Below are 144,179 nucleotides of genomic sequence, written 5' to 3' on the forward strand. Positions count from 1 at the left end.
AAACAAAACATGGTATGTCCATAAATGGTAATATAAAGGAAGTACTGAAATGTCTTCGGACATAAATGAACCTTGAAAACAACATACTAAGTGAAAGAAGCCAGTCACAAAAGACCACATATTGTATGATTCTTTATATAAAATGTCTAGAAAAGGCAAAAAGAAACAAGAAAAGGGATGGGGGAGAGGAGAAACTGACAGACAGAAAGTAGATTAGTGGTTGCCAGGGGCTGCAGGGAGTCGGGAGGTAGGAATGACTACTACCGCGTACAGTTTCTTCTGACGGTGATGAAAATATTCTAAAATTATATATTGGAATAGTTGCACAACTCTGTGAATATATTAAAAACCAGTGAACTGCACACTTTAAAAGAGTGAATTTTATGGCACATAAATTATATCCTAATGAAACTGTTATTTTTTTTAAAGGCAGTTAAAACCCCATATTCCCTTCTATTCTACATAGCCAAGCCACTTCCCCTCCTGCCCCCAGGTAGATGAATGGAGCTTATTCTCTGGGAACAGTAAAACAGAGGGCCTCTGGTTTGAAGGGCACTAGACGTGGTTGAGAATAGTATCACCCTGAAAGGAAAGTGATTAAATAAATGCATGCCCTGGATACTGAGACTCAAACCACAGGAGGCTGAGAACCAGGCATTTACCCTGCAGCCAGGTAGTGGGAAAAGCTTGGAGACTCTGACCAGGAAAAAAGGAAAAACCTAAAAATACATTAAGAGCTCTGAACAAAATGGAGCAATCAGATTACCCTATGGTAAAGCCCCCGTAGTTGACAAGCCCCAATTTAAACATTTGGTAGATTGGATTAGTGACAATTATATATAAAATCAGCAAAAAAAGAAAAAAAACACCCAAAGAAACAAAAACAAAAAACCTTAATAAGAATTAACCCCCAAAGAAAAATGAAAGGGCCAAAGAAAGACACGTCTCAGCTAAGAACTGCACTGCCCTAACCAATATTATATCAACTATATGGAAGATGGAACAATAAAGAAGGGTATACTGTGGGAACTGAGGGGAGGGGGAAGAAAGCTAAGTCTCCATCTTTGAAGACAGGGAGTCAATGGATAATTCCTCAAACTGGAAATTAAAGTAGGAGCAACACAAGCATATCACAGCATTGAGAGATATAGAAATAAACACCAAAAGAATCAGCTGAAAGTTGAAAGTCTTGCCACTGGGAGGAGGAACTGGAGGGTAGGGAGAAGGAAAAAAAATTCTCATAACAAATCTTGTGGAAACCATGTGCATGTGTGATGTTGATGACAAAAATTAAAACTTTTAAAAATAAACTATACTGCAGAGAAATAGGGCATTGGTTTTGACAAACCTGAGTTTAAATCTTAGCTCTGCCACTTACCTAGCTGTGCTTGAGGACATGTTATGTCACATTTCTAAGCCTTCATTTCTGTAATACAGGGAAATAATACCTACATTTTTTTTCTTTATAAATTTATTTATTTTTGGCTGCGTTGGGTCTTTGTTGCTGCACGGGCTTTCTCCAGTTGCAGCAAGCAGGGGCTACTGTTCATTGCGGTGAGCGGGCTTCTCATTGTGGTGGCTTCTCTTGTTGCAGAGCTCAGGCTCTAGGTGCGCGGGCTTCAGTAGTTGTGGCTCGTGGGCTCTAGAGCGCAGGCTCAGTAGTTGTGGCACACGGGCTTAGCTGCTCCGCGGCATGTAGGATCTTCCCGGACCAGGGCTCGAACCCGTGTCCCCTGCATTGGCAGGCGGATCCTCAACCACTGCGCCACCAGGGAAGTCTCAATACCTACATCTTATAGGGCTATTATGTTGATTAAATTGGATGTGTATAAAGTTCTTATCACAGTGTCTGGCAGATATTAAAATGTTCAAAGTGTTAGTTATCTCCCTATCCTTCACTGATTCTGAAGCCAGGCTGATATAAATAGGGGAACTGGTTTGGAATCTTTGGCAGAAATTAAGGAGATACGTATACCTAGGTTTTGATGAAGTGACTGTCCTTATAGTCCATGATAACCAGGCAGCCAACAGTCATAAGAAGAGCCTACAGAATTGGCTTGGACCAAGCAGTTACAGAGCCCAAGAGTCAGAAAGTAGGAAAGTATAAAGTGAGATATTGCCAGATAAGGAGACCTTCAAACACAAGATCTTACCGATGAAGAGGGCCATGTGATCGTGAATGGCCATGCTGATAAACAGCTGACAGATGAGACAAGGCCCACGAAATTAAGGAAGTTTTATGTTAAGGACATCAATGAGTCCTCAAAGTAGTTATCTGTCCTACTGAAGACAGTTGTAAAAACAAGAGAGAAATAATATAAGCAAGTCCTTAAACCACCTGGAAAATGGAAGTAGATCCTAGGAGGCTGAAGACTTCTAGGAAAAAGATATGGAAAACGTGATATAAATAAACAAAGGAGTATCCATGGTGCACAATTAGGTCAGACCAATCTTTCCACTCCTATCAACTTCTACCACTACACACACATACTTCCATTCGTAGGCAAAAGATGAGAGACCCCGAGGACTTCTTACTCTTCCCTCCCTCCGTCACCACTCACCCTCACCACCCTGGCCAAATAAAAATCCAACTGGGAATAAAATGTCATCAAAGGAAAGCTAAGCTTCAGAGATGTAAAGAAATGTGTTTGAGGGGAAGGATAAAAGGAAATAAACTGAAAGTACGAAAGAATTCTCCTGGTCATTCCCCAAGGTGAACGGAGAAGGCAGGTGAAGTTATTAAAGAATAGATATGGGATGTGAGAGTATGCAGATATTTGGAAAAAAATCAATAGTGATTACTTTGAGATTGGGAATCAACACAAAGTCTGATCTCTTTCCCTTAAGTAGCTTGTCTTTTTGGTTTTAAGCCATCATTCCAGCCTATCAAGTTTGTGTCACAAGCAAATTTGATATGCATGCCTTCTATGATTAAACTACATTGAATAGAAGAGAAAAGGCTGAACTTTATAGCACAAAACAAACCTAATCAGTTTGGTTGGATTTTTTTTCCCATTGACATTTGACTCCTAGAGCTTACAGGGTACATTTTAGGTTCTTTGGCAGGAATTGTTCACTATTACTACCATCCACTCCTAATTCCTCCAACCTAACCACATGAATACCATACCAAAATAAATTTATGCCATAGCTAAAGTATTTTCTTGATTTGGTAGTATACTATCAATAAAAGGAAATGAAATGAGCCTGCCATGATTAACTTTTAAGAAACTCAAGCAGGCTTCTACATAACAGCATTTTCTTTTCAACATATTCACAAACCAACGTCACGTACATAGTTAACGAAGTTGTCATCTATCCTGTTACTTTAAGTATCTACAAATGAATTTAAAAAAAAAAAAAAAGGTAGCAGTATGGGGAAAAAAGCCTTAGGCTCACCTGAGACCTTAGAAGATCCCACTCTTTGAATGAGAAGTCTTCATAAAATTGATTGTGAGGGATGAGCCTGTGCTCACATGAAGAAAATCTCCAAACTATATCAACTCAAGTGGCCTCCACCACTTCAACCCGTACTACAGCAGATGAAAGTGAGCCTGCAACACCCATGGAAAAGAGAGATACAATTTGGCCATACAACATCTAAAGCAATCTAAACACAGCTCTAGTTTTTTTTTAAAGCAGTCTACTAACCCATTGGGTCTGGTACCTCCAGACTAGTGTGGTGTTGGAAATATCTATTACTGACTGTTACAGCAAAAGCCCATTTCTGAAGTTAATAGTCTTCTTAATTAAAAAAAGCTGAAAGAGAACTGGACTGCTCATTGGTCATAGCTAAGCTTACTGGAATTTGTTCTTTTCACTCTACTTTTTCACATAGAGAGAGATGTGAGGAACAATATACCACAGAGATATTTGAGGAGAAACATATTTAACAGCTGACCTATTATCCTAACATTTCAATTCTAACTTTAGGGATTGAACTACATTAGGCAAATATGATATTTTTGATTCCGGAGCGCTCTTGAAGAAGAGACTTAGATTACAATCAGTTTTTCTTTACAGTGACTTTGTTAACAATGTAGTTTCCCATGGGCTAAAAGAGTGCTTTTGGATATCCCCAAAGTTATAGAAGTATGTCCAATTGCACTGCCCTACCCCACCCCACCTTTGCATCTAAGGATGACACACAGTTTTTCCCTAAGTCAAGACAGATAACCTGAAAAATAGGAGTCTATTTATAAAACAGTGAGAAAAATACTTGAAATCAGAGCAATACTCAAAAATCTACAACTTAAAACTCGCATATTATAAGGACCCAAAGGGAGATTAGGCCAAATACATTATATCATTCAAATGGCAGTATTCACATCAAAAGTACAATTAAGTACAGATGTTTAGTACTGGATAATCACATTAGATACTAATGGAAACCTTTCAGATTCATCTCAAATTTAATCCTGTTTCATGTTCAGAAATAAAATGACACTGAAAGTTTGTCTTCAAAATGTAAGAAAGGGGCTTCCCTGGTGGCGCAGTGGTTGGGAGTCCGCCTGCCGATGCAGGGGACACGGGTTCGTGCCCCAGTCCGGGAAGATCCCACATGCCGCGGAGCGGCTGGGCCCGTGAGCCATGGCCGCTGAGCCTGCACGTCCGGAGCCTGTGCTCCGCAACGGGAGGGGCCACAGCAGTGAGAGGCCCGCGTACTGCAAAAAAAAAAAAAAAAAAAAAAATGTAAGAACGGAGGGGGAACCTATGGGCTAAGATGACTGTCATCACTTTTTACTAAAAATGGTGACCAGAACTAGGGCAAATTCCACCTGAGAAAAATCAAGGAACTACTCTCTAACAACTTAAGGACTTGCCTACCTGACCATAAGTCAAAATGTTAAACTGTAAAATACACTACATAATTCCAGTTCTCTAACTTCAGGGAGGCTCAGGAACCACATGGAAGCCTGTGAAGCATTTTAATGCAGATTCCTTAACCTCACTTCCAAAGATTCTGATTCTGTAGCTCTGAAGTAGAGCCTGGACATGTATTTTGACAATACAGACCAAGAATTTGGAAATGAGCACTCTAAACATATTTTAATTAATGGAGGTTCAGCATATAAAATCATTAGCGTGGGTCAAATTATGTCATTATCCTCATATTATACAATTTATAACAATGGTTTTCAACTTTTGGGGAAAATCAGAGAACCTTTTGAGAAACTATATGACCTTTCCACCAAAATATGCATGTATACACACAAGATTTCAAATACAATAAGAGGTTCATGCATCTTCTGAAAGCCCAGTAAAGAAATGCAAGCTGGAATGATGTTACCTATTACATAGTTACACACAAAGTCAAGTGAAATTCTAGGTTCTTCAGTAAACATTTTGGGTTACTTTATACAAAGTATCTTTGATAATGGGCATAATTACATCAATTTCCCGTAAGAATTAGTTGGCATCCATAAAAACCTCTGGAAAGGTCAGGTTCAGCAAGAATCACTGTCATTCTCAAAAAGTTGTTTTCCTTACTCAAAAAAGCTTTAGTCATCACCAAGTTTCTAGCATTATAAAGAGGTGAAGAATCCTCGGCACATGAAACAATCAAAATTGGAATGATCTCCAATGCAAAAAGGTTTCCCATAGACTCCTATCAGAACTGTAAATACGTTTTACAGCTAAATTACTTGAATTTTAACTTTAAATATCATATAATATAGCACACAATATTTTACATGTTATTAGCATGGACAGAGCATCTTATGAAAACTGAAACAAATCTTTAAAAAGTTAAACTAAGACATTTACCTGAACTATCTATTTTAGCAATATCAAACAGCTCAAGTTCACATGGTATTTGCTAACTGGATTTTGAGGACTCTAATCAAGTAAGACTTTACTTAGCACTACATTAGTATCATTTCCATATAAAAAATGGGCTAAAGAGAAATTCAGACTGTTTAGTAAAAATGTTTTTAACAAGTAGCTTTAAAATGATAGAACTTGACAAAAGTTCAACTTACTAAATGTATTAAGATTTTTTAAAACTCTGAAGTAGATATTATATTACATAGTAGAAAAAAACTCCCCAAAAGCCCCTGTCCAGGAAGAACAAGAAGGACATCAAGATGTTCTCAGCAATTTCCTCAACAGCAGGAAATGAAAGGCTGGAGATGCCAAGGCTTTGATCAGTTTACTTTTTTTTTTCTCTGAATAGGCTTACTCATTATTAACTGATGAAAGATAACACACATATGATATTAAAAACTAAAAATCTAATGGTTCTACTATCATGACTGTCAGTTAATGCTCAAGTAAGAAAAAAGTTCTTTTGGTTCCCTAGCTCTCTGGGGGAAAAAAAAAAGCCACCTACTGGACCATTTTAGAACTGTGTAGCTTTTATTTTACATTATTAACATCAATTGTAGGAAGCTGATTTACTAATTCAGATAATTATATCCTCCAAGGCAACACTATGCCCAATTTCATGCTAATGAAAAGTTTCTTTAGTTCTATAAACGGTCATGTTTCTTGCTTATTTCCACAACTCATTCAAATGATTGTTTCTATCACATAAAAATATAAGATGCACTGGGGCCCATCTTGGATTTTTTTCTTCTGATGAAAAACTAGCAGATTATTTCTAGGTGTAATTTAACTGAAAACACTACTTCAACTTCAAATTGATTTTAATGATATGTACAGAATTTAACAAATTACAATTAAAATGGAATCAGTTATGTTAATTACACGTAACTTAATATCATGCAACACTGCATGGTAAAAACAACAGCTTCATTCATATACAAAAAAGTATTATTTTGAGACTTGTGATAGTATATTGAAATTTTTGACATAAGCTTTTGGTAAAGAGTATTTCATAAAAATTTAAAGACCTGATTAATCAGTTAATACATTATTAGGAAAGATAGTAAACATTACTAGTAAAGTGAGACTACAAGCAATTAACTTGAAAATTATACCAGATACAGGGTTGGATGTAGTCTCGTGAAATAAATGTTTGGTTAAGAAAATAGTTTTGAAAAAGATCTCATATTGAAGCTACGTATTAACTTTGTGAAATCAGGTTATATAAATCAATAGTCAAGTTTATTCAGTTAAAGAAAATATGCCTATCCTTTCTTATACTCATAAATAAGCACTTATACAGTCTTTATATACAAGTGAAGAAAAATTCAATGTAAAAATATACTGCCAATCCACTTCTTATGGTTGAAATAGCTCTTTATCTACACATTAAACTGCATTGATGAAAATGTCCAATTCATATCACATTCAACCAGCATAAATATTTAAGCTGTATTGTTGTAAACAAAAGAGAAAAACAAATTCTTTTATTTCATCACTGGGTAACAATCTACTTCTCAACTTAGAATGCTATAGAAAGGCTCAACATTTAATCAAATCCAAACCCACTGAACTTGGAGTAAACAAAGTGAATGTTTTCAAAGTGCATAATTTCCAACTCATCCACTTGTAATATTTATCCAATTCCAGTTCATCAGCGAGAAAATAAAATGTACTTAGCTATAAAAATACTAAGGAATGTTATTGAAAAGGAAAGGCTATTTGGTAGAAGTAACTACAAAAATAATTAGTTTAAATCTTCATAAAGCTTTAATGCAAGAACATCAGTACACTTTCTTTCCATAAACCTTAAAGCATGATCAATACCAAGATTTTAAATTTCCACCTTTCCAGTACTTGAAAAGAAGTTGCAATGAAGTGTCTCTTCAAAAAGCAAGAAGAACGATCATGCAGGTGTTACTCTGCTGACATTTGGGGACATGGATATCTCTGCTGGGTTGTCATCTCTGGCTCCACTGGCAGCAAGTACAGGCAAGGAGTTACTCTGAAATGCAGATGTCGGACAACTAGTCATGCCAACATTTTCATCTTCACCATTGTCTGAATCTGGTGTTGTAACTTCACTGTCCTGCAGCCCCAGGATCTCACAAACTGCTTGTGGCAACTCCTGAATAAGAAAAATCAAATATAAAATCATCATTCACCATAGAGGAAAAGTAATCACAAATTAACACTTCTATTTAATACTACATCTAAGCATTTGCTTTAACAGTGTAATTGTTATGCACCCTCTCAAACCATCCTTCTCCACTCCAAATGAAACTCTTAACCACTCTTTTTAATAAGTGGTTCTCTGACCTTCTATTCTGAATTAGCCACTCTCCACCCCATCCCACCACTCCCACAAGCATATTGTTTTCTAATATTTTGCATTTATTTCATTCTCCTTATTGACACCATCTTTCTCCCTCAATACACAGAAGTTCCTTAAACATAAGAAGTATCTCACTGACAGGTTTTTTGGGTTTTTTAAAAAAATTATTTTGGCTGCATTGGGTCTTCATTGCCGCACACGGGCTTTCTCTAATTGTGTCGAGCAGGGGCTATTCTTCGTTGCAGTGCATGGGTTTCTCATTGCGGTGGCTTCTCTTGTTGCGGAGCATGGGCTCTAGGTGCACAGGCTTCAGTAGTTGTGGCTTGCAGGCTCTAGAGCACAGGCTCACAGTTGTGGCGCATGGGCTTAGTTGCTCCGCGGCATGTGGGATCTTCCGGGACCAGGGCTCGAACCCATGTCCCCTGCATTGGCAGGCGGATTCTTAACCACTGTGCCACCAGGGAAGCGCTCACTGGCAGGTTTTGAACAGAACAGCTATCAAATAACTGTGTGTAAAACTGAACCAAAATAAATATTTGGAACCATGATCAAATGACACGAAGACCAAATAAGAATTCTCATAAAAAATATGAAAACCAAAATACATCAAAAGTCTAATACTTTGGTTTAAATTCAGAACATAACACATCAACTTTGCCTTGTTTTTAGAGATTATTAAGAGTTCGACTGATACAAATGTAATGACATAGACCAAATACTCTTCATTTAATTATTTCTGATTAGCATCTGTCTTTACTTAAAGATACTACATATTTAATATGAGGTCCTATTCTGTGTTCTTTGATTAGGTAATTTATCAATGTTTCTGCAGCCTCTTTATTGTTTTCATTACTTTTGTCATTTTGCCTTATTATTATATGTTTCCTATCTAGCATAATTAACCAATTGTTTTCAATTAAGTGCTGTAAATTTATAATGGTAAACAAATGCTAGCCAATGCTTTGTGTCTGCCTTCAACTTGCTGCCAATTTTACTTCTGAAAGGAAATATTCTTTCTTGACCTCAGTCCACCAAAAACATATGAACAAAAAAAATCTTACAATTACTTAAAACACTGTATACCTTGCATTTTACCATCTGTAGAGAAATTGCTTCTGCCTTGCATAGTACATCTTCCACATCAATTTTCATGGACAATTCATTGATATGCTAAAATAAATCAATAAAATAAAATAACTGAAACTGAAACACTATTATATTCTACTATACAACTTATTACCAGTTATATTACACTGTAGATGAAATCCTTAAAATAAAAACACCCTCATACTACAAGTGAACAGGAAATTTAATATATCTTTCATTAGATCATTTCAAGTTTTAAAGCTAAAGAATAGCTAATAAGCTTACGGAACATTAAATCTAGCAGTTGTCCCAAGTCTACTATCTCAAGTTATAAGCAAAAGAATTATTTTTTTAGAAAATTGAACTACATAAAAGAGCACTTGCTGAATTTCCTTTTCCTCCTAATTAGCTAGGAAAAATAACTGGCAATACGTACTTGCTGAACTGTCATTCTCAGAGAGTCAGTCCTAGTACTGACTGTCATTGATAAAATTTAAATTACTTGAGGGATTCAATAATGTTCCAAGGAAATGTATGTATATCAATACCACCAAAAAGAGGAAAGAGTCAAAATATTAAAATTTAAGTTAAAGTAACAACTACCTTAAGTATTTCATTAAAGCCATAATGCTTTTCCATTATTTGCTGCTTTTCTGATTCCAGAATAGCACAACAGAGAAGAAGATGGAAATTTTTACATGGTAGTTCAGTCCACATTACCTATAAAAAATAGAACACCTATTTAGTAAACTCTATCAATTCTAAAATATTTTCTTCACAGATACAATGCCGAACTCTGAATGACTTCTGTGCAAAGCACGAGTTGCCTTGATGGGGTAGTCCACTCTTTTTCTAGTTAAGAAATGAGGTGTGGGGAAGGAAAGTCTTACTTTTACCTACAAAGTAACTATTATATTAATAGTTAATATAATATTAACTATTATATGAATATGATGAGTTCCAAATGTGGCTCTTTAGGTAACTACAGTAACACTGAACCTAACCAGTATGATAAATGGTATTAACTAAGGAGCCACAGTCATGAGGTTAAAGTGTAAGGGCCAGAGGTATTTTCAGTATTTTTCTGAACCTTCAGTTTTTCACTTTTAAATCATCTTCAGTCTCGGTGGGGCGGGGGCGGGGGAGGGGTACAGGGGAGCTAAATCATGGGAATAAAGATTCAGTTGTACACTGCATGGAATTAAAAACACCCAGAGGTAGCTCTACATTCTAAACATCATATTATATAACTCAGAATATCTCTGACAAAAACTGAATTGACCACCCAAAATTTATACCCAAATGTATAAAACATTTGATCAATAGCTGCACTTCTTCCTAAGTATAGCCAATGCCCTAAAACTTAAGTTCTTAATTCCCCCCGGTTAATGTACCTAATAATATCTTTTTTAGAAAGATCAAAAGAGCCATGTAAACACTATTATTAAAGCATACCTGAAATGTTTTTACTTCTTTTACCAGAAGTAAATTAAGCAGAATAATTTTCAGACTAAATCCAATTCTTAAAAGTTTAATTACAATGCAATTAACCTCAAAAGTTTCATTAAAAGTTCCAATTTATTTGGTAAACACAGACTAAGGAGTTATTACAGCTATGTTGATAATTTTTTAAAAAGAAGTTGAGATAACAATTTAATAAAATTGATTAACTTTAAAATATGATTCTGGGTCAAGAACATGTGCGTTTTCCTTCTAATTTCAAACAAAGAAAGTGATCCTCCATAAAGTGGTGATCCTTCAATCAGTGCATCACCTTCTCTAATGGCAGCACAGTCACCAGAAGTACAGGAATCAATTTCCAGGTGTAAAAGCCTCAGGGTGCCCACTGTATACAAGTCTATTTATTATCCAAACAGATTATTTCCCCCATTCTTTCCTTGGGAATATTTCTGTCATCTTTACTTTTATAAAGATAAGGCATCAAGCAGTCATTATACCAATATTCTATTTCAAAAGCACATCCATCTGTTAACTTAACAATTAATAGATGTATAAGAAGAAAATAATAATTTTCTGTTTTTCATCAAGAGTTGCCCTGGGTGCAAGAGGGAATAAAAGGATATAAACCAAAAACATGATCATGAATATCCTCTAGAGAGGGGGAGAGGGAAATGGGGCTTGGGGTGGTGATTAAAGATATGAGCTATATCTTTAAATACTTTTTGTCTTGGAAAGAAAGAGAAAAAAACCAGAAGTGAATACGGCAAAATATTTACATATGTTAAATGTGGATAGTGGGATATTTGTTATATTATTCTTAGTATTCTGCTGTAACTTAAAGTTCTTTAAAAAAGCAAAACACAAGTCAGTTCCCTCCCAATATTTCAGACTACAAATAAAGTACTATCTCAATTGACTGGCCTGCCAAAACTTCCTTAACTCTATTCAAATCTACACCCAAATGTGGCAGGGCCTCACATAAAGTCAAGCCTTCCAAGGAAAGAACACAGGCACAAGTGGTCCAGAGAACTGGTTCTGGGAAACTCACTGGCACCCAATCGCACAAGGATTTGATTTACAGAAAAAAGCTCCAAAGACCACACATTCATTTCAAGATGGTTAATTTTTTTTTTTTTTTAAGGAGAGACCACAAACCATTAGAATTTTCAGAACGTAACTGCTTTAGAAATTTCAGTCAAGATATTATAATCCATTTACACTCTACAGATACAAAATGTTTCCATAAAAAATATTAATTTTTACAATAATTTAAGAACTTACCTCCCATAATCGAAGAATATCTAGAAAACTAAATTCTCTTTTAAATCTGATTAAAAGCCATCTGAAGCAAAAATAAAGGTATCCAGAGTCCTGGGATTCTACACAGAAAAAAATATATATATGGCTTACTCATGCTAATTATCTCAGAATACAGTGACCTATTTCAAACTCAAGTTTTTCTATTCATCTTAGGCTATTAAAAGTCCTATAAATTTAATTGCCTTCTACTAATTCAAGGAAACAATTTAAATTTGCAGGCTAACTTCTTTAAAAGAAAACCACCAAATAACAACAAATACAGTTGACCCTCCATATCTGCAGGTTCTGCATCCGTGGATTCAACCAATCATGAATGGAAAATTTTTGGAAAAAAAAGATTTCCAGAAAGTTCCAAAAAGCAAAACTTGAATTTGCCTTGCCTAGCAACTATTTACATAGTCTTTACATTGTATTTACAACTATTCACACAGCAGTTATATTGTGTTAGGTACAATAAATAATCTAGAGATGATCTAAAGTCTACAGGAGGATGTGCATAGGTTATATGCAAATACTGCACCATTTTATGTAAGGGACTTGAGTATCCTCAGGTTTTGGTATAGGGGTGGAGGGTGGGTCCTGGAACCAATCCCCCACAAATAATGAGGGACAACTATAATTCACTTTATAAATAAACTGTTTTAAGGCAAAATTATACAAGGACTGTTTGGTCCCACACTTTTATTCCTCAGAGGAACCCAGGCAACATTGGTAGAGTATATACATCTTTAAAAGAGCTCTTTACATTTTTTCTCTGTTCGTATTACCTTACAATTTGCTGGGTATAGTTTTGTTTCATTAAACTTACCTAAGTAACTGCAAAATCCACTGTCCAACAATCGAAGTAAGGTACTTAGCTGAATTAGCTGGCTCTTCATGCCTTGCATTTGTTCTTCAAAATTTTGATGCTTTAAAAAAATAAATGTTATCACATAAGTTATATTTAATAAATATTTTACAGTACATAATCACCGATAACTATGCCATGAATATAATGACAAATGCTGGATTTATACCACACTGGTTATATTTTTAAATCACAACTAATTAAAATGCTAAAGCAACATCAAAAAGGAGGAAAGAGAAACTTGGTCTCAAACTAAGAATTATTTTTTCCCTCTATTCATTTTTTTTTTAGATAAAGAATAATGCAGAGACAGCAGGGGTAGACTGACTGATATATCAATACTTATTTCTTACGTCAAATAAGAGACTTGGTGAATGGAACACACATTGGAAAATAGACTTTTATCAAATCACTTCACTGTTAAATATTTCTTCAATTTAACATGAAATAAAATTAATTTTAGCTTTAACATATCATGTTAAAGAATTAGCTAATTATTTCTTAGATTTGATGACATTAGGGAATCTATGAAGTCAAAACCATTTCATAACAACACTAACACAATCTATGCATTTTGCACTTTAAATTCCCCCATAAGTGTAAAGGCTATATGATGTGTGATATTGCAACAGACTGCATACAGGAGCGGATATGCAAGTCAGCTGTGTTCTATTAAACTAAACTACTAAACTAAACATTAAAGAAAATGAAAAATAATCCCTCTTCTCAGTAAACTGTTTTGGAAAAGTTATTTTTCATTAAAAAAAAATGTATGTATACCAAGATGTAGCATTTTTAGATGAATGAATAAATAAATATTTATAAATTTCCTAGCATTAATTTTTCATATGACAAACATCAATAGATATAACCCACATAAACAAAAGCTCTTGGAAACCTCAATAATATTTAAGAGTGTGAAGGGGTCCTGAGATCATAAAGTTTGAGAACTACTGTGGTTACACATGTTTTAAATAATCTTTGAAGTTTAACAGATTCCCTACCAACACTTCAGTCAAGATTTGGGGATGGGGAGTGCACCAAAATAAAGGCTTCTTAGATGATTCTGATCCCTTTAACCCTAGTGTTCTAACCCCTTTATGGTGAACTACTGCCCTAACCTTTGTGAAAGCCTAAGAACAACATCCCCTCCTTCACACTTCTTTTTTCGTTCCTGAGACAATAATAGTGCTTTATTAGAAGTATCCATCTGATTAGAAACCATTCATTCCTGGTAAAAAAGAATTTTGAAAATTAAGGGCTACTGATTCTCAATAAAATGGCTTCTCTTCAGTGATTTAAATAGTTTAATTAGTGAACGAAATAGTTTAACAGACTAACGCAAGCCTTTGGGATATAGTTTCTTCACATTTCCCACATGGAACTATAAGGGAAAGGCAGAATTAACTCTTTGATTAACAGCATAATTTTTGTTGTGACATGACCAAAAGCTAAAATTGGTTTGGAAGTACCAACATGGCATAGCCACTGCTACCCACTCTGCTATAAAAAGCAGCACTCCCAGAATGACAGAAGCCGACTTCAGAAAAGTAGCTACTCCTGGAGAAAGGGCAATGAGGTCAACAGTGGATATACACAGGGCATCAAGTGTAACTGTAAATAAATATGTGTGTGCATACGTATACATAGGAATGCACATATGCATGCATGTATAAATATATGTATATGTACATGTATACAGGTATGTGTGTGTGTATATATATGGATGGGGGTGAGAAGGAAGGGTGGGACAAAACTATATGGCAAAATGAATGGTGGCTATAAGAAAGTTCGTCAGATCGTTCTGCAAATATTTCTATATTTCGAAAACAAAGTCTATGCCTAGACCTACATTAGATGTGAGTAAATATCAACAAAAGTAAATCTACAGACACTGAATTCAGCCTCACTAAAGTAGTTAAAACTTATGTTAAATAAATCCATAAAACAAAAAGGAGTCAAACAGCAGCACAGATTCAAGGACACCAAAACAATAGCAATGCAGTGAAAAATAATTGTGCGGATTATTTTGATTGTAACTTATTGCCCTTTCATTCAAATATTATGAAGCAAAAGATGTTAGTAGACAATATATTAAGAGATCTTTTTAGAATAAAGACTAGAAAAATCCCCAGACCATTCTCAATGGAAAAGGCAAACAGAGAACATTTACTGTGAAAGAGACAGAACAAAGAACTTGAACCTTCATACACAAAAATGACAACTAGACTGTGAAGTGGTACACTGCAGATGTTCAGAAAGTAGTCTTTACATTTGACACCTAAATACATGCACACGTATGCATGTATGTATGTATTTGGCACCACAAGCCAATATATTTGAACATGCCAATATTAGCTCAGTTTTATGAAAACTATTACTGTAAAACACTAAATAACGTGTGTTTGTGCTAATTCTTGGAATACCTACTGTAAGTAGAGGTCTAAACTAAGCACTGGGGAAATATTCATGTGTTTATTCAAAAAAAATCTGTTGAACAAAAACCTCATGTCAGGCATTAGGAAAATTCTGGAAGCATATCAGAGAACTAGTTAAACAAAGACATGACCCCTTTATCAAGGTGCATACTAGCTCTAGTGAAAAGAGGATAAACAACAAAAACACAAGGAAAGCAGACAACAGTTTCTACACAATTAGTTATCAGTTGTACAGACCTTTATAACAAATGCCTCAGGTTTCTAGAGCACCTGGGAGTAATTGGAACTAAGAAGGCAGGTAAAATCAATCAATCAAAAAGGTAAGGAATACAAACTATGATATTACCATATTACTGCAATTAATAATCTTTCCAAATAATCCAAAAACATTAATTCATGGTATCTTATCAAGTATGGAAAAGAACTAGGAGAAGTGAGGATGAGTTGGAACCATGGATAAGAGACTTGAGGAAACAGATAAAATTGGGACAAATTAGAAGGGGAAACAAAAAACAGGCAAGCAAGAGAGGAAGAATAGAAGTAATCAAAAAATAGAACTAATCAAAAAATTTCACATCTGTATCCCAGACTCTCCACTACAGGGAAACATTTTATATGACTACATATTCAAATCTTTATTCCCTTGCAAGCAAGCCATTTCAATATCCAACCATCAAGGCCCAGCATCAAGTATATTTATTTTACTTTGAAACAGTACAGTGACCTATGTAGTCAGGTCTTTGGATTTCATATGCTTTTATATGCTCTTAGCCCCTTTGCTTTTTTTTCCCCCTTTCGAATAGATTACTTGAGAAGACTGTTCTATTTTCCTGTTAATACTGTACTATTGTCCTAGAACTCTGTCTTCAAGATGTACCAATGATAATAGATAAAATGTTCCTTATAATAATATGTATATATAGACACAGTTCAACTCTAATAATCCCATGCTTAAGAAAAAACTAAGAAGCTGTCAACGTTACAAATAGTTCAAACACATCTGGAGAAAAATCAGCCACTATAATGACAAAATACAAAATGTTCACAAAAGGTAAGGATATTACTTGGCATGACTAAGCTTTATCTCTGAAACAGATGATATGAAAGTTCAACTACTTCACAAGAACTGAAATCATCTATTTCATCAATATTCTATAATGACTCATGGTTCTTCTGCAGATCATAAGCATTTACCAATATTAAATCCTGATTATTCCTGTTCTATAGGCACTTACTATCTACTTTTTGTATTAAAAACAATACCAGCATTTCCAAGCCTCTTGAAAAGGCTATTTAAAAAAGAAACAAACAACATTGAGCAGTTTTTTTAAGTTCTACCATAATTGGCTAAATATAAACATCAATCTTATAAGATTATTATGCAACTAAAATTTTCAGAATTAGTTTGGAATGGAACCTTACCATTTGGTCCATGTAGGAGGCAAAGCACCAAAAGGCATCTACTTCATTTTCCATCACATATAAAAGAGGGGAAAGTAAGTCACTCATTCCTTGCACATATCCTAAGAAGAACAGAAAAAACTAATCATATCTCTAAAAACCTAAGCTTTATGTATCCATCTGTGCATACCACCACCATTTCACTTAAAACTGCATCGTTTTTCTTGGTTTCAGAAACTGGTCGATACTGATGTTTGTAAACAATGAGGAGGAAATCTAGCAATCAGGTGAGAAAGGTGAGTTGTTTTGTACTGAGACGTCAACAGATACATAACTGCTAGTATGTGTCTTAGTGTAGATATCATTATCAAGGGAGGGTAATATTATTAAAAAATAATGTGCAAAAGCATTATGATAAAGAAGAGGGTTGAAGGGAAACCCAGAGGAATATCAAATTTAATAAATATTAAAAAAAAAAAGTCAAAGGGAAGAAAGCTGCAAGGCCAGAGTAGTCAACCACCACCAAACTACGATGAATAAGCCCAGTAAAATAAGAACTAAAAAGGGTCCAACTGCTTTATCAACCAGACACTGGTAATCTACCCAAAAGGAATCACAACAAAATTACCTCTTTTAAGTGGCTGTATTTATGTTCTCTTTTTTTTTTTCCTTTTGCTGTTACTCTAGACCCAACCAATGCTAGCAAATGGGCTTATTTAATCCAATCAATATTTTGTACCTAAAGCTACCATCTTAACCACCTTTCTCTTGTGCTCTTATAATTTCTCATCATGACACTAATTTGCAGCGTTAGATTAAAAGAAAAATTGGAAAGTTAAAGAATCAGGCCCCTCACTTAAAAAACAAACAAAAAATCTTAGTTTTGCTTTTCACCTGACCATGTCAAATGTCTTATTTTTTAGTTCCATCTTATAAAATTCTCAATTTTCTTAATTGTTTTACAATTAGATTTCAGACTTAAGATACAGATTCTTGAATCCACAAAGGGACAAGAGCTCTTAACTAAGCCTTTTCACATACATATCATTCAACTTTGGTAACTTTTGTACATTCATTAAAGTTACATAGAGATTTTTTTCCCCAGTGATAGCTTGGGAAGTCTGTGGAAAACATACAGTCTTTCATTCGCAGGACCAACACTTACATTCTTATCGTTCACCAATATCTGTGTGCAATGAAGCCATTTAAAACAGTATACATTTTTAAAAGGGAGGGGATACTTCTGCTTGCAGTTATACATAATTTTACATCACTCTTCCTATTCTGGAAGACAACTTTAAAAATGACCCCAGGAAGCATGTAAGCCAGTCTCTTGAGAAAACTCAGATTAAAAGTGTAACAGAAAGAGACAGTTCACTTCAGGATCTCCTTACACATAAAAGTTTAGCTCTATCTGCTCTTAGCCTCTACCCTGTTGAAATGGAGCAGGACCCTACGGTCCTTGCACCCCACATCCTCAACCTGCCTTTTGTCTGTGGAAAAACTTTAGCCAAAGAATAAGTTTAATCAGAGAAGTGAGAAAATGCTGAAACAAAGGAAAACAGTCAAAGGAGACCAAATAATAATAGTTCAGTCATTAAGCAGTCAAGGATCTTTAGTTCCTTCTTAAGGGCTGTAGATAATATTCTGAGCCATATCCTGTGAGCTGTCTTAAAGAAACTGAAACCCCCAGCAGGTGGAAGAAGTTAACTACATGATGACCAGGCTGCAGCCATGAGCTGCCACAATTCTGAGAACTGGCCTCAAAGAAATGGAAACAAACCGACCCTAGAACTGAAGATTAACTGTACCTAAAACAATCAAGATGATGCTGATCAGACCACTGATGACCAATTTCAAGATGACTGTCAGAGCTGACTGTGCTGTTTCTGCACGTAGCCCCCTCCCTCCGTCTATAACAGCTCTTGCCCACTGACTGTCAGTGGTGGGAGTCGGCCTCTGGACAGACGTCTGCCCTTACCACCCCCCGACCCCCACACTGACAGTATCCAAAACAAAACAAACTTTCCTTTCCACCAACCTGGCCTCTTTATTGGCTTTTGAGCAACAAGCAGCCGGACCCCACTTTCAGTTACAATACCATCTACTGCTACGCCTAATCCCTCCCAACCTCACTATGTCTACACTACACCCGGCGGAAAAGTATGTCTCTACGCACGTTAGCACACACACAAAAAAACTTAGGTTCCCGTGGCAGGTATCCAATTATTACAGTACCAAACAATGGAGTTACCAAGACATTTAGAGAAAAGTGCTAGAAAAAATGGCATACGACATGATATCTAAATGTAAGCATTTATACAAATTTATTACAGATGCTTTTTTTAAAATAATACATACGACATGATTAATTCTGTGTGTCAACTTGAGTGGGCCACAGGATGCCCAGATGTCTGGTTAATCATTATTTCTGGGAGTATCTGTGACTGTGTTTCTAGAAGAGATTAGCATTTGAATTGGTGAACTGATTAGAGCAGATGGCCCTCAGCAATGTGAGGAGGCATCACCCAATCCACTGAGGACCTGAATAGAATAACAAGATGGAGGAAGACTGAATTTGCTCTCTGCTTGGCTGGTTGAGCTGAGACAGCGCTTTGCCCTCAGTGCTCCTGGATCTCATGCCTTCAGACTCAGGACTAGCATCTACACCACTGGCTCTCCTGCTCTCAGGTCTTTAAGCTACACCACCAGCTTTCTTGAGTCTCCACCTTATAGATGGCAGACTGTGGGACTTTTCAGTCTCCATAATCACATGAGCCAGTATCTTATAAGAAACCTTTTTTTTTCTTTATTCTTTCCCTGACTAATACAACACTTTTAAGAAAGAATAAGTAGGTTAGAAGGAAGACTAGACTGTTATCATCAGAACTTTCCTACATGGCAATGACACAGTGAAAGCAATGACAAATATAAAAGCTAAACCAATTAAAGCATGAAGGAAATTTATGTGAATTCAACAAAGTGGAAAAGAGTACCACTTTCCTGGGTCTGACCACATACAGTCTGTAACAGAAATATTTCAAAGCATGCTGTTCGAAAGGTTTACAAAGCACCTTTCCTGGGGGGGGGGGGGGGGGAAGTGCTTTATTATAAAGTTATAATGAATAAAAATTTCTAAGAAGCTAATTTAATCCTTTAAGTCTTCAGCTTTCATATGGGATCACTACCATAAAGTTTTAGTTAAAGCAAGCAGTCAAATTAATCTTCATATTCTTGTTGCTTTTAATGTATTTTATTTTATACATGATGTTCTTTGGGGTATGTCATGAGTTGTGGGTATGGAATTAATGTACAAATTCCTTTTAATTAAAGAAAGATTAAAGCTGTTTAAATTAGCATTCAGTGATGCTCAAATTCTGCACTAGTGCTGACTGATGTACATCTTAATCAGCACTACTACAATTTCTGAAGTAGTTCCCCAAAATTATTTTCATAGCAAAGTTGTTTCAGTGTGGAGGTGTGAGAAATGAACTCCTTACCATCCTAGCGTACACATTCTTAAAGAGAAAAAAAAATTTCATCTATATACAGGTGAACATTCCAGATTAACTGAAGCTTATTTGGTTATTAGAGGATCAATTTTATTTTTTTAAATCTTAGAAGGTGGAAATCATTTTTTTTTTTAACTAGACACTCTCCTGCCTTCTTACATACAGTATTTTGAGTATAATTTAACCTTTTACTGCTTATTCAGGATCAAATTATGAACATACACTGTAAAAAAAAAAAAAAGATACCTCCCATAGAAACAACTTAGATATAGTGTCTGCACTAACTAAAAATTACTCTTCCTTGAGTTCTTCTGTCTGCTTTTGTTAATTTTTATCTTCTTCCTCACTATTAATGAAACTATATTCAACACAAATACACCTACATCTCATCTATGGGCTAAGAAGCCAAACAACTCAACAGGAAAGAATCAACTATAAGAGTAAATTTACAGCCCGGATTACTTTGCTATGAGTAAAAAGCAAGAAATTTGGTCCAGTGCTTTATGAAAACTACCCTGGCTTCTCCCAAGGCCAGAGTTCTTAATAAAATCCCTCGGTATGTTTCAAATAACTTAAAGTATTTGACTGGAAAGAATGTGGGGTTAATATAGACAAACGGGAACAGCAATTTATCCAAATAGCTGGTCTGGGACTCAGTTCCTGAAAAAACTGAGCATTCAGGAACTCCTTCTGAGAATATGCATTAATTCCTATCTCAAAATTACCAACTTAAGAGTACAGGGCAATGCCTCTTGTTCCCTAGGACAACAGCCCTATTCCCCACAGTGGTTAACAGAAACTAAAATGGCAATGGGTCAGGGTGCTGAATGTGTAGAGGTAAGAATGCCAGGCTGCAATAAAGACCTGGGTCTCTACCCCCAGTCCAATATTTACTACTTGTACAACCCTGAGTCACAGTCTAAATCAATATAACTTTACTTATAAAGTGGAGATTATTTCCCCACTTCTTCAAAAGGCTTCTAATAGAATCAAAATTGAAATCAAAATTAAGTAATAACAGCACTCTGTAACCTGAGAAGCACTCTACTAATATTTTCAACAATCCAATTTGAGGCTCACTATAGGTGTGACAGACAGGACTGGCTACATTTCACATTTTAAAGAGAAATCTGTGATATTCAACTACTGTCACCAGAGGCTGATGCCTCAAGATCCACAACAGAGTTTACATCTTCCCCTAACTTACATGTAAGAATCCAAAAGGAATTCTTTTGGATCAAGTTCTCTTGTCCCTTAAAATATTGGTTCCTTAGGCTTTCCATCCCTTAGCATCGCTTCCCCATGCAATCCCCCCAACTCCCACCACCAACCCCAGTCTTTCCAACCCATTCTTGGTAGAAAACAGACTAACCAAGAAAAGAGAGTAAAGCTCCACATGCCCTAGATAATTATATGCACCATTTGTCTATAATATCAAATCAGCATTTTTCTTCACAAGGGATAAGCCTATCAAAAAAAGGTTCCCAAACTTTCTCAATTCACAGTACCCTTAGTGCCTCAGGAATTGTTTTCCAAGGCACCCCTAGGCTCAAAAATATTACTAACAATTTCCATTTATTAAACAGATCCAAACAACTTAATTAATATTTATATCCTATTTAACTTAGCACCTGTTGGGCACTACACTACTCAAAACCTTGGAATCCAATTGGATGCCACCATCCTCATCTATTTTCACACAGTACTTGCTTATCATGGCAAGGCCAAAAACTCTGCTTTGTAAAGATATAACTTCATCAGAAGGAGTCTGGTGATCTAATGATGAAACCCTGAACTACTCCAGTTAGTAGTTAGAGCAGTGTCCTACAGATGTCACTATATTTCCCTCAAATATTTAAAATATCCCACATTGTCCCCATGAGTTTGCATGAGCAACCCAGTGCTCCTTGGTGCACAATTTGGGAACCAAAGCCTTTTAAGTTTCCAGTCCCCTGTGGAACACCCCTATAAAAACTAGGCCACAGAACTATTTACATGTTCCTAACAGGTTAATAAATTTAAATTCTAAAATAAACATACATAATATCTTTAAATTAGGATGTTAGAGGAGAACTTACCTAAATCAAAATCATACATACAGTAGGTCATCAAAATGTCATGAAGCAAAATCAACCCTGGATTATCTTGGCCTTCATAAAACTTGTTTGTTCGATCTGTTCTGTTAACATCTTTTTCTGAGGAAGAAAATCATCACATATTTGAAAACCTTTAGAATAACAGATTTTTATAAAGCTCACATCTTACAAGTACAGAGTTATTCTTCTTGTTATTAATCTTATTCTCTTGCCAAGCTTTTAAAATGAAAAAATTCATCAAATTCCATTTCAGATATGCAATAAAGTAACATTTTGGAATTTTTTTCCGAAGTCAGTCAACCTCCTCTTGGGTATATTTTTAAATATTTTTCAATTTTTATCTAAACATAGAAATCTTTTAATTGAATAGCAGGAAATACATTCAATTAATTAAAACCAACACCAAGTAATAATTCACATTAGTTAGCAATAAAAATGCCAGTCATGGGCTTCCCTGGTGACCCTGTGGTTAAGAATCTACCTGCCAGTGCAGGAGACATGGGTTTGAGCCCTGGTCCAGGAAGATCCCACATGCCACGGAGCAACTAAGCCCGTGCGCCACAACTATTGAGCCTGCACCCTAGAGCCCGTGAGCCACAACTACTGAAGCCTGAGCGCCTAGAGCCTGTGCTCTCTGCAACAAGAGAAGTCACCACAATGAGAAGCCCGTGCACTGAAACAAAGAGTAGCCCCCGCTCACTGCAACAAAGAGTAGCCCCCGCTCACTGCAACTAGAGAAAGCCCGTACAGCAACGAAGACCCAAAGCAGCCAAAAACAAATAAATAAAATAAATTTATATATATAAAAAATGCCAGTCATGAATACATGTGATAGGCAGTATTACTTGAAAACAGTAATGAAAAAAGTTACTATGCAATCAAGTGTAATCAAACATTTGTTTCATTCATAATTGCTTCATTCATTATGAGAAGTACTGTCAACTTCTTTGTCATGTTCCATAACCATCTTTAGGACAAAATTACTTCTTCATTCTCATATATACATTATTCAGTTTACATATAAAATAAATAAATAAATAGTTTACATATAAAATAAGTAATCTATTTTAATTTTGAAAAAAAAAGAAAATCCACATTTTTCTGGAAATGATTTTAAGACATTAAAAACAGTTTTAGAAACATCACCAGGAGTGTATCTCAAGTTGTACTGACAATTCAATTAATAAACACTGATACCTGCTAGATGCATCTTGTGAAACAACTAAAAAGGCATTCCCCAAACTTCAATCCCTCAGTAAATTACGAAAAAATAATTTAAAGAAATTTAAAGTGATTAATTTACTCTATAATCAATTTTGTTTAAAAGTTATAACTGTCCTCTCCCCCCATTAAATTTAATAATCTGAAAACATTCTCAATAATTGTTGTGAAGAGATGAGGAGGTATTTTTCAACAAAGCAATCTAAACTCATGATATGAGTTTAGATTCTATAAGGGCATTTTAAAAATCAGCAGAACAATATTCTAGCTTTTTGCTGAGCTATCTTAAAATAGCTTAATAAATATAAATATAGCATATATCTATAGAACTGTGAATACATTTTTCAAACAAGGAAAAGCAATACCAAAAAATCATGCTACAAATGTCAAATTTTATTTAAAAACACCAAAATGTTTCATTCTCATATCATAGTTGATAGAGGTACATGATAAGTTATTTTTTATTAACTCAAGCACAATTTACATAGTCATAATGCCAATATAGAATATCTGCCTTAATAGGTGTTTTAAACACAGTAAAAAGTTATTTGTGCCCTCATGAACTATCTGTCTCTCTTTCCTCTTGTATAGTTATTTAGTACTGACATGCCAGGCAGAAAACAAAAAGGTATCAACAATGATATCAAGGGACTTCCCTGGTGGTGCAGTGGTTAAGAATCCGCCTGCCAATGCAGGGGACATGGGTTCGATCCCTGGTCCAGGAAGATCCCACATGCCATGGAGCAACTAAGCCTATTCGCCACAACTACTGAGCCTGCGCTCTAGAACCAGGGAGCCACAACTACTGAAGCCCGTGCGCCTAGAGCCCATACGGTAGTTCTATTTTCAGTTTTTTCAGGGACCTCCATACTCTTTTCCATAGTGGCTGCACCAATTTACAGTCCCACCAACAGTGTACAAGGGTTCCCTTTTCTCCACATCCTCACCAACATTTGTTAGTTGTGGTCTTTTTGATGATAGCCTTTCTGTCAGGTATGAGGTAGTATCACACTGTGGCTTTGATTTGCATTTCTCTAATGGTTAGCAATGCTGAGCATCTTTTCACGTGCCTGTTGCCCATCTGTATGTCTTCTTTGGAAAAATGTCTACTCAGGTCTTCTGCCCATTTTTTAATTGGTTGCCTGGTTTTTTTGAGCTGTTTATATATTTTGGATATTAACCAATTACCAATCCCATCATTTAAAAATATTTTCTCCCATTCAGTAGGTTGTCTTTTCATTTTGTCAATGGTTTCCTTTGTTGTGCAAAAGCTTTCAAGTTTAATTAGGTCCCACTTGTTTATTTTTGCTTTAGTTTCCTTTGCCTTAGGAGACAGATTCAAAAAAATATTGCTACAATTTATGTCAAAGAGTACTCTGCTTATGTTCTCTTCTAGGAATTTTTATGATTTCACACCTTACATTTAGGTATTTAATCCATTTTGAGTTTATTTTTGTATATGCTATGAGGAAATGTTCTAATCTCATTGTTTTATACGTAGCTCTCCAGTTTTCCCAGCACCATTTATTGAAGAGACTGTCTTTTCTCCATTGTATATTCTTGCCTCCTTTGTTGTAGATTAACTGATGGTAAGTGCATGGGTTTGTTTCTGGGCTCTCTATACTATTCCACTGATCTATGTGTCTGTTTCTGTGCCAGTACCATGCTGTTTCAATAACTGTAGCTTTGTAGTATAGTCCGAAGTCAGAGAGCATAATACCTCCAGCTTTATTCTTTTTTCTCAAGATTGCTTTGGCATTTTGGGGTCTTCTGTAGTTTCACATTAATTTTAGGATTATCTGTTCTAGTTTTGTGGGAAAATGTCATACATTTTCAACCTCTTCTCGCTCTCTCCTCCTTCTGGGACCGCCATAATGCAAATGTTGGTATACTTCATGTTGTCCCAGTGGTCCCTTAAATTGTTCTCATTTTTTAAATTTGTTTTTCTTTTTGCTGTTCTGATTGGATGATTTCCATTATCCTATCTTCCAGACCACTTACGTGTTCTTCTATATCAGCCAGTCTGCTATTAATTCCTTCTAGGGTGTTTTTCATTTCAGTCACTGTATTCTTCAGTTCTGATTCTTTTTTTATATTTTCTAGCTCTGTGTTAAAATTCTCACTATGTTCATCTATTACTTTCCTTACTTCAGCTAGCATTCTTATTACTAATACTTTGAATTCTTTATCTGGTAAATTGTTTATTTCTATTTCATGACTGTTTTCAGGGGTTTTCTCTTACTCTTTCGACTGAGACAAATTCCTGTGTTTTCTCATTTTGCTTAACTTTCACCTAGTTTGATAGAGAAATCGCTTAAAGGTGTCATCATGTGGGAGAACCCCTATACAGTTAGCGTGTGCCCAGTGGCTTTGGAGGGAGAGCTGGATTTGACTTGAACACGGGTCACATCTTTCCTGAGAGCATGCTGGTAGCTATCACCTTGGTAGGAGGTGTGGTTGGAGATGAAGGGCCTAGGGCCAGAGCCAGGTGTGACCTGGGACTTCCCCTCTGCTTGGTGGCTGTCACCTCCCTTTTAGGGCCAGGGCCAAGTCCAAGCTCGCTTCCTCCCCTCGGCGTGTGCACCCCCATGTATCTCCTCCACTGGGGACAGTGCTGGAACAGGAAGGGCTGGTGTGGGCATTCCGAGTGTGTAGGGGCATGGGCTACGGTGGTCCAGCAAGGGTCAGACATTCACACTGCTTCTGATGTTCTGCCTGTGTAAGTGCCAGTAATGGCTGCCCCCACCCTGCTCATATGCTGCTTCAGGTCTGAGCTGCTTCTGTGTCTCACAGCCGATCTTCCAAGTGGGGCTGGGGTGTTTGCTTAGCTCAAGCCAGGGTGTGCACTGGGGCGGTCACAGAAAACCAACCAGTCACTCGTACAGTCTTCAATCCACCCCCTCCACCCTGCCTCAGGAGCAAGAAAGCATGTGCACATTCCTCAAGAGCAGAGTCCAGGCTTCCCACAGCCCTCCTGTTAGTCTCACAGCCCTCCAACCAGCCAAGAGGGCTTGTCTTCCCTCTGCTGGACCCCAGGACTGGGCTGTCCAATATGTGGCTCAGACCACTCATTCCCCAAGGAGGCTCTCCATCCATGTAATCTCCCTTTTCCTCTGAGTCTCCTCCCAGGGACACAGGTCCCAACTTCATCACTTCTCTTTCCTTCCCACTCAATATCGTGTGTTATCTTTCTTACTGCACAGGAGTCTTTCTGCCAGTCTCCAGTTAGTTTTCAGTGAGAACTGTTCCACATGTAGATGATTTTTGATGTGTTTGCGGGGGAAGGTGAGCTCTGCATCCTCTGCTCCACCATCTTGATCTCCTCCTCTCTGAGAGAAAGTTTTATAACCTTTATTATCTGGCCCAAGTTCACAACAATGTCAGCTTTCTTGGAGGGCTAGAGAGCCAGATAGAGGCTTTGCAGCTAGAAAGAGTGCCCAAATCACATTCTGAAGGCTGCCCTAGGAGGTTCTAGGTATTTCTGTGGTAAGAATCTTTGCCACAAGCCTCTGATTTTTCATTTGGGCCCTAACTCTGTAGTATATACGTGCATTTCTTAAATCTTATCAACACTTCCATGCAACCCTCTCATGCATTTTCAAAATTAAGAAAAAATTACCAATAAGACTTCTATAATCTCTTAACCTCGAATTTCTCTTCTCTTGTTCCTCGCTGACAGATTTCCACTGTAGTTTCATTCTGAAGTATTCATCACTATAGAAAACAATTTTATACCAAAAAAGGTTATTTGAACACCTAAAAAACAAATTTAATGTATCAAAGCATTTATGGTGCTAGTGAGATGTAAATTTATAAATATGATAGTGAAATGTTTAAAGTTACAATCAAAGGAAAAACAAAATAACTTTATACATGTCATAAACTTTATTTAAACTACTAGAATAATTTAGATATGATTTTAAGGAAACATTTACTTCAGTCCGTAATATCAGAACTAAAATTATTCCAGTCATTAAATACTTTAGCCACTAAAGTTTCCAAATAATTACAAACCTATGAGATTTTTTTTTTTTTTTAATGTGACATGAGAGTACCATTTTCCAACCAGTTTACTACAGAAACTTGTTGATGTGAAAATGTCTTAGAAGGACTGGCAAACATGTTGAAAAGAGAAAGGACTGTCTGAATTTGAATATACACATAATGATTGAAAGTGAGCTTTAAATAAAAGGTTAGACTGACAAACTGGGAATAAGTATACCTGGGAAGTTGGTCTGTGTTTCTTTTCAAGTCTGATAATTACTTAAAAATAGAAACACAATTCCAAAAAAAAAAGGCCAGTTTATGTTATAAGAGCACCAGGAAAATAATTTAAAGGTAATTAACCTAAATAGCAAATACAATTATGAGCCATTTTTATAATTTCATAATAAATTGTAAAAATGAATCAAGATAAATGAGATATATTTTAAAATCTATATCTTAGTATGCTTAAAATGTTTATACAAGGGGACTAGAATTTTTTTTACCATCATTCTATATATTCACTAATGTAACTGCAATGAAGTCCCTTTAATAAGTGTTTCTGGTTTGAAATTATCTATAGTGCTCACAATATTTAAATTAAAAAGATGAAAATAAAAATATGTTCCCTTACCCTAGTCTATTCCACTTTATATGGATGAGTTACTTGGATTTCTTTAATGAGCACACAAAAGACCATTACTTACGTTTTTTGTTTTTGTAATTGAGTTCTTTCCTCTTTGGTACTGTCCCAAGGAAAATAACCAAGAAGAAATTTCCATGCTTGTTTTCTCAACACATGACTAAGTCCCTGAAGAAAACATGCATATTAAACACATTTGTAAAAAATGAATGCAATACTTTAAGTTCACAAAACTTGCACATAAACAGAAAAACTACTATTTAAGAGATAGTTTTATATAGGCATACGTCATTTTATTGCACTTTGCTCTACTACACTTCTCAGGTATTGCATGTTTTATTAAATTGAAGGTTTGTGACAACCCTGTGCCAAACAAGTCTACCAGTGCCATTTTTATAACAGCGTTTGCTCACTTCATGTCTCCATGTCACAGTTTGGTAATTCTCGCAATATTTCAAACTTTTTCTTTACTATTGTATTTGATATGGTGATCTGTGATCAGTGATCTTTGATGTTACTGTTATTATTTTTTTGTTTTGTTTTTTTTTAATTAAAATACATATGCTGTTTTCTTAGACATGACGCTATTGCACACTTAATCGACTTAATACAGTATAGTGCAAACATAATTTTCATATGCACTGGGAAATCAAAAAATGTGAGTGACTCGCTTATTTGCAATATTCACTTTACTGCAGTAGTCTGTAACCGAACCCACAATACCTCCGAGGTATGCCTGTACATAAAAATAACTCAATTCAGTAAAAACTAGCTTGTTTTTGACTTCCAGATTCTGAAGATGTAAGCAGCTGCCAGAAAGCGTAAACAATGAAGAGTAGACTGTATAGCAGACAGTGGAACTGATTAGTCTTTCTAAACCCAATCCTTACTAGATAAGGGAACTACCACTGAGGAACACAAATGCCTCCTTCACATAACCCACAGAACTTCAAGTAAGAAAGAATACCTTTCCATAGGCTTAATGGTATATCCCTCCAACCCAACCCTCAGGGACATCACAAACACCTCACTCTGTCCTACACGGATTTTAAGGCAACACTCATCAAAAAGGAGTTCATCTCTCCCACCTCCCAAAAGAAAATGAAAACTTGAACACCAACAGTTTAAAATACTAAAGTAATTACCCCTCTAAATATCATCTGCTTCATATTATCTACATTTAAAATTCTTCCTTCAGAATCAATATTCTTAGTCCATTCTTCCAATGATACTGGCTCTCTCCTTTGAACAACAGGTCGTTCGCCCAAATCAATCTAAAACAAAAAGATAAGCAATAAAGAGTACACCTTTAACAAGTGAAATGAAATCAAGGTATATAGAAACTAAAACTAAAATACTATTACTCAGACATAAGTTCTAACATTTCTAATATTTTCCCTTAGTTTCCAATGTTTAGTTTATAAACTGCAATAGCATTCCATACATTTTACCCTCCTACTAAATACACAAATAACTGGGTTATAAATTCAGAAACAAAAAAACATTTGTTGTTTTGGGTTTCAATTACATAAGTACAGAACATTCAACACGTAAATTCTAAAACAGACCCTTCACACTAAATGGTATGCTATATTATTAAAAAAGAGTATTATTCCATTAATCATATTTAAAATTAGCTTTTCTTCCAATCTAAAATTTGTAGCTCTCAGAATTGATTCATGATCCATTAGCTCTACTTGGCATTTTCTACAGGTTTTCATTCAATTAACAGATGTTGGTAATTTTAAAATGCCATTTGCAAGATAAGCCCTTTAATTAAGTACTACAATTGAGATATTTTATAATGTTCTAACTATGTGCAGCCTAGAATTGTAGCAAATTCAAGTCTTGTTGAGCATATATAAAGATTTACCATAATTCAAGGCCAAAATCCATCTTACTTAAAAAAGAAAAGATTCACATAAGAATAAAAGCCCACGAGTAGTGTCCTGACTAGCTGCCTGCGCAGAGTGTCTGAGCAAACAAAAATTACGAAGAACAGAACTAGGGGCAACATGCAAGGCTTACTATTTACTCACTGCTATACACTCAATGAAACAAAAACCTGTTCATTATTATCAAAAGGTAATCAAAGAAAGAGATCCAACACTGATGAACAGAGAAGTATAAGTAGTAGTTGATGAAGAAGAAACCAGGAATTTGGTGGCAGGACAAGCATTAGTCGTTAGATATATGAGTGAGCAAAAGTTATAAAGGATTGTGAGAAGAGGCAGGTATGACCAAAATTGAGTTTCTATTTCTATAACATTCAGTACACTTTAAAAAGCATTTCTCCTGCTAAAATACAAGAGCTATATTAATATAAACTCCACTCACTCTTGTGATGACTTCAAATCCTGGTTCTTCTTGCTGATTTATCTTTAAACCTGGAATAGCATCACTAAGAAAATCTGCCATCTCTGAAGGTGGTCGTTGATGTGCAGAAGGATCGCTGCTTCTTAAACTATCAAAAATGTAGTTTGTGACTTTGGAAAATCCTACCATAGTGGCTGTATAAGGGTCCTTTTTAATCTTCTATGCAGTAGAAAGAAAAATATTGGCAAAATTAATTCAGATAAAGAATAAAAATACCTCATGACAGGCAAAAGGGCAAAGGTTTTTAAAGGAGGGGAAATCAGAACTAAAACAGAGCATTCTAAGATTATTTTAAAATTTTATTTTTTTCTGGGAAGAAAAATTTAAATTTTCTAAGCCAATTTTTTCATTTGGTTAAAATAGTACATTAAATAGCAAGCTAATGCTACTGATTGAATTGCAGATAAACACATGATTTGCAGGCTTCATTCAATCTGCACACACCAGAAATATCTGCAGTGCTTACTTTCCACTGATGGACGGCCCACAACAGCTTTCTTCTCTCTAACAGTCCTGCCTTCACAGAAAAAAATATTTCTTGAAGTGGGTAGTACCACACTAGTCTAACACAAAATATTTGATAGCTAAGTTTAAACGCTCACAATATTTAAATATTAGCTGACATTTTAATCTAATTATATAACTGGTGAATCATGCCAACAAGAGTAATTTGTTCTGGACAGTGCTGTCCTAGAAAAGTTTTTCTACTGCTAGAGTTACTTCTAAATCCTAAACTGCCTGCTTATTCATATTTAGCAAAAATAGTTACTTCTTAAAGGTCTATCTTTAAAATGATTATTTTCACAATAAGAAAAACAGTTCCCTCACTTTTTATTTTAATCAGTATTTAGCTCTTTTGTCCTCCCTCCTAAAAAGTTCCCTCTTTATCTTCAGAACCAAAAAGAGATACCATGTGGGACAAAGAAGCACTCAAACATTTGTTGAATGAATAAGTGAATAAATGAATGAGTAAACAAAAATGTCATTAGTTTACATAGCAACCTGAGTGAAAAATAAATTATCTTTATTTCTGCCTGTGTTAAGGGCACATTTTTAGCCAAATGCAAGAATATACTCAAATACTTTAAGAGGAATTAGACTAAACTGACCCCAAATGAACCAACTTAAACATCAAATAAAAATTCAAACCAGATTTTTGCATAAGCTTATCACTGATTAATTCGAAGTGTCTTACCCAGTGACTTTTCACCTAATCAGTGCAAGCTATGATAATAAAAATCTGATGTCCAACTTCAATTATGATAAAGGGGAAAATTGCTGTAAGAGTAATTAAGAACCAAGGAAGCTTCTGAGTCTTACAAACAATATGACACATATTATTCTTTCTATAAAATTACAGAGAATAGTTCCATAAGGTTTACACATGCAGACACTTGCCTTATTCTGTATAATCTCTGAGAAAGTGAGAGGTAGGATGCATATAAAATAATGCGGTCAGACAAACAGATTAATATAAGATAGACTAAGGAAACATACTTGTATTATACCATATGCTGGTTCATCAAGAAGATTTTCAAAAGACTGTGAAAGACTCTTATTCTGACAATTCACAAGAAGTGTTCTTTTGTCTTGCGGAGATCTGTGATAGAAAGAAGGGATTTGAGGAAAACAGTAGCACTCCGCATCAATGACTACCTAAATAATTACTAATGCACAGTTATTTTTCCGTAACAACAACAACAAAAAACCTTAAATGTCCAGTTCTAAAAGTGTTTCCCATTAATTCAATATTAGCAAGTACTTAGTAACTATCTTAAGTGAGTTCCAAAACTACATGAAACATTAAATATTAAATTAACAAATATAAAAGGGATAAAGTATATTTTTATTCTAGGTAAAGCCAAGAGGACTAAATTATAATGAACCCAAACTTTTGTTTAGAATTATAGTAGAAAATTCTTACAAATATATCTTCCATTATAAGAATATATCTTCTCTTATAAAGAAAGTTGAAACACACTTTAGGATTCATCAGTATATATAATATGTACACTACAGGAAAATATCCTATTTTGAAATGGTTTCCAACTTCACTCCACAGCTTGGTAGTACTGCAATATAAGATGTTAAAAATACAAGATACAATGTCTTAATTATTTGTTAAAGATCATTAATTATGCCAACCATTATTATACACACACATGGTTGTAATGTACAGTTCAGGTACAGTATATTTTTAGTTCTTGTTTATTGAGCTCCGGATATGTTTTTCTCCACACTTCCTAATAACTACAGAATAAACAAAATGCTTTCCAAATAGACATCTAATTTGAAGTAATCAAATGAATTATCCAGTCTTTTTTCTGTTCAAAAAGTTTTATAATTTAGTAAGTCAGCTGTAATAAATCCACAACTTTTGTGTTTAAAAACAAAAATTAAATGCATTATTTTGCTGCTATCTACTTCTAGTTTATTATAAATGTTTGAGATAAGAACTTTAATAACAGTTATCTCTTCTCAATTCTAACATACCAGGATGCAACAGCAATGCTGGGGGGATATGAAATCCAAAACAGGATCTTATTCTTACTTAGAAACAGCACTCGATCATCAAAGACAATAGTAGCTGAATAAGCCCCTTAGCTTCTTAAAAGAGCTAAGGTTGAGTCATTTGAAGTAGGAAGAAAATAACTTTTTAAACGTTCAATTTTCATTAATCACCATTTTTCTGAACATCTTCTGGGGGTCATGCTTATTAACATGAAGACCTATAGGTTCTCACAAGGCATTTTTTAATGATAGGTCAACTTGTAAACATAGCACCAGAAAAAGAAAAGTAACTAGTATAGAAACATATTTTTTTCCTAACACAGTGCTGCTGGTACTATGGTTATTATTTTTTGTTTCTAAAAATAGATTAAGTCAAATTTTTTCTTTAAACTACAAATAAAAAAATGATCATAAAAGTCAAAACACTGGCTATGCATGCTGAAGTGGGACACATACGCAACCTTCAGTTATCTGTGCCCAGCCAATTATTATGGCTTCAGATCTAAAACTATGGTCACAAAGCTGGAGATGGGAAGAAGAAATGACTGCTCAACCAACAAAGAACCACAGATACTTTTTTACAAAGGAAGGATTTCTTTTTTTTATACCTAATGCTCTGTGATGAGGCGCTGGGGGAAGTCACATTAGACTCGGTTGACACTGAAGAAATCAACAAAACATTCTTTAAAGTATATCAGTAAGAGAACAGGTAATAATGTTGCTAAGAACTTCAGAGCTCACCAAAAGGAGGGCTGGCATTCCAGAATATTGTTACATTTCCACCTGCCAGGTTACCACACTGATTTAATCTGGGAAGATTAAATATTATATTTATATATTCTGGGGATATTATGGATTCTGGGAAGTTGATCACTCATGACAACATTATTCAAGGCTTTCAAAAACTCATTGCAGCAGTAAGATAGAACTTTTAATGATGCTAACATCAGCAATTCTATTAGATCCTACTAAAGGGCTTAAAGAAAACCATTGTCTAATATCACAACTACAGACGCATTACTACTAAAACTTCAGAAGTACTTTGGAGTGAGCCTCTCCCAAAAGCTTCAGAATTCAGAAATTATAACAGTTGAAGAATTTTTGTGCACTGAGATGTAATAGTAACTATTTTATATTGCCACCGAGAAGACCAATATGGAAAGCTAAAGAAATAAATAAAAATATCATTGCAAAAGATATAAAGCCAAAAAGGTTAATAAAAAAAAAGTACAGAATATTTACAACAAAACTATATAGTTTATTCTCATCCATATAATTTATACATATATATGTGTGTGTATGTGTATGTATATATGTATGTGTGTGTGGATATATGTATCTCACAAAGGGAATAAATGAGGGTCTAGGACCTAATCTCATAAATGACTGGTGCTATAAGATGATACAACCAACTTGGCTTTTTAAGGAAATATTTTACTGCTTGGATATTTATGTATTAGTTTTAAAATGGCCCAATATATAAAATCATTTTAACAGAACCAACCAATAACTTTCATTCATATCCTAGCAACCAACTTGGTTCCAGAAATGTAACAAAAATGTATCTGTGGCTCATTCTTTTACCCAGCTGAATACCATGTTCTAAATGGTGATAAGTCAAAGAATACTAAAGAATATCAATGAATAGGACAATTTGCTTATCCCAGTAGATAAGAAAACCATTTGAGAAATAATAAGCCTCAAGAAGCTGGCCTATTTTGCACTGACTAATCCAGTTAATGAGACTGAAAGAAGGAACTGTGCATAGTTACCCAACCTTTACCTCGATCTTTCAAGGCTGCACATCCCTAGCAAATCTGCAATTTCTGTTTGTCTGTATGGTAAGACCCTTAATTCGTTACAGGGAGTGTTAGGAAGACATCATGGCCACAGGTGCAAGCCACATTCTTCAATTTAGGTTAATCAGAGAAAAAAAGATAATGTGGTCTGAATCTCCCTCTATTGATGTTTTGAACTCAGAAAACACAGGAAGGATGACCCAGGAACAGAGTGGCTGGGATCCCAGCGAAGCTGCTGACACCAAGGTTTTCCTGGTCTACCCTTCTTCTTCCGGTCTCCACAACAATCTGCGACCATAGGAACATAACTCTGGAAGTACCATTTTGCTTAGGATAACTGCTCCAGAGACAGGAAATGATACCTAATAAAGTAAAAAATGGGGGATATTTGGGACTTTTCATTTCTTTGGACTTAATTGTGAATTCCATTTATTTAGATCATAAGTAATGAACATAAAAAACAAGAACCTTTAACATCTCCCTAAGAATCTGATAATGGAAGATGGTTTATACAAATATGGGATTTATTTTTATACTGGTGACTGTTTATCTGGAATATCTATATTCTACCACCTGGACTCAGCATATATGACACAATGCAGTTGGGCATAATTTATGATGGGAAAGAGAATGGGGGGGATGCTTATTTTCTGCCTAGTGTACAAAGGGGCCTTCAATTGGGGATAAAATATTTGATGTACTGTTCTTACACATTTCAGACTATTCAGGGGGCAAAGAATAAACTGGCCCCTCAGTGTCACAGGAGAATACACAATGGAGAAGTGGCTGGTACTAAGGATGAAGCTTTTAAAGCTCACTTTACACAGCTATCTCCTCTCCCAGAAACAGCCACATCCTTGGTTGACCATAAATGTGATTAAGCCTAGTGGGAAGACAGGAAACAGAGTGTAGGAAGTCAGACTCCTCTGCTAGGTTCTTCTCTTTGACCACGTCATTAAAGGCTATAATTAATCACATGCTTACATTCTATCCCATTTTATCCTCTTCTTAATCTCATTCTCTCTCAGAGCTTCAATTACTACTAACACACACACACACACACACACACACACACACAAACCTACATATTATCCTATTATATGCTCTCATCGTGCTATATTCCTGATTCATAGTACTTATTACAGCTGAAAACTTATGATTATTTGTATAAGCGATCTTTTTCTTTTCTGCAATAGTACAAACTCCATGAAGACAGACACCATATCTTTTTGACTAAGTGCTCCTTTCCAGCACTTAGTATGATGTCTAGAACATAGTAGGTCCTCAAAAAAAAAATACTTGTTGAATGAAAAAGTAGAGAGAGGGGAACACCATTCCCAATGGCTTCTTGTTTCCAGGTGGAAATATGCACTCCTATTAAATAAAATCTTCACAGGGACACATCTGACTGCTGAGATCAGGAAAGAGTAAGGTGCATGCATGGCATAACCCCTTCCAGGCTCTCTTTATCTCTTGGATCTGCCTGCCAACAGAGAAGGTGGTTTCTAGTCTGCTCTCATTCATGTCATAAGTGGTCTGCCCTCACTAGGGAGACCTGTGGTTGTCCAAAAATGATAACTGGATGACTGCAACATTAATTTGGGCTGAATTATTATGATGCTACATATCTAAGCCTAACCAATACAGAAAAGGAAACATAGTTTCACTTACAAACGTCATTAAAACATCACCAACACATATTTAAGGTACATATTCTCTTATAAGCACCTAAGTAATTGTTGAGTCTATCCTTGAACCCATCCAGGACAGAAAACTCTCTACCTCATGAGCTAATTCCTTGTAATTTCTACCCCTCGAGCTATTTCCTTCTAGTTTATCTCTGGAGTCATACAAAACAAATCTAGTCTATTTCTTTTAACAATCCTTTTGAAATTATTTGTAAAACTGGTAAGTATCATGCCATTTATTCATTCAGCTAAGATTTACTGAACAAATGGGCCAGGCACTCTGGCTAGGAATTTAGGAGAAAGTGTAAACAAGATAGATGCAATCCCTGCCTTTATGGGCTTATATTCTAGAGGAAAACGTAACAGAAATAAACAGACAATGATTTTATTCTGTTAAGGGCCATGAAGGAAGCAAACAAGAGAATGAGAAAGCAAAAAGGAATGCGGGTGGGAACCTACATTAAATGGGAGACTAAGCATCCAGAAAAGCCCTTCTGAGGAAGTGACATTAAACTGAGACCTCAGGGATAAGAAAGGGAGAAGAATATTCTAGACAAAAGAAATACATATAGGACCCTAAGACAAGAAAGAGTTTAGGGCATTTCAGGAACTGAAAGAAAACCATGTGGCTAGAATATAGAAGAGAATGGCATGAGATGAGGTTGAAGAAATAAACAGAGCTAAGATAGGGCAGGCCCTCACTGACCATAGTAAGAAGCTTGGGTGTTTTTTTTGTTTTGTTTTGTTTTTTTGCGGTAGGCGGGCCTCTCACTGCTGTGACCTCTCCCGTTGCAGACGGAGCACAGGCTCTGGACGGACGGAGCACAGGCTCTGGACGCGCAGGCTCAGCGGCCATGGCCCACGGACCCAGCCACTCCGCGGCATGTGGGATACTCCCGGACCGGGGCACGAACCCGTGTCCCCCGCATTGGCAGGCGGACTCTCAACCACTGCGCCACCAGGGAAGCCCAGCTTGGGTTTTATTTAATGGTTCACCACAACTCCTTCAAGTTAAATCGCCACATCCCCACATTTTTCATGATACCTTTTGATCCCTCTCATTACACTAGCCATCTTTTTCCACGTAGTATAGTTAGTATAACACATCTAAAATCTAAAATGCTAAAATGTTTAAAACTAAGTGTTTAAAACTAAGAGTTCTCCAAAATATGATCTTATCAGTACAGAGTAGAGAGGGACTACCACTTCATTCTAGATACTATGCTTTAATCAACAGTCTCAGAATGAATGAGCTCTTCTGTAACAGTTACATCACAACACTGATTGATACTGAGCTTGCTATGATGCTAAGACCCCCAAGTCTTTAACAGCTGCTATTCAAGAGCCAAGCCTTATGCCCCAGTCATGATAAATGCTCCTCCTGAAAACTACTTAACCCCGTAGGTGGTAGCCTATTCACAGCTTCTCACTTCAAGATCCAAGACCCACATACTACCAACCAGATCTGACTTTATGATTACAGGTACTAATCAGCATGCCTAGTGCCAGCCAGAGGTGGTCAACATGGTAAAGGAAGAGAATTTCATGCCGAAAAACATAGAGTCAATATCTTTCAACTTTTGCATTATTCCTAGCTTTATATAATCTACATTTAGGCATGACATTACTCTATTAAAGTGAGGACATTATTAATGAAGTTAACAATCATCCCTACGATTCCCCAAACTAAAAATCTCAACTTCTCCCTTCTTTTCTCCTCCACATATCCAATCAACCACAAACTCTAACACTAAATATTCCTCCAACACTTCTTTCTTGTCACTCCCCTAGTTCACGCTACTACAAGCTCACTAGATGACTGGAACAACCTCCTAACATGATTTACAAGACCCTTCATGCTCTGGCCTTAACTCAGCTCTTTGGCTTCATCTTTAAATCTTGTACCCTCCCTTCCCCCACTATGCAGACCTGTGATACTGAACTACTCTGTTCTGTGATTACGTCGTGTTTTACATACCTCCCTCTATCTAAAACATCTCTCCGTCTAAATATCTCCTTCCCTTTCATGCTAACGTTCATACAGTTGTCAAGTCTCAACCTAGATGTTACCTCCTCCAGAAAGTCTTCCCTGACCCCTACCCAACCCCCAGTCTGAATGAAGTATACTTCCTCCCTTCCTTGTACTTCCTCCATCTTATTTCTTGAGTTTATTGCTATTTACTGGTCAGCATCCTTCACAAGACCATAAACTCTCAGATATCCGAGAACATGCCTGTTTTGTTCACTACTAAGTATCAAACAACCAGCACAGTGCTCAGAACTAAATAGATACCACAACTGTATTTGCTGAGAGTGAAAGCGAGAAAGAGTATGTGTGTACAAATGCACATGGGTAAATAAATGGAAGACACAAGATTTCTAGAAAGTGAGAAAGCCCTAACTTCCACACTTACAATAATTTTATTTAGATTTGTCTGACTTAAATTTGTAGCATTACAAATGAAACTCTATGTTTAACAGAAACTACATAATAAAAGATAAAACTGGTAAATATATAATCCATAAATTATTGATGTATCATCATTCATTTGAATGTGTATTAAAATACTGAACCATTCTTTTCTTTAAAACACTAATAAGGTGATAAGTTGCAGTTCCAAATTACTAAAATGGCAAAATTTTATTCAGTCACTCATCCAAAGTAGTCAATATTCCAGAAAAAACAAACCTGCTTGAGCCCTAATATGCACATAGGTCACTGATACCCAATGACAAGTAAAAACAGTTCGCCTTGGGACCATCACAACAATCCGGTTTTGATAAGTAGGAAATAATTTGATACTTACTCACACAATACCACATATTTTTCAAGAGAGTCAATCAGTAGTTTGCTATCTCCTTGATGAAAGTGCAGAGCAGGGAGAACGACGTCATCCTTTAGACAGAATACCAAATACGACCAGCCCATACCCTCTTTGTTTTGCTTGATTGATTTCAGGTCTGTCAAACTGAACAGGAATGACCATTTGCTTTTCCCATTTCTATGACTTGGAGCATCTTAAAAACAAGAAAGTGGGGCAAAATATTTTTGTTCACCTTTTTAAAAGGTACTGACAGCACTCTTCATGACTGCCTAACAGATATTTGTTGAACCTAGGGAACAACTACAGCACTGATATTACCATGGCTTCCACCTGTATTAGAAATGGCTACATACATTTTCTTAAAAGAATAGTTTTTAAAATAATTATCTTACTGTATACAAATTGAAAAAAATACTACCCTTATTTAAAATATCAGCTTTGCCCCAAAATGATCATGGCTTTGGAAGCAAGCAGGCCAGACTCAAACTGCAGCACCACCATCTTACTAACTGAATGATTTGGGGCAAATAATTGAATCTCTCTGAGCCTCAGTTTCTTCATCTGTAAAATGGAGATAATTATACTTACCTCCCAATGTTATCCTAAGAATTAAAAGAGATAATACTTGTCAACTAATGAGTACAGTGCCAAGTATATAGTAAATATTCAATAAATATTCACCTTTTCCAATTCCCTCAAATACAAATGGCATGATGCATTTGGAGAGGCATTTAAAACAAAACAAAAAAAACAAAAACAAAACCAACCTTTATTCCTCACTTCCTTTTGGAATTATTTTTACTAGATTACATTGAGTGAAGGTAAAAGTATACCAGTATAAAAAGTAAGGGGGGAAAGTGGGGGTGCGTGGGATGAACTGGGAGATTGGGATTGACATATATGCACTATTGATACTATGTATAAAATAGGTAACTAATGAGAACCTACTGTATAGCTCAGGGAACTCTACTCAGTGCTCTGTGGTGAACTAAATGGAAAAGAAATCCAAAAAACAAGAGGACATAATGTATATGTATAGCCGATTCACTTTGCTGTACAGTAGAAACTAACACAACACTGTAAAGCAACTATACTCCAATAAAAATTAATTTTAAAAAAAAGTAACATTAGAGTGAGTACACAGACAGACATTTGCAAAAACCCAAAGAACAGTGGGGAATTGAGGATGAAAAGGTAACTAAGTTGTGAATGCTTCAAAGAGAATAAATACATTCAGTCTTCCTGCTAAATCAACCTTCTACTAAATTAAGACCTCAGTTCAAACCAGACTATAGCTATGTAAAATAAAGCATTTCCTAGTGTGTGGGGGCTGTTTACAGAAGCTTAAAATCCTAGGTTTGTGAATAATATTGCAATTGATAACAAGCAATGTAAAGATTATCTATTTAAATAAAAATTTAAGGAACAAGGGAAAAAAGTTATCTAATACTTATATTTAATTTCTAATCTAAAAATGTTATTTTACTTGAACATTTTAACGCAGACTTAAGCATGTCATGTCTCTGAAATTTTAGAAGACCTTTTCTCTTATGTTATTTGCTAAGAAGTGTCATACTATCCTGTTATTGAAAATCTTTATTAATTCCATCCCAACACTATCAATTCCACAAAGATAAACTGTATAGATTATATCTGCTTATAGAACTTACTCAAAGGGTAGATCAGTCAGTACTGACCTGCATGTATGTCACCTTCCTATATAGTCAGAACACTACAGCTCCATCACCTCCAACAAAATCTCCTAAACTGACACAGAAACCTACAGCTTACAGAAACCTCTACCTGGCAAGGAATGCAGACACCATTACTCTTTCATGGACACTAGCAAGTTATCATTTGAATCAAAGTCCAGAAAGGCTAAGTAACTTATCTATGCAGTGCCCTGCCTACTTCCACACCAGTTCAGATGGTGAACTCATATCTAAGGCTGATACCAGATTAAGTACCACGTGCTCACTTTACGACACATCATGTTTCACTGCAATTTATATTATAGAGCTCATAACACCATCACAAACTAATATGAAAGTGAGAACAATTCTAGAATTCCAACATTTTATGAATCACTTAAGTGTGAATGCACCTGGACTACGTCGACGTAGAAAGGATACATACTACTAGATTATCTGCAAAGACCAAAAATATTTTCACAGCAAAACAGCAATGAAAAACCAGATACCATTTTTTATCTTAAATTCCACAAAAAGTATTTAATAAAAGTCATGCAAGAAAATCATATGAAGAATATTAAATAATATATGCAGGCATATCAGAAGTTTGTGCATATTCAAATGTAAAAATTTTACACAGATTTTTCCCTTGTTAATGGAAGAGACACACATTACATATTAAATACAAAAGAAAATTCCTCACACATTTCCTCACTTAAAGCTCTGATAAACAATGAGACAAACATTACAAGTCAATCCCAGAAGTCCCTTTTGTAGAGTATAAGCTTCATGAGAACAAGAACTTAATTCTGTTCACAGCTTTATCCCCAGTGCCTAGAAGAGTGACTAGCAGATAGCAGGTAGTCAAAGATGTGTTAAATAAATGAATAATCTACTAACCAAGTCAACAGAAAAGTAATCTGCAATTTGGTCTACCAATAATAGCTAACCAGAATTAGAAGTTGTTACAAAGGAAAACTAACAGAATCCAACAGTTAACTCAAAATTTCCTTCTTTCTCCTTAAACAAAGGTAAATAAAGCTAATTAGTTCTGATGAACTTACTGTGTTACCCAATATATGTAAAAAATAACTCCAACACACTGACGTGGGAAAAATGGCCATAACAGCAAAAAAGTAAACAAAACAATTCAGTAAGTCTCCATATGTCTTGAACAGAATTAACAGCAAGGACGTGACATTTTATCTGAATGGGTTTCCAGAACATCACAGCAGTCTGCTGTTCTGGGAAGATATATTTTCAAAACATTTGATCTAATATATAAAAACAAAGACTTAGCAGTATATTTAAGAAATATAAAGTTTAAAAAGTCTTCAATAGTCAATTTTTTTTAAAGGTTTGTCCCCATTTTGCTCTGTGAATCACAAAAAAGGTAAAAAGTGTGAAGTTTATAATAATAAAAATTTTATTTGAAAAAATGCTTTTCAAAAGTGTAAAAAATTATGGCAGAAATTTAAATTCTGAAACATCAAGATTAGAAAATGTCTTCTTTAAGAAGGAGTTTTGATGAAATATGATTGGATGAGGTAGACAGTCTAGGATAAGATGGGATGGAATGGGATGAGATGAAACAGAGTAAATGTACTTCATTAACTCCTTGTTCTGTTAAATATGTGCATGTGTATGCACACTGGGCCATACTGTGCAATGTGTTTCTTTCTGCTATCATAAAACTTTTTAAACAGTGGAGAAAAGAAAGAAAAAGAAATGTGTCCTTAACTTTTAATAATTACTAAATAAAGGCTCCTTACAAGGCATAATGCAATGCCAAGATACATAAGCAGTATTTAGATCTGTGGGTTTTTTGCTAAGCTACACAGCTACACAGAGGTTCTCAACTCTGCACACTAAAATAACCAGGAGGGCTTTTGAAAAATACAGAAAAATAGGGATGCCCAGGCTCCATCTCCAGAGTATGATTTAATTTGCTGGATGAAACCCAGGCACTGGTACTTTTTTCAAAAGCCTAACTTCCCCATGTGATTTCAATGTGCAGCCAGTTAAAAAACCATTAATCTAAAAAGACCTTTATTGTCAGATTATGCTCTTCTCAAACATGTAATGCTTCTTTTATGAAATTTTGAAAACTCACTCCTTTTGCTCATTTCTGTAACCTTTTTCATTTTCAAGGATTTAACAATATTAGGCAAACAAAAAATAGCAATTCACATAAACCAATCCTGAAGATCCAGTCTAGAGAAGTTAAAAATCCCTCACATGTTAAATATACTAAAATCCTGTGGTTTTATCCTTCCTTAACATTTCTGCATTGTTCTGGTTAAGAACCTTCCCTAGAATGGGAATGCAAAACAACAAAAAAAAAAGACATACATGCATGAGCTGGCTGTTATGGAAAGTCTGTGACTTACTATTTCTTAATTGCCACTGTTCCCAAGAAATGATACAGTACAAAGTATAACTACTGTATGAGAATGATTCCCCAGGCCATACATGAAAATCAATTTTACTTAGTAACAATGCTATATAAACGTAGCAATACATATTCTAGTCAATTTAGGCTAGACTTTTTGAATCTGGTAAATGCGGATAAATCCTAAACTGAGATCAAAATCACTGAAAGATAAAATATCCTATTAGTTATAATACACAAAGAAATCAATAGAAAAAAATTTTAACTCTATACAGTGTTTAATATTTTTTAAAGAGATCACAAATAGGCGGGCCACATCACAGGTGGGCTAGCTAGATCATATCTGGGGTAGTATACATGTTCTATCAGATTGCTAGGTTGGCTCTTTTCTGTTATCTACATGTAGGTAGTCACCGCACAGCAAACATAAATTTAATGTATATATAAAGGAGAACAGATGCGGAACATATACAAAGGGGAGTTGCAATGAGCTGTGAAGATACCAGTAAACACTGAAATTAGAACGGCATGGTTTAGTGGTATACTTCATCTCCCCCTGGTGCTTTAGGATGAAATAACATGATTTTTTTTTTTTTTATTCTACTGGATTAAGAAAAATGTGCATGAGAGATAGCCAAAGCAATTTTTTAAGTGTTTCTATTTTCTGCCATTAATAACTACAAAACAGAACAAATATTTTTAAAGCCCTTTTATGCGGTCACAACCAACAAAGCAACAAAAAGATGAAAAAGGAATATAAATAAAATAAATGGGAATTATACATATTAATCAAAGCACCAACTCATCCTTCTTCTAAGAAACATTAAAGGATTTTCTTTGCACTTTTGTTTATATTATATAGTAGCAAATCAGTTTAAGATTTCAAACGATTTAATTCATACCTCCATTGGTATGTGGTTTCTTTTTAAATGAAATTGTATTAACCATGTCCCACTCTGCTTCGTAACTGTTCAGATGTTCCAGTCCTCGATGAGCTCTTTCTTTTGGGGCCTGGGTCCATTCCACGACTGAACTGGAGTCCTAAAATAATTATAACATATAAGATATTTAGGGACTAAGACTAGAATTTCATTTCAATCAATAACGTCTTCTCAGCTTCTATATAAATTAAGTTTGTAGGTTGTGGCAGATACCTCTGGTGGGAAAGCCAAACACTATTTCCTACCCTTTTCTCCCTGGCTCAGCTGACCAAAAAGACAAGAAAACCTTGTCCAGATTCTCCTGCAGTTAGGGTTGCCAATGAAATATAAGCATAAGTCAACAGTAGGGCCTTGGAAATGCTTTTGCTTTCCTAATAAAAGCTCCATCCCTTTTTCCCTATTTCCTGCTTTTGATGCAGCTATGCTGCCTAAAAACATAATAGCCACCTTATAATCATAAAGACAAACACTGCAAATAGCTCCAAACCTCCAGGCTTCTGGTTATTTGAGGAACATACCCAATGGTGGTTACTTATTTAAACCACCATTGGTTGCACATGTCTCTTAATCAAAATCAGCTAAAAGCTACAAATACCATATCTACATGTTCAGTTCTAAAGAACTTTCTATTTTAAAAGAGAATAAAACCAAAAGTCTAAAATGCTATGTTAATAATCTGACTAAATCAAAAAGTTTAACTTCTATTCAACAAAAGATACCACACATAAGATAAGCAAAACTGTGTGAAAATGTTTCCAAAACATATGGAAGATGACAGAAAAACATCCAGAATACAAAAACAACTCCTACCTATGTACTGAGAAATCAACAAACATCAAAAGAGAAAAATAAGGAAATGATATGAACAAGCAAATCAAAGAAGAAATATGAAGTGACAAACAAAGGAAGATGTCCACCTTCAGAAACAATCCAAGAAAAGCAAGTAAAGATGAATTTAAATTTTTCTGGCCCATTCAATTAAAAAATAAAAATATGGAAGACAGTGTGAGGAAATGCTGTATCTCACACTGTTGATGACAGTGCTAATTAGTACTGACTCAAATGTATAATTGAGTCATATTTATTAAAATTCAAAATATGCATGTTTCACAATAACTCTCTTCTCATCTACTTTAGAGAAATACACATGTATACAAAGAGGCAGATACAAGAATTTTCATCACAGAGTTGTTTGTAAAAGTGAAAATCTGAATATATCTTATCATCCATCAATGAAGGAATAAGTAAATAAACTAGCGGGTAGCCAATAAAATGCTAGGCAGAAGTTTAAAGACTGATATCTGTTCATGTGTATATATGTTCAATAATGTAAATAAAACGAAGTAAATAAAATGAAGTTAAGAAACAATGTATGCAGTATAACAACTACATGGAACATATGTAATTAGAAACACACTAGAGAAAACCAGGGATGAATGAATGAATGGATGGATGGATGGATGGATAGATAGATATGATAGGAAATGTGTACCAATAAAAGTCTGGAAAGATATACATTAAACAGGGACAGATTAGGGACAGGGTTCTAGTCAAGCAGGACTTCAACTTTCTATTATTTGAATTTTTTATAACAAGAATGTATTCGTGTATTGCTAGTGTGTAATTCTTTTTAAAAATGGAAAAAGGGGGCTTCCCTGGTGGCACAGTGGTTGAGAGTCCGCCTGCCGATGAGGGGATGCGGGCTCGTGCCCTGGTCCAGGAAGATCCCACATGCCATGGAGCGGCTGGTCCCGTGAGCCATGGCCACTGAGCCTGCGCGTCCGGAGCCTGTGCTCCGCAACGGGAGAGGCCACAACAGTGAGAGGTCCACGTACCGCAAAAAAAAAAAAAAAAAAAAAAAGGAAAAAAGAAGATTTATAGGAACAGGAATATATTATAAACAAAAGAAATTAATAAGAAATAGAAACAGACTGAAGAATAGAGGGAAAAGCTGAATGAATGAAGTTATAAAGTGTAGTGTTTTTTCCTCCAAGTCCTTCCTCTGATGTCATTTTTCAGGGAGCCCTCCTCGTTTGCCCAATTTAAAAAAATGCAACCCTTACCACCATCACTACCAACTTTCCCATCAATAGTAGGGAAAGCGAAGCAGCATTTACAGAACCCCACCCCACACAAAGGCTTGGAACTAGTAAATCAGGTACTTCTGGAAACTAGAATAAAGGTTAAGCTGAAAACAGGACTACTAACAAAAGTTGAGAAGACTGAAGGTTTATTCATTGTAAAAGGTAAAACAGATTATCTGTGGATTAGGAGAAACCAGGGACACTGAGCAAAGAGATAATACACTGAAAACAGGAGAATTAACTGAAAGTTCATCTATATAATAAGTTGGCAAGACTCCCAGCTCTCTTCCTCCACTCAGTTCCCACAACAGTGGAATCCAGCTTTCCCTCTCCAGGCAGGAATCTGGAGATTCTTCTCTGACAAATGACTAGCCCACAAAAGAAGACCCAGGTTTCAATATCGGGGATTCCCCAAGGAAAACAGCCTAGCCAAGTCACCCTGAGTCCCAACTATTAACAAACCTACCCATACATAGAGAGAGTATAATCAGTTTTTTGTGTTTGCTGTTAAATATGAGCACCACAATACAAAGATCACCAAATGTCAAAGGCAAGTGTTTACATAAAAGATAAAGTCCAAATGAAATACGAAAAAAAAAAGTCAATTAGAGGAGGTGGACTATATACAGAGATGAAAACATCTAAAATACTATCCCTCAGAAATAAGGAAGAATAGTACATCCATGAAGAACAGGATACTATTTTTTAGAAGAGGGGAAAGGGGACACATAACAAAATGTATTAGAAATCTAAAAAACAGCAAAAATGAAAAAGGCAATAGAAGAACTGGAAGATAAAACTGAAGAAATTTCCTAGAAAATAATACACACATACACAAAGAGTTAGAAAATAGTAAAGTATTAAAATATTACAGGACCAGTCCAAAGCATGTAGAGTTCCAGAAAGAAAGAAAATAGAAAATGGAGATGAAGAAGAAATCATCACTAAAATAATTCAAGAATATTTCCTAAAAACTAAAGGATACAAGTTTTCACGTTAAAAAAAAGCCTATCAAGCACCCAACACAGTGGATAAAAAAGACCACAAGGGCACAACATGTCCAGAACATCTACAACACTAGAAACAAAAAGGCAATTCTAAAAGCTTCTAAAGAGGAAAAAAACATAGCAAGGATCAGGAATTAGAATGCAGCAGACTTAACATCAATAAAGGAAATTAGTCAAACCTGAGACAATAACTTTCAAAACTACGAGGGGAAAATTATTTTCAAACTGTAATTCTATGCCAGCCAGCTATCAATTCAGAATAAGGATAGAAAAGTCTGAAAACAGAAATGTTTTTGCCCTCATACACCCTTTTTCTCAGGAAGCACTGGAGGTGCACCAAAACTAGGGAGTAAACCAAAATATAAGATAGCAGAGGATACAGGAAATGGGGATTAAAATATGGGAAAGAGGCAAAAAGAATCCCCAGGATAATTGCTGCACAGCAAGCCAAAACAGCAACCAGTTCAGAAGGAACTTGTAAGAAGGCTCTGGAAGAAAAGTTTCTAAGAAGATGACATTGGAAGATCATCTATGTGATTAAATATTTTGAGAAGAAATGTGGACAACTGGGCCATAGTTTCAGGGTGAATTAGAGATAAGATAGAGCTAAATCTCTACCTTCCATAGTGAGATGTCAACATGAAACAAACATTAAACATAAGTTAATCCAACTATTCCATTCCTGGGTTTTCAAGGAAAAATGTATCCACACGGAAACTTGAGTATGAACATTCACAGCAGCATTATTTACATAAGCCTAAAAATGAAAACAACCTAAATGTCCATCAACCGATGAACGAATAAACAAAATGTGGTACATATCCACAAATGCAATATTACTCAGAAAAAAAGAAAAAAAGGAAAGAAACAAAGTACTGACAGGTGCTACAACATGGATGAACCTTGAAAACATTATGCTAAGTGAAAGAAGCCAGTCACAAAAGACTACATATTATATGATTCCATAGATACAATGTCCACAACAGACAAATCCTCAGAGACAGACAGTAAATTAATGGGTGCAGAGGACTGGAGTTAGGTGGGAATGAGGGGTGACTGCTAAGAGGTACAGTTTCTTTTCTGGAAGTAATGGAAATGTTCAAAAGTTAGATATTGGTGATGGTTGCACAACTCTGTAAACATACTAAAAACACTGAATTATATACTTTAGAAGAGTGAATTTTATGGTATATGAATTATATCTCAATAAAGCTTTTATTTAAAAAAAAATGGCATTCCTTCAGTCATGCATTTTTTTCTTAAATACCTTTCCAGCATACAGAATACTAGAAGAATCTAATGCATCATCCAATGGTCTCCAGTCCACTATTACTTCAGCATCCTAGAGAAAGAAATTATTAACCATATTTACTATTCAGCAATATCCTATATTTTTAGTCACCTATACTTAATTCCCTGAGCTGAAAATGAGATTTTTAACCCCTTAAATTTATCAGCACGTTAAATATGGAATATCATATGTAAACCACTATTTGACAACAATGTATATAGATTTCTAAACTCTGCCTTTCATTATAAAAAAATTATATTACTGCAACTTTTACATAAGTTTTAAAATATTCCATACCATTTTACTGGCTTATCTAAAGCATTTTATTTCTAACATCACTTCCATGTTAAATTTACAACCATTGCTCAATTACATAATTTTATCTTACATGTGAAATTCAAGCCTGCTGATAATGCCCCAATTATTAATTATTAAATTATTTAAACAATTGAATTAAAATTATATTTTATTTAAACATAAACAATTATTAAATAAAGTCTTTTACTAGAAACATACCTTTTCTAAAACACGTAATATTCCTGAAATCAAGCTGTCTTGGTCACTGGTCTTTCCAAAAGATGAATGAATATACACCCCTTCCTGTTCATATATAATCTGGAATGGCAAAAATAAGATTAAATCACACCATTTTTATTCAATACTATTTCAACGTTTTAAAAAAACTTAAGAGATGTTTTCCTATAATGCCTGAACCAAGTTTCTGGTTATTTCATATAAAAATGTATTATCTTAAAAATACTACTCAGACTTAAAAGCACTTCAAACAAAGATAAACTAGAAGGAAATTTGCTTTGTTATGCATGCAAGTTTTTTGGTTTAGTGATAATCATGATCTTGATCTTCTCCTTAAACAAAGATGTCAGGCTAATTGTTATGTGACCCTATATGCAAATTCCACTTAACATATATTTTTAACAAACATTAAGCAAAGTATTGGGTTCAAACTGAAAATATCCAAAAATAAGAACAGATGAAATATAATGAAAAATTAATGATTTCTAACTATTTCATAACAGCACATAAGTTTATTTTGGTGTGCTTTTGTAGCACAGTGGCATAGAAAATAAGATGGGACTATTAAAAAGTAATGATGAGGACTTCTTGGAAAAACTAGTTTAAACTAGTTCAAGCTCACAAACACTGAGTGCTTCTATATGTAAAAGCATGTAAGACAGTAGGTATAAGAAAATGACTAAGACATGGCCCCTGAACAGTGTCCTATGGGAATACAGGGGAGACTTAAGTAAATTCCAGAGTAAACTGAAACGTTTATAAAGTTAAGCCTTATGTTCTAAAGGCATAATGTTACATATTAAGATTCTAGGGAGCTTCCCTGGTGGTCCAGTGGTTAAGACTCCACGCTGCCAACACAGGGGGCACAGGTTCAATCCCTGGTTGGGGAACTAGGATCCCACATGCTGTGTGGCGCGGTCAAAGGATAAAACAACAACAACAAATATATATATATATATATATGGAACAAATGGGGAAGAAATATTTGTAACATATACAATAAACATTTAAAAAAAAAGATTCTACTCCTGGGACCAATTTCAAACTATTAAAAAATTTTTTTCATTATGAAAATAAGTAAAAGGGAAATAAAGTAGTCACTTCCAGACATTACAAACTTATGTAATTTTGACATAAGTTTGGAATAGTGTACTTTCTATTTATGTAAACCTTTTATTAATACAATCACATCTGTATTCAGAATACCATGGGGACCAAGAATGCAGGACAAGCAACACAGGCCATCACTATCGCCCCCCAGTTGACATTTGTGGAACACTTATGCACTAAGAATTCCACGTTATAGTTTAATCCTTACAATAACCCAAGACCATAGGTTCTATAACTATAGCATTATAACTACATCATTAGGATGAGGAGCCCATCTGTGTGAACAAGAAAATTGAAAGAGAACGATACAAATGGTAAGGGGTGGTGTGGAGTATGAAACCTGGGCAGTCTGACACCAGAGAACTGTTCTCTTAGCCACTGCACCACAAAGCTCCCACATTACTTTTACTGCCTCTCTTGTTATGTTAATCACTTGTGATATAGACTTACATCATGTCAAGAAAGAGTCCTTCCAGTAATCAAGATCACCAGAGAAGTTTTGATCTCAAAAACCCAAGATGGCCTTCAATGAAATAGTTGTTAAACACAAGACTCGCATTAAGCAGAAGGCAAAGACTGGGGACAGCATGAGTTGGGGAGTGGTGAGAAACAATTCTATACTGTTTGTATAGAAATGAAAAATCAGATTTATTCACTCATGTGCACAAAGATATGCATAAGAATATTCACAATAGTATTATTTATAACATGGTGGGTGGTAGAGTAGGAAAGGAGGAAAAGGAAGGTATGAATCTAAATGACCACAGAGAGGAAAATTATAAAATATATTCTGTGATATTCATTCTATGGAGAATACTATTCAGAAGTTAAGAGGTAGATTAAACAGACAGACATATATGGAAAAACCTTCCAATTATACATAATATGATGACACTTACACTTTTAAAAGTTTCTCTATATCTGTGTAAAATACAGAGAATAAGCTCTGGAAGGACACACTTTAATGTTAACAAAGGCTACTTCTGAAAAAGATAATGGGATGGGGAAAGGTTGAAAGAGGAACTGTAACTTTCTATGTTAATGCTGAACTTACTTGAAAATTTCAAAGTATAAATATATAGTTATATATTACTTCAATAATTAAAAATTAATTTTAATGAGTAAAGTAAAAAGAGGGAATTCCAGAAGTATAAACTATAACCTTTCTGGACTTTCGTTTATCAATGTATAAAACAGGGGCCACAAAACAGAAGTATGAAAAGGCTATGGGAAAAATAAAATCCCTTAAAATCTCAAGCTTTTTTGACAAAAGATATCCAGAAACTTCACTTTAGCATATTGTCACCTAATACTCAGCTATCAGAACAATCAAGAGCTCTATAGCTGAAAAAGGGACACTCATTTGCCAAGAAAAGCTTGGTACCATTAATAGTACAATCAAAGATTCTGTGGTACTATTAATACTAAAGAGATTCCAGAGCCTTTATGAAATAAATGAACCCTAAAGAAAATGAAATACTTCAGGTAACTGAAGCACATTAAGCAGCTCTTCCTTCCCCATACATATGTTAGTGAAGTGTTGCCTTATTCTCTTTTTCATTTAAGAAAAAGTTGAGCTTCCGAAGTAATTTAGGTGGGAAAATATCTTGAAAAGTATTAAAGTACCAGGTACCTCACAAAAAGTCAAAACTGCACTCATCTCACGTTCTGTGTTCTTAACTTTTTAGCACTTTTTGAGGGACAAATTACATGCCCAAAATTCCACAATCCCAAACCCAGACTTGTACTGTCTTTCGAAAGCGGTCATGTTCAGCTTTTTGATTTGAAGAGTGTGATATTACATGCTCTTACAATATTACACCCTTGAGATATTACCTGCTCAATACAAATTAATTCTGCGGAAGGAATAAAATCTGTAAATTTACCTTCATGTGCCACTAAACCTTATGAAGTCTTATAAGACTTAAAGGCGCACAGGTACGTACACACGTACGTACACACACACACACACACACACACACACACAATCTGTATTAGTACATAATTTATTTCAAATATAAGATAATAAGTTTTAACTGAATAGCACTTTGTTTTCAAAGCACTCTGATTTCATTAAATCCTCACAGCCAAACTGAATGAGTCAGAATAGATCTCATTACCTCTATGTCCATTTTACAGAAAAATAAACTGAGACACAGACCTGTTCAGTGACTTTACATCAAAGGAAGGAGTGGATTTCATATTTCCTGGCATCTTCACCCATTAAATCTCAACTGTCTCAGGAAACTACCAGAAAAATTCTACATGGCTTCCTTAGAGGAAAGTGGTTTCTGAAATTGCTTACATGTACAAAATAATGCTGCTTAAAGGACTAAAAACAATTTTTTTTTTTTTAGGCTGCACCACGCAGCTTGCAGGATCTCGGTTCCCCAACCGGGGACTGAACCCAGGCTCTCAGCAGTGAAAGCAAGACATCCTAACCACTGGACTAAAAACAATTTTTAAATGCCTTTAATTTATAAATCAATACAGCAGCTAACTATTTAACAATTTGGCCTTTCAACAAAAATCCTTAATTTCTCCCCCATCTGAACTCCTAAACATTCCACAGAAAAAGCTTAGTCCCTTTTATAGCATCTTGGTTTGAATAATTCATTTTAATATTATAGGGAATGATTTTACTTATTTTTTTATTCATAGCATATATATGTTCATCACCACAGTCTGTGGATACATGTATATAATAAAATACAATTGTATCAACTACTTGAAACAGCTCAAAATATAGAAACAGAAGTCCAATTAAAAATTTGATCTCAGGGAATTCCTTGGCAGTCCAGTGGTTAGGACTCCACACTTTCACCGCCAGGGCCTGGGTTCGATCCCTATTCCCACAGGCCAAAAAAAAAAAAAAAAAAATCGATCTTATAACAATAGCATGAAGATAATATTTCTTCATTAAACTCTACAGTGAATTGATTTCTAAGGAGTACCATTCTTCCATAGGACATTCTGCTTCTTACATTTATCAATGGTAACGATTAATACTTGAAAAGCTATCTCCAAGCTTGTTTGAAATGAAAAATTATTTTGCTACAGGGAACAATTATGATATCAGGAATTTCATCTAAGATAATACTTTCAGTAAAACAGGCTTCCAATTTCCTTACTCTGGTTTTGTTCATAATCTCTAATGCAAAATAAAAAGAAAGGTTCAAATGCTATTACTGGCCGTGTAATATTTCTATAATGCATTACTCTACAAAGCATTTCTACATTATCACATTTGATCCTCACAACTCAATTAGATATGTGATATCACTCCCACTTTGTAATTGAGGGAAAAAATGCAAAGAAGTTAAGTGATTTGATCAAGGTTCTCCCATTACTTTGGGGTTCAGACTCAGGTCTGCTCTGATAAGTTTTATTTGCCCGAACAGTACATAATGTAAAAGGCCATCAACTTAAGGCTTAGCATATGTGGAACTGACAACATTGTTCCAGTATCCTATGTGCTCATATTCCAATCTAAAGCAGTCACCAATTAGCTACATGAGTAGGTCCTCTGTGCTACAGGAAGCAAAGAAAGGGCATCAGTAATGCCTCTTTCTTTCCACTACCTAAGATTTGAGGGGAGACGAAGAGTTCATAGGCATAACAGGAAAATAATATGTAAGTCAGAAAGACAGACAAGAAAAAAATTATATTCCAAGGAGGTGAAGGGCAATGAAAACTAATGTCAGGAAGCTGGCAAATGGAAAGCTATGAGAAGAAAAAGACTGAAATGAAAGTCTATACTACTAGAGATGTACAACTTGTTTGAGACTCCTTTTGCAAACAATCCAGACTCTGCGAGTTATCAGCACCAAACATCCCGAATAGCAAGACAATGTATAGTCAGTGAAGACTTCCCGTGATTGTTACCTTAGGGATACAAAGGCACTAAATGTAAACATAAAACAGTCTAAACAATTCTCTAGCATATATACCCGAGATATTACTAAAAGTCTATGTCAAATTCTCCAACCCTAACAACTTATTAATTTGTGATACTTTACAAGGGAACAAATTACATGGCAAAAACATATCTGGAGTATATCTCTAATGGAAACAAAAATGTGTTTTCATTTTATCTTCCCGTTCATATGGCAGAGAAAGCTCAGTATGAAAACTGTACACAACAGAACATACAGTTGTCGTCAAAAATCAGGATTTGGGTGGTTTGGTGTGTTTTTTGTTTTGTTTTGTTTTTTGATGATTCCTGTATATCCAATCTTTTGAAATCAAGAAGTATTGTGTTTGATACAAGAAATTTAAATTCAAACGTGATTCAAGGAAAAATAAGATATCAAATACCATGAAAGACAAAGGTGCAACTGACTGAGAAAAACAAAACTGGAAGTACCTAGTAATACTAAGTGGAGGACAGAGGAGGACAAAAAAAAAAAAAAAACAGGATAGCAGTGTTTAAAAAAATGCTAATAGTAATAAAGAAATGAAAGAAAGTAAGTTCTATAAAAGTTAGGATAGTAGTTACTTAGGGGAAGAGGGGTACCTGCAAAGGTCTATTTCTTGACCACCGTGGTGGTTACAAAGACATTTGCCTTGTGAGTTATTAAGTTATGTAAGTGTGATTTTCTGTATATAAATTTTGTTTCACAACCAAAATGCTAAAAATTACTGGTGATAAACACAAAATGTTGGGCTTCCCTGGTGGCGCAGTGGTTGAGAGTCTGCCTGCCTATGCAGGGAACACAGGTTCGTTTCCCGCTCCAGGAAGATCCCACATGCCGCGGAGCGGCTGGGCCCGTGAGCCATGGCCGCTGAGCCTGCGCGTCCGGAGCCTGTGCTCAGCAACGGGAGAGGCCACAACAGTGAGAGGCTCGCGTACCGCCAAAAAAAAAAAAAAAAAAAAACCCACAAAATGTGAAGTCTTAAACAGAATTTAAACCATATCTCAAGGATAACAGAGGGATACTGTCAGATGCAAATCATGACATGAATTCAACAATGGAAGGACAGGTCTTGAGAAGAAGGAGAAGGATAGATCAAATAGATTTGAGGGAAAAGCACAACCTATTAATAATTGTGTGTCTCTGCCACCCCCCCAAAAAAAATTGGTGGGGGGTGGGATGGTGGCAGGGACAGGAGAAGGAATGCTGTTGTTGTAGAGAGTACCAATGGAACAGGGAAAAAAGAAACTTTAATATAAATTACAAACTGCTATAACCCATTCTATAAATGTGATGATTACCTTCAGCTACCCAAATATCTACTGGAATTCTCTAAATACTTAGCATTTCATAAAATTCTTGAATGTCTTGCTAACTATGTCACCTCTCAGAAGGTACAGAAGAGAATACAGACCAACAAGAAAGAAATATTTATTAACAAAAACTCTGGAAGACGGGCTTCCCTGGTGGCGCTGTGGTTGAGAGTGCGCCTACCGATGCAGGGGACACGGGTTCGTGCCTCGGTCCAGGAAGATCCCACGTGCCGCGGAGCGGCTAGGCCCGTGAGCCATGGCCGCTGAGCCTGCGTGTCCAGAGCCTGTGCTCCGCAACGGGAGAGGCCACAATAGTGAGAGGCCCGCGTACCCCTCCCACAAAAAAAAAAAAACTCTGGAAGAAAAAAGACGATCTCAAAGTTTGTAACAACAAAGGAAACAAATTTGGAACAAGGTAAAACAGTCAGCCTGATCCTGAAGGGGGGGAAAAAAAGAGATGCATATAGAAGAGATATGAGAAGAGGTATGAATCCCACCAAAACTGGAGAGGAAAAGAACCCTGTAACAGCTTACACTTCCAGCCAAGAATCCCACCAAATACAGAGGAAAAGGAACTTCCCTGGCAGTCCAGTGGTTAAGACTCTGTGCTTCCACTGCAGGGGACACAGGTTCAATCCCTAGTCAGGGAACTAAGATCCAGCACAGCGCAGTGGGGCCAAGGGAAAAAAAAAAAGAGAGAGAGCGGGGAAAAAAAACCTGTAACAGCTAACCCTTCCAGCCAAGATGGAGTAACAAGAGACTGGATTTACCCTCCCGCAAGGGAAAAAAAAGGCCAAACAATGGTTTTCATCAGGTAATGAAGGATGGTGACTGCTGAGTGAAAATAAACAAATGAGATAAGTTATACTATTGCCCTAGATTATTGTCTTGAGAGAGTTCCCTGCTGTGACAAAGGAGAGAAAACCCAGAAGATGCCCAGTGGTCTCCCTGAGTTGAGGACGCAGAGCTGGGAACTGGGCAAGGCCAAGACAGAGTACCAGACAGAGAAAAGTACACAGATAGAACTGAAGAGATCTGCAGACATCCCCGAGTATTCAGCAGAGAACTGATCAATGCACGCGCGTCAGTAAACTACTTAAGGTCAGAGGAAAACCACCTGAAATTATTAGAAGAAACAATCTGCACTCACACAGAGCTGCTCCCATCAGTGTGGGAAACTTCATAATTCACAGAGCACTAGGTAGAGTACTCAGAATTGTCTTACCTCAGCAATGGGGCAAAATTAGTTTCACATCAAATGCTGTGCTGATAAACAAGGTCCTACTGCAGAGCACAGGGAACTATATTCAATATCTTGTAATAAACCATAATGGAAAAGAATGTGAAAAAGAAAAAATATATATACATATATATATACATATATATATATATACATTAACTGAATCACTTTGCTGTACACCAGAAACTAATACAACTTTGTAAATCAACTATATGCCAATCAAAACAAAACATAAATAAATAAATGCTGTGTTGATCCCATCTAACAAAGTTTAAAAGCAAGACCCAAAAGTATTAAATTGTTTCCACATAAGTGCCTTACAGAATAAAACTCAAGAACATTTTATAGGAATACAGAAATACCTAGCACCTAAAAAGATAAAATTCACAATATCTGACATCTGGCTTAAAAACAAAAACCAAAAAAACCCTAACAGACATGCTAACAATCAGAAAAATATGACTCATAATGAGGAGGAAAATCATCCAATTAAATATGACCCAAAATGACACAAATAATAACATTAAAAGAGAAAGACATTAAAACATTACTATAACTGAATTCCATATGTTCAGGATACTAGAGAAAAGTTAGAACTTGCTAAGAGAAGGCATCAAAAACATGAAAAAGATCCAAATTGAACTTCTAGAGATGAAAACTACAATGTCTGAGATGAAATATACACTGAATTGGATAAGGACAGATTACACATTGCAGAGGAATAATGAACTTGAAGTTATAGCAATAAAAACTATATAAAACAAAATACAAAAAAGGGGGGGAAGGGACTGAGAAAAAATTTAACAAAGCATCAACGAGCTGCAAGGAAATTTCAAGTGGTCTAGTATATGTATAACTGAAGTACCTGAAACAGTTGATGGAAGAAAGAAACAGAAAAAAAAATCTTTTTTGAAAAAATAATTGCAGAAGTTTTTCCAAATTTGATTAATACTATAAACCCATAGATATAAACACCAATGAACTCCAAAATGAAAGCAAGAATCACAAAGAAAACTAGATACAGACACGTTGTAATCAAATTATGCAAAATCAGTAATACACAGAAAATCTGAAAATCAGCCAGAGGAATAAACATTAAATATAATAACCGCAGATTCCTTTTTAGAAACAATGAAGACTGAAAAGAATGGAGCAATACTTTTTTTTTCCACTTTATTGAGGTATGATTTACATATAAGAAGCTATACATATTTAATATATATAACTTGATAAGTTGAGAATAAGTATACACTCATGAAACTATCACCATCAAGTCACAAACATATCCATCACCTCCCAAAGTTTCCTCCTTCCTCTTTGGAGCAACATCTTTAAAGTAATGAAAACAAAACAAAACAAAACAAAAATACTGTTCACCTACAATTCTATACCCAGAGAAAATATATTCAAAAAAGAAGGTAAAATACAGACTTTTTTAGACATATAAAAGCTAAAATAATTACTATCAGACCTACACTACAAAAAATGTTAAAGTAAGTCTTTCAGGCAGAATAAATTACACTAGAAGGAAATCTGGATCTACATACAGAAATGAATGCCACCAAAAACAGTAGCTATGTGGATAAATATATTTTTCTTGTTAATCAAATCCCCTTCTTTAAAACATAAACAAGCAGATAAATGAATACATGTTTTTTGTGGGGCTTGTAATATATGCAAAAGTAAAATAACAAAAATAGCACAAAAGCCAGAAGAGAAGTGACAGTATACTGTTCTAGGTTCTTATACCTTATGTAAAGTAGTATAACAACTCTTGAATGTAAATGTCATAAGCTAAAGATGTACTCTGTAAGCCCTAAAGCAATCACTGAAATAGCAGAGTTATAGTGAATTAGTCAACAAAGAAAATAAAAAATAAACACAGAATAATGAAAACTACTTGACTAATCACAAAGAAGACAGAAAAAGAAAATGGAACAAAGGAGAGATGGGACAAATAAAAAACAAACAGCAAGATGATAGACTTAAACTTAACCATATCAGTAATCACATTAACTATAAATCACCTACAGACTCCAACTAAAAAGAGAGAATCAGAGTGAAAAGAAAAGCCCAAAATCTATGCTACCTACAAGAAAAGTATTTTAAATATAAAGACACAAATAGGTTAAAAATTAAAAGATGAAAAGATATGCCAATGCTAATCAGAAGCTAGAATGGCTATATTAATATCAGACAAAAATAAATTTCAGAGCAAAGAAATATTACCAGGTAGAAAGATATTTTCATAGTGATAAAATGGTCAGTGCCTCAAGATTACCTAACAATTCCACGTGTTTCTGCACCTAATACCAGACCTTCAAAATACATGAAGCATAGAGTGATAGAATTGCAAGAAAAAACAAACAAGTCCACAATTACAGTCAGAGATTTCAAACCCCTCTCTCAATAACTGATTAAACAATAGACAGAAAATCAGTAATAACACAGAAGACTTGATAACACCATCAACCAACTGGACCTAATTTACACTCAAAACGTTCCACCCAACAACATTTGCCAAGACATATCAAAACTTGGGCCATAAAACAAATCTCAATAAACTTAAAAGAATTCAAGTATATTCTGTGGAAGTAAGTTATAAATCAGTAATAGAAATATCTTCAGAACATTCTCACATATCTGGAAATTAATAACATATTTATAAATAACCCAAGGGTCAAGAAGAAATCAAAGGAAAATTAGAAAGTATTTGAACTCAATGAAAATGCAAACGCATCGTATTAAAATCTGCGTAGGGCCACTAAAACAGTGCTTACTGGGAAACATAGCATTACATGCCTTTATTAGAAAAGAAAAAAGGCCTCAAATTAATGACCTGAGCATCTACCTTAAGAAACTAGAAAAAGAAATGCAAATTAAACCCAAAGTAAGCAGAAAGAAAAATCAGAGTAGAAATCAATAAAATAGAAAAAAGAAAAATGGGGGAGGGGAGAAGAGATCAATGAAACTGAAAGCTAGTTCTTTGAGAATAAAACTGGTAAAACTCTAGCCAAACAGATGAGGAAAAAATAAGAGACACAAATTAACAATATTAGGAATTAGAACTTTAACATCACTACAAATGTATACAAGTAAAAGAGATACTAAGAAAATTTATGAACAATTTAGACTAATAAAACTGACAACTTCGGACTTCCTTGGTGGCGCAGTGGTTAAGAATCCGCCTGCCAATGCAGGGAACACGGGTTTGGGCCCTGGTCCAGGAAGATCCCACATGCCACGGAGCAACTAAGCCCGTGTGCTGCAACTACTGAGCCTGTGCTCTACAGCCCATGAGCCACAACTACTGAGCCCAAAAGCCACAACTTCTGAAGCCGGCACGCCTAGAGCCCATGCTCCACAAGAGAAGCCACCGCAATGAGAAGCCCGCACACCGCAACAAGAGTAACCGCTGCTTGCTGCAACTAGAGAAAGCCCGTGCAGCAACAAAGACCCAACGCAGCCATACATACATACATACATAAGTTTATTTTTAAAAATTGACAACTTAGACAAAACAAATAAATTCCTTAAGAGGCACAGCTATCAACACTCACAGATGAAAAAGATAACCTGAGTAGCCCAGTATAAATTAAGGAAATTCAATTTTTTTTAATTAATTTTTATTGGAGTATAGTTGATTTACAATGTTGTGTTAGTTTCTGCTGTACTTTTTTTTTTGGCCACACCGCGAGGTTTTGTGGGATTTTAGTTCCACGATCAGGGACCAAACCTGAGCCCTTAGCTGTGAGAGCACGGAGTCCTAACCACTGGACCACCAGGGAATTCCCTGAATTTTTAGTTAAAAACCTTCCCACAAAGAAAATTCCAGGCCTAAATGGTTTTACTAGTAAGCTCTGCCAAATATTTAAGAAAGAAGTAATACCAATCCTATACAAACTCAGGAAAATGAAGAGGAGGAATACTTCCCAACTCATTCTAGGAGCCCAGCACTACCCTGACACTAAAATCAGACAAAAACAAGAAAATAAAACTATAGACCAATATCTCACATGAACTTAGGTACAAAAATTTTAAATAAAAATTGAATCCAACAATATGTAAAAAGGAAAATACTTCATGACCAAGTGGGGTTTACTCTTACGGTTGGTTTAATATTAAAAAATCAATCACTATAATTCATCACAATGAAAAATTTTAAAAAGAAAAACCATATAAATCATCTCAAAAGATGCAGAAAAAGGATTCAACAAAATCCAACATCTATTTCAGACAAACACTCTCAGCAAATCAGTCATAGAAGGGAAACTTCTTCAGCCTAATAAAGGGCAACTAGGAAACAGTACAGCTGACATCATATACTTAAAAGACTGAATGCTTTCTCCTAAGATCAGGAACAAAGTAAGTATGTCCACCCTTACCACTTCTACTGAACACTTTACTTGAGGTTTCAGACACTACAAAAAAGAAGAAATAAATGGCATCTAGATTAGAAAAGAACAAGTAAAACAACTTATTTACAAATGACACGACTGTCTATGTAGAAAAGCCACTGGAATCTACCAAAAAGCTACTATAACTAAGTGAATTAAGGCTCCGGCAGAGAAAATATATTTGCAAATCATATTGTATATGTAATAAAGGACTTGTATCCAGAAGATAAAAAGAACTCTCAAAACTCAGTGACAAGAAAATGAAGAAAACAATTTATTCAATAAAATAAAGTGGGCAAAAGGTTTGAACAGACACTTCAAAGAAAGTATAGGGATGACATAAAATCCCATGAGAAGATGCTCAACATCATAAGTCATTAGGGAACTGCAAACTGAAGCCATCTATTAATTCTAAAAACAAACGTGCCAAATGTTTCTTTTTTTTGGGGGGGGCACCATGTAGCATACAGTATCTTAGTTCCCCAACCAGGGATCGAACCCACACCCCCTGCAGTGGAAGCATTAAGTCTTAACCACTGGACTGCCAGGGAAGTCCCCAACATGCCAAATGCTGACAAAGATGTGGAGCAACTGGAACTTTCATACACCACCAGTGGGAATGTAAAATGGTACATCTACTTTGGAAAATAGTTCGGCAGTTTCTTAAAATGCTAAACATGCAACTAACATTACAATCCAGCTATTCTACTCCTAGATATTTGCCCAAGAAAAGAGAACGCACATACTCATATGACACATACTCATATCAATGTTCACAACACCTGTATTTGTAACAGCCAAAAGTGGAAAAAACCCAAATGTCTATCAATGGGTGAATGGATAAGCAAATTGTGGTATACCCATACGACAGGAAACTACATGGCAATAAAAAGGAGTTAACTAATGATACATACAGCAACATGAATGAACCTCAAAATAATTATGCTGAATGAAGAAGGTCAGACCAAAAACAGAGTACATACCATATCATTTCATTTATATAAAGTTGTAGAAAATGCAAACTAATCTATAGTGACAAAAAGCAGCTCAGTGTTTGTCTGTGGACAGGATGAAGGTAGTGATAGATTACAATAAGTCAGGAGGAAACTCTGAGTGGTAGACATGTCATTCTCTTGATTCTGTTGATGGGTCCATAGTGTATATATACATCAAAAGTTAGCACATTATACATGCTATATGCAACTTACTGTTTGTCAAGTGGCACCTCAATAAAGCTGTATAAAAAATAACTTACAGGAAAAGTCTATTTTTTTAAACTTCAAAACGCTGTATAAAAGTAAATACGTTAAGTAAAGATATTTTACTTTAAAAAAAAGCAGAAAAGAAAGAAAAAGAAGTTGATCCTGCCTCAAAAAAATTAAAAAATCACACCCTACCTGTTTTTCATTGTGGATTAAGTGTCCATAGGGAGCAAAAACTATCAAGGACATTCAAACACTTGCCACTTGGTGGTGCTAAACTAATTATCTAAACTTGAGTCGACAAACTTTTATTAGGCACTTATTATGCGCCAGACACCATGGAGAACAGAAAAATAAACAAGATAAAGTTCCTTGCCTGTATGTATCTGGCAATGTTATAAAAAAGATAAAATCTTTACACAAGCTAGAATATTCTAAACTGCTCCCCACCCTCTTGGGAGGAAAAAAAAGAACAATGTGTAAAGGTACTAAAGAAAGGAAAAAAGTTCTCCATTTGGAATAAAATTGTCTCAGGCCCTTCAAGTTCTCCTTTATTCTTAAATATCTGCTAAGATGCATAAGCAGGTAATTATATTTATAAAACTTCCAATGACAGCCTGCTGATGGCAATAGAAAATTCAGATTTTTTTCTTCCAAAGGAACCATGTCCGACATAACTCATTAAAAGTGCTCTGGGGACCACAGCAAATGTTTTAGAATAAACTTACTGACCTCTAATTTAGCAAAAGTTAGAATGAAGTTGCACAATATAGTAGCAGATAAATTTTTATATTACTCCTACACTTAAGTGGGATTGGATTTTTGTGTTACAATTATTATAATATTTTCAAAAACTAAAGATAAATGAAAACATTCAACCCAAATATCTGAAATTTACTCTTAGGCTTAGGGATAAAATTCTTGCCTTAAATCTCTGTCCAAACCTGGAAACCCAACATCTACCATACACAACATACATTCTTGAACTTTAGGAACTGTGAATTTTATAAGCTAAATTTAACAACAAGAAAGTTACAAAAATTCGGTTTCTTTGAAATCATTCAGCATATAAATAATGTAAATTTTGGATTAGAGACAGTATCACCAGGAAATGCCAGTGTAAGCCCTGAAACTCTGAGTTCTACACCCAAATATCTAAGCAGCCACTTGATATCTCCACTTGAATAATCCACAGGCATCTTATACTCAGTATGTTTTATCCTAAATCTGCTCTTCTGATATTCCCAACTCTGTGTAAGACATTCCATCCACGCAGTATCTTAAATGCCTCTTTCACCATACTCATCCTACCTCCTAAATCCCTCAAATCTTCTCTGACACTGACCCCTCATCATATGTAGCCTGGGTTTACTAAAATAACATTCTGGTCTCTCTTCCCCAAGCTAATCACCTTCCAATAATCTGTGTAAACTGTATAATGTATAACCACTGCCAAAAATGATCTTAATAAAACGTACATCTGACCAATCCACACCTAAGCTCAAAATCCTTCTGACAACACACTTTACATCTACAGCTATGCAACACCTGACACTCCCAAATACTTCCTGCCTTGGGACCCTCTGAACTCACCTGTTCCCTCAAAACCTTGTGCCTTTTTGTGTGTGTGCATTCTGTTCCTTCTACCTAGAACACCCTTTTATACCTTCTCTCTGCAAACAACTTCTATGAAGTCCTTCAAAAGAACACAATAGCCCGTCCAACACTTCCAATCACCCCCATTCCACCTAATCTGATTTAGAAGTTTCTTTACTCATACACATTTATTAGGCACCAACTAGATGTGGGGAGTAAAAGGTACTGGTGGAAAAACATACATCGTAAAAAGTGTCTAACTAAACTAGTAATGTCATGTAAATCAATGGTCACAGAAGTGTGTGATAGAAGTATGCACAGGATCCTGTATGAGATGTCAATTTCAGTTATTTCTTCAACAGATGTACAGTGAATGCCTAACAATGTGCCAGGCACAGAGTAAGCTTCTAGGTATAAATAAATAAGACTCAGTCACTGCCTTCCTAGCAATCTAATTGGGGATTAGGACAAGAAAACAGACAATTACAACATATGATGGAGGTTGAATAGGCTGCCACAGCAGACCCTAATAAATTATAGCTAACCTAGATGTAAGGGGCTCAGGCAGGATGAGAAATCAGGAAGACTTTAACTAGAGTGACATATAGCCTGAGACCTGAAGAATGACAATTTTAACTAGAAGAGGGTATATGTTCTTGGAAGAAGCTGTATGTTCTATACAGAGAGCAGTAGTTCAGTGCATGGCTGCAACCCAGATCAGACAGTACTAAGAGTTTAGAGACAAGAGTAGAGACCAGATCAGATCATACCGGATTTTTAAGCCATGCTCAGGAATTTGGGAGTTTGGAATTCACCCTGAAGATGATTATTTGCCACTAGAAAGTCATTAGAAAGTTCTTGCAGGGAATGGTATGTCAGACCTGCCTTTTCTAAGCCAACACACCGGCTGCAGAGCCAAGAATGAACAGCTGCAGTAATCCAGGGAGGAAGCGATTCATGGTTGCTTGAACCAAGGCAGTGGCAGAGGGATGAAGAAAGGCAGATGGCTTGTAATGATATTTAGAAGGTCAAAATGATAGGACTTTGTGACTGATTAGATGTGGGAGGTGAAGGGAAAGGAGTCAAGGACAAAACTGAGTGTATGCGGTTATTCACTGAGAGAATACAGAAGGAAGAAAGTAAACAATGAGTTTTATTTGGGGTGTGTTAATCAGTAATGACTGTGTAACTCAAAGAAATGCAGAACACAGGTGGTTTTAAGAGTAACAAACCACACAAATTTTGAGAGTGAAGACAGAGAGAGATTGAGATACTGAGGATGGTACAATTCTCAATAAAGAGCAGGCAGCAGAACTATTACTGCATCTTAAGCGTATCAGTGTGCCAAACAATGTCAGACAGGAGGGCAGTATGGAAGGTATAGTATAACAAGGATTAAACGAATGACTTCTCTTATACCAACGACTACAGACACACCATAGATTGCACAAGAAACAGTGAATGGATTTCATAAGGATTTCCTTCCACCAAAAAGTGAAAATTAAAAGGCTGGGTTACAATTTTTCATTTAGTCTCAGCAGCATTTTGAATTCTTCCCCCAAAAGTCGTGTTTTTATTAAATCACAAATTGAATGACTTGTTGCAGACTACTGTGCTGTGTCGAGAATAAAGGACTCAGCACACAGAAGGTACTCAAATGTTTGTTAAAGAATGCTAGAAAAATAAAGAAGACATACTCATATTGTATCCTACACAAGGAAAGTTACTACCATGTTACAAGATCTAGTCTAAGAAAATTCTCCAGGAAAACCTGCTAGATACTAAGAATCTTAATCTTTCTTAAGCAAGGGGTTTCACAGGACTACAAGCATATCTAAAAGGAACTGGAAGGGACCAAATTTAAGCTACAAAATAAATTCTTACTAAAAATGCCATAAAAAAAACTCAAAGAAAAAATAACAGGTGATTTCCCAATTGTTTCAAGTTATTTTCAATAGAACCAAATTCTAACACAGCCTAACACAGTAAAAACACAGACCTAGAGTGAAATGCAAATATACTAAAACAGGACTTTTTAACTCCAAAACAAGAGTGCTATTAGTGAACACACCTCTCTTCCTCTAGTCTCCCTTCATTTTTTTCTACTTTCTTGCTCTTTCTTCTTCACTGAATACCTACTATATGCCAGAATGTCTGCCAGACACAGGTAAAACATTTCAGGCCCTGCCCTCATGAGGATCAGTCTACAAGTCTCAAGAAAACGAACATTCACTAAAATTAGCACCACTTCAAGGACCTAAAACTCATATTTACTTTCTTATTTAAACAAGCGAGTGGTTTTTAGTGAATGTTTTCCTTCTGAAGAACTGAAGTCTGTAATCTCCAAGGTAAGGGGCTATCTGATGTATCCCCAGTGCCTAAAACAGTGCCTGGAAGAAAGCAGATACTTAATAAATATTTGTTGAATAAATGAATAAAAGTAAACTGCAACCATCAGAGGCACTGGGTATAAGGCCAAAACCTATTTCAGACTATCGCTTTTCTCCCGCCTTCTCTGCAATGAGTCAACTCATTCCATTAATTCAACTCATTCCATTAATTATCCTAAAGCAGGATAGCCTTTGCAGTCAGTGTCCCTATTTCTCCCCTAAAAATTCACAGGAGGATCTATATGAGAAGATGAGTGTTAGCTGAACCTACTGCGATAATCATTTCACAATATATATAAATCAAACCAATAGGCTGTATGTCTTAAGCTTATACAGTGATGTACATCAATTATTTCTCAATAAAACTGCGGGAAATAAAGATCACAGCCAGGAAAAAAAAAATTCACAACAGAATGTCAATCTTTCCCCCCTATTTGGTTGATTGTTAAAACATATGGTTCTATATATACATAGCAACAAAGAATAGCTGAACTCCAAGAACTAATCAGGGTTTATAATCAAACTCAAACCCACTTTCACAGGCTCAGCTAAGAAAAATATACATAGATGAAACACTGAATCCATCCACTCATGTTGACAACAACCTACCCCTGAATTCAGTCAAATCATCAGAGACCTAAATACATCAAATCAGTACCCTGTATTTACTGAACTACTTAGCTAGCCACTGGTATAAAACCATCAGCATACTAATGGGCATTATAGGGTTGTGGGGTTTTTTAACCATAAGGATACAATATGCTATATAATCAAATTCATTATAGTACATAGTATAAAGAAACTACAGAAGAGTTTATCCTTGGATCTAATCTTCAGAAACTAGTTTTTTTGGGTTTTGCTCCTGTTTTTATTTTATTGTAGATCCTGTAATTCTTATTATTGATCAAGTTCCCCTCTTTGGCAAAACTGTAGCCCACTAAAGCACAGAGTTTATTTAATAATCGTACTTCCAGTTCCATTTACCTTTCTTACCCTTATTCACTTTCCTTTTGTGTTTTTTCCCTCTGATTTATTTTAAATAACTATAGTGCTTTAATATTTGTAAGCGGCCTTAATCTCTCTGTAGAAAGTGGCAGCAAAAATAAACATTCAACTACTTCCAAATCAATAATAACCTTACAACTTTAAGACCGTCTGAAAGATCTTCCTTAACAATAGTAATAATAGCAGCTAAAATTTAAGCACTTACCTGATGCCAGGTACTATTCTAAATGCTTTGCAAATATTAACTCATTTAATCCTCTCTACAATTCCATGATGGAAAATAATTATTACCCCCATTTTACAAATAAGAAAACTGGTGCACAGAAAGTTAAGAAATTTGACCAAATTAACACAGCTATAAAGCAGTGGAGCTAGGTTCTGAACCCAAGCAATCAGATTCCCATCTCCTTAACCACTGCCCTACTGTGATGATTTTTCATTCATCAAAACTATGTGACTTCTAAAACAAGGTATTTTTCAAATCCTAAAATAACACTGAGAGTTAGAACTGAAGTAATTTCAAAAACGAAGTTCACACCCATACCAAAAACCATATTCTAAACCTTTAAAATTCTGCCATACCCAACCAATGACTTGCCGGGAAATTAAGATGATGAATAACACCTACACAGTATCTACTACGTGCCAGGCTTTGTTCTAACACATTTACTTATTAACCTTAAAAATCCCATAAAGTATGTACTATTATCATCCCCATATTACAGATAAGGACACTGAAGCATAGAGAGGTTAAATAATTTGACTGAAGTCACTAGCAAGTGTGAAGTTAGTTTTTGAAACTTGTTTGGCTCCAGAGTCCAAGCTCTTGACTGTTATCTTACACTGCTTCTCCATATGACAGAGATTAACTTCCTCCCCCCATCACTTCCTACACTCAAAGTTCAAAGCAAGCAAAGTAGTCTTAGTAGAAAAGTTACTCTACATCCTAGATCTCAACACCAAGAGGTTCTAATTCAACAGAGTTGGGTTGTGGCCCAGCACCTATATTCTTTAAAAGTACCACATGTGAGTCTTACAAGTCTTGGTTAACATTCACTGCCCTAGGTTTCTAAATTAGACAGGTCTTAGCTGAACCTTTGGGGTGGCGGGTGAGGAATAAATAAATACAGAGAGACACACATATACACACTCTTTCATAAATGTGTGTGTGTGTGTCTTCTTTGCATTCCCCTGTCCCAAAGAAACAAGACTGGGAAGTAGGGAAGCATAAGACAAAGCCAGAAAGACAATATGGCTTTTTATGCCATGTTAACCAGCCTTGAGTATTATTTCAATGGGGACAATAACAAAATTAAGATTTTTTGTTTGTTTTTTAAAGCAAGAGACAATCAGACTTGTGCATTAGAAAATAACTCCAGTGGTTGTGCAGAGGAGACGGTGGGCAAAGAGACTGCAGACAAGGAGAAAAATCAGCCAAGAGCTCAAGACTAAATGCCTGAATGAACTAAGCACTGAGAATGAAGAGGATGCAGCAAATTTAAGAAACCTCTTTAAGGTAAAACTGGTAGGGCTTGGTTATTGCTTAGACGTTGTTATAGAAATGGACATCTCCAAGTTTGTTTTACATGCAACCAGGTGAATGATGATGCCATTAAACTAGATCTGAACTTGCTGAGGGAAGAGTAAGTGGCTTTTGCTGGTCATCATACAATTATTTGGGAGAAGGGCAGCTTTGGGCATGGAAAAATAATTTAGATGGAGTGATGAGAATGGGTATAAATTTGCAATGAGTGAGAATAAATGAGGTGACGAAGCAGAGCTAAGAAATAAAAGACTAATAAGTCACATTATGAAAGGCAATGACTGGAAGGAAAGGGTGGAAAAAGTCTTATATTTTACAACTCTGCTTCATCTCAAGGGTTCTATCAAAATCAATCCACACCTGAAAAAGTGTAGTTCAAACAGAAAGGATCCCTTCTTGGAAAGTCCTAGATAAAAAAAAAATCAAACAATATAACCTTAAAATATGCAGTGAGCCAAGCAGAAGATCAGCATCCACCCTGAAGACAAAACTGACAAGACAACCAAAGACCGTGAAAATCTGAAAACGATGACCAACCCATCATTTAAAATAGTATGGAGAAGTATGTAATTTTTTATAAAGTTTTTATTATTTCATGTAATCTTAGCAACTCCAATACAAGAAATAATGCCTGGCACCACATCCATTCTGGGGATAAAGAAAATGAAGGACGGAGAATTCAGGCTTGCTCAATTTCCCAAGATCACCCTCCAGAGTAACAGTACTGTGTTATTCTGGCTAGTGGTCCATACACTAAAGCACAAACGCTGTCAAATAATTCAAAATGGGATGGAGAGGGCAGCATAAAGAAAATGAGTGAAACTCAAGGAACGGAGAAAGCTATCTGCGAGAAGTAAGTAGTCCTTGGTGTTAGATGAGTCACTACCCGACCCAACTGTTTTCGAAATACTCGCGCAATGGGAAATGCTTCCAGTAGCATGCCACGATAGTCCTAACCAACAGGCATTAAGATGTGTCCTCGGAACATGAACAGGCACTATGCGATAAACTATCCTCCGCACCTAATCCGAATTCCTAACGAACTATCACGACGGGGTCAATGACCACCTCCGTAAGACGGTACCACGGAGTCTCCAACGAGAACATCACAGATTTGTCTAGGAAATAAATACCGTAACTAACGCCTTCCCAGACAAGCGTGCGATGCTGTAAATCTCCAGCTCCCTGAAGGGAAACATGCCCTGCTGCTCACCATCACCAACCAACTCGGCAACCTGGTAAAATGGATCCAATACACGCTTGGTTTGCACAGCTGCAAAGCACCTGTTTTCAGCTCTTCCCGAAGAGGACAAAGATGCCTTCACCAGAGTGAAGCAAAGGCGAGTTAGATTAGGAAGAGAAAAAATCCTGGAGTCCGAAGAGCAGACATAAAGAGCTCCAGTCAGAGAAAATCAAGCCAGAAAAAGAAAGCAACGGGGCAACCACCTGCCTCTTAAGAAGGCAATACAAATAAAAGCCCCTCGCCCTGGGACAGAGCCGACCAGAACAGCGCCGAGGCCTAGCTGGCCTTGGAGCAGGAGCCGGGTCTCTTAATTCCCGGACTGAGCCGGCATTCTCGAGAGAACAGCTGACACCACCTAGTCATCTTCTCCTGCATCCTCCACAGGCTGTTCCTGACACAGAAAGGCCCTCGCATCCCTCTCCGGCCAGGCTCCAAGCAGCAAAAACAGCCCCAGCCCGAAGAAAAACAGGAATGCTTCCCGCGGCCGTTACCTACCTTCCCGCTCACAACCACCGCCGCCGCCATGTTTGCTGCGCGTGCCTTTGATGACGTAGCAGCGTCTCACGTGTCTCTCAGACTCACAACAACATCCGGCAAAAGTAGGCTGATATCCGGGCGGGAAAGGGGCGGGGAGTGGCGGGAATGGCGAGGAGTGACGGGCGGGGACGGGAGGAGCCGCCTGACGCATGTGCACTGAGTAGGCCTCGGAGGCCTCTCGGGTGGAGTCGCTGGTGCATACTGCGCATGTGCCAGTTTATTTTCCTTGGAGGGTAAGTAATTTGAAGTGTTTTTGCTTTGGGGATTGGCTGGGGGCGAGACTCCGAGCCGCTCGCAGGCCCCTTCAGCTTGGTATGATGGAAAGGACTGCATATTGGGACCCAGCAAACCTGCTCTTGGCTTTGTGGCCGTGGGCAAGTCACTTCCACTTTCAGCGTCAGGGTTTCATCTGTGAAATTGAGATAGGGCTGTGGTGAAGATTAAAGGAGCCCCAGCCCTCTATCCGAGGCGCACACACAGAGACTTCTCGCCTCTATGTGAAGTTTCTGAAGTTGAGTCTGGTAACTGCCACTCACACATGACCAAGAGCGAGGTATTTTGATAGGAACTGTTTTGATACCACGCCCTCGTTGCTCCAGAGTCCATCGCACGTAGCTCACAGTTCCTCCACAGTTGCTTAATGGCTGTTTGGAAACAGGTTTCTAAATTTATCCAAGCTTCAGGATGGAAAATGAGAATTACCCATGGGGTGGTTGTAAAGATTTCATGGGACAGTGCATATGTGGTAAGATGATTTGTTGAGATATTAAGATAATAATTTGTTTTGTTAGTGCTGTAAAAGAATGACTGGATACTACCCCCTGATAGCTCTGGCACAAGATTTGGGACTTCCCTTGCCCTAGGGCGGAATAAAAGGCCCCTTTGTACCAAAACACCTGTGCCCATTGAGGTACTTCTCTCTTCACACAGTGGAGAGAGGTTAGAAGCTTTCGAGGTTGGTTGAGTAAGTGGCAACCAAAGGGAATAACAGAAGAGGAGAGTTGCTGGTTCTGTGAATATTGGGGACCTAATGGGTGAAGGAGGTGGCAAGACCTTAGATGGGAATGGATGTGTAGTACTACTAGGAAGGCTGCATCAGAGATTTCAACCATAGCCAAGACCCCATGCCCAAGCTTGGCATTCACTTGGCAAAACAGCTCACCTGCAAAGGATAAACCAGCTGGGGAAATGAGCATGTTAGCAGTAACCAACATTGAATGAAGACTTGAGGACCTTCCCCAAATGTATTGGACTAAGTATGACCCCCTAGAACTTTCATGCAATCTTAGGTGTGATGTGTAGAGCCATGATAATGACCCAGGATAAATTTTCCGCCAGCTCAGAGTAACAGGGTGTGGTTACAGAAAAGTTTTAATGACGTTTCTTATGCCCTGTGTTTTGGAGAAAAGTTGAAGCCCTTAGTAGAGTACTAGGAATAAAATACTCAATAAATGGTAGCTATTATTTTATATAATAAGCTTGGGAATTAAAGATTTGTCATTGAAAATTTGGCACCCTAGGTTCATCTGCTACTTCATATTCTTAAGCCTCATCCTACAGCTGCCCCTTAAATTCTGGTGCTACTCATGGGCTATCCTTAGACTTCTTTACTTTTTTCCAAAAGCTATTCCTGGGCTATTATCTTCATATTCTGATATCACCACCTCCTAAATGCTGATGGCTCCCAAATATCTCAAGCCCAAGTCTCTCTTTCTTTCCTAAAATCTAGAGCCTACACCTACTGCCCCTTTTTACTTGAATGACCCACTCACACCTCAAAAAATCCTAAATCTTTACTACTCAAAGTGTAGTCTGCAGACCAGCAACAACATCATCACCTGGGAGCTTCTTGGAAATGCAGAATCCCAGGTTCCACCCCAGAACTACTGCATCAAAATCTGCATTTTAACAAAACCCCCAGGTGATTTGTGTACACATTAAGGTTTGAGAAACATGGTCTTAAATGAAACTTAAATTTTGCTTTTGTTCTCTGAAAATTACTACCATTTACTGAACTAGAGATGCAGTCAGACCACAATTTCTCCAGGAAAGTGTTGCTATCATGTTACCCCTTTTTGATGTCTTCTGGGGAACATCCCTATTATGTCTCTCCTTCCTATCCCCACTGCCACTCCTATGGTTCAGGTCTCTCATTACCTCTGGTTCGGACAACTACTGTGGCATCTTAATTCATTCTCTTGCTTTTGGCTTCATCTTCCCCCTACCCCATCATTTATATTCCTACCAGATTAATCTTTCTAAAGCATAAACATGATCATGTGAACTCCCTGCTTAAAATCCATTAATAGTTCCCTATCTCTTCAGGAAAGAGTACAGATTCTCCAGTGTAGCATAGAAGGTCCATAAATTGTTGCTGCCTACCATTTTAGCTTTATCTTCCCAACTCAGACCCAGTTCTCCAGCCATAACCAAATAACTGCTGTACCCTGACTGTTCGATACTGTGTCCCAAGATTGCTTGTCACTGTAGCAGATTGGCTTGGCTTGGATCATGGAACCATCCTTGAGCCAATCACAGTGGCACAAAGTATATGATGTTCTGATTGGCCAGATTTGAATTATATGCCCACAGCTCCAGTCAAAGTACACAGAATGAGAAGAAGGATAATTCCCAGGGGAAAATCCAGGAACCATTCCAGAAAAAAGGGGGAGTGGCTGCTGAGCAAGCGAGCAGACATCAATTACAGAGGTTCCATTTCTGCACTTTCATGGTGTCACACTGTAAAATAGTGGTTTACTGAACTTCCTTTCTTTCCCTACTAGGCTATGAATTATTGGAAAGCAGGGACTATGCTTTTTATATGTGCAACCACCGCACCTGGCACAAATGCCTGACCCACAGCAGACTTAAATAAGTGTTGGTTTAACAAATTAATGTCCCTTTTTGTCACTTTCCGGCGTTCAAGATGTCGAAGCGAGGACGTGGTGGGTCCTCTGGTGCGAAATTCCGGATTTCCTTGGGTCTTCCGGTTGGAGCCGTGATCAACTGTGCTGACAACACAGGAGCCAAAAATCTGTATATCATCTCTGTGAAGGGGATCAAGGGACGACTGAATAGACTTCCTGCTGCTGGTGTGGGTGACATGGTGATGGCCACAGTCAAGAAAGGCAAACCAGAGCTCAGAAAGAAGGTACATCCAGCGGTGGTAATTCGACAACGAAAGTCATACCGGAGAAAAGATGGTGTGTTTCTTTATTTTGAAGATAACGCAGGGGTCATAGTAAACAATAAAGGCGAGATGAAAGGTTCTGCCATCACAGGACCAGTTGCAAAGGAATGTGCAGACTTGTGGCCCAGGATTGCATCCAATGCTGGCAGCATTGCATGATTCTTCGGTGTATTTGTAAAAGAAAACAATGATAATAAAAATTATTTGCTCCATGTCACTCTTCTTGACACCACCTAACCCTTACCCCCTCTGTAAAATAAAACTACCCAGTGCAGACAAAAAAAAAAAAAAAAAAAAAAAAAAAACAAATTAATGTCAACTAATTCCCCTTCCCCATTTAGAAATGGCACAGTTATACTTTACATTCAAGAGGAAAGAGACCATTTTCCTTTTTCAATAATATCCTCTGTCTATAGGCAAAGGGAAGAAAGAAGGTCAGGATTTCAATGTAATTTGTTTCATGTTTTAGGTTTTTACTACAATAGAAGGAAAGAAATCATAGTACACTTACATATAACAAGTTGACAGCTTTTTTAAAGCCACATGCATATAAGTTTAATATAAATAAAGTCAAGTTACCTATAACTTAAAATAATGACTTTTCATGGAAGTGAGTAATTTTATAGTTTCTAAGTTCACTCCCATAAACTATATGGCCATTCACTAATTATAACATCACTCAAAAAGTCATATGATGCAAAAGAATCTTAAGAAGTACCTTAAAGAAACTCTGGACCTGGGCGGGACTTTAGAGATAGTCTCCCAGGTTTTTCAGTTGAAGAAATTGAGGCTGTCAGAGATTAATGGTTTGCCAAAGTCATGAGCTGCTTTATGGCTGAATAGAGACTTCATTAGAGATACGTGTCTTAGTCAGCTGTGCTACACTATCATCTGAAAGCGATCACTCCCCTCTCTAAACTACAGCATGTATTAACTGTTCAGTTTGATTCTCTCGCCTCAGTTTGACTAATCTGTCTTTCAGGGCTTATCCCACATCACACATCACTTATTAAGATTCCCCCAACATTGCTGCCACTCGTTGATCCCTACCTTGCCTGAACCCTTACAACAGTCAGACTAAAAACTTTGTTTTAGCGCTTAACTATACAAGGTAGTGCCATGAAGGAAGCATAGACTTTGCTGACAGCCAAGAGAATGCTGGAGTTCTCTAAGGATAAATTGACCAGCTGAAGAAATCAGACCAGTATTGACAGTTGGGAATCTCCATTGAAATGACCCAACCATGTCATTCTACCACGAAGAACAAAGATCAACAAGCCCCATCTATACCTAAAACTTCCAATCAGCTTTTCATTCCAGTCTCTTACATATGAACAGAGAACCATGGATCACTCCACATTTGAAGAAAATCTTTAAGCAGAAAGGCAGAGACTAAAATAAACAAATCAACAGCAAGCAATTAAAGACAAACAATGCAGAGAACAGAAGAAAATGTTTTAATTATAATTAATTCCTTTAGAGAGATGAGAGAAAACTTTGCATCCATGGAAAAATAAAATGTCAGGACTTCCCTGGTGGCGCAGTGGTTAAGAATCCACCTTCCCACGCAGGGGACACAGGTTTGATCCGTGGTCCGGGAAGATCCCACATGCCGCAGAGCAACTAAGCCCGTGTGCAGCAACTACTGAAGCCCATGCACTCTAGGGCCCTTGCTCCGCAACAAGAGAGGCCACCGCAATGAGAAGCCCGTGTACTGCAACAAGGAGTAGCCTCCGCTCACCCCAAATAGAGAAAGCCCGCATGCAGCGCCAAAAACCCAACTCAGCCAAAAAAAAAAAAAGGCCATGTAAAGGAATATTTAGAGGACCAAAATGAGCTCTTAGAAATTAAAAACATGATAACATAAATGAAAAAGTCCATAAGTGGATTGAAAGATAAACCAAGGAAATGTCCCAGATAGTAGAACAAAAAGACAAAGCTATGAAAATAAGAGAGAAAAGTTAAGAAAATTAGTGGATTAGAACAGGATATCTAACATCCAAATAAAGGAGAGAGAGCAGAGGATATGGAGGAAAGGAAAATATTAAACAAAATAATCAAAAAAATTTCTCAGAAACGTCAGATGTGCATTTTCAAACTGTATCAGCGCACTAAGTGCCCAGCATAGTGGAAAAGAAGACCAACAGCAAGGGACATAATTGTGACATTTCAGAACAATGGGAATCAAAAGAAGATCGTAAAAACTTGCACGGTGGGGTGGGGGGGAGCAGAGGGGGAACCATGGTGCATGAAAAGGACAAGAATAAATATATCTTTGAACTTGCCAGTAAAAGCACTGGAAGCTGTAGGACAATGGAGTAAACGATTTGAATATTTTTAACCTAGAATGTTATACTCAACCAAATAATCAAGTGTGAGAGCAAAATAATTCATTTTCAGACACACAAGTTCAAAAAAATTGTATCTCTTACACACCCTTTCTCAGAAAGCAAATGGAGGCTGTGTCACACCAAAACAAGGCAGTTAATTACAAGAGAGCAACATGGAATCTCGAAAACAGGAAACAAACACAGGGGTCTAATGCAAAAGAGGACATTTCTGTTGGGAATGTGAAATGGTACAGCTACTGTAGAAAACTGTATGGCAGTTCCTTAAAAAATTAAGCAGAATTGCCATATGATCCAGCAATTTCACTTCTAGATATATTTTCAGAATAATTGAAAGCAGAGACAGGTATTTGCACACAAATATTCATAGCATTATTCACAATAGCCAAAAGGTTGAAACAACCTAAAAATTCATCAACAGCTGAATGGATAAACAAAATGTCATGTATACATACAATGGAATGTTAGTCTTAAAAAGGAATGAAATTCTGATACATACTACAACATGGATAAACCTTGAAAATATTATGCTAAGTGAAACAAGCCAGCCACAAAATGGCAAATACTATATGATTCTACTTATATGCGGTACCTAGAAGAGTCAGATTTATAATTACAGAAGGTAGCATAGTGGTCTAGGGGTGGGGGGCTGGTGAGGGAGAATAAGAATCATTGTTTAAATGGTGCAGTGTTTCACTTTGGGGTGATGAGATGTACGGTGGTGATGGTTGCACAGAAATGTGAATGTACTTAATGCCACTGAATTGTACATTTTTAAATGGCTGAAATAATAAATTTTATGTTATGTTTTTTATAGCACAATTTTTTAAATAATTAGAAAAAATAGGAGAAAAAAATTCAGGATATAGGATTAACAGAATTCTTGGACTTGACATCAAAATCATGATCCATAAAGAAAACGTCAATAAATTTGGACTTTATCAAAATTTAAAACTTTTGCTCTGTAAAAGACTCTGTGAAAAGGATGAAGAAACAAGCTACAGACAGGGTAAAACATTTGCAAACCACATATCCCAAAGGACAAATACCTAGAATATATAAAGGACTCCCAAAACTTGACATTAAAGAAACAGTGTAATTAGAAAATGGGTAAAAGAGATTGTATTATTTTTCTATTGCTATTGTAACAAATTACCACAATAGTTGCTGAAAAAAACCACATTTTTATTTTCTTATAGTTAGATATCACAGGTCTCACTAGTCTAAGATCAAGGTGTCAGCAGGATGAATACAGCTCTTTCTGGAGGCTCTTAAAGGAGAATCTATTTCCTTGCCTTTCCAGCTTCTAGTGGTCACCCGTATTCCTTGGCTCATGGCCCCCTATTTCCATCTTCAAAGCTAGCAATATTCCATCTCTCTGCAATCTCTGCATCTCTAATCTTTCTTCCTTAGTCACATCTCCCCCTGAAAGGTTCTCCGTGTAAGGACTCATGGGATTAGATTAAGCCCACCTGTATAATTCTTGATAGTCTCCCCATCACAAGGTCCATACCTTTAATCACATCAGCAAAGTACCTTCGCTGTGTAAAGTAGCGTATTCTTGAGGTTCTGGGGACTAGGGCATATCTTTGGGAGGCAGTTGTTCTTCCTATCACACACATCAACAGACATTTCACTAAAGAAGAAATAAAGATGGCAAAATGAGCACCTAAAAGATGATCAACTTCATTAATCATTAGGGAAATGCAATCTAAAGCCATAATGAGGTATCACTACATACTTATTAGAATGGCTAAAATAAAAAATAGTGGTAACACCAAACCTTATAAGGAGGTGGAGAAACTGGATCACTAATACATTGCTGGTGGGAATATAAAATGGTACAATCACTCTGGAAAATACTTTGACAGTTTCTTATAAAACTAAACATACACTTACCATATGACCCAGCAATTGCACCCTTGGGCGTTTATCCCAGGGAAATGAAAACTATGCACATACAAAAACGTGTACATTGGACTTCCCTGGCGGCGCAGTGGTTGAGAATTCGCCTGCCAATGCGGGGGACATAGGTTCGATCCCTGGTCCGGGAAGATCCCACATGCCACGGAGCAACTAAGCCCGTGCAACACAACTACTGAACCTGCACTGTAGAGCCTGTGTGCCACAAGTACTTAGCCCACATGCCTAGAGCCCATGTTAGCAACAAGAAAAGCCACCACAATAAGAAGCCCACGCACCGCAATGAAGAGTAGCCCCCGCTCACTGCAACTAGAGAAAGCCTGCGCACAGCAATGGAGATCCAACGCAGCCAAAAATAAAATTTAAAATAAACTAAAAACTTGTACATTAATATTCATGGAAGCCTTATTTGTAATAGCCAAAGCTGGAAACATCCCAAGTGTCCTTTAACAGATGAATGATGAAACAAACAGTGGCATATCCATACCATGGAATACTACACAGCAATAAAAATGAATGAACTATTGATATATGCAACAATTTGAATGGATCAAGAGAATTATGCTGAATGAAAAAAAAAATCAATCCCAAAATGGTTACATGCTACATGATTCCATCTATATAATATTCTTGAAATAGCAAAATTATAGATATGGAAAACAGATTAGTATTTCCAGGGGTTAGTGATTAGGGAGGAAGGAAAAAGGGATGGGAGTAGCTATAAAGGGATAGCACAAGGAAGCTTTCTGGTGATGGAACAGTTCTGTTATCTTGGTCATAGTGATAGTTACATGAATCTACATGTGATAAAGTTGCATACTCTAGTCACTATTCACACACGTATACAAATAAGTGCATGTACAACTGGTGAAATCTAGTACATTCTGTGGATTGTATCAAAGTCAGTTTCCTAGTTCTGATATTGTACTACAGTTATATAAAATATTATCATTGGGAAAAAGTGGGTGAAAGGTATATGGAAATTCCCTGTACGATTTTTTGCAAATTTCCAAAGTTTATATGTATATTAGATATTTTTTAATTCAGTTGTATATTTTCACAGGTATATCAGTTAGGATGCCTTTGGCTGCAAGTAGCAAACAATTCAAATAAAAATGTATAAAATAAGTGGATTTTGTTTTGTCTTACATAGCAAAAATTCAAAAGATAATCAGGGTTGATTAACTCACCACCTCAACTTGGTCATCAAAGACCCAGCCTCTTGCTGTATTTCTGCTCTTTCATTTTCAGAATGTTGACTTTTGTCCTAAAACTGTCCACTGAATCTCAAAATGGCTACAGCAGTCCCATTAATCACATCTTTCTACAAAAACATGCAAAGGCCAGAAGAAACTTTCTTTCACGGATTCCTTTTTTAAGGCTAATGAAAAGACCTCAGGAGTTGTCCTCTCAAACCATATTGGCCAGAATTGCATCTCATTCTCATTCCTAAATTGTATGGCTCTGGAAATGTAGTAGGGACCTGAATATACGGCTTTCAATATCAGAAAGCAGTTAGCAACCAGTTAGCAGTTCCCTTTAAAAGAAAAAGGGAAAAATGGCTGTTGGGTAGACAGCCTATATGTCTGCAACACCATATGTACAGCTGGGATTGAAAAATTTGTTCAACCCTTAGGCAATTGAAAAGTAATAGCTCTATAGTTATCCATTATATCTAAGGCCACTGTCATCTCCCCCATGAATAACTGCAACAACTGCCTTGTACTCCCTACCTAAAATATTGTTCCCTTCTAATCCTTTCCCCCCAATGAAGCTCAGTGATCTTCTTAATCTTCTTTTTTTTATTATTTATTTATTTTGGCTGCACTGCTGGGTCTTCGTTGCAGCGCACATGCTTCTCTAGTTGCAGCACCCGGGCTCTAGTTGCTGCATGCAGGCTCTAGAGCATGCGGGCTCAGTAGTTGCAGTGCGTGGGCTTAGTTGCAATATGTAGGATCTTAGTTCCCCAATCAGGGATTGAACCCAGGACCACTGCGTTGGGAGAGTCTTAACCACTGTACCACCAGGGAAGTCCCAATCTTCTTAATCTTAAACTTCTAATGACCCCAAGCTATTTAGGTTCTCTGAACCCTATGCTATTTCTTCCTTTGCTGATGGCTGGCATGTCCTTGCTTTCCATTTCCAAACCTATGCATTTCAACTAGGAAATGGCTCCTCATCCTTTAAGAGTCAACCAGGATATCAATCTTTCTCCTGGAAGGCTCCTCCACAATTCTTCGTCATAGCAGTGATAGGGAAAAGAGTCTCTACTAATAGAATTGTAAGAGGGAGCTAGAAAAGCAATAAAGAGCAATTGAAAAACTAATAAACAAAAACTTCAAACCCGAGGCATGGTTATATATAAGGAATTTGTGAGTGTCAATTGTTTGTATCTCAGTGACAGCCTGTACATACCATAATTTTTTCTCTGATGTTATGATGCTTTGGAAATGAAAGACCTGTTACATGTATATATATATACATATATATTGAAAGACCTGTTAGGCAAACAATAAAAAATAGCTTCCCAAACTGCTGATTATTCATAAAATGTTTCCATTTATTTCAGAATCATAACATTGCTAACTATTGAGAAATGGAGTTATTGTTGAAGCCTGAGGAGGTATTCTTGTTTTCTCCTGTCAAGGCACATATTACCCAGTATCAAATGTTTCCTTCTCAGCTTCATTGCTAACCCACTCACATTTTTCTCTCCTTTAATGTGTCATGGAGCTTCATGCTGTTAAATGCTTTAAAAAAAACTATTTATAAAATGAAGAAAGAAAACAGGAAATTTATAAGCTATTTGGGGAGAAAAAGGAATATCAATGTAACTAATAATCATTTAAATTACATTGGTATGAATCTACAGCATTTCTCTTTTGTACTCTGATGAAGCTAATGGAAAACAAAACTAGCAAATTCAAATATATGCATAAATTGAGCCCTTGAAAATAACAGTTGTTACAGTCTACTATTCCATCCAAAGTTCCAGGGGGTATGCTTCTCTACAAAAGGTGTTAAGGCGTTATATGTGGATGTTCCCTACAAACAGCATGTGTGTGCATAATTAGTGTACTTTCTCTTACTTCATGCCCCCAACCTTGAGTCAATATTAAACATTAAGAAAAGACATACAGTATACATGGAACCTGATTCAATTAGCAGATAGATTCAGGAATCATACCTTCTAATCCTGTTATTGGGATTTAAGAATGTTTGGAGCCAACTACTTAAGTGAACTGTTTGGTTTCCTTACCTGTTAAGGGCATAAAGGATAAAAGAGAAAAAACAAAAAGGCGTAAAGATCTACAGTGCAGATTCTAAACCAAACACCAAACTCCTAGGAGTATAAGAGGAATTCCACTTTCTCCTTTAAGCAATTTGTATTGTCTGAAATTTTAAAAGTCAGTTTATTTTTCCCCCTCATTGTTAGAAAGTTCTTGTATTATACTGAAATTGGATTTCCTGGTATCAGTGGAGGCTGGTAATATATGAAGGCAATCTCGGGTAAACCCTTACCAGCAATATGACTCCGGGCAAGTGATTTAATCTTCTGATATTTGTTCCGCCAGCCTGTCAGTAGTTTAATCTGACAGTGCAATGATATATAAGATCCTGAACTTGTGTTCCTATGAATCAGAAGCCTTGCAGCTTAACTGGAACAGAGCCACCAGATGCCACACAAACCAGTAGGAAGTCCAAACTAGAAATCTGGATGAATTGCTGGAGGCCAAGCATGGACCACCTCCAGAGTGTGAACCTTCTGGGGGCTGTAGCCATAGGTGGGGGTTACCATCTTCCTGCTGACTTCTTGTAAGAACCCCACCAGGCTCCCATAGCATTGGAGGATTGGGAGAATCCAGAGAAAGCCACCCCTCTCTACGACACTGGCTCTATATTACTTTCAAAATCATCAAATAATCAGAATATTTTAAAGACACTATGCCTGGTGATTCTGTATGTATCTTTTTTTAATGAGGAGAATCAAGAAATTCAAGCCTCCAAACACTCCCTTTATTCTATACAAAAAAATTTGAATATTTTACTTGAAGAGTTGGATATCATAGTAAAAATTTCCAAATAATTGATTTAGTTCTTCAGATATTCACTACTCATATTTTCTTAGTGCCTATTCTGTTAATATGCTGTGCTAGGAACCATGGGAATCAAGAACACATGGGAGAAGCCCTGAAGAGGATCATTTAGGAACAGACTCAAGAGAAGGGCCGCCACTTAACTGTTGTGTAACATTTGACAAATCAACCAATCTCTAAGTTAGGGGTTACAGTAAAACACAGGGACTGAGTTAGATGATTTCTCCATCCCTGTGTTAGATTGCAAAAATACCCACAATTATCTATCCCTTCCTGTATGCATGCCTTTTTACAAGGTCTCTTTGCAGCTCCTGGAATCAAAAGGTGGAATACATTTCCTTACCCCTTGAATCTGAGCTCCACTTGTGACTTGCTTTGGCAAGGAACGAAGAGCACTAGAAATTTATCTTTTGTATATAGGGTTTCAAAAAAAGAGGAAACGTATCCTTCTGAACTCCTCAAAGCACCGTAAGACCTATTACTAAAGCAAAGCTATAACTAGCAGTTACTTCAGTAAGGGAGACCACTACCTGATAGAATCTTAGCAGTGTGTCAGAAGGGGGAAGTCAGAAACGGAATATTTATAGGACTTTGGATTCTGAGTTCAAGTGGTTTAAAATGGGTCTTTCAAGGCAAAGAGCTGATTGGGATCAGGCAAATTTGCGATATAATTGTTCAAAATTTAGTGGACAAAGAGAAGGGAGGATATTGAAGTGATTCTTGTGACTTGTCGTAAGTATAAATTGTTGTAAATACTTGAAAGCTAATTGCAGAAGTGAGCAGTCTACTGTCTCAGATAAACTGATCTGTGGGGTTTTCTGAAGTGAAATTATTTATTGTTTACAGCAGTATCCATTCCAGGCAAAATTTCCTCAAATAGCTAAGTCAATTTGACAAAGGTGGTGTACAATCTTATCTAAGTCATATTTCCACAGATTCTGAATTCTTAATCCATTTCAACTTTATGGGCATAAAATTATTGATAATATCTTCTTGTTATCTTTTATATTTCTATTGTAACTATAGTTATATTTTATCATTCATTATATTACTTATATGTGCTTTCCTTTTTCCTTGAAAAAATTTCCAGAAGTTTTTCTATTTTAAGATTTTCATAGAACTAATTTCTGAACTTGTTTTTTCTCTTTATGGTATCTTGGTTTTCTCTTTCATTGAATTCTGCTTCTATATTTTTAATCTCCTTCCTTCTACTCGCTTTGGGATTTATTCTGTTGTTCCTTTTCTAATTTCTTAAGTTTAAACTTTATCTTATTACTATTCAGCCTTGTCTCTTTTCTAGTACAAACCTTAAATCCATAAATCCTAAAAGAACCACTTCTGCTGCATTTCATGAGTTTTGGTATGTAGTATTTTCATTTATCATTCAACTCTAAGTATTTTTTAGTTTACAATATGATTTCTTCTTTGACCCATAATTATTTTACATGTGTTTTTTAAATTTTCATATTGTTGGGTATTTTATTTTTATTCATACTTTCTTCCAGCATTATTTAGATATAATTGACATATAACATTGTGTAAGTTTAAGATGTATGTGTTGATTTGATACATATATATTGCAAAATGGTTACGACAGTAGCATTAGTTAATACCTCACATCACCTCATGTAGTAGCCATTTTTTTGTGGTGAGAACATTTAAGATCTACTTTCTCAGCAACTTTCAATTATATAAAAGTGTTAACTATAGTTAACTGTATTGTTAACTATAATCACCACATTGCATGTTAGATTCCCAGAATTTATCCATCTTTTAACTGGAAGTTTGAAGCTGTTGACCTAAAATCTCTCCAATTCCCCCAACTTCCAGCCCCCAGAAACAACCATTCTACTCTGTTTCTAAGAGTGTGGCTATTTTAGATTCCACATATAAGTGATATCATATAGTATTTGTCTTTGTCTGGCTTACTTCACTTGGCATAATGTCTTCAGGGTCCATCCATGCTGTCACAAATGGCAGTATTTCCTTCTTTCTCATGGATGTATATTTATATCCCCATATCTTCTTTATCCATTAAACTCTAGATAGACAGTTAGGTTGTTTCCAAATTTTACCTATTGTGAATAATGCTGCATTGACCGTGGAAGTGCAGATATCTCTTCAACACACTGATTTCATTTCCTTTGGAGATATACCCCGAAGTGAGATTGCTGGATCAAATGTAGTTTATTTTTAATTTTTTGAGGAACCTCCATACACTTTTCCATAGTAGCTGTACCAATTTACATTCCAACAACAGTGCACAAGGGTTCCCTTTTCTCCACATCCTCGCCAACACTTGCTATCTCTTGTCATTTTGATGACAGCCATTCAAACAGGTGTGAGGCAATATCTTATTGTGCTTTTGATTTGTATTCTCCTGATGATTGGTGGTGTGGAGCATCTTTTGATCAATGATGTTGTACATCTTTTCATGTACTTGTTGGCTGTTTGTTTTCTTTGGAAAATGTCCATTTAGTTCCTCAGCCCATTTTTTAATCAGATTGGATTTTTTTCCTATAGTGCTGTATGAGTTATTTATATATTTTGGATATTAACCCCTTATGAAATATATAATTTACAAATATTTTCTCCCATTCCATAGGTTGGGAATTTTGTTGATTGTTTCCTTTGCTGTGCAGAAGCTTTTTAGTTTGATGTAGTCCCCCACTTGTCTATTTTTGCTTTTGTTGCTTGTACTCTTGGAGCCATATCCAAAAAATCCTTGCCAAGACCAACAATAAGGAGATTTTCCCTATGTTTTCTTCTAGGAGTTTTATAGTTTCAGGTCTTATAGTTACATATTTAATTCATTTAAAGTTAGTTTTTGTGAGTAGTGTAAGATAGGGGCTCAGTTTCATTCTTTTGCATATGAATACCCAGTTTTCCCAACATCATTTATTAAATTGACTATCCTCTGCCCATTGAGTATTCTTGGCTTGCTTGTCAAATATTAGTTGACCGTATATGTGTGGGTTTATTTCTGGGCTCTCTGATTCTATTCCATTCATCTATGTGTTGATTTTTATGCCAGTACCACACTGTCTTGGTTTCTATAGCTTTGTATTATAGTTTGTAATCAGACGAGATCGGGCATGTTCAGGGTGGTATGGTCATAGACTACAGTGTTTAATCAGGAAGTGTGAGGCTTCCAGCTTTGTTCTTCTTTTTCAGAATTGCTTTGGCTATTTGGGATCTTTTGTGGTTCCATAAAAATTTTAGGATTGTTTTTTCTATTTCTGTGAAAAATGATACTGGGATTTTGATAGGGATTGCATTGAGTTTATATGTGGCTTTGGGTAGTGTGAGCATTTTAACAGTGTTAATTCTTTCAGTCTATGAACACAGTATGTCTTTCCATTTACTTGTATCTCCTTCAATTTTTTTCATCAAAGTCCTGTAGAAAAACAAATTAAGCCCAAAGTTAGTGGAAGGAAAGAAATAACGTATCAGAGCAAAAATAGATAAAATAGAAAATAGAAAAAATGAGCAAAACTAGGAGATAGTTTTTGAAAAAACCAACAAAATAGCCAATCCCTTAGCTAGACTAAGAAAAAAAGAAAGAAGACTCAAATAAATAAAATCAAAAAGGAAAGAAGAAACATTACAACTGATGCTTCAGAAATAAAAAGATCATAAGACAATTATAAACAATTATATACCAAAAAATTGTTTAACATAGAAGAAATCAATAAATTCCTAGAAACATACAACCTACCAAGATTAAATCTTGAAGAAATAGAAAGTCTGAACAGATCTATAACTAGTAAGAAGATTGAATCAAAAACCTCCCAATAAAGAAAAGCTTAGAACCACATGGCTTCAATGGTGAATTCTACCAATACTTAAAGAAGAACAATGCCAATCTATCTCAAACAATTCCAAAAAATTGAAGAAGAGGGAGCACTTCCAAACTCATGTTATTAGGCCATGATACCAAAGCCAGACAAAGATACCACAAGAAAAGAAAACTACAGGCCAATATCCCTGATGAATATAGACACAAAAATCCTCCACAAAATACTATCCAGTACATGAAAAGAATCATACACCATGATCAAGCACTGGCTCAACATACGAAAATCAGTTAATGTGATACACCACAGTATCAGAATAAATGATAAAAATCACATGATTGTCTCAATTGAGGAATAAGAAGTATTTAACAAAATTCAATACACTTTCATAATAAAATCTCTCAACAAACTAGAAATAAGGAAATTACATCAACATAATAAAAGCCATAAATTAGAAGCCCACAGATAACATTATACACAATGGTAAAAAACAAAGCTTTTCCTCTAAGATCAGGCACAAGGTACGGATGCCCACTTTTATTCAACATAGTACTGGAATAGTGAGAGCAATAGGCAAGAAAAAGAAATAAAAGTCGTCAAAACTGGAAAGGAAAAAGTAAAATTGTCCCTGTTTGAAAACAATATAATCTTATACTTAGAAAACTCTAAGCACTCCATAAAAAAACTTAGAACTATTAAATGAATTAAGTAACATTACAGGATACAAAATGAACACATAAAAATCAGTTGTGCTTCTATACACTAACAACAAACTATCTGAAAAAAAAATAGGAGACAATCGCATTTACAGTAGCATCAAAATGAATAAAGTGCCTAGGAATAAACTAAACTAAGGAGGTGAATGATTTGCATACTGAAAACTACAAAATATTAATGAAAGAAATTAAACAAGACACAAATAAATGGAAAGCTATGCCATGTTCATTAACTGAAATACTTAATATTGTTAAAATGTTCATACTGCCCAAAGCCATATGTAGATTCAACACAATCCTTATCAAAATTCCAATGGCATTTTTTTTACAGAAATAGAAAAAAATTCTAAAATTCATATGGAACCACAAAAGACTTCAAATAGCCAAATCAATACTGAGAAGGAAGAATGAAGCTGAAGGCCTCACACTTTCCAGTTTCAAAATATATTACAACACAAAGCTACAATAATCAAAACAGTATGGTACTGGCAAAAAGATAGACATATAGACAAATGGAACAGAATAGAGAGCTCAGAAATAAATCCACACATATAAGATCAACTCATCTTCAACAAGGTCCCAAAAATATGCAATGGGGAAAACATAGTTTCTTAAATGGTTATGGGAAAACTGGATATCCACATGCAAAAGAATGAAATTGTAGTCTTATCTTACACCATATACAAAAATTAACTCAAAATGGATTAAAGACTTTAGACATAGACGTGAAACTAACATTTTTAGAAGAATGCATAGGAGACGAGCTTCATGACATTGGTCTTGGCAATGCTTTCATGGAAACAAAAAGAAAAATAAACAAGTGGAACTACATCAGACTAAAAAGCTTCTGAACAATGAAATGTTCATTGTTCATTGTCAATGAAAAACTTCTGAAAAAGCAACGCAAACAACGGAGTGAAAAGGCAACCAATGGGATGGGAGAAAATATTTGTGAATCATATATCTGAAAAGAGGTTAATCTCTAAAATATATACGTACTAGAACTTAATATTTTTTTTAAATGACAACAAATTTTTAATGGACTTGAATAGAAAATCCTCCAAAGAAGACATACAAAAGTCCAACAGGTATATGAGAAAATGATCATTGTTATTATTCATCAGGGAAATGCAAATTAAAACCACAATAAGATATCACCTCACACCTGGCATGATGTCTATTATCAATAAAAACCAAAAGACAACAAATGTTGGTGGAGAAATTGGAACCCTTGCACACTGTTTTTGGGAATGCAAAATGGTACAGCTGCTATGGGAAATGGTATGGAGAGTACTCAAAAAATTCAAAACAGAATTATCATATGATCCAGAAATCCCACTACTGGGTATTTATCCAAAGAATTTCAGTCAGCATCTTGAATAGATATTGTCACTCCAGTGTTCATTGCAGTGCTGTTCACAAGAGCCAAGATATGGACACAAACTAAATGTCCATCAATAGATAAGTTGATACAGAAAATGTGGCATATACATACAATGAATACTAGTCAGCCTTAAAAAAGAAGGAAATCTGAAATATGTGACAACATGGATGAGCTTTGAGAACATTATTCTAAGTGAAGTAAGCCAGTCACAGAAAAACAAATACTTCACAATTCTACTCATATGAGTATCTAAAATAGTCAAATTCATAGAATCAAATAGTAGAATAGTGGTTGCAAGGGACTGGTGGGGTGGGGGGTAAACAGGGAGCTTTTAATCAATGGGCAAAAAGTTTCAGTCAAGCAAGAGAAATAAGCTCTAGAGATGTGACTATACAACACTGTACTTATAGTCAACAAAAATGTATACTTCAAAATTTGTCAAGAGTGTAGATCACATGTCAAATGTTGTTACCCCCCCCACACACACACAAAGTAAAACAGAGGATTTGCATATTCTACAACCCAGAAGTCCCACTTCTAAATATATTCCCTAGTGAATCCTCCAGGTGTATGAAGAGTCATGTGCAAGAATGTTCACTACAGCATAATTTGTAGTAGTAAAAACCTATAAACAACCTGAATGATCACCAGGGAGAGAATGTCTGTGGAATGCCATATGGCAATTCAAATGAATAAACTAGAGCATTTGTATTAGTATATTAGTATTATTTTTAAAATGTTAATTTAAAGAATATTTTTGAAATGTTTTGTTTAAAAATGTTTTCCAAAAATCCGTGGCTCATTTATTTTTATGCACTGCTTGAAAATTAGTCATTTTTGTCTTTTTCATCTTTAAATGAATCCTCTTTACTTCTTACAATATCCTTCTCTTTTCATTTGTTAAGATATAATTTTATTGCTGTTATAACAGGAAGAACAATACTTGTTTCCTGCCTTGTTAGACGATTGTATTTCCATTCACAAATTTGTCATGGTATATTAAAACACAAATGAGGTAGCTATAATCAATGGCAGTGGAACTCTAAAATACAATTACAGTGCTTCACAATTCGACTGGAAATGACAGATTGTAATTTGGATTACAGTGTGTTACAATTAATGCTAAATTGCCAACAGCGAATACATTTAACCTCCCTTCACACTTGTAATCAGTCAAGCATGAGATAAAGCATATCAGGGAACACAAATCATTACAAAATATAAAGTACAGGCACTTGAGAAAGAAATAATGCAATATCTATTTCTGTTAAAGTCAACTTTCATTTAATGCTTTTGTTTTGGAATGTAAAAGGCAATTCTTGTGATAAACCATTTCATCAAATATACTCACAAGAACCAGTTAATCTGAAAGAAAAAAAACTTCTAATATATTTTATGAAAATAGCTTACTCTTTACAAAGGACTAGATATAACTTATCCTTCTTTATTTTTTTTAACATCTTTATTGGAGTATAATTGCTTTAAAATGGTATGTTAGTTTCTACTTTATAACAAAGTGGATCAGTTATACATATACATATGTCCCCATATCTCTTCCCTTTTGTGTCTCTCTCCCTCCCACCCTCCAGATCCCACCCCTCTAGGTGGTCACAAGTACCGAGTTGATCTCCCTGTGCTATGTGGCTGCTTGCCACTAGCTATCTATTTTACGTTTGATAGTGTATATATGTCCATGCCACTTTCTCACTTTGTCCCAGCTTACCCTTCCCCATCCCCGTATCCTCAAATCCATTCTCTAGTAGGTCTGTGTCTTTATTCCCGTCTTGCCCCTAGGTTCTTCAGAATTTTTGTTTTTTTTTTAGATTCCATATATATGTGTTAGCATACAGTATTTCTTTTCTCTTTCTGACTTACTTCACTCTGTATGACAGACTCTAGGTCCATCCACCTCACTACAAATAACTCAGTTTCATTTCTTTTTATGGCTGAGTAATATTCCATTGTATACATGTGCCACATCTTCTTTATCCATTCATCTGTTGATGGACACTTAGCTTGCTTCCATGTCCTGGCTATTGTAAATAGAGCTGCAATGAACATTTTGGTACATGACTCTTTTTGAATTATGGTTTTCTCAGGGTATATGCCCAGTAGTGGGATTGCTGGGTCATATGGTAGTTCTATTTTTAGTTTTTTAAGAAACCTCCATACTGTTCTCCATAGTGGCGCTATCAATTTACATTCCAACCAACAGTGCAAGAGGGTTCCTTTTTCTCCACACCCTCACCAGCATTTATTGTTTCTAGATTTTTTGATGATGGCCATTCTAACGGGTGTGAGATGATATCTCATTGTACTTTTGATTTGCATTTCAATGATTAAGGATGTTGAGCATTCTTTCATGTGTTTGTTGGCAATCTGTATATCTTCTTTGGAGAAATGTCTATTTAGGCCTTCTACACATTTTTGGATTGGGTTTTTTTTTGATATTGAGCTGCATGAGCTGCTTGTAAGTTTTGGAGATTAATTGTTTGTCATTTGCAAATATTTTCTCCCATTCTGAGGGCTGTCTTTTCATGTTGTTTATGGTTTCCTTTGCTGTGCAAAAGCTTTTAAGTTTCATTAGGTCCCATTTGTTTGTTTTTATTTCCATTTCTCTATGAGGTGGGTCAAAAAGGACCGTGCTGTGATTTATGCCATAGAGTGTTCTGCCTATGTTTTCCTCTAAGAGTTTTATAGCATCTGGCCTTATATTTAGGTCTTTAATCCATTTTGAGCTTATTTTTGTGTATGGCGTTAGGGAGTGTTCTAATTTCATTCTTTTACATGTAGCTGTCCAGTTTTCCCAGCACCACTTATTGAAGAGGCTGTCTTTCCTCCACTGTATATTCTTGCCTCCTTTATCAAAGATAAGGTGACCATATGAGTGTGGGTTTATCTCTGGGCTTTCTATCCTGTTCCATTGATCTATATTTCTGTTTTTGTGCCAGTACCATACTGTCTTGATTACTGTAGCTTTGTATTATAGTCTGAAGTCAGGGAGCCTGATTCCTCCAGCTCCGTTTTTCTTTCTCAGGATTGCTTTGGCTATTCGGGGTCTTTTGTGTTTCCATACAAATTGTGAAATTTTTTGTTCTGGTTCTGTGAAAAATGCCAGTGGTAGTTTGATAGGGATTGCATTGAATCTGTAGGTTGCTTTGGGTAGTAGAGTCATTTTCACAATGTTGATTCTTCCAATCCAAGAACATGGTATATCTCTCCATCTATTTGTATCATCTTTAATTTCTTTCATCAGTGTCTTATAATTTTGTGCATACAGGTCTTTCGTCTCCTTAGGTAGGTTTATTCCTAGATATTTTATTCTTTTTGTTGCAATGGTAAATGGGAGTGTTTCCTTAATGTCACTTTCAGATTTTTCATCATTAGTGTATAGGAATGCCAGAGATTTCTGTGCATTAATTTTGTATCCTGCCACTTTACCAAATTCATTGATTAGCTCTCGTAGTTTTCTGGTAGCATCCTTAGATTCTCTACGTATCATGTAGTATCATGTCATCTGCAAACAGTGACAGCTTTACTTCTTCCTTTCCTATTTGGATTCCTTTTATTTCTTTTTCTTCTCTGATTTCTGTGGCTAAAACTTCCAAAACTATGTTGAATAATAGTGGTGAGAGTGAGCAACCTTGCCTTGTTCCTGATCTTAGTGGAAATGGTTTCAGTTTTTCACCATTGAGCACGATGTTGGCTGTGGGTTTGTCTTTTATGGCCTTTATTATGTTGAGGAAATTTCCTTCTATGCCTACTTTCTGGAGGGTTTTTACCATAAATGGGTGTTGAATTTTGTTGAAAGCTTTCTCTGCATCTATTGAGAGCATATGGTTTTTCTCCTTCAGTTTGTTAATATGGCGTATCACATTGATTGATTTGCGTATATTGAAGAATCCTTGCATTCCTGAGATAAACCCCACTTGATCGTGGTTTATGATCCTTTTAATGTGCTGTTGGATTCTGTTTGCTAGTATTTTGTTGAGGATTTTTGCATCTATGTTCATCAGTGATATTGGCCTGTAGGGTGATGGTGGCCTTGTAGAATGAGTTTGGGAGTGTTCCTCCCTCTGCTACATTTTGGAAGAGTTTGAGAAGGATAGGTGTTAGCTCTTCTCTAAATGTTTGATAGAATTCGCCTGTGAAGCCATCTAGTCCTGGGCTTTTGTTTGTTGGAAATTTTTTATTTTTATTTTAGTTTTTTGCGGTATGCGGGCCTCTCACTGTTGTGACCTCTCCCGTTGCAGAGCACAGGCTCCGGACACGCAGGCTCAGCGGCCATGGCTCACGGGCCCAGCCGCTCCGCGGCATGTGGGATCTTCCCGGACCGGGGCACGAACCCGTGTCCCCTGCATCGGCAGGCGGACTCTCAACCACTGTGCCACCAAGGAAGCCCTCAACACCACAACTCTTGAACTTTAGCTCTTAGTTCTGCATTTAAGGAAATTCCCCCTCCCCCACCCCCATATTTTAGAATTATAACCTTGTTAAACATTCCATAGATGAGAACTGCTTATATATGGCGATTATTTTGTAAATAATTCTACATCCAGTTAATAATTTTTTACATTTTTGATTGGAAGAGGCAGCAGCACAGCTGTAGTTGTGGCAAAACAGTGAACCAAATGTTGAGGAATTAGGACTGACAAATGTCAACCTCAAGGCAACATACCAAAGATAGGTTCTCACTAAATTAACAATGCCATACCTGACAATCTTCAATAAAGCTCATCCAGGATTATATCCTTAATAAATAAATTTCTTGTGCCATTACTGTTGGCCTTAAGATCTTTGATACGGAGGAACTACTAAATGCCACTTCTTCAGCTAAAGAACATTTTCAGGTTTAAAAACAGCAATATGGGAAGGGGGGAGCTTACATTGTATTGTTTTTGGACAAGAGGAATAACTTTCTCACCCAGGAGACAGCGAAAAGTCCTCAAAGCATCTTGTTCTTACTATATAGTTTTTCCTTTACAGGCTTTTTACATTTTGAAGGGTTGTCACTAGATCATTAGAAGTATTCACCTTTTGTGAATTAGTGCAGATGAATTAATGCAGACGAATAGAAGTTACTTCTTGATAACTGGTTCATGGAATAGTTTAAAAAAAAAACCAAAACAATGATTTCCCTCTATTTTCTTCCCAAAAGGACCAAGAAGGGACCTGGATAATTTAACTTTAAAAATACACTGTAGGGCTTCCCTGGTGGCACAGTGGTTGGGGGTCCGCCTGCCGATCGACGGGACACGGGTTCGTGCCCCGGTCCAGGAGGATCCCGCGTGCCGCGGAGCGGCTGGGCCCGTGGGCCATGGCCGCTGGGCCTGCGTGTCCGGAGCCTGTGCTCCGCGGCGGGAGAGGCCACAACGGTGGGAGGCCCGCGTACCGCAAAAAAAAAAAAAAAAAAAAAAAACACTGTAATACCAAAAATATTCTTAAAAGACACTTGGAACGATTATTAGGAAATCCTGATATTCATTAAGCTATCTTTCTGGCCTATATCTTCAATTTCAGGTAGGAAAAAGGCGACTCATACTCTCAAATTGTAAAGTGCCTTTAGAAGTACATGTTATATCATGTTATGGTCCCCAAATGAGCCTACTATGACTCAGAAATGGACTGTGTCCTGAGTTACTATCTGGCAACAAGGCAACATCTGTCAAAGGCAAAGAAAACAATATAGTTGCTTTTTTAAATGCATTTTTTTCTAGATTAAGAAAAAAGCAGCCATGTAAACAAGCAAAAGGCATCTGTTTCTTCAGTGCTACAACAAAATCTGGAAAAGCATTTTGGACTTGAGGATCATTTAATTGCCACTTGAGGCTAGAAAACAAGTTATTCTATTTTAATCTGGCTTGAAAATGTATTATTTTGCAATACTCAAAATCAGTCTGGTCAGCTTTACGTCAAATTCACTATCAACTTCAACTACTGTCATTCTAATTACTGCACCTGACAAGTTTGACTGGTATATATCTATGTAATCAAATACAGAATGTGAACATGTGTGTTTGGCTGACCTCATATCCACAGATAAACTATCTACATCCTAGACTATGGGCAATGGTAATCAGTTCCCCATCTCCAAGCTCTCACTGTAAAGGAGGTCTGGTTCCCCTGTGTATGTTCTGGGCACTCAATTAATGAATGAAATTGATAGAACAGTCATGATGAGCAGAACATCTTTTAAATTTTTTTAAATACCATATGGAAACAATTAACAAAATCATGTAAACTTGTGCTTAACTTGCTTTCTGAATTATTTTCACTAAAAGTTAAATATGAATAAATTTGTTGTTCTGGAGCACATACATTTAACTTTGTGTCACAGCACTCACATGCTAAGCTATAGCCTTGACAGCGCAGAGAAGTACTCATAAAGTAATTGCTGAGGACACTGCAATGCTCCCCAAGCAGGAAAATATACCAAGAGAATGAGCCAACCCAGAATTACATGGGTATCAAGGACTTTGGACTTCCTCACCCCTTTTTACCAGCACCATTTCCACAGGGGGCAGAAACTGAAAATTTGATTTGACTTCCCCAGAATGCTACAGTTACTCCTTAAGCTTAATTTACGATAAACATAAAACATCTTAAGAGTCAGGTAGTTAACTTCTAGTTCAAGAAATGTTACCACTGATTTAACTTTCTTTAAAAAGGTATGATTCTGGGCTTCCCTGGTGGCACAGTGGTTAAGAATCTGCCTGCCAATGCAGGGGACATGAGTTCGGGCCCTGGTCCGGGAAGATCCCACATGCCATGGAGCAACTAAGCCCGTGTGCTATTAACTACTGAGCCTGCGCTCTAGAGCCCGAGAGCCACAACTACTGAACCCGTGTGCCACAACTACTGAAGCCCATGCACCTACAGCCCATGCTCCACAACGAGAAGCCACTGCAACGAGAAGCCACTGCAATGAGAAGCCTGCACACCTCAATGAAGAGTAGCCCCCGCTCGCCGCAACTAGAGAAAGCCCGCGTGCAGCAACGAAGACCCAACACAGCCAAAAATAAATAAATAAATAAAACTAATTTAAAAAAAAAAAGGTATGATTCAGGTTTGTTCTTGGAAAGTTGGTCAGTTGATTGAGGACAGAATTTGACATAGGGTAGAAATTGCTTTCAGGGAATTGAAATTTTATAAAGGCCAAATATAAATTAAAACATTTATATATGAGATACAGACACATACCAAATTGTTAACAATCCCTCTAAAGAGGGATGTGAGATGGTGGGGAGACATCTGAAGAGGGACTTTCATTTTTTATTATATATTAAAGGCACAGATCAAACAAGTCTTAATTTTTGGTAGCATGAAGTCTTGTGTTACGTAACTGCTCAAAGTTGTATAAAGACTCGTTTTAGTTTGCCCTGTCCTCTTTTCCTATCAACTATACCTTCCCTCTTTTTCCTTCTTCCCTCAAGTAAAAACCTATTCTGAATAAAGAAAAATCTGCTAAATTCCTGAATTTTATATATTAGTCAGTCAACAGGGGGCCAAAAGTAAAATACTTCAAATGAATTGTAGGCAGATGCCTTTCTAATTTCCTGACTCACATGCTTAAGAGACCCTGGCTCTGTCTAAGGTAAGCACTGGCTGGCATTTAAATTCTATGATTCCAGTGAACTCCACCTAATTGACCAGATTCCTTTGGGGAAGTTTTTTTTTTCTTTTAGGCCACGTGGCATGTGGGACCCCAGTTCCCCCACCAAGGATCGAACCCATGCCCCGTGCCTTGGGAGCATGGACTCCTAACCAATGGACAGCCAGGGAAGTTCCTGGGGAAGGTTTTATGGAGAGTCAGAAGTTATATAAAAAGACAAAATACACCCAAAGAGATTTGGGAGAAATGAAAGTGTATATATTCACATAAGAGCGCCTAGACATATTGGTAAGAAAAAAAGCAAGTTGCAAAACATATGCATAGTAAGACACAATTTATGTAAAAATTTTAAATGCACAAAATTATGTATTTCTATAGGTAAATATATATGTATATAAATGCATAAAGAAAAAGTGATTGAAGAGTATACACTATAGAGCAATAGTTACCATTTGGGAGGGGGTACACTAGGGGCACTTCTATAATAATCTGTATTTTTTATTTTTTCCTAGAATATAGTCTTACTTAGGTAATTAAACACAAACTGAGGAAATTTTATACTTCTAGGAAGTACTACATAAGATGGTTTCCTTAAAAGAGCTTGCTACCACTGAAGATACAGTTTAGCAAATACCACTGTTCTGTTTTTCAACAACATCATACTTTATCCCTGCTGTCCCTCACCTTTCTCTCATTGCTCTACATAAGTTCAAATTTAAGGAAATCATATTAGCTTTTTCTTGAGTATCTGATGATAAATGATTCAGTTGCCAGGAAGTATCAAAATCAAAGTGAGAACTGATTCAGTGGGAATAAAGGTCATTTAAGTAGGCAGGCTCATCCTTTGGCTTTAATGCAATGTACTTGGAAATATGTGCAGTATTCTGGAGAGGACAAGATGCTTTAAGATAAGATTCTTTCTGGGTGGGCCATGTAACATGCCATGTTCATTATCTACTGCAGAAAGGTTAACACTCAAAAGCACACTCAGCTTCCTTAGAAAACAGATGATATATAAATCCCAGATAGCCCAAGCAGTGCTAAAGATCTATCAAAGTGATATTTGTTTAGAAGCAAAGTACTTTTGCTTAAAATTGGAAACTCTTAAGAGTATTTCTAAATTTTTCTCATTACATATGATTAATACTAAAATACTTACATTTAGGAAAGTTTGCTCAGAATTGTAATTAGTTTTTTTGAAAAGGGAAAAGCCATCCAAGTCAGACGTAGGTGTAGCATGAATTTTAGTCCACAACACCAAATATATTCCTCTGTTTGGTTGATAAAAAACTACAGAACAGCAACTTACTAGAATCAATGCCTACTATAAAATCAAATAAATGTGTTATGTTCAATGAATCCCAGCTTTTAATTATTAAAATCTAGGTAATGCATTTTATAATTTAGAAAAGAATACTTAAGGATCTACTTAGTCTCTATATCTTTAGAAATTACTGTAAGGCTCTTGCTGGTCATTACTATCTAAACCCTTTTCTAGAAGATCTCAACATTTTAAATGGTCACAAATTATGTATTCCCTCTTTGTCACACTAAAAAGACTGAAAACTATAATGGCAAACAGAAGTCAAAAGATAAATTTCAAAAGTCAAAGGCACAAGTCAAACCCTTCTAGACGTAAGTGGTAATTATAAATGTAAGTTATATTATCTGAAAATAATATAAGATCAATGATCTAGACCCCTGGTAGCATTTATAATATAGAAAATTGCAAATTATGTATTAAAAGAAATAAACAGTATAACAATTCATTTTTTTAATGTTCTAAATATTTGGCACAATGCATAACTTGCCTTATTTAGAAACCATCTGATAAAAGTAATGTAGTATTTAAAATGATTTTAAAAATTGTCAGGTTGTAGAATTTCCTATCTACCTTTCATTCTACTTCTTACTACCCTCCTTGTCTATTTCTCAAATTTTACTTTTTCTTACTGAAAATCTAAAAATGAAATATCATTCTTCTGTTATTTTAATGCCAAATAAAAAGTAATCACTAATAATATATGGCTAATATTTTTTATAAGATTTCAATTTAGCTGTAACAGCCACAGCTTTAGGCTATTTTCAGGAGATAACCCCAGAAGAAAAGAAATTCAAACACTCATATTTCATATGGTAATGTGATGCTTGTTTCTTTTCAGATTACTGTTTACCCCAAAATTGTTGCAATATATTTAAAAACAATAATCTTCCTCTATAATCACAATGTAAAACAAGAAGCAGAATACGCATCATTACAGAAACAGTGATTGTATACTTTAAATATTCAGATACCTTCCTAATGACTACTTAAACCAATTTTTAATTATATATACGAAGAGTATACACTTACTAGTTGAAAAATATATTGGTTCTATCTACCTACTACTTTTAATACACAACACGATAACTTGTGTCTTCTTCCTAATAGCACAATTATAAGGACAGGAACACAAAAGATAGGTATTAGAAAGGTGAAGAAAGTATCAGAAAAACTTCCTCAGCCTTGGTTTATCATTTATCTTTCCTTTGTATACATGCTGCAATTGATTGGTCCTCTTTCATTACCCTTTCACCCTATTCCTATCTAAAGACCTTCTAGGCTTCAGAGCAAGGTCAGGTATACATATTATCTATTGTTGCTACTGAATTAGTTTAAATTACAGGTTAAAAAAGAAGAATGAAATGCTTGAGGTGAAGAAGGGTACATATAGGGCTTCCCTGGTGGTGCGGTGGTCGAGAGTCCACCTGCCGATGCAGGGGACGCGGGTTCGTGCCCCGGTCCATGAGATCCCACATGCTGCGGAGCGGCTGGGCCCGTGAGCCATGGCCGCTGAGCCTGCGCGTCCGGAGCCTGTGCTTCGCAATGGGAGAGACCACAACAGTGAGAGGCCTGCGTACCGCAAAGAAAAAGAAAGGTACACAGAAACCAAAGAAGAGTAAAGAAAAAATAAATAAATAAAACAAAACATCGAGAGTGGTTCTACCATATCAATAATTATCTGGCAACTCTGGAGCAGAGGTTTCTATCTGGACTTTTATATCATTAATATAGGGTCAAAAATCGAGAGTACAACTCTCCAATTATCAGGCTTTATGATTTTATTTTTTGGAATAAAGTTCAATTTCATGTCTAATTAGTTTTAAAAACATACTTCACTCCAATGGAGAAGAGCTTCTTTCCCATCTACATCTACAACAGTAGAAATGACAAGGCTTTCTTTACTACCACTGAAAGAACCAGGAGGGCAAAAACAATTTTTTCTTTTATCTGTACTCATGATTTCCCCTGCCTCCCTCCACCTCCTGCATAAACAGTAACTTCACAGGAAACCAAGAGACTACACAGACAATTTTAGCTTATCTTCCTGAAGACTCTTTCCACTCCGCCCTCCCTAAACACACACAGTGGAGAAGCAGTGTGTTGAGTTTGACAAGGACAATAATTAAGGAAGGTAAAATGAGGCCTTATAGAATACTTAATACTAAGTTAAAATTCTAATATCATAACATCAAGGTGTCAATTTATTCAACTTTAACCCATCTGGGAAAGTTACTTCTTTAGTAACTATAACCTCATTATATTCTTTTAATTGCTCATGCTAACAACTTTATTGTATACTACTGCATCTTATAAGAAGTAAATCCAGGAACCATTCCATTTTATCTTAGACGTAACATTTACTAGTTTTCCAAGCATGACAGAAATGGAAAAATATATATATTAGCACAAGAACAATTTGTTAATTTCCACAATTTGTGTTCCTTCTATGAGCAGTGCCTGATTCTATTCTATCAGTCCTATGCTTAAAGAAAGAAAAAAAAAAAAAAAAACTTAATGAGAGACTAATTTACAAAGTATACAAGAATATAATTTTATAATAAATCTTTCCAGTGTTTGCTATAACTTCATTACATGAAATGTTTCCCTTCAAAGAAACTCAGAAGGATAGCTCTTATAAAATGAAACAAAGCTTTCTGTGTTCATCTCTGGCAAGCAGTGACCAGAAACAGCTTGCTCACAAAGGATCTAAAAGTGCTGCCTGTGGAGGAGAAGCTACCACTAACATGCTGTATGAATGAGTCTTGGTGAGTGGCTACTATCTGGGACTTCTTCCTCTCTTCTCCTACCAATGAGTCCATCTCACATAAAGCCTAAGAGAAAACTAAAGCCTTGCAGCAGTGAAACTCAGCATGCTCCACTCAAATACTTCTAAGGTAACCATTCTAAAGCAAAATGAGCAGAAGTCATCTCTTTTATCCAAACAAAAAACCCAGAAAACAAAAAACAAACAAAAAAACCCCCCACAAAAGAACAAAAAAAACCCCACCCAAACCAAGATGGATTTACAGAGGCAAAAAATGTGACAACAGCAATAATTCAAGTAAAGTATATGAGAAAATTTAAACACGCCACTTTCAAGTTAAGACAAAAGTGAAGGGGAGCTATGATCAGAGTCAAAAAGCTTAGACATTATCACCAAATGTTAATTCACTTTACAGTCATCAATGAGACTACTGTATATATTTTTGCACCTTGCGCTTGTAAAAGCAGATAAAATATTTAATATGTAATTTACAATGTATTTTATCAGCTCAGCATACAGGATGAATATAGATTATATCAAAGTGTAGTAGACAGTTAGGGGCCTGTGCAAACCCTGCAAAAATAGTACTTCAGGTATCTGCTAATTTTAAAAAAAAGAAAAACAGTTTGCTGTTTAGAAGTGATACAATTCAAACTACCACAAAATACAAAGGACTGCAAAAATGTATACCATTCCAACAACATATATAAGTTATTAAATAAAGATTTGATTTAAAAGAATATAAATGAAGCCTTTAAGTAGGTCTTTTCTACATGCATATTACTCCTTGTTAAAGAAAAAAAATATGTAAAAAGGCCATTGGTAACTGCTTTGTTAACATGTGTAGAAAATGCCAATTCTCTGGTCACGAACCCCACTAAGTTTAGCACTTAAGGTCTCTGCAGTGTTATAAACGTAATTTAAAATACTGTTAACTCTCTAATTCCATTGGTAAAATAATGTGACTTGGAATATGGCAGTCTTTGTGTTGAGGGCAAGGATCCACAGTTTGTTATTTTATTCCTTAGGGGTGAACAGTTATCCAGAAGAACAGCACCCTCCGCCACCGCTCTGGGCTTGAGGTTCATCATCAATAATTTGTACACCTCGCCTTGCAGCTCCTGGTTGACTGGAGCCATTGCCTTTTGCCCTTTCATCCACTTGTGCCGTTTCTATCATCCCTAAGAGAGGGAGAAAGCAGAAATTATTTAGGACCACAATTGGCGTTTTCTGTTTCTATAATTTCAGTTTACCACCATGATAGCTATTTCTGACTTTCAACCAACAAGGAAACTAGATAAAATTAATAGCAAGCGTACTTGTCCAGTTGTATAACAGCCACAGTGACATCACCAAAGAAAAAAAGGTTTTGATTTAAACAGATGACTGTATACAAGTGTCATCCTTAAGATTTTCCAATTATACTTAGAAATACGTCAAAGAAGGTCAAATTGTTCCAAGTACAAGCAATATTTAGGGTACAAGATTTATTCTTCAGTAAGTCATGTAAACTTTTAACCAAATAACATTTGAAAGAACAAAAGAGTTTAAGATGAAAGAGGAAGAACAAAGCTGGAGGACTCACACTATCTGATTTAAAGATACAGTAGAAGTTACTCGAATGATGACAGTGAGATACTGGTGATTGTGTGGTCCAGCACAATCTTTTCAAGAGATAGTACTGGAACTGGACATTTACGTGTAAAAAATAAAAGTTCAATCTATACTTCCCACCATATGTGAAAATTAACAAAAAATTAATTACAGTCTTAAATGTAAAACAAATTTCTAGAAGAAAACACAGGAGGAAATCTCTGTAGAAGAAAATCTTTATGACTTTGAGTTACCAAAGGTTTCTCATGTAAGACAAAAAACATGACTCATACAGAAAACCTGATAAATCAGACCTCATTAAAATTTAGAACTTCAGCTCTTTGAGAGACAGTTAAGAAAAATGAGAATATAAGACACAGACTAGGAGTAAATAGTTGCAAAATACATATCTGAAAAGATGAGGAAAGAAAAGAGAGTCCTTAAAACAGAATAAGGTTTCTTAAACTTGAGTCCAGAGATTGCTCTTGAACAATGGTTTCCAAATTGAGGTATACGGGATAATCCACTGAGGTAAAATTAGAAAAACTTCAATTTATTTTTCCTTAACCTTTCAAAATTTCTTTTTTTTTAATGTATATTTTACAATATGGAAAATCATAAGTACTTATACATGTTCTATAATTTTTAAAATAAATGTATAGAGAATATTCAATTCTTTTATATAAAGATATGATATATAACATTTATAAGCCACTGATCTAGAACCTCAGTACTCAAAGTATGGTCTGAGTACTAGTGTCATTACCGCTTGGGTGTCTGTTAGTAAAGAGAAGCTCAGGCCCACATCAGACCCATTTTATCAAATTATGCATTTTAACAAGATCTCCTAGTGACTGATATGTACAGCAGTGGTTCTCAAATTTTAGTATGCATCAGAATCATAATGAGGGATTGAAACACAGATTCTGGGCACCACCTCCAGAGATTCTGATTCAGTAGGTTTGGGGTAAGGCCCAAGAATTTGCACTTCTAACATACTCTCAAGTGATGCTAATGCTGCTGATTGCAGGACCACATTTAGAGAATTAACACTCTAGAAGAATTATGAATGATCTTCAGGCTTACATAAAACTGAAATTTACTTCAAAGTTTGTATATATGTACATTTTTTTAGAGCAAAAAACCATCATTCTGAGGTCTATAACTATAAGGAATATAATTTGACAAAATCATTTCAATCCATTATTCTATAGAATAGGGTTTTCCTAAGTATAGTATACATTCTATTGGTGATATGAGAAATGACTTTCAGATTGTATATAATAAACATTTTCCTTTCTCTTTTTTTAATATGGAAAAGCTCAAACATATATAAAAGTAGAAAGAAGAGCATAATGAAAATCTGTATGTCCATCACACAATTTCATCCATACTTGGCAATCATCCCTACCATTATTTTAAATCAAATCCCAGATACATAATTTTATTCATAAATTATTTTAATATGATTTCTAAAAGATAAAAACATTTTAAAAAATAATTCTTTTTTTAAGCATAACCACTACACAATAACCACGCCTAAAAAAATTTACAATAATTTCTTAATATCAATATCCGGTGAGTGTTCATATAGTCCCAATTGTTTCACAAATGTTCTTTTTCACTAGTTTGTCAAATTAGGATCCAAATAAGGTCCATCCACTGCAAAAGGTTGTTACAACTCTTAAATCTGTTTTATTCTGTCCATTCCCCTTCCATTTTTATTTTTAATAGTAATGCATATATTTTAATATGTATTTAGCAAATACTACACATAAGATTTCATAACCATTGATTACTACTTGAAATAGGGCTAAAGAAGGTATTTAAGCTTCAAAAAATGAGTTAAAGATACTAAGTAAATAATAATACTGGTCGATGCGACAAATCATCAATATGGTCAAAATGGAAACTGTAAAACATCACCCCAGGGGCTTCCCTGGTGGCGCAGTGGTTAAGACTCTGCCTGCCAATGCAGGGGACACGGGTTCGAGCCCTGGTCCCAGAAGATCCCACATGCCACGGAGCAACTAAGCCTGTGCGCCACAACTACTGATCCTGTGCTCTAGAGCCCGCAAGCCACAACTACTGAAGCCCGCGCACCTAGAACCCGTGCTCCACAACAAGAGAAGCCACCGCAATGAGAAGCCCGTGCACTGCAATGAAGAGTAGCCCCCACCCGACGCAACTAGAGAAAGCCCGCGCGCAGCAACGAAGACCCAATGCAGCCAAAAATAAATAAATAAAATAAATAAATTAAAAACAATCACTCCGAAATATTACCAATATTTTAAAAAGAGCCATATACCTACTTTTACAAAGGTCAAGAAAAAGTTCCTCAATTCCTTTGTTCTGTTTGGCTGAAGTATGATAATGTTTCGCTCCCACAGATTCTGCATACCTTAAAAAAAAGTAACATCAGTAATTGAAGTAAAAATATGTTTCATGTTTTTGTCATGACTGCCATTTGAACTTTTTTTACAATAGCAATTTTAGTGACTTATTACTAATTAACCCAGGTTTAGTGAAATTAAGATTATATACCATTTGACGTTTCTATATATTGAATCAACTTTTAAATAAGAATAAAACAAGACTTTTATTCTAAGTTAATCTGCAACCCAAATACTTCAGTTTTTGTGACTCACTGACTATTTGGCCATGACGGTTTTCTTTTGCATCACTCTTAATACTTTTTACTGAAACCAGAAAGAGAAGTGAAAGTGAAATAACTTTAAATGTCACCAAAAGCCAGAAATTGCCAGTGTAAACTCGCTTCACTGAATCCACTAGCTCAATCTATATTAAGAGGTTTGAGTAATAACTAAATGGTAAAGTACATTGTGCAAAGAGGAAGACTTCTTACAGAGAGTGACTGAAGGAAGGAAGAGAAGGGATAACACTTACGATTCTGCTTCTTGAATGGAAACATGTCTCTCCTTCTCCAAGTCTATTTTATTACCTAATTTGAAAATGTAAATGCCAGTCTTTAATATTGATTCATTTTTATAATGAAATTAAGCCAATTCTAAATATACAATTGCCATTTTAATCATCTGGAAAAATAATACAAATCCCCACCCACCAGACTTCTAAATGTCCTTCTAAATGTCCTGAAACTGTAAGGTTTCAGGACATTTGGATATGAGGGCTGATCATGACTGTCAAGGTGAATGCCTCAACCTCCCTCAAATGGCTCAATGCACATCCCTCCTGAAGCTGCAGCCTCTGTCAGAGAAAATAACTTTTCCAAAGAGATAAGCACTATTTTTGATTTAGGGTATAAATGGGACTAAGATTCACTAGGGAATCCTAAGGATAAACCTATGAGTCTTAGCCAAGTGTAAATGGTCCCCAATCAATAATTATGGTTCATGAAAATATATTAGGCTAGCCTCTTGGATCCTAAGAATATTTTGGTTTTCTCGATGATATTAACTGGTTAAAGAAAGCATTAAAAGATATGGCTTTTGAAGTACTTCACCACTGCAGGGGAAGAAACTACATTTGTTTTAAAAACATGAGACAACTTAGTGTATGAACATCATGCAGATTTTAAATTACTGAAAATAAGTTTAGCTCTCCTTAAACAATGGAACCAAACTGAGATTATGCCATAAAGCCACCAGAACAAGAGTGTAGGAACTGCAAAATGCAGATTCCTTATTATATACACAGTAGAGATTAAGGTAAGTAGGCTGGACAGAGTGCTAAAGGCAATGGAAATAACATACAGAAAAGGGGAAAAATACCCTAAGAAAGGACACTTTAAACAAATATTTTCATTTCTTCTATTATGACCTATAGGGGTAAAAAAGGAAACCTTGTAAATAAGGTCATTTTTTCTCAGGACCTTAGAGAGTCTAGAAGACAATTTCAGATAAAGTATTGAAGTAAGCACCCAATGAAAGATGCGATGCTTAGAACTGAGAGGTACAAGCCCAGAGGTTCTGTATATGAAGACCTCAAATAATCTGAGCACCTAATTACGTGCAGCTTTAAGCAATGATCTGACACCATAGCCTAAGGTTGAGGGAGGGAAGCAGACATTACTAAAGCTCAGCTGGTACTAACAAATTCAGTAATAAACTCTTCCTTCTTTGAACAGTTATCAGCCTATCTCAGCAAGAAGACACATGTCAGTTCTGATTTCCCACATTATACTTTATCAATAAAATTTTAATTTGCTAAATATTACAACCAATATATCCAACAGTCACCAGTGGAATAAGTTGTTTCATGCTATGAAGAATGCACAAAGCACCACCTAGTGGCAGGCAGCTCCAACAAATGGAGGCACAAGATTCTGCCACTGTAAAAAGGTAAAACAGCCTCCTACAGATCAAAGGAGACTTTTGTTGCAATTAACTAAAACCCTATGAGTTGGTTTGTTAGAGTTTTAATGTCTCTTTTTTAAAAATCCACCATAATTACCAACATCTATTTTTAAAAACTGAGGATAGGGAAAGTAGACAATCACCTTGTTGCCTCACATGAATATTTGGGGAAAATTATTGACACTGCTTTATTATTTAACAGCATTTTAAACTTAACTAAACTTTAATAAAGCCAGTATTTTTTTGTTTTTTAATCTTTTGGCCATGCCACACGGCTTGCGGGATCTTAGTTCCCCAGCCAGGGATTGAACCCAGGCCACGGCAATGAAAGCGCCAAGTCCTAAACAATGGACTGCCAGGGAGTTCCCTAAAACCAGTTATTATTAAAATGGCTATTTTAATAACATAATTAATATTTTAAACAAAAAAAATCCCTCTACTAAATAACTACTATTTCTTTGAACAATTAAGTGCTCATAATGGATTAACAGCACAGACGAAGTCACAAAACTGCCTGTCAGTGACTGACACCTTTCCAAAGTTCAAGACCTTTTTAGCTATGTTCTTTTAAAAGCAAGAGAGCTAAAGCTTGTGGTTGAGGCTCATATCTGTTTCAATACTACTGTGCAGCCACATTGGGAACTTTCTAATAGGCTTACAACACCTGAAAATAAGAATAACCACCAAAGTAAGCACCTACTTGAAAGTATAGTACAATAAAGGCTAGGGGGGAAAGCTGACGGAAGCTATAGGAGAGGAAAAGGCTATCCTGCTAAGAATACTAAAAATTTTATCTTCTTTAAAAATACCTATTTGAATTAAGAACACGGAAGGGATATACCCATTGCTAAGGGCAGACGGCCTAATAGCAATAAAGAGCTAGAACTTTATTTTGCTTAGACTGGATGTTGTGTGGCCTAGTGGAAAGAAATTTTTAAATCTGATAAAACTTGTTTTTAAGTCCTGGCTCATTTCAAAACTATAAGATTTGGGGCAAATTACTTAACCCCTTAGTCTCACTTTGTACAAATGTAGCTAATAAACTTTGCAAGGTTAATGTGAAAATAAGATATATGTAAAAAGTCTAGCACATAGGATGTGTTCAATAGAGTATTTTTCAGCCATCACAGTGAATGATCAAATGGAAAATGACAGTGAATGATCAAATGGAAAATCAATACTGTTATGAGAGAATTAAACTCATGATAATTAACACATTTCCTACCACAACCCTGGCTGGCTTCGGAAATCCCTTAACCACCACTCCCCCAATTTAGTTCGGTTTGCTTCTGTGCTATCACAGCACACCCCCAACCCCTTGATAGCATGTATCATAATGTACAATAAGAGCTTGTTTTTCTGTCTCACCCTACATGATAAGCTCTGGGGAGACAAGGACCATATCTATTTTTTAACTTATTCACTACATTATTCTCAAAGCCTGGTACATAGCCAGCAATATACATTATTGGTTAAGTATATGGGCTTGAAGTAGCAGACAGACCCAAATGAAAATCCCAGGTCTATCTCTATATACTATGTAGTTTGGGAAGTATCAAGCTCTCTAAGTCCATTTTCTCATGTGTAAAATGGAAATGGCAACAATGCCTTCTTGCCGTGTTGTCAGGAGGCTTAAATGAAATAAGTGTGTAGTTCTTAGAATACTTAGAATACTTAGAATACCATTTATTGGCACTCAATAAATGGTAGCTATTATTAATAATAAATAGTTGTTTAACAAACATACAAATATTAAGGACAGACTAGAAACAAAATACTCTATTAAACAGAGCAACCACAGCCAAGCGTGCTGATCAATGGATTAACTAAAACTAGAGGGAAAAGTCTGCTAGTAGAGTTCTCTCTTCCTGCTTTACACATTATCAGTGATTTAGATAAGGACCTAGAAGGTTCAGCATCTAATTTACACATGAAAAAGCTAGTAGATTATATATCAAACATAAACATTCAGAAACCTATGACAAGTTGAAATTCCTACACTTAGGTTTAAATAATTTAGTTATGTAGGAAGATGGGGAAAGCCTGACAGAAGACCAATACTTATAAAAAAGGAATTCTGATTTTTGTTAACTATAATCTACGTAAAAGAGAAATTGAGTTGACATGACTGCTAAAAAGTATATCCAATCTTGGGCAATGCTGGTAGAAGGACAGTAAGAAGATTTAAAAAAAGAGAGAGCTATAGTATACATTGAGTCAACAATGTTTGGATTCTAGTATTCATTTCAAGTGTAGGAGACACACTGATACACCGAAATAAACCTAGGAAAAAATAATCAGGATGATGAGGATGTCTGAAAGTTAGCCCAAACAGTTGAAAACTTAGGGAAGATTTTAGGTGAACCATCCAAGTAGGCTTCAAATGTTTGAAGGACTGTCTTGCGTAAAGGGAAAGGAACAAATATTTGTCATATGCCTACTCTATACCAAGTGTTTTCCAAATCATTATTTAGTCTTCATCACAATGCTATGAGGTAGTATTATTTTGAAGTTAGTTTTAAAACAGGAGAGAAAATAAACACTGAACATATATAGAATGAAATGAAAATCAAGACGTGGAAAAAATTATGCAGATGTCCATCAACAGCAGAAGGATAAACTGTGGAATATTCATAGAATTAAGTATTAGATAGCAAAGAGAGTAAAATGAAGTACAACTATATACAAGAACATAGAGGAATCTTGTAAACATAATGTAAAGCCAAAACAACAGACAAAATAGCTCCCATACACACATGATCCTATTTTCTGAAATTCAGAACACAACCAGTCCCTTCAGTAAAAAGTCAGGATTATGTCTGGGGTGAGGAGAAGGCAACTGGGGTAGTGTTGGGATGAGAAAGGAGCACAGAAAAAAAAAAGAAAAAAAGAAAGGGGGCTTCTAATGTACTGGTGGGGCTTCTAATGTACTGGTTACACAGATATGGTAACTTCGTGAAATTTTCCTTTTGTGGTAAATGGGCTCTCAAAATTCTTCCAACTCTGAATTACAAATAGAATTCCATGTCACACTTGCCAACGGAAAAGGGAGAGTGAGAGCCTTTTATACTTTATACCAAACATTAATAAACATTATATAACATGAAATGAGACGTATCTAACCCTACTTGGGGGCAGTAAGCTACCAGTTTCAATATTACTAAACCTTCTAAGAATATGAACATGAAGAATACAAAGTTTAAGCTAATTATCCTAAGTTTATTCACCCAGCTAATTTTTTTTTTTTTTTTGGCCATGCTGCGAGGCTTGTGGGATCCTTGGTCCCGGTAGCAGAGATTGAACCCGTGCCCCCCTGCAGTGGAAGTGCTTAGCACTAACCACTGGACCACCAGGGAATTCCCACCCAGCTATTTTAAATGTTACTTTGTAACCTTGGTCAAGTAACAAGTTCTTGAGGCTTCTTTGACTTTCCTTTTTTCTTTCTTTTTTTTTTTAAAGATTTTTTTGATGTGGACCATTTTTAAAGCCTTTATTGAATTTGTTACAATATTGCCTCTATTTTATGTTTTGGTTTTTTGGCCCCAAGGCATGTGGGATCTTAGCTCCCCAACCAGGGAGGAACCCACAGCCCCTGCATTGGAAGGCGAAGTCTTAACCACTGGACTGCCAGGGAAATCCCTTCTTTGACTTTCTTAAGAATATGTTAGCTATGTTTCTTAGAATGTGTTACTTCCTTCCTCTCTTCTGAGAGATAACCAGAATCCCAAATCATCAAATCTTTAGTCATTCACCTACTATGACCACTTCCACTCCCAGTAAGTCCAATATACCAGACAGACAAAAGCAGGCCAAACTTACCAATGACTAGCTGCAGCTTTGGTCCCAAACTCCTATGTGGTCTACGACTCCAGTGTTCTTGTTTGAAATATTCCCATCATCTAGCCTAACATCTAGCATCTAGACTAAAAAGCAGGCCAGATCAGCTCCTGTTCCTCTCCCAAAACTTGCACCCTGATCTGGACCTGTAAAGTTTACCAATCTAATGGTGACAAAATGCAAGAAATGTAAACTCAGGTTAAAACAAAAAAATTCTTAAGGCTAAAAGCAGAATTTGCCCACGGTGACTACTCCATTCTACGTCCTCCACTAAAACTACCCTGGTTTCTCCCAAGCCATTTATCAGTTACATAAAAAGGAAGAGAGAAAACAACCTGAGGCTATTCATAAGGATTAATATCATAAGCAGAGGAGTCTGAATGACTCGATTTGAATCCCATCTCTGATAGTTGCATGATATTAAGCAAGTTATTAAGTACGTATCTCCAGGGCTCAGCTTCCTCTACAAAACCCTCATAGGGTTGTGAAGATTACATGAGATAATGTCCACTGAGTACACAGCATAGTGTCTGGAACACTTTATTGACCAATAATTAGCTGTTATATCATAGAAATGATACTCTAAAGAAAAAGGAAACCAAAGAGAAATGCCAGAAGTCCAAGAGTGAATTCTAGAGTTGTTTTACTTTACCTCTTAAGATATTTTTCCAGTCTAGTATATCATGATCTACTTATATCTTTGGAGTCACATTTGTTCTTAACTCAAAAATGGGTATAGTTAAATATACAGAACAAGAACACAGCTTAAGTCATTGATTTTAATTATATTGTAAAGTAGTTGCTGAACTCTTCTTTTCCAAAATAATCTTATGATGAAAAACCAAGGGTCAAGTTGAAGCAAGGCTGGGGGACTTGATGCCCTACATGTTTAGGGCTTCCCACTTGCTCCCCAAAGGCATTCCTTGAAGTACAGATGTCTGAACCTCCTGAAAGATCACTTCCAAATCCCAAATTATACTAAAATATTAAATACTAAAATACCACTCTTCTTTTTTCATGTAACTTTAAAATGAAAATTACTGATTTACTATTCTTTAATAAAGTGTTAAGGAAACAAAGGACATTTTTAAAAAGTAATGATGCTTACCAACTATACATAAACAGATTTCATTTCCCAACATCTTCCGTAATTCTTTGACCCAGTTTTTAACCTGTGTACACAAAAGAGTAAATATTAAAACAAATCCTGTAACAATGACTACCATTACAACACTCCAAAACTCAACACTGTCAAAATACCTCAAAATTTTGTCAAACAGTCCATGTGTTTAGTTGTTACTAGGAATGATTCACTGTAGGATCATTTATATCGCAAACCACACACACAGACAAACATCCAATGGAAAGATTTCTCTCTATATCTACACATAAGAATAAACACAAGCATCTCTAATTACAGACTTTCATAACTGCCCATAAATCCAAGCAAAGCTGTTCACCAAAGCAAAAGCATGTCAATTCCAGCCTCTGATAATAGATGCTTATAGAGAATCACTTTGGACTTAAGAAAACATGGGCTTAATTAAAAATCTTTTGTAACCCAACTGGGTCACAAATAGAGGGCATAGGAGCTTCTGTGTCACACATTTAAAGGAAAACAAAATGTATATAGGTACCAAAAAGAGTAAAATAAAATTTCATCCTTTGGCGTAGGATAGGTTTCTTCAAGTTCAGCGCTACTGATATTTTGGCTCAGATAGTTCTTTGTTGTGAGGGACTGTCCTGTGCAATGTATGATGCTTAGCAGTATCCCTGGCTTCCTACCCACTAGATACCAGTTCCATCCTCCAGATGGGACAATCAAAGATGTCTCTAGACATTGCTGCCCCCTGGTGGAGAGCCCCTGGTGCACAATGACTCCAGTGGCAAACTGATTCTTCACTACGGATGGAGCAGAGCAGCAAGCACCGTGGGGAGTAAACTGAAATTAGGTTTTTTTTTTTTTTTTTAAATGCTGGGCTTCCTTCCTTCCTTTCTTTCTTTCCCTCTCTCTCTCTTTTGCTGTGTCGGGTCTCAGTTGTGGCACACAGGCTCTTTGTTGCAGTGCGTGGGCTGTCTAGTTGTGGTGCGTGGGCTCCAGAGTGTGCGGGCTCAGTAGTTACAGCGCTCGGGCTTAGCTGCCCCGCGGCATGTGGGATCTTAGTTCCCTGACCAGGGACTGAACCCACGTCCCCTGCATTAAAAGGTGGATTCTTAACCACTGGACCACCAGGCAAGTCCCTGAAATTAAGCAATCTTTTGAACTCATGATTTTAAATATATTGATTACCATAAAACAGGATAAAGAACCAACTTGGGATACCTACTTTCATTTTTGTGTAATGGAATTTAGTACGTATGTAATCAAATGACACAGAACTTATATACCTTCCTAAAAAAATACACACACATCTACAAATAACAAAAATTACATTAGATATGTGTGATAAGCATTTACTGTGCATATGTTCCTATGCACAAAGTAACAGTGTCACACGCCTATTCTCTGCAAGAATGCAAAGGAACTGTAGTAAACACAAAATCTGTATAAAAACAAAGGTAATCAACAATTTATAATAGCACTGAACTACACTTTTCTTAGTACAGTCCCATCTTTTTGTTTCACTCACATATATGTATAACATGTTCAGAGAAGCATTTAACTTCCACCCTTAGTTGATTTCATATAAGAAAAATCTGACAGTACTGGTATAAAATGTACATCCTCATCACTTCAAAGGAAACATGCCAGAATCCAATTATGTTATTACCCTACTCCCTGTACATATAGTATCAAGACCTACTAAATCTAACCAATTTTTTAAAAATTTGTTATTCATCTGCAATCAGATCCCCCTCCACAGGCATCCTATTCATTACCCCCATACACTCTGTAATGAGTTAAAGATGGTCACCAATTCTTTGCCAAGAGTATTTCCTCTCTCTTTGACTCTGGGCTAGCCTTGTAACTTGCTTTGACCAAGAGAATGTGGCAGAACTAATGCCATGCCAATTCCAGACTAAAGCCTTAGGAAGGTCAGGCAGCTACACTCTTGGGATCCAGCTGTCACATAAGAAGCTTTGGCTGGAATATGGAATAATGAGAGCATGTGGAGAGAGTACTGGAGAATGAGACACCAAATGGAGTGAGAGGCCATGTGGAGGAAAACCAGGCCCTCTTGGATCCAGGTTCCCACCCAGCCAAACCCCCAGTTCAATGCAGCTGCATGACTGACTCCACTGACACCACATGGAGCAGAGGACTTGCCCAGTCAACCCTTAAAACACCACGAGAAATAATATTTCATTGTTTTAAGTCACCAAATTTTGGGGGTTTTGTTATACAGCCAGAGACAACTAGTTACTTTTCAACCTAATAGACTCCACCTTCTTTTAAGCAATAAAATACTTAAATCATTTCTTTTTATGCCAAAAAGGCAGGGAGGGATAACAAACAGCACCCCACATATATATCTTTTTTAAATGTCATTAAATCTGAAAGCTACCTATTGCTTCATTTTTCTACTCCTTGGACTAAGTTTTTCCACATGGCATTAATAATCCAAGGGCTAACTTATACATCTGCTTCATCAGTTAAATACTAGGCAATAAAATAAAAATAAAAAACTAAAAAGGCAAGTAATTTCAACAAGTACAAACCTGTAACTCAAGGCAAGAAAAGTCTCTACCTTGGAAATTACCCCCTTTAGTTAAACATCCTTGACAAAGTTATTCCAAGAAGGGCTTTCAAAGAAAAGGTCAAATAAGTAACTAGTCACAATCCTAATTGTGATGAGAATTCAGAGGTAAGTTTAATGGTCACTCATTTTTGGTCCCAAACAACTATAAAAATTCTTTATTTTTGGTGAATGTTTAAAGAGGGGTTAAAAAAAATGGAGGAGCTTTAAAATGAACACTACCTAGATTGTCCTTTTAAAATTTATATTATATCCTCCAGGAAATTTAGTGAGAAGAAAGAGCTTAAACTTGATTTAGTTCTTCGTTTTCCTCCCCACAATTATGGAACCTGCCCATGCATCCATACCAAGTTATCAGGTGGCCAGTGTGTATGGAACCAAAAAAATGTATGTGATTTTTCTTTAATAGGGAGAAAAAAAGCCTCTATATTTTTCTGAAGCTTTACTTCAGATTATTTCCCTTTCCTAATACCTGAGAAAGCCATGTAATAAACTATTAATAAATGATATCCATATTGTTAACATGAATTAAATACTCCATTAAAAAAATGAGTGGTCATCATTTATGCACAAACTGTACTTTACCTTTAAAGCCAAGGCTAATCACATTAGTACACAAAAGATGTTAATGCAGACTTGAAAAAATCAGTGTTGTTCTATTAAGTCATCTACCCATAAGTAAACAGAATACCTTCTGAAACGAATCTTCATCTGTTATATCATAAACTAAAATAGCTCCATTTGAATCTCTGTAGTAAATTGGACCCAATGCATGGAATCTTTCTTGACCTGCTGTATCCTAAATAAAGCAATAAACTCTTATTAGATCAGAAGAAAAAATACATCTGTTATTGTAACTACAGTGAACTTTTGTTTAATTGGAAAGTGGGGTATAAATTTATAGATAACCCCAAAACACTGTTAAAAGAAACAAAACAGGTTACAAATAAAATTTTTAAGTCAAGTTATAATCAATATTTAATGTTTTACTGTTATATAAAGATTACTTCTCCCCTCCCCAACCTTCCTCTTCCTCAGCAATCTTCCCACCCTCACTAAAAAACCATTTCAGTTGCCAAAGGGTCAGAATGGGCCACAATGGCATTATAAGCCAGGAACAGGCCTTGCACTAAATTTAGGTTCTCCCCAGAGAGAGGAGACAAGGAGAAAGAGCATGCACCAGGACCACCTGCCAACAGGTACACTACTGCATTATCCTTGCCCTACTCTCCACTGGCTATTCCCTTGGAGGATTAGAATATGGAGATGGGGGAAAAAAGGCCAGGCAGGCTGTCCACCCCTTTCTCTGACATGGAATCCCTCTGAGTTGACCCTTCTCCAGCTAAAATGTTATGATAGAACTATTCATGTATACAATTGTATGCAAGATAAAATTCTTAGCCAGATTTTAGAAAAAAATGTTTATTTAAAAAAGGTTTTGTGGCTTCCCTGGTGGCGCAGTGGTTGAGAGTCCGCCTGCCGATGCAGGGGATGTGGGTTTGTGCCCCAGTCCGGGAAGATCCCACATGCCGTGGAGCGGCTGGGCCCGTGAGCCATGGCCGCTGAGCCTGCGCATCCGGAGCCTGTGCTCCGCAACGGGAGAGGCCCCAACAGTGAGAGGCCCACGTACCGCAAAAAAAAAAAAAAAAAAGTTTTTGGCTAAACTTCAGTTAACTAAAATAAATCCAGAAAATTTTGAGCCAATTAGTTATGAGAGAACCAGGAATAGGTACTCTAGGCCTTCACTCATACAGTTGAAAAGGTTAACTTACCCATATAGCAAGATTTACTCTTTTCCCACCAATATTTAACTTCTTTGTTAAGAATGATGCCTAAGAAAAGGGAGATATACATTAAACAATGTTTCACATAAAATAACATTTTTTATTTCCAAAGCTACAGATGAATGAATCATATCAATATGAAATAAGTTATCTGGGAGAAAAAGTAATCGCTGAGTTTTTATTAATGATTAAACATTATTTCCACTGAAGACAGAACATTATTTTTACTCTAATCTAAGAAAAAGATATTTTGTTTTATGAATACAAGTTACGAAAAGTACAAAAAAATGGGTAAATATGTTTTCTTAGTTTTTCCTCATTACAGCATTTTCTTCGCATTTAATTTGATGCCACCTACCTACTCATTATAGAAAGCGTCTAAGAGACTTCTAAGATGAGATAAAAGAAATGTTTACTGATAGTTAACTGTATGAATACCATTATTATTGGAAATTTTCCTGCAATTATTTTATAATTCAATTATTTAAACTATATCTAATAATTGCCCTAGGTACTAATGTCACAGAAATGAAAGGAAATGGTTCCAGCTTTCAAGGAGCTTATAGTCCACTGCAGAAACTAAAATATAAAGAGAATTAAAATACCATGTGATAATCGTTAAAATGGACGGTCTTGCCAAGTATACTATAGGAAAATGCTGAGGAAGGGAGTGTAAAGCCTGCTTGGATAAGTCACAGAAGGCTTCAGAAAGAAGGTAATGATCTCCCCTTTAGGAGAAGTAGTAGGAGAAAGAAGGTAATGATCTCCCCTTTAGGAGTAGTGGGGGTTTTTCCTGACAGATGGGTGAAGCCACCGAAGCCTGAAACACATAACTCCCCACCCTATGGGAAACTCCAAGTTGGTCTGGTGGACGCTAGAGATGAGACTACAAAGATAGGAAAAGGTTGAATTAATCGAAAAAAAAGTCCTGACTCCATATCTAAGCCTATGGACTTTACCTTGTGGGTCTCAATAAAACGTGTTCCAAGACACTAGACAAGTTTTTTGTTTTTTAATGTATACTACAGTCAGGTATATTTGGGGACTGCTGTATATTGCTCTATATCCCCTTTGTGCATTCACAGTACCTATTAGCACACTAAAATTCTGCCAAAAGGAAGGCTGACTAACTGCATTTATACAAGCATTTCCCAAACTCATTTGACTTCTTTTTCCCTAAAAAAACACCTAACTCATCCAAAGGAGTGTTAGGAAATAATACTGTTGACAATGGATAATCAATGAAGGGTTTCTAAGCAGTGAGGACATATAAGATCTATATTTTAAGAGAATGAGTACGATAGGAAGAAAGAACAGGACTAGACCTGGAAGACAGGAGTCTATTTTAAAGTTGGAAAGAAAAACATAAGGGGCCTGAGCTAAGTGCATGAGGATAGAAAAGAGAAAAATGAATCAAGTAATTGAAGAGGGAATATAATCAGAAAACAGAGTCAGTTGACCTGTTTAAAAAAGGAACAAAGAGCCAACTTCAAAGCTATGCAAAGACAGTCACATTTAAGTGTATATATATAGAAGAAAGTGCAGAGATGGAAAGTAAAACAGATAAAAGGCTAGGATGGTGAATTATTACTGAAGGAGAAGGAACCTAGATTTCAGGAAGGACTTTATGCTGTATGTATACCAAGGAAAATTAAAACTAAGAAAAGGCCACCAGATTTAGTGATTAACTAAGGAATCTACAGAGACACAAATGGCAGAGCTGAGATCAAATCCAGCAATGTCTGCCTTCAAAGCCCAAGCTACACTCAAGATATTTTATTAAATAAAACACAGGTTAGGGGCCTTCCCTGGTGGCGCAGTGGTTAAGAATCCGCTTGCTAATGCAGGGGACACAGGTTCGAGCCCTGGTCCAGGAAAATCCCACATGCCGCGAAGCAACTAAGCCCGTGCGCTACAGCTACTGAGCCTGCGCTCTAGAGCCCGTGAGCCACAACTACTGAAGCCCACGTGCCACAACTACTGAAGCCCGCGTGCCTAAAGCATGTGCTCCCCAACAAGAGAAGTCACCCAATGAGAAGCCCATGCACCGCAACGAAGAGTAGCCCCCGCTCACGGCAACTAGAGAAAGCCCGCGTGCAATGAAGACCCAACGCAGCCAAAAAATAAGTAAATAAATAGAATAAATACATTTATTTTTTTAAAAAAACAAAACACAGGTTATATAGAAAAGGGTATGAAATAAATTCAATGACAAAGAAATAACTTGGAATATGAGAAGACCAAATACATGTTACGACAATAAATATGAATAAAGGACTATTTCCCACTCATAGCATAAGGGCGAAGAATATAAACTTTGAAGCAAAACTTTGGATTTGAATCTTAGCTTTGCCACTTATTAGCTGTATAACTTATTTGAATTCAACCATTTGTTCTGTTTCAATATCAATGTTATATAAAGAAACTCAAAACCTGACTCCTATCCTAATATTTAATAGGTAAGTAAACTTAAATGCCTCCCTCTCTTCTTTCAAACATATTTAAACTGATCTTCCCTCCAAAATCAGCTTTCCATTCCAACATTAGTATTTTGATCATATTCTCCAAGTCACTGAGGTTTAGAATCTTAGGAATATCATCACTGAATATTCTTCCTCCCCTGTCATCCCATATTCTAAAAAAACCTACCAAGCCTTGCTTTTATATTTCCTCTGGAGTTCTATGACTACCAGTCTCGTATTATGTCATAATATAAATACCTTTGGTCTCACCTCACACTCTGGTTCTCTGGTCTACATGCTAAATTATCTTCCCAAAGCCTCCATGATTAAAAACAAATAAAAAAAACATTATCATATCCATAGCTGAGCTCTCTAATAAGTTATCATTTTTAATAAGTATGCTTGAACTACATCCCTGCTGGCAGCTAATACCATAATAGCCTTTTTGTCATGAGTTTTGTGGGGATTTCTCAGCAGAGGGGAGTGAATTATAGCTGGTAAAGCTCCATCATTTTCTTTCTACTAGTCCCTCTGAAACTTACCATCACTCTCCCGTAAGTTCAGAGACACTGTTAAGTCTCTCCTAAGGAACTACGGATGTATAAAAACAATTTTATGGAAAGAGTGCTCATTACAGCGACGATTATTAAAAAAAAAAAGAAAAAAGGAAAGAAGAAAAAGACAATAACCTAAGTGTCCATCAATAGGCTATTTTTTAAAAATATACAAATATAGTCCATCCACACAGTGAGACACTACGCAGTCATTTCCACTACTATTGCTAACACTAGCTAACAGTTATTGAATGCTTACCTTCCACCAAGTACTGTGCTATGCACTTTTTAAAAAATCATTCATAAGCTTCTCCTTTATAAAAGTCAGGGAGCCCTAATCTACAAATAAAAGTCTCAAAGCCTATCTTTGTATCCAAGGACCTCCACCCTTTGTCCACATCTATCTTCCCAAGAAAGCTTCCAGTATTTCTCTACTTACTCAGAAACTTATATAGTCTATATTATACATTCCCTCCAATTCTGTTTGTTGATAAAATTCCTCTCTAATTTGGGTCTATTCTTTCTCTATCTGGATCTCACCTATCAAGACCAGTTCATGACCTACACCCTTCTTCCTTGAATTTTTAAGCTTTCTCATATGACCCAGACAACCCACAGTGAATTTCTCTATGCAGAAGAACTTTAGGGAACTTAATCTTGTAATATACAGCATATACCACCTTGTATTTTAAGTTAACTTTTCATGAGTATAAGTCTTCTGTTAACTAGAGTACATATTTTTATTTATTTAACATTTTCACAGTGCTTATAATGAAATGGGCAGTGTTCTAAAAGCTTTTCCATATTAATTCACTTCTCGTAACACTCTGTGATTAGATATAATTATTATCCAAATATTACAGATGTGGAAACAGAGACAAAGGAATGGTAAGTATATTGTCCAAGGTCACACAGCAAGTGACAGAGTAGGATTTGAAATGAAGGCAGTCTGGCTCCAGACATGACTCATAACCACTATGCTATGGTACCTCCCAGACTGAGATGTGAGCTAACACTTCTCTAATAGAGGGGACAGGAGGAACCATAGTGCTGCCCACAGCGGACTTGCAAATGTTGTTACCGTAGATAAACATATCCACAATGTGACTCGTATAACTCAATTTACATAAAAGATGTGTTCCTAAAAGTTTCCTTATAAACCAAATTATTTTAACTCAAATATGTGATGCATTAGTAAAGCACATTACCATAGGGTCCCCACTGTATCGTTTTCTTCCTTCATAACAAAAAACTTAAGTCCCACTCTATGGAAAGAGTCCTTCTGTAATACAAATCATCTCATTTTACATAAACCCTAAGTTTTTAATATTTTATAGATATTTTCTTAAAGAACAAACATCTGTTTTAAAAACAAAAACAATTATATTTGAGAATAAAGCTGCAAGATTTTATGTAACATCAAGACAGCAGCAAACGATCAAATGGTTGAAATCTGTTTTGGTCTTTTTTTCCTACTACCTCTATGACGCATACTTAATTTGGCCAGACTACTGAGATACCATTCATGGTTATATAATACTTACTCTGGGGCAGAGGTTCTTAATTCCGTTACATGGTAGTAAGAGTGGGAGGGAGGCATGATCATAGACTTCTTTGAGAATCTGATGAAAGCTATGAACCCACTCACTCTCAAGAAAACTGCTCATATGCACATATAAAATCTTTTCCCCACACTTTCCCAAGGGATTTATAAATCCCTGGCAATATCTCAGTGAAGAACCCCATCTAGAAAGAGCAGGGGACAGTGGCATAAACAACGTCAATTCAAAGGTTCTAGGAATACGGGAAGGAAAAAAAAAATAGTACATACTGTGTGCCACCATGCTTTGGCTTTCTCATTTATTCTTTGTAACAACCCTGTGAAGTAGGTAATTAGCCCTATTTACAGTTGTGAACCTGAGATTTAAGGAAATACAGTGACTCACCCAAGGTCAGCCAACTTAGTCAGGTCCTTCAGTGGGTGGAAGCCTGTCTGACTCCACAGTGCTTTTTCCATTGCACAACGCTGCCTATTCCAGAACATACACACATTCTTAACTTGGCACTCCTCCACTTGGACACTAAGTGTTCCTGGACACCAACTCATCTCCCAGAATATTCTCAGGGTAGGCACAAAGTAATGAGGATCAAAGTAATAGTACATTTCCCACCTTACTCCTCCAAACCCGGAGTTACAGCACCACTATTTCTTCTAATTCCAATGATTTCATCTTCCAAACTTTAGGGGTACTCACAGACTTAACAATCTCATCAGACATCTGTCATCTGCACCTGATGCTTATTTACCCAACATCTTAACTGAAATCACAGTGGATATTTTTTTAATCTCTATTAAAAAAATAAGATTATAGGAGAGATAAAATAAGAACAAAGTACATTTGCCAAATGAAAGTCTTTTCATAACTTGTTTCATCAATTTTTTTTGTCTGTTTTTGTTAGCCAGATCACTTGTTCTTGCTAATCACTGGCAAAGCAAAATACCTAATGCAGCACAGTAACTGATTGTGGACAAATACTTTCCTGTCTTTATCTAAGTTCAATAGACTTTCATTAATAATATGTGTGTTTAACTCTTCGAGGAAAACATAGGAAGAACAGTCTTTGACATAAACCACAGCAAGATCTTTTTTGATCCACCTCCTAGAGTAATGGAAATAAAAACAAAAATAAACAAATGGGACCTAATGAAACTTCAAAGCTTTCGCACAGCAAAGGAAACCATAAACAAGACGAAAAGACACCCCTCAGAATGGGAGAAAATATTTGCAAACGAATCAATGGACAAAGGATTAATATCCAAAATATATAAACAGCTCATGTAGCTCAATATTAAAGAAACAAACAGCGCTTCCCTGGTGGCGCAGTGGTTGAGAGTCCACCTGCCGATGCAGGGGACACGGGTTCGTGCCCCAGTCCAGGAGGATCCCACATGCCGCGGAGTGGCTGGGCCCGTGAGCCATGGCCGCTGAGCCTGCGCATCCGGAGCCTGTGCTCCGCAACGGGAGGGGCCCCAACAGTGAGAGGCCCGCGTACCGCAAGAAAAAAAAAGAAACAACGCAATCCAAAAATGGGCAGAAGACCTAAATAGACATTTCTCCAAAGAAGACGTACAGATGGCCAAGAAGCACATGAAAAGCTGCTCAACATCACTAATTATTAGATACATGCAAATCAAAACTACAATGAGGTATCACCTCATACCACTTAGAATGGGCATCATCAGAAAATCTACAAACAACAAATGCTGGAGAGGGTGTGGAGAAAGGGAACCCTCTTGCACTGTTGGTGGGAATGTAAATTGATACAGCCACTATGGAGAACAGTATGGAGGTTCCTTAAAAAACTAAAAATAGAACTACCATACGACCCAGCAATCCCACTACTGGGCATATACCATGAGAAAACCATGATTCAAAAAGACATATGTGCCCCAATGTTCATTGCAGCACTATTTACAATAGCCAGGTCCTGGAAGTAACCTAAGTGTCCATCAACAGACAAATGGATAAAGAAGATGTGGCACATATATACAATGGAATATTACTCAGCCCTAAAAAGGAACGAAATTGAGTCATTTGTTGAGACGTGGACGGATCTACAGACTGTCATACAGAGTGAAGTAACTCAGAAAGAGAAAAACAAATATCGTATATTAACGCATGTATCTGGAACCTAGAAAAGTGGTACAGATGAACCGGTTTGCAGGATGAGAGTTGAGACACAGCAATGTAGAGAAAAGATGTGTGGAAACCAAGGGGGGAAAGCGGCAGTGGGGTGGGGATGGTGGTGTGCTGAATTGGGCGATGGGGATTGACATGTATACACTGATGTGTATAAAATTGATGACTAGTAAGAACCTGCAGTATGAAAAATAATAATAATAATATGTGTGTATATAATTAAACAGTTATATTATTTTTGCTACAGTTACTAACATTGTTTCAGGCTTAAGTATTTAAAGTATCTATTGGGAGTTCCCTGGCAGTCCAGTGGTTAAAACTTGGCGCTTTCCCTGCCGTGGCCTGGGTTCAATCCCTGGTCAGGGAACTAAGATCCTGTGAGCAGGAAAAAAAAGTATCTATTAACTACTTTCAACTTAAGACATGGACATGAAAAGATTCAGCAAGATAATTCATAAAATTAGTCCTCTGTAGGAAGGCAATAAAAATTAGCTATCAAAAAACTAAGATGGGGGCTTCCCTGGTGGCGCAGTGGTTGAGAGTCCGCCTGCCGATGCAGGGGACACGGGTTCGTGCCCCGGTCTGGGAAGATCCCACATGCCCTGGAGCGGCTGGGCCCGTGAGCCATGGCCGCTGAGCCTGCGCTTCCGGAGCCTGTGCTCCACAACGGGAGAGCCCAAAACAGTGAGAGGCCCGCATACCGCAAAAAAAAAAAAAAAAAAAAACTAAGATGAATTGCTACAATGGCAAAATCACATTACAATATATAAACGTAACAAATCAACATATTGTACACCTTAAGTTTATACAATGTTATACTTCAAATATATTTTAATTAAAAAAAAAGAAAGAGGGCTTCCCTGCTGGCGCAGTGGTTGAGAGTCCGCCTGCCGATGCAGGGGACATGGGTTCGTGCCCCGGTCCGGGAAGATCCCACAGGCCGCGGAGCGGCTGGGCCCGTGAGCCATGGCCACTGAGCCTGCGCGTCCTGAGCCTGTGCTCCGCAACGGGAGAGGCCACAACAGTGAGAGGCCCGCGTACCGCAAAAAAAAGAAAAGAAAAGAAAAGAAAGAAAACCAAGCTGGGTGCTTGAATACTTCATTTCTTGTCCTTTGCTTCTAAAAAGAGGTATTATAATCAGTTTAGAGTCCAAGTAAATACTTTGAAAAGGAGAGTCAAAAAATCACTTCTAAGGACTGGCTCAAAACACAAAGCAGAAAACAGCAGTCAGATATAGAATATTTATATATTAGGAGTTCAAAGCCATAACTCAGAAAAACTCTTCTTAAAAAAAAATCATCCACCCTTCTATAGCCCACATACTCTAGTAAAAATACTAAGGGAAAAAGGAAGGATTTCAACTACTGTATTTTATGAAGATATTGTAATCAAACTGGCTGAATCAACACTAAAGTGGCTTCAAGAACTACTTAGAAGATACTTCAGACATTCAAAACATTAATCTTACAAATAAGGAAATTAAGATTCCTAGACCAGGGGACTGTGACACCAAGTATAAAACCAACTGCTAGAACCTGAATGCCAAGTGTTGCTCAGGAGGTTAAGGTGTATGGAAGAAAAAAAAAGTAGTTGACCTAGCTTAAGAAAAAACGGTACACCATTACTATATGTGGGACCTCAGAAATCTAATCCAAGTCTTAGTTTCCTCATTTGCCAAACTGTTAGCATACTATCTGTATTCCCAGCCAACTTTACAGCACTGCTTTGCTAATCAAATGACAGGCACCTACCCTAGACTTCAGGAGGCAGATAGGTGGAATTCCAGTTAGAATTCTAAAAGGGAAGATGATTTATGGTTCTGATTATAAAGAATGTTACTTTTACACAGGAGACTAGTTGAAAGTGATAGAAGACATTTAAATTAGAGTGCATAATCTTACAATAAGGGGAAAAAGAGGATTCAGCTAAAGAAAAGGAAGTGATCACCCAGGAGCACAAATATAGAGAGATAAACCAAAGACAATAGAAATGGCACAAGCATTTAAGAATAAAGAAGAAAGCTAACAGCTGGTTAAAGTACCTTACTCATCTTTATTTTATTTATTTATTTATTTTACTGGTGAATAAATAATTTTAATTACATATTAAATGTTAGAAAATGGAACTGAGGAGGGAATTCCTTATTTATATTAAAAGGTAAGTTACCAAAAATTCTATTCTTTTTTTTTTAACATCTTTATCGGACGTTACTCATCTTTATATTCCCGGGTTGGCACAATGTTTGACATGTAACAGACATGAAATAAACAATTCTTGAATTTGACTGCTTAGGTTCAGCAGCTAATTCCAGAGAAAAAGCAGTAAGCCCCTCACTCCAACTGTCTTTCTTGTCTCTGTCAAGTTTAACATAACCCCAAACCAATGAGAAAATCACATAAGAAAGCTTTGAGGACTCTACATAAGATTAAGTTTTCTTTGTAAGCAAGGTAAAGGATCTTGAGTTCTCAGAGAGCTCACCTACAACATTACTTCATAATTATCAGTAACCTAGGAGGACGTCTGCAAAAAGGGAGCAGTACTAAAACACCAAAGCATAGCAAATGTCACAATTTTCAAAACAGAAGTGACTTTCCATAAATGTTAATCCCACACAAAACTGTAGAATGGATAACAAATACATATGTATGCATAAAAATATAAAATGTAGCAGTCCCTCAGACCACATGCATTCTCAAAATAATTCATGTCAAATTAACCCCACTACCTTTTTGACTGGGTTACTATGAAAGAAACCAACACAAATTAAGCACCATCTATTCATCAAACAGCAAAGCAAACATTCCTTAAACAAACACTGTGCCAGGAGGTTTAAATACTATGGCTCTCTAATCCACATAAAAATCCTATGAGTGAGAGTCTCCCATTTCATGGATAAAGAGCCAGCTACAAACAGTAGAATAATCTGCCAAAATCATGACGGCTAAAAATCAGGAGCCAAAAATTCAAACTAACTTCAAAGTCCTGTCCCTTTCTACTACATCATATGGCCTCCTAATGCAGAAAAAACAATGTATCTTGTTCTTTTCCAAGCATTTGACAAAGTATCTCATGATATCCCCTATGGGCAAGATTGATGTAGCTAGGGCAAAAAAAGTTAGATTTGTAACGCTGGAGTAGCCATTTTCATTAAAGGCTTCTTGTCCAGTAGGTAGCAGCCCACAACAGTCAGTCTTGTTTCCTGTTTCTATTACCATTAATATGTATAACACTCCATTTATAACTGTTTCTCAGTCAAGAGGAAAGAGGACTGTGGCCTGTGCATGGTCTGGAAAAAGCTCCACCCTAAGATTCTGCATATTTAAAGAGAAATATACCTCTGGTCACGTGTCACTGGACTATAGTGAGACTTGTGAAGAGCTCTGTACTTGGCCCTCTCTCCCCTTTCTTTCAGAGTCTGTTAATGACTGATGAGAACACTGAAGACATTCTTACCAAATCTTCAAGTGACAAAGTTAAAATGAGTAGCTAATCCAGCAGTAGAGACCATGCCTTATTTTTCTTTGCATGTCCAGGACCCAACCTAGTGGCTGACCCACAGGAGCTCCATCAATGTTTCTTGAATTACAAAATCAAAATTCAAAAGGATATTAACAGACACTAACCACTGGAGCAAGTTTATCAAAGCCAACTTTAATAGATCAAATTCATTAGGGAAAAAAAGATTTAACTACAAAATCAAAGGAAAATGAACAAATGTAAAGTTTTTCTTTCTTCTTTCTTCTTCCCTCCCTCCCTCCCTCCCTCCCTCCCTTCCTTCCTCCCTCCCTCCCTCTGTCTCTTTTTTTCAGCAAATAAGTCTAAGACAGCAGGCCCAATATTAATCAATGGGACAGCTGCCCAAAAGCTCAAAGAATCTTTTCTGTAATACTTCAGTATTAGAAAAGGATTCTCCACAGGGGAGGTCATAGCCTGCACTTCTTTGCATAGATCAAACCACACTTGGAATCATTTCTACAGTTGAAGGCATCATATTTTAAGAAAAGTGGACAATGATTAGTGAAATGTCTAGAAGAGATGTCAAAATAGTGATATGATTTAGAACAATGTTATAGGAGATCCGCTAAAAGGAACCAGAGGTGTTTACCCAAAAGAAGACAAGACTCAAGGGGATGTAAGAGCCATCTTCAACTATCAGAAGGGATGCCATGTATGACTAAGATTCAGAGAGCAGGGAAAGAGATTTTGTCTCTAGACGCAGAAAAATGAATTGGAAAGTAGACCTGTCCAAAAATGAAATGTGCCACCTCAGGACATAGAGTTTTCCACCTTCTATAACAGTTCATCTCACCTCCAAGATGTTCAGACTAAAGTAGACAATCACTTGACTTAAATATTAAACAAAAGACTGAATTAGTGAACCATAAATTATCTTGGGTTCCTCTCAGTCTTTAAAATAGGAATGCATGAGAGTGTACTTTGCAAAGCATAAAATATTTTACAAAGATAGGTAGTAGGTAGTTCCGCTGACAAGAAAAAAGAGAAATTCTTCCCCTCATATCTCATGATGCATTAGCTCCTCTCCATCTGGAAATGAAAGGCATACAAGACTGTGTCTTATGGGTCTGATGGAAGTCAAATTTCTCTGAAAACATTATTTAAAAAGATGAAATGAACTGATATCTAAGAGAAGGAGGTTGAATATAATGCTGTTTCCATACATTGGTATGGAAAAATCCTCAATTCTGGAACATAGTCCAGATACCGTTTGTGATGACAGTTATATGCTATGCTTTTGATACTAGAGATCTACCATAACTTCATTCTCTCCTATGTATCAATAGATTTCAGTGGTTTCCTCTCAGATATTTAAAATCTTTAGCCAGCTTTTAGCTTCGAGGATGTTTTTGGAATGTATAATGAAAGTGTAATTTTTAGGTTGAAGGGCTAAATTATCTTTAAAAAAATTAAGAGCTCAGTTACAATGGTCTTCTCTTTTCTCTAAGGTCTGTAGCACAAAAGAAACCACTAAGGGGTGGTTTACCAATATCCAGAGATAGTGTGACTTATTGCTCAAAATCTGAAGTCATAACTACATTCAAATTTCAGCTTGGGCACCAAGACTTGTGGCAATAAGATAGCCAGCAAATTACTCAACTTAACCACACCTGTCTCATCACCTGTAAAATGAGGTTAATAAAACTATCCACCTCAAAGGCTGTCATAAGAACTAAAAGACAGAAGAAAAGTAAAATACTCATCACAGTAAGAACTAAGTGTTAGCTATTGTTATTACTTTACCTAAATGAATTTCTAAATTTCCAACTGAGCATAGGTATTTACCCTAAGAATTTCCTTGATCTCACTAATAACACTCAATTGTAATTATCAAAATTGTGTTAAGTGACCTTGTATAAGAATGTAGGGGAAAAATGCAGGTTCCTGACATTCACTTTTTCAGATAGTATGCTTTATATAGGAGTAAAAACAGAGGTGTAAAAATAGAACATGGAATCAGAACCAGAGCATCTTTGTAAATTCTAGACTCAGTGGTTTAATAATAGCATCAAACATCAAATGTCACAACAATCAGGAGACTGTGCATTCTATTAAATAGTGTCCATGTACTTACACACTACACAATCACTAATTAAGATCTATTGTGCAATTTAGGGTAATAATAACGATGGAGAACTTACACTGGACCAGCTCCTAAGTGCTTTTATGTATACCTGTCCTGACAACCCAATGAACTAGATACGATTATTATGGCCATTTTAACAGATGAAGAAACTTAGGCACAGACAGGTTAATTAACTTGGCCAAGATCACACAGCTAGTTTAAACGGATGGAGGTGCGATATGAACCTAGACAATCAGGCTCAAAAATTCATTAGACTTGACTGCCTCTGACTGAATTGATCAAGGCAGATTCGCTGTATATTTCTTCTAATACGTGAAAACTGATTTCTTTGGAAGAGGGGGAGACTCCAACGACCTCAAAGGCCTGACTTCACGCCCAATTAATTATTACATTTGAACACTTTTCTGACTAACAATCACGTATCTGCAGGTGAAAGCCGGCCCTACATTACAAGCAAAGAAAATAAATAGCAGCAGCAGCTAAGTTGTTAGTTTGAGGACCAACTGTTGGCCAGTATTCACATGACGTTTCCATGTGAATATGGGTCGACCCACATCGCCGAATATGTGACCCACAAGTCAGCAATGGAACTGCGTAACCCACACGGGCAAGCGGTCATTTCAAAAACCCTCCGGAGAGGAATGTCTTGCCAATCAGCACGTTACTCGAAGACAGGACAAAATGGAACTTGCACAAACACTTAGTCATCAGTAAGCGCTGAAGTTACAAATCACCTAGTTAGCAAAATCAAATCCGCAGCTAAATTCCTAATTCCGAAAGAAAGAAAAAGGGCTGACACTCGGTTGACTGACTGTAGGGTGAAGGCACCTAGGGCCCAAGCGGAAGCAAATCAAAGGGGAAACACTAGCGCACCGATGGGGATTCCACGACACGCGCTGCCACACTGGGGACTTTTCAGGGCCCTTCCACTCCCCTCCCAACAGCCTGTCCTTACGTGTCCAGGCTGCCCCGACCACGCGTGTTCCCAGGGCGAATTCGGAAAGGCAATCCGAACGCGGAGGTGATAGGCCTGAGATGTGAGAGCCCACACCCAGACGACGGTGTGGCAGCAAAGTCCTCAGAGCCCCGGAGGAGTAGGGGCCCCGAGGCGCCACCTCCCGCTCCCCGGGGCCCGCACCTGCAGAGTGGTGATGTGCTTGTCGTTGAACTTGTTTTCGCAGTAGCGCAGCACCAGCGACGTCTTTCCCACGCAGCCTTCCCCCAGCAGCACCACCTTGAACGAGTAGGCTCGCCCGGCCGCCGCCCCGCCGCCGCCGGCCGCAGCCATCCCGTCGCGTCCCCGCCGCCGGAGCCCTAGAGCCGCGCCGAGCTCTCCACAGCCGCCGCAGCGCCTTCACAGCCGCGGCCGGCGCAGCCCCTCCGCACCGGAGCTGCCAGCCCCGGGCGCCGTCTCCACTCCCGCCTCCGGGCGAGGCCTGGAAAGGCCGAGGGAAAGTCCGAGAATGAAGGGCCCCAGCCACCACGTCAGGCACCCGAGGAAAGGCGAACAGCACTCCCTCTCCGCCTCCCTCTAATGGCGTCTCCTTCCTCCTACGTCACACTTTCGGGTCACATGACCGCCGCGGCCCCTGGGACTCGGCCCAGGAGAACATGCCTGGACGTAGGCGGGGCTTCTGAGCCTCTTCCCGGGGGCGAGCTGGACGCGAGGGGACCACGTCTGGGCCGTCTCCCGCAGAGCTAGGCCGTCTGCGGGCCACTACCACTCTGCAGTTGGTGGGAACCTGCGGGAATAAGGAATGAATAATTAGAGGCAAGCCCAGCTCAGGTGGAATATTGAAGTGCAGAATGTTCTCGTTCTTGCCCAGGGGCTGTCCACCTCTCCCATCCGGGGTCCCCGTAAACCGAATCTATCAAGGTGTCCTTCAGTGCCTTGACAGTGTTTCTCTGGGGGATCCCAAATCCTAGCTATTGAACTTCTTTCAGTTCCCCAGACCACCTGGACTCCTCATCTTTCAGGTCTCAGCTTAAACAGGAAAGGCTTCCCTGACCACCCATCCTTCTCCCTCTGTCCTTCCATCACTCTCCCCACCCAAGTTAGGTATTTCATAACACTGGTATACCTTGTCTAGCGGCGCTTACCACGCTTCGTGGAAATTACTTTGCTGAATATTTGTCTTTCCTTTTTAGGCTGTAGATTTGTTAAGGACAAGAACTAGGTGAGACGTGCTTTGACTTTCTGACTCCAAGCCAGGCACATAAGAGGCATTCTATAAATATTTGGGAATGAATGAGTAAACAATACATCTTAAGCCATTATGCCTTGGTTTCCTAGTTTTTCTGTCTTCCATGAAGCTTCCCGCTCCCCCACCATTAAACTTCTGACCTTTTCTATTGACTCCACCTTGACAAACCTGGCTTGTTTGATCATCACTTATATTTCCTTATCTGCCTCCCCTTTCTTTCATGAAATACACTCTTCCAAGAAACCATACTAGTGTTTCTAAAAGTTTGCAACTAGAAATGTGACGTCAGTTAGGTAAACATATTCTTTCTCATGAGACTCCTTTCCCACGTCAAACCAGATAGTCCATTCATTCATTCAACAAATATTTGAAGGTGCCCACCATATGCCAGGCACTGTGCTGAACAAGATACAATGTCTTTCACTGCAGCACTATTTACAACAGCCAGGACATGGACGCAACCTAAGTGTCCATTGACAGATGAATGGATGAAGAAGATGTGGCACCTATATACAATCGAATATTACTCAGCCATAAAAAGAAACGAAATTGAGTTATTTGTAGTGAGGTGGATGGACCTAGAGTCTGTCATACAGAGTGAAGTAAGTCAGAAAGAGAAAAACAAATACCGTATGATAACACATATATATGGAATCTAAAAAAAAAAAGTTATGAAGAACCCAGGGGCAGGACAGGAATAAAGACGCAGACATAGAGAATGGACTTGAGGACATGGGAGGGGGAAGGGTAAGCTGGGACTAAATGAGAGAGTGGCATTGACATATATACACTACCAAATGTAAAATTGATAGCTAGTGGGAAGCAGCCGCATAGCACAGGGAGATCAGCTCAGTGCTTTGTGACCACCTAGAGCGGTGGGATAGGGAGGGTGGGAGGGAGACGCAAGAGGGAGGGGATATGGGGATATATGTATACATATAGCTGATTCACTTTGTTATACAGCAGAAACTAACACAACATTGTAAAGCAATTATACTCCAATAAAGAGGTTTAAAAAAAAGATACAGGGTTTCCCTGGTGGGGCAGTAGCTGAGAGTCCGCCTGCCGATGCAGGGAACACGGGTTCGTGCCCCGGTCCGGGAAGATCCCACATGCCGCGAAGCGGCTGGGCCCATCAGCCATGGCCGCTGAGCCTGCGCGTCCAGAGCCTGTGCTCCGCAACAGGAAAAAAAAAAAAAAGATACAATGTCTTCGTCATCAAGAACTTACTCTTTATCAGGAAAGACAGACACGGTCATTATATGATAGAATGCTTTCATCTTGATAAAGCAGTTCAGGGTATTTTGCAGATGTATATGGGGACCCAATTGGTTTAGCATACTAGGGAAAGCTCCTGGTATGCTACCTTTGATATCCCCAATGCTACATTTGGGTAGGAGTAACCTAGGCAAGAAGGAAGGAGAGCTTTGCCAGCAGAGAGAATAGCATGTCCTACAGCCTTGAGGTAGGAAGGAGCATCAAAAGATGAGAAACAAGTGCGAGAAGAACACGGAGAGCTTCAGATGAGACTGGCATGGAAACCAGGAATCAATACTGAAAGGACCTTTCAGCAAACGAAGGGTTTTAATTAAAGGTGCTGATATAATCAGAGTCGACTTTTAAAAGATCACTCTGGCTGTAATTTGAAAAATGGATTGGAGAAGGATAATACCACTTCAATTTATTTAGAATCAGCCATTAAAGAGAGCTTATGTTTTAAAAAATATATATCCTCTACTTCTCTCTGCATTCCTCCTCTCAGGGTCTTTGCATATTCATGAATTCTTCCAGAATAAGGAAGAAACTTCACTTTGAATGGGGCCCTTTCCATTATCCATTCTGAATTCTTAATATTGGATTGAAATTTGCCTCTCTCTGCCTGCAATTAATTGTTCCTCATTCAACCTACACAACATGTATCTAATCTCTGTTCTTTGTGAAACATCTTTATACATATGAAGAAAGCTGTCTGATCTTCCTTTAAGCCTTCTTTTTTCTTCCCTTCTCTTTTCAATATAGCCAATGCTCTCAACCACTGTTCAAATGATATGGATCCCAGATCATTTAATAACTTGATCATCTTAGAATCTACATGCAGTACTTTGTATTTATCACTGAAAAACAATGCTAATTTTTTTATTGTAAAATAAAATAAGTTTAAAGTTAAAATAATTTTCCAGGTTTAGCTTACACTGGGATTTAAGGAATGTGTGCCAAATGTTCACAGAATATAATAAGTCAGTTTGGCATAATTTTGAGCACAGAGTGGGTAAATATAGATGTAAGTTGTGGCAGGTTGGTAATGGCCCCTCAAAGACATCAGGTTTGAATACCTTGTGCCTGTAAATGTTGCCTTATTTGGAAAATGGGTCTTTTCAGATGTGATTAAATTTAGGATCTTGAGATGGAGAAATTTTTTTGGATTATCTGGGTGGGCCAAAAGGCAATCACAAATATCCTTATAAGAGGAAAGCAGAAGGAGATGCTACACACACAAAAGAGAAGGCAATGTGACCATGGAGACAGAGATTAGAGTGATGCAGCCACAAGCCAAGGAAAGCTGACATCCACCAGAAGCTAAAAGAGATGAACAGATTTCCCCCCAGAGTCTCTGGAGGGAGTACAGCCCTGCCAACACATTCATTTCAACCTAGTGAAACTGATTTTGGACTCCTGAACTCCAGAACTGGAAGAGACTAAATATATGTTGTTTTACACCACTAAGTTTGTGATAATTTGTTACAGAAGCCATAGGAAACTAATACATAAGTATACTGGAGCTACACAAGTGGCTTATATTAGTCTAAGCATTGAAAGAAATTCAGGCTAATTCTGGGATAGCTTGTGTGCTCATAAGAACTTAGATCAGTTTTGGAGTCAACTGTGATTGGTCTGTATAAACTTGATAGAAGATGCCACAAAAAACTGGAACTCTAGTGCCTTCATAGATGGGAGCTACAAAAATGTGAGGACCCCTCAGTCAGTAGATATCTCAAAATAGATTCCTGATTGGTGAGGGCTGAGGCATGGTAGGGTGCAAATTCCAAAGCATACAGCTCCTTTTCACCAAAAACAATCGTCTTCCTGCCTCCCTCTCCCACCCACCCAAAAAACCCCCCAAACCCCAAGCATAATTATACAGGTGAAATCTACTTAACCATGAATGTGTAGCACAGTATCATATGGGAAAAGTTGCCACAGAAAGGTAATGTGTAGCTCTAACAGCTTCTGTAAAAGGGGAAGAATCATCCCACCAGTTTTGTGGTGGTTATCAGATTGGGTTTATGGACTACTTTTAAAGTCTGTAAGTCCTAGTTTTTTTAATGGCCCCTTCTTTCTCTCCCTGTTCTTATACTATATTGTGGATTAAGACTAACCTCATGGTCTCTAGTGTGACTACCTGGGGCTCTTAATTGTTGAATTTTGATGAACTATCCAGTATTGAAGAGTCAGGGAATGTTTATTTGTTCATTTGGGAGGGAGGGTGACTGTCGATGGCCTTTTGTACATCCTTGTTTCATTCATTCTTTGTTCATTCATTCATCATTGAACAAGTATTTATTTAGCATTTACTATGTGTCAGATACTGTACTACAAATGTAATCCTGTCAGACATGACTTCTGCCCTTATGGAATTTATAGTCTAATGGGCACCACAAATAATTAAAACAGTTACAATAAAGTATGGTAAATGGTCTATAGGACAGGTACAAGGAGCTATGGAACCACATAGGAATAGCAACTAACCCAGCTGTTCCACAAGATAAATCAGATCAAATGGACACATTCCTTTATCTTCAATTTTCTCAGTATTTGGGCAGATTTGACTCAGCTGACCACTCTCTCTTTTGTGGCATGTGTGCCTCCCTTTGCTTCTGGGTCATCACAGTCTTCCAGTTTTCCCCTACTTTACTGGCTGCTTCTTTTCCATCTCTTTGCTTGCTGCTCCACCTGTTCCCAACCTCTAAATGCTAGTGGGCTTCCAGACTCAGTTGTCTCCAATAAAGCTCTCCCTCTAAGTGATCACACCAAGTCCTTTGGTGTGAAATACCTGTTACATATTCATTACTCCTAAATGTACATCTTTCACTCCTGATCACTCCCCTGTGCACCAGATACGTATAGGCAACTCCTATTTAACATCATCACTCAAATGTCAAATAGACATATCAAACACGATAGTTTAAAACGGATCCCTCAATTTCTCTCCAAAAGTTATTCCTCCCCTGGTTTTTCCTGTCTTGGTAAAGAGTTCTGTTATACATCTATTTGCTAGAGCTAAAACCTAGCTGATATCTTTTTGTTTTCTCTTACTCTTCACATCCAATCCACTACCATATCTAGTCAACTGTACCTCTAAAACAGATCTTGAATCCATCAGTTCTCCATCTCCACCACCCTAGTCCAACCCACAATCAACTTTTTCTTAGGCTACTACAACAGGCTTCTAACATGCCTCCCTGCCTCTACTTCTGCCCTATTACCCACTGCAATCTATTCTTCAAACAGCTGCCAGAGTAAATTTAAAAATAAACAAACAAACTCAAATTCCTTACCATGACCTATAAAGTCCCTACCTAATGAGGATGTTGCCTGACTTTCCACCTTCATCTCATCCAATCTTCTCTTCCTATCATTATGCTCCTGTCTTACATGCTTCCATTCTGATCGTCTTATAGGCTTAGTCCCTACCTGCCTCTCGGCTCTTATTTGGAGCAGAGAAAGGTGTATTGCAGGGCCAAGCAAGGAGAATGGGTGGCTCATGCTCAAAAAACCCCAAACTCTCCAATTTCAGGGAAGTTTTTATAGGCAAAATTTGGGGTGAGGGCTGCAGGGTGTGTGAGTTTCTTCTGCTTGGTTGGTGGTGAGGTAACAGGGTGGTGCTCTAGGAATATTTTCCTCAGCCTAAAGTTGCCATCCTCCACCTGGATGGGGTTCTTAGTTCCTGCAGAAGAACTCAAAGATATTGTTATATATATCCCTTGAGGAAGAACCAGGACCTTGCCCCATCCTGCACTATTTTTTTTTGACTGCTCCTCCCTTGCTTCTGCATTCCCTCACTTCCCTGATGAGTAACTGTTTGAATATGCTCTTTGGAACTCAAGGAAGGTGTAGGAGACTGAAGCCTTTTTCCTGCAAACAAGAAACAGGGGACACGGAAAGGATTTGTACCCAGGAGGGCCCCACAGGTCCTGCTCAGTTTCAATATTTTTGTCATAGTACTAACATTTATTTGTTCCCATGTTTACAAGCTCCATGAGAACAGATACCTTGATGACTGGCATACCATTGAGTCTCCAGGGCCTAGCACTGTGCCCAGCATATAATGGTCACTCAATAAACATTTGTTGCATGGATTGAGGTAGGATAATATCTTGATATTTTAACCTATGGGAATTTCCCCCTAGTATTTCCATAAGCTATGAGGCTTCCTATGTACCAAGGAAAGATAGGGACAGCAGAACACAGTACAACAAAGATTTTAATTTTTACATTTTGATTTTTAGAAGCCCAAGCTACTGGTATTTAAAGTTGTTGGGTTTTTATTTTTGTTTCTTGGTGGTTTTTTTTGCGGTATGCGGGCCTCTCACTGTTGGGCTTCTCCCGTTGCGGAGCACAGGCTCCGAACGCGCAGGCTCAGCAGCCATGGCTCACGGGCCCAGCCTCTCTGCGGCATGTGGGATCCTCCCGGACCAGGGCACGAACCCGTGTCCCCTGCATCGGCAGGTGGACTCTCAACCACTGCGCCACCAGGGAAGCCCTGTTTTGTTTTTTTAAAAATAGAATGTATAAGCAATCAGAGTCACTGCTTGATTAATAAGTATTAGTCAAGGAGAATTAGAGGAAAAGCAAGGGAGTTAGACATTGGTGAGTATTCCTGCGGCAGATACTGATGTTTCTCCAACATTCCAACCCCTTCTGCCTTGTCTTCCTCTACTACAGAGATAAGAAGAAAAACACTCGAATTAATAGTCTTTGAGTTATATTACAACTCTGAGGATCAAAATCATGTACTAAAGATGGCAGAGCAGTAAGTTAGAAATAGTCTTGAATGGACATCCTAATCCACAAATACCTAATTTATATAATCCACTGTAGTATGATTATCTGTTATTTGCAGCCCAATATATTCATAATGATAGCATCCCAGATAGTTTTGGGGAATACATGACCGAAGGAAACAAATTTCTCTTTTCCTCAACAAAGCCCGAGAAGGTAACAAGCTTTGTAAAGTTCACCTGTATCTAAGATAGACATGGAGCTATAGAGTAGCGGTGGCTGCATCACGTGTCTAGAGAGAAAACCGGAAATAAACTTACAGAGCTTCCTCAATGCCAGTATTAAGAGAGTCTTCAAATGTTTCTACAAGCTACAGAGGAAAACTTATAGAGTTAGCCTTGGAGACAGGGTGATCTATCATCCCAGTTTGCCTAAGACTGTCCTGATTTGAGCACTGAGAGTCCCACATCCTGGGAAACCCCTCATTCCTGGACAAACCAGAATTCTTGGTCACCCTACTTGAAGAGATTTTGTGGCTAAGACAAGGAGGACACAGCAGTACTTGAGGGTCAAGTGGCTATGAGAATGCAATAGGTGACAGATGCCAGCACGTTTGGATGATGATAACTGAGACCCCGATGCCCAGCATCTCCAAATTTCATAGTGTTACCAAGTCTGTTGCCCCAGAATCGTCCCCCTGCCCCTCCCTTGAATGGAAACCAATTACTCTTATCTAAATTTCAGGAGGAAGTTGCGAAGAGTAAAACAATAACTGGTTAGAACCAAGTAGGCCCAAGATATCAGAAGATTTGACTTCCAGTAGACCTTGAGCCTCATTATACGCTCACTGTAATACATTAGCATGCTAAATGACACACCCACCAGCACCATGACAGTTGACAATTGTCATGACAGCAACCGGAAAAGCCCATACAAGGACTGAAAAGGAGCACTGCATCAGTTTCGGGTCCAAATCACACCCCTGTTCTTCGATAAGTTATGAATATTTCTCCCTCTCTTTCCAATTCCCTCCCTTTTACCTCAAACCTCCTACATATATGGTGTCTCCGCCCAAATCGGGTTGAGAAGTTAATTTGCGAACGAAGTTCCTGCTTCTCCATTCTTTGGCTATTGAATAAAGCTTGTGCTGTTCCAGTCTCAGCATCAATTTCTTTATTGGCTGTACAAATCTGAGCAGAAAAAGAAGCCGAGACAATGGGTCTCAGCCCAGGCTAGGACCCCGGCGTGGGTACAGTCAACCGATTCAGTAACAGTAGGTCAAATACTGATACGACCTGGGCAAGATGTGAAGGACACTCTGAACTGACTAAGATTACCCACACTGAGATTTAGTTTCTATTATCTAGTAGAAGTCAAATAGGTTCAGTTTTAGAAAAATTAAATTTCTTGTTTGTGGACAAAGGTCATGTACCTTCTATAGAATAAATAAATGATCTGAACATTGGAGGAAGAGTAGGAATCAGCCAAGCAAAGAGATAAACATTCAGATTTCAGGACACAGCATGCCATTAAACAAGCACCAGGAATGAGGCGAGCATGGTGAGAAATGAATGTAAGGAAGTAAATGAAATCATGCAGAACCTTGAAAGTCATGCTAAAAATTTGGGGCTTTATCATAAAAACAGTGAGAAGTCCATTAGGACGGTGTCACACAAAGTATGGTCTGTAGGGCTTCCCTGGTGGCACAGTGGTTGAGGGTCTGCCTGCCAATGCAGGGGACACAGGTTCGTGCTCTGGTCCGGGAGGATCCCACATGCCACGAAGCGGCTGGGCCCGTGAGCCATGGGCGCTGAGCCTGCGCGTCCGGAACCTGTGCTCCGCAACGGGAGAGGCCACAATAGTGAGAGGCCCGCATACCGCAAAAAAAAAAAAAAAAAAGTGTGGTCTGCAGACCACCAGCATCAGCTGGAAGCTTGTTAGAAATGCAGATTTTCAGTCCCCACTCTCACCCTCCCCCTTAAATCAGAATGGGGCAGGATCCAGGAATCTGAGTTTTAACAAATCCTCCTTGTGATTCTTATTCACACTAAAGTTTGTAAAGCACTGATTTAGGGGACATGGTTAAGCAAAGCAAGAGAGACAAAGAGGAATTGGAGGCCTGCATTTCTGGCTTAGGCAACTGGTAAATGGTGATGCCTTTCACTGAAATAAGAAACACAGTAGAAGAAAAAAAAATTGGTTCTGTTCTTTTGGCTTGGGGCATTTTTATTTTGAAGCCCTGAGAAATTCCCAAATAGAAATATCTAGTATTTATACCTGGCTATATGGGCTGACAGCATAGGAGAGAGATATTGGCTTGAGGCAAGTATGAGAGAGTCATCAATATAGACAGGGACGTGGACTCCACAGGAGTGGATGAGATCACACAGAGAAAGTGTATAAAAGTAAGCGGCCCCAGGGCCTAGGACAGAACCCTGAAAGTACTGACTTTTAAGGGATGGGCAAAGAAAGAGGAACTGCAAGGGCTACCCAAAGAAGTAAAGGGAAAACTAGGAGAAGTCAACTTTAAGGAGAAGAGAAGGTCTTAAAAAAGAAGGAATCATGAAATACTTTGGAGAAATCAAGTTAAATAAAGACCTGTGAGTGCCTACGGGTTTAGCTACAATGTAGTAATTAGAGATGTTGGTTTAACAGTTTTAATAGGTAGGGGTTGAATTAAACTTGTAATGCTTAGGAACTAACTGAAAATAGTTGATTTAGTTCAGTGGTTCTCAACCACAGGTAATTATGCTCTCCAGGGGACATTTGGCAACATCTGGTGACATTTTAGCTACTGGCATTTAGTGCGAAGAGGCTAGAAATGAGGCTAAACATTCTATAATAACGCACAGGACAACTCCCCTCCCTGCCCCAATGAAGAATTATCCTGCCCCAAATATCAAAATGCCAAGGTTGAGAAACCCTGCTTTAGCCTAATAAAGTATGTATACTTTTGCAGCCCATCATAATTATAAATCCCCTAGGTGTATTATATTATTGAGGCCAACAGAAAGCATGGCTGAACAAGTAGTAAAAGAATGAGAAACTCAAGAGCTCAGGAAACTATTTCCAACTTTGCCACTATTATCTATATATATCTTTTAAACAATCATTTAAGTGTTTTCTCAGCTGCATTTCTTCATGTAGAATCATCTTGTATCCCCAAGGCATTTATAATCCTCCATGAACATTCCTTCCGTTAGCAACTGTTACAGGGAATACATTTTTATTCTAATTAGGTTTCTCCTTAGGGACAAAAAAGGAATTCAAAAATACCGCTATAACTACTTATATCAATAGAAAATTCTAATATAGATGCACTGTTTCTGTATAGCTTTTCTACAGATACAAAAAGTTTGGGTTTGGGCTTCGCTGGTGGCGCAGTAGTTGGGAATATGCCTGCCAGTGCAGGAGACATGGGTTCAAGCCCTGGTCCGGGAGGATCCCACATGCCGCGGAGCAGCTAAGCCTGTGCGCCACAACTACTGGGCCTGCGCTCTAGAGCCCGTGAGCCACATCTACTGAGCCTGTGCTCTAGAGCCCGTGAGCCACATCTACTGAGCCCACGTGCCACAACTACTGAAGCCTGTGCACCTAGAGCCTGTGCTCTACAACAAGAGAGGCCACCGCAATGAGAACCCCATGCACTGCAACGAAGAGTAATCCCTGCTCGCCGCAACTAGAGAAAGCCCGTGAGTAGCAACGAAGACCCAACGCAGCCAAAAATAAATAAATTAAATAAATAAATTTATTTTAAAAAACTTAAAAAAAAAGTTTGGGTTTAATATACTATAATATGCAATCATTTGAAAAAGAATATATTGAGTATTAGGAGATAAAGTGGAGGAAAAAACAGGGATACAATAATAGAGATAAAGGAAATAGAGGAAACAAAACTAAAGATATTATTCCTGCAGCTGCCAGAGCAAAGGGAGCTGAAATTTGGTGCTTGGCAGCAAAACAGGGATTTTCAATATAATAGTCTGATGTACTTTCCACTGGGGGCTAGAACTCTGTCTGTCACATTTTTGTATCTCCAGATCCTGGAATGTAGTGCTCAATTCATATTTATTAATTAAAAATAAGTGAATAAATAAAGCTAAGCCTGTAAAATACTGAGGTTTGAGAAATGCTCTTGGACATAGGGGGCTTTGTTAAATAAAATCAAAGCATTTTCCATCTTAAGCATCTAATAAGAATAATTAACAATAGAAAGAAAAATAGCTATCATCTACTGTGAAACTTCTGTGAACTAAACCCATTTGTTCCTTTATTTTCTCAGCTGTTCAGCAACCTTTGTTGAATGCCAGGCAAGATATTTCTGCCTTCGCGGAGCTCACATTCTAGTGTGGGAGGCAACACAGAAGTAATTACGAGGTGTAGTGGCCATCCCAGCATCCACAATTCCTTCTCCTTTCAATCAAAATCTGGTCCTTGCTCACCTACTCTCTCCTGTGCAGCTATGTGCCCCTAGCTTCCGGTTGGTTCTGATCTCATCTCCCTGCGGTTCTTTCTAGCTTTTAGAGGCCACTGTTCATGCATGTGAAGCAGCAATTCAAATGCTTCTCCCTGGCAAACAAAACCGAGCTGTAATTGTAAGCACTGGCCACAAAGGGGCACAAGCAGCTCGATGAAATTTACCAGGTTGGCCAGAGTACATTCAAGACTATGACTTAGAAGTAGATTCTCTTCTGAGTTGTAGAAAACAAGAATATTCCAAGGGACATATAGGCTAGGGAGGGAAGCCATTTAACCTTAAGGCGTCAATGTTAACTAAAAGTGTCTCAAGACAGGAACAAATACGCAGATGTAGAGAATGGACTTGAGGATACTGGGAGGGGGAAGGGTAAGCTGGGACGAAGTGAGAGAGTGGCATGGACATATATACACTACCAAATGTAAAATAGATAGCTAGTGGGAAGCAGCTGCATAGCCCAAGGAGATCAGCTCGGTGCTTTGTGACCATCTAGAGGGGTGGGATAGGCAGGGTAGGAGGGAGATTCAAGAGGGAAGAGATATAGGGATATATGTATATGTATAGCTGATTCACTTTGTTATAAAGCAGAAACTAACACACCATTGTAAAACAATTATACTCCAATAAAGATGTTTTAAAAAAAAAAAGAAAAGAAACCAACCTGGAGCTTTCCCTCCTATTCCCAGCCCAAGACTTGTTAGATGTCTTTTAATACCCTGTACCTAATCTTTATTAGACATGTATCTTACTGTATATATATAAAAAAAGTGTCTCAAGAAACTTTACATATTCTTGTCCAAGAAGGAATTTAAGTCAAACCTGCAGATTCTCAGAACTTACCAATTTATACTAAAAATATACAACCTCAAGAGTTAAAAAGGGAAGGCAAACAAAGAAGCCAAAGAGTTTAAATGTAATGTGCATTTTATATTACTATTTATAAATTGTACGTGTATTTTGAAATAACCAGAGCATGAGGTTGTATCAGATGGAAGTGTACGTTTGACATGCTTGGCAATAGAATTGTGTACCAGCAGTGTGTACCAAAGTACTCTACTAAAAAGTTCTGTTCAGAAAGGTAGCAAGCAGTCTGAGTCAGTCTCACTTTTTAAAACTAGATATCAGTAGTTAAATGGAACTGGAAATTCTGAAGAGATCTGTCCACTTAAACTAGGTCTGAATGACTGTCCTTTTCCATCTTCTTGAGAAATAAATCAGTGTAAAGACGGAAAAGCCTCTTAGAAAAATTGTTTTGCCCTGGTGAATCATTTGGCTGAGGGTTCTAATGGGAGATTTGTGATGTTGAGAATGGAGAGCTTTTTGATAGCTGTGGATGGTCTAATGGGAAATTCGTGAGTAGTACACATAAATACTGAGGATTATAGCACTCAGTACCATTTGCTTGAGTGTTTTCTTCTCTTGGCTATTCATTCCTGCCTTGTACGGTCTCATTTAAAAATTTACCATTCCTCTATACCACTTTCTAAATACTTCATAGTATGTATCATTGAGTATTACAATTACCTATTTATTTATCAGTACTAAAGCTGTAAGCTCTATGGTAGTAAAGATCTGTCTGCCTTGCTCTCCATTATATCCTGTGTCCAGAATAATGCCTGGAACATGGGAGATACAAAAAAATTGACCAAACCTCCCAAATACCAGCTCTCTTAGGCCTTCATTTTCAGTAAGGTTTTTTTGCCTTTGTACAAACCTCCAATTCCTTGAACCTCCATCTGTCACCAACTCCCAACCTCCATTCGCATAGATGTCTCTCTCTTGAATCTTTTTGATGAAATTCCAGTCTTGTGTGTGAAGGGTGGAATTCCATGAGGCAGGGCAAAGAACAACTGCTGAGGAAGGAACATTTACAGAGGAGTTGTAATGCAGAAAATTCACCCCCATTTCCCAGTCCATGTATCAGCTTTCTCTTGGTCTCTCTATCCCCCCTACTTCTAGCTCCCTCATATTCCCGCTCTCCTCCATCACTATGTTTGGACTCCTTACTGAGCATCTAAACTCTCTCTTACCAGCATTCTTGATTCTCTTATATCCTTATATGTCTACTGCATCATCACAGAACACTAACCTTCAAGTAAACTTCTGGAAAATTATTCTGAGCCACCTAGATTATGTGTATCAATACAGAATCATAGTCATCAACTTCATTCTTGGGCTACCTGTCAGTTCTTTTACTTTTCTGGCTTCAGCTTCCTCCCACCCCCTTTTATCACTATTACAAACTTTCCTCAGTCTACTTCTGGTCTTAATTTAAATTGTTCATAGGATCTCATTATCCTTTTAGTCTCTGTGCATAAATAGTGATTTCCCCTCTTTTATTCCTGATATTGGTTATTATATATTCTCTGTGTATTTTTCTTGGTCAGTCTGGCAAGAAATTGATCAATTTTACTTATTTATTTTTCTAAGAATCAGCCTTGATTTCATTGATTTTCTCAATTATTTTTCAGTTCTTAACTTCACTGAGTTCTTATCTTTGTTATTTCCTGCCTTTTGCAGGCTTGGCTTTAATGTGCTGTATTTTTCTCCAGCTTCCTATGGTAGAAGCTTAGATTACTGGTTTGAGATTTTTATTCTTTTCTATTTAAGTGTTTATAATAGCTGCATCCATAAATTTTAACACTGAATATTTTCATTTTCATTCTGTTAAAAACTATATATCTATATGTATTTTATCGTTTCCCTTGGGATTTCTTCTTTGACCCATGGGTAATTGTGGCAGGCACAATTACGTCCCTCTTCTCCCTCTCTTCAACCCCAAAATGTCTATATCCTAATTCCTGGAACCTGTGAATATGTTAGGTTACATGACAAAGGGGAATCAAGTTGGCAGATGGAATTAAGGTTGCTAATCATCTGACCTCAAAATAGTGAGATTATCCTGGATTATCCAGGGGGGCCCAATGTAACCACAACGATCCTTAAAAGTGCAAGCAGGAAACAGAAAGGATGTGATGAAAAAAACAAGGTCAGGGTGATGTGATCCACCTTTACCAACTTTGAAGATGTAGGAAGGGAATCATGAACTAGGGAATGCAGGTGGCCTCTGGAAGCCAGGAAAAGCAAAGAAACACACTCTTCCCTAGATCCTCTAGAAGGGAAATAGCCCTTTCAACACCTTTATTTTAGCCCAGTGAGACCCATGTTGGATGTCTTAACCTATAGAACTGTAAGATAATGAATTTGTTTTGTTTTAAGCCAATAAAATTGTGATAATTTGTTATAGCAGCAATAGAAAATGGATAGTTATTTTTAAATGTCATTTAATTTCCAAATATTTGAGGAATTGCCATATATCTTTCTGCTATTGATTTATAAACTTAACTATTATGGTTTGAGAACATACTTTGTACGATTTTATTCCTTAAATTTGTTTAAATCTGTCTCATGACCAGGAATCTGGTCCTCAGTGAACATTCTATGTGTATTTGAAAGGAATGTGTATTCTGCTATTGCTGGGTCAAGTTTTTAATAAATGTCAACTAGGTCAAGTGAATTGGTAGGGTTATTTTGATCTTCTCTATCTTTATTGATTTTCTGCCTACTACTTCTATGTTGAAATCTCCAACTCCAGTTGTGGATTTGTCTAATTCTCCTTTCAGTTCTGTCAGTTTTTGTTTCATGTATTTGGAAGCTCTGTTGTTAGGTGCATATGCATCTAGGACTGATATGTCCGGAGACATATCTAGGACTGCGCGTCTGGAACCTGTGCTCCGCAACGGGAGAGGCCACAACAGTGAGAGGCCCGCGTACCGCAAAAAAAAAAAAAAAAAAAAAAAAAAAATGAAAAGAAAAGTAGGGGGGAAATATGAAACAACTGGACAACAGGCAGCAACAGGCAGCACAGGACTGTGATCTTTCAGCAAAGGGAAACAAAGTAGGTGACCACTAGGAATGCCCTGGCTTTCTCCCTAAGGACAATTTTCATCACAGTGCAGGAAAGTCTCATTAAGAT

At 37.0% G+C, this 144,179-nt stretch overlaps 3 protein-coding genes across 5 annotated transcripts; 1 reads left to right on the forward strand and 2 right to left on the reverse strand.

The window, feature by feature from the left end:
* Nucleotides 1-4,532: 4,532 nt before the first annotated feature.
* TBC1D15 (TBC1 domain family member 15) lies at nt 4,533-70,836 on the reverse strand. 3 transcript variants are annotated; one of them, XR_013830563.1, is made up of 19 exons: nt 70,758-70,836; nt 49,292-49,390; nt 48,752-48,826; nt 44,355-44,493; nt 39,352-39,562; nt 32,044-32,146; nt 31,013-31,063; nt 30,508-30,705; nt 29,316-29,444; nt 28,235-28,338; nt 27,163-27,257; nt 22,305-22,421; nt 16,736-16,836; nt 12,837-12,936; nt 11,990-12,087; nt 9,851-9,967; nt 9,245-9,331; nt 7,673-7,954; nt 4,533-4,664 (listed from the first exon to the last, which is right to left on the reverse strand). XR_013830563.1 is itself a non-coding variant. In XM_079937607.1 (18 exons), exons 1-18 carry the CDS (start codon nt 70,785-70,787, stop codon nt 7,733-7,735), a joined length of 2,076 nt encoding a protein of 691 aa, XP_079793733.1. In that variant the 5' UTR covers nt 70,788-70,836; the 3' UTR covers nt 4,674-7,732. The 3 variants fall into 3 exon arrangements, 2 of the variants coding, with proteins under 2 accessions (XP_079793733.1, XP_079793734.1); XM_079937607.1 differs by lacking the exon at nt 4,533-4,664 and having other exon boundaries at nt 4,674-7,954; XM_079937608.1 differs by lacking the exons at nt 4,533-4,664; nt 31,013-31,063 and having other exon boundaries at nt 4,674-7,954; nt 70,758-70,834.
* Nucleotides 70,837-73,690: 2,854 nt separating this feature from the next.
* Nucleotides 73,691-74,201, forward strand: LOC307194146 (large ribosomal subunit protein uL14). Its single transcript, XM_079937034.1, has one exon. It carries the CDS (start codon nt 73,726-73,728, stop codon nt 74,146-74,148), a length of 423 nt encoding a protein of 140 aa, XP_079793160.1. The 5' UTR covers nt 73,691-73,725; the 3' UTR covers nt 74,149-74,201.
* A 20,306-nt stretch (nt 74,202-94,507) lies between these two features.
* RAB21 (RAB21, member RAS oncogene family) lies at nt 94,508-129,061 on the reverse strand. The gene is made up of 7 exons (XM_079938571.1): nt 128,661-129,061; nt 115,192-115,251; nt 114,111-114,218; nt 110,830-110,893; nt 104,455-104,509; nt 103,860-103,948; nt 94,508-101,135 (listed from the first exon to the last, which is right to left on the reverse strand). Exons 1-7 carry the CDS (start codon nt 128,808-128,810, stop codon nt 100,993-100,995), a joined length of 669 nt encoding a protein of 222 aa, XP_079794697.1. The 5' UTR covers nt 128,811-129,061; the 3' UTR covers nt 94,508-100,992.
* Nucleotides 129,062-144,179: the final 15,118 nt, after the last annotated feature.

The sequence above is a fragment of the Stenella coeruleoalba genome (genome assembly GCF_951394435.1).
Source record: "Stenella coeruleoalba genome assembly, chromosome: 11".
NCBI lineage: Eukaryota > Metazoa > Chordata > Mammalia > Artiodactyla > Delphinidae > Stenella > Stenella coeruleoalba.

Bases quoted from the DNA above. Each gene is read 5' to 3' on its own strand.
- TBC1D15 (XM_079937607.1), bottom strand. From the start codon at position 70,787: ATGGCGGCGGCGGTGGTTGTGAGCGGGAAG. The intron at 48,827-49,291 runs GTATGTTTCTAG...TTCTTTCTCTAG, and splicing joins TATTACGTGTTTTAGAAAAG to GATGCTGAAGTAATAGTGGA. The intron at 39,563-44,354 runs GTATGAATTAAA...CTTGTTTTTAAG, and splicing joins GAAACCACATACCAATGGAG to ATGCTCCAAGTCATAGAAAT.
- LOC307194146 (XM_079937034.1), top strand. From the start codon at position 73,726: ATGTCGAAGCGAGGACGTGGTGGGTCCTCTGGTGCGAAATTCCGGATT.
- RAB21 (XM_079938571.1), bottom strand. From the start codon at position 128,810: ATGGCTGCGGCCGGCGGCGGCGGGGCGGCGGCCGGGCGAGCCTACTCG. The intron at 110,894-114,110 runs GTATTCTGTTTA...TTGTGTACACAG, and splicing joins ATGAAGATTCGTTTCAGAAG to GTTAAAAACTGGGTCAAAGA. The intron at 104,510-110,829 runs GTAAGCATCATT...TTTTCAAATTAG, and splicing joins AATCTGTTTATGTATAGTTG to GTAATAAAATAGACTTGGAG.